General features: G+C 44.0%; 3 protein-coding genes and 1 long non-coding RNA gene across 5 annotated transcripts; 1 reads left to right on the top strand and 3 right to left on the bottom strand.

Moving 5' to 3' along the window:
* Positions 1–3,600: 3,600 nt before the first annotated feature.
* Positions 3,601–16,645, bottom strand: LOC125755224 (uncharacterized). The gene is made up of 3 exons (XR_007411101.1): positions 16,339–16,645; positions 15,874–15,994; positions 3,601–3,941 (listed from the first exon to the last, which is right to left on the bottom strand). It is a non-coding gene; the product is annotated as an uncharacterized LOC125755224 (long non-coding RNA).
* A 22,206-nt stretch (positions 16,646–38,851) lies between these two features.
* FZD9 (frizzled class receptor 9) lies at positions 38,852–45,096 on the top strand. Its single transcript, XM_025425829.3, has one exon. The coding sequence runs from the start codon at positions 38,865–38,867 to the stop codon at positions 40,647–40,649; it is 1,785 nt and encodes a 594-aa protein (XP_025281614.1). The 5' UTR covers positions 38,852–38,864; the 3' UTR covers positions 40,650–45,096.
* A 753-nt stretch (positions 45,097–45,849) lies between these two features.
* Positions 45,850–114,339, bottom strand: BAZ1B (bromodomain adjacent to zinc finger domain 1B). The gene is made up of 19 exons (XM_025425828.3): positions 113,877–114,339; positions 105,274–105,390; positions 99,474–99,618; positions 95,304–95,505; positions 91,675–91,796; positions 88,355–88,552; positions 78,126–79,827; positions 74,455–74,593; positions 73,432–73,562; positions 70,623–70,728; positions 69,378–69,476; positions 67,200–67,377; positions 64,109–64,291; positions 55,542–55,689; positions 53,645–53,792; positions 51,556–51,671; positions 48,750–48,895; positions 47,284–47,387; positions 45,850–46,955 (listed from the first exon to the last, which is right to left on the bottom strand). Exons 1-19 carry the CDS (start codon positions 113,981–113,983, stop codon positions 46,598–46,600), a joined length of 4,449 nt encoding a protein of 1,482 aa, XP_025281613.3. The 5' UTR covers positions 113,984–114,339; the 3' UTR covers positions 45,850–46,597.
* A 7,743-nt stretch (positions 114,340–122,082) lies between these two features.
* BCL7B (BAF chromatin remodeling complex subunit BCL7B) lies at positions 122,083–143,325 on the bottom strand. 2 transcript variants are annotated; one of them, XM_025425826.3, is made up of 6 exons: positions 143,090–143,325; positions 138,718–138,793; positions 127,137–127,233; positions 124,780–124,950; positions 123,358–123,437; positions 122,083–123,137 (listed from the first exon to the last, which is right to left on the bottom strand). In XM_025425826.3, exons 1-6 carry the CDS (start codon positions 143,179–143,181, stop codon positions 123,045–123,047), a joined length of 609 nt encoding a protein of 202 aa, XP_025281611.1. In that variant the 5' UTR covers positions 143,182–143,325; the 3' UTR covers positions 122,083–123,044. The 2 variants fall into 2 exon arrangements, with proteins under 2 accessions (XP_025281611.1, XP_025281612.1); XM_025425827.3 differs by having other exon boundaries at positions 138,718–138,810; positions 143,090–143,324.
* Positions 143,326–144,179: the final 854 nt, after the last annotated feature.

Below are 144,179 nucleotides of genomic sequence, written 5' to 3'. Positions count from 1 at the left end.
GGCTCAGAGAAGCTAAGTAACTTACGCCGCATCTCAGAGCACGAGGGTGCTAGGACTGGAAATGCAGAAGCAGGTGGCAGGAAGCCTGAGTTCTTCCTTCTACAGCAGTGGTTTCCAAGCTGTGTCCTGCCCAGCTTCTACCTGCTTTGAGGGCTCTGAAAATTTATGATTCTGATTCTAGGAAGAAGAAAGAGAAAGAGAAGAAGAAGAAGAAGAAGAAGAAGAAGAAGAAGAAGAAGAAGAAGAAGAAGAAGAAGAAGAAGAAGAAGAAGAAGGAGAAGAAGAAGAAGAAGAAGGAGGAGAAGAAGAGAAGAAGAAGAAGAAGAAGAAGAAGAAGAAGAAAAGAAAGAAGAAGAAGAAGAAGAAGAAGAAGAAGAAGAGAGAAGAAGAAGAAGAAGAAGGAGGAGGAGAAGGAGGAGAAAGAAGAAGAACGAAGAAGAAGAAGAAGAAAGCAGAGGAAGAAGGAGGAGGGGAGAAGTAAGAAGAAGGAGAAGAGAAGAAGAAGAAGAAGAAGAAGAAGAAAGAAGAAGAAGAGAAGAAGAAAAGAAAGAAAGAGAAGAAAGAAGAGAGGAGGAAGAAGAGAAAGGAGAAGAAGAAAGAAGAAGAAGAGAAAGGAAAGAGAAGAAGGAGAAGAAGAGAAGAAGAAGAAGAAGACGAAGAAGAAGAAGAAGAAAGAAGAAGAGAAGAAGAAGAAGAAGAAGAGAAGAAGAAGAAGAAGAAGAAGAAGAAGAAAAGAAGAAGAAGAAGAAAAGAAGAAGAAGAAGAAAAGAAGGAAGAAGAATTTGTATTTAGATTTGGACTTCTGTTTTGAGCAACAGAGAGGATTATATAACCTGAAAACCATCCTGCTGTAAGCACCTAGGAAAGTTAGAGTCAAACAAAAACAAACACAAAACCCCACCAACAGCATCTTTTTAAATCCAACAAGTTAAGAAACAAACCACATCCTTTTAAGTCCAAGAAATTAAGAAACAAAAGGAAATCTAAAACTAGAAATGCAATTGGCTACAGCTGCCCACCCTGGGGAACCGGAGAAGTGGTGAGGGCACAAGCAGAAATGGGGGACTAACTGTCATCCAGCGAAGGTGAGGCCTTGGATCTAACCCAAGGGAGAGCATCGAAGCAGAGTCCCCCAAGCTGAAGCTGAAGCTGTCTGAGGCTATACCCTCAGTGAAATAATGTGCTGGGGTGGTGGTGGTGGGGGAAGACCTTTAGGCACAGAAGGACAAGAAGGAAATTTGCCTTTCTCCACCTGGCTGGTAGAACTTTTTTTAAGGTTTCATTTATTTATGTATTTGACAGAGAGAGAGCCACAAGCAGGGGGAGTGGCAAAAGGAGACAGAGAAGCAGGTTCCCCACTGAGCAGGGAGCCCATTGTGGGGCTCTGATCCCAGGACCCTGAGATCATGACCTGAGCCGAAGGCAGAGGGTCAACCAACTGAGCCACTCAGGCACCCTGGCTGGTAGAATTTTTAAAAATCTCTCCTGAAAAAAAAAAAAAAATCTCCTGAGAGTTTGTTATAATGAGACAGTGCTCATAGAAGTTCTAGATTCAAATGGGCTCTACCCTGTAAAACCTAAAACTGAGAGATTAACAGACCTGTTGATCTCAGGCTTAGTACTATCTGTTGCTACTCAGAGACAAACTCAATACTTGCTCCAAAGGCACCAGACCTCCACTGAGGCCTTTACCCTGAATTCCTCCAGGAAAAGCCCTGCTGAAGTAAAATGAAGGAGAAGAAGAAGAAGAAGAAGAGTCAACTAGGAACAAAAGTCTGGAGATGCACAAACAACAAGATTACCCCCCAAAAAATCTGATAGAGACTATAAAATAAGTATGTTTAAAATGATAAAGGGGGACACCTGGGTGGCTCAGCGGTTGAGCATCTGCCTTTGGCTCAGGTCGTGATCCCGGGGTCCTGGGATCGAGTCCTGCATCCGGCTCCCCATGGGGAGCCTGCTTCTCCCTCTGCCTATGTCTCTGCCTCTCTGTCTGTGTCTCTCATTAATAAATAGATAAAATCTTTTTAAAAAATAAAATAGAATAAAATGATAGGTATCCCTGGTGGTGCAGCGGTTTGGCACCTGCCTTTGGCCCAGGGTACGATCCTGGAGACCCGGGATCGAATCCCACATCGGGATCCTGGTGCATGGAGCCTGCTTCTCCCTCTGCCTATGTCTCTGCCTCTCTTTCTCTCTCTGTGACTATCATAAATAAAAAAATTTTTAAAAATTAAAATGATAAAGGAAGGAGGGGCACCTGTCTGGCTCTATTTGAAGAGTATGTGATTCTTTCTCAAGGTTGTGAGTTTGAGCTCCACGTTGGGTGTAGAGATTACTTAAATAGACACAAAATTAAATAAATATAAAATAAAATGATAAAAGAAATAGTCAGCTATACTTCGATAAAAAAAATACATTTAGGGGCACCTGGGTGACTCAGTCCATTAAGCGTCCAACTCTTGACTTTGACTTAGGTCGTGATCTCAGGGTCATAGGATCAAGCCCTGCATCAGGCTCCATGATGAGCTGAGCTGAGTGTGGAGCCTGCTTGAGATTCTCCCTCTCCCTGCATTCCTCCCCACCCCACCTCTCTCACTCCCTCTCTCAAATAAATAAATAAATTTACATTTTCTAAATGAAAATTTTTATGATTTTTCAAAATTATGACGGGAGTAGTCACCTACAGTAAAAAAAAATTTTCCCTTCTTTTACAGAAGGAACGAAAAACATGAGAGAAAAAAATGACACTATGAAAAAAGAATAGGCAACGTGAGAAAAATCAAACAGAACTTCTAAACATGAATAATATAGTCATTCAAGTTAAAATTTCAGTAGATGATTAAACCACAAATTAGCCATAGTTGAAGAGAGATTTAGTGAACTAGATAATTTCTCCACAGAGAAGTACAGAGTTTACCAAAAAACAAAAAACAAAAAAAATGGGGCATCCCAGTTGTTCAGTCGGTTAAGAGTCAGACTCTTGATTTCAGCTTGGGTCATGATCTAGGGGATGTGAGGTAGAGCCCTGCGTTGAGCTCCACCCTGAATATAGAGTCTGCTTAATATTTTCTCTCTACCTCTCCCTCTGCCCCTCCCTGTGCTACATATTTACTCTCTCTCTCTCTCTCTCTCTCTCTCTCTCTCTCTCAAAAAAAAAAAAAAAAAAAAAAGTAACCATGACAGGGACTTTAAGGTTCAGTTTCCAGAATTTTAATGGAGATGAAATACATACTCCACCCCATATCTCCCACAAAATAAAGCTACAAAATGTGAACAGACCATGTTTGAAGAAATAATGGCTGGAAACTTTCCACATTTGGGAAAAGATAGAAACCTACACATTCAATAAGCTCAGTGAACCATGAGCAGGATCAACCTAAAGAAATTCACACCCAGACACATTCTCATTAAACTGTTGAAAATGAATGATAAAAAAAATCATGAAAGAAGTTGGGGGATATACATACAGTAGAGGAGAACAATTCAGGTGACTGTGAATTTCTCATGGGAAACCATAGGAGCCAGAAGGAAGTGGAACAGCATTTTTAAGGGATGCGAAGAAAGGAACTGTCAGTCCCTAATTCTGTGTCTGGTGAGAATACCCTTTAGGAATCAAGGTGGAATGAATATAGGCTCAGAAAAAGGAAGACTAAACAAATTTATTCCCAGCATATCTCACAAGGAATTACTAATGTAAATTTTTCAGGTAGAAGGGAAATAATACCAGAAGGAAACCTGGAACTTCAGGCTTGACAGAAGAGCAACAGAAATGATACGCATCTGGGGGTGCTTGGGTGGTTCAGTCGATTCAGCATCCTTCAGCTCAGGTCATGATCCCAAGGTCCTGGTATTGAGCCCCACATAGGGTTCTCTGCTCAGTGGGGAGTCTGATTCTCCTTCTCCCTCTGACTGCTGTTCCAACTCCTTATGCTCTCTCTCTGTCAAATAATAAATAAATAAAATATTTTTTAAAAAAAGAAATGGTAGGGATCCCTGGGTGGCGCAGCGGTTTGGCGCCTGCCTTTGGCCCAGGGCGCGATCCTGGAGACCCGGGATCAAATCCCACGTCGGGCTCCCAGTGCATGGAGCCTGCTTCTCCCTCTACCTATGTCTCTGCCTCTCTCTCTCTCTCTTTCTGTGTGACTATCATAAATAAATTTTAAAAAATTAAAAAAAAAAAGAAATGGTAGACGTCTGGGGAAATACAACAGACTATTCTTTTTCTAAGTTTTAAAAATTATTTCTGACAGTTGAAAGCAAAAAGTTATAACATTGTTCGGTGGAATGTTCAGTATATGTCAATGTAGTATATACGATAACCACAACAAAAAGGGAAACAGTAAAGGGAACTTTATTAAAGTTAAAGTTTCTACATCCCACTCAAAGTGGCAAAATATTGATTCTAAGTAGACTGGAAAAGTTAAGTTTGTATATTGGGCCCCCCTAGAGCCACCACTAAAAAACTATACAAAGAGATACAGTCAGAAACACATCAGATAACATAGTAAAAAGCATGCAAATAACCCAAAAAATAAGAAAGGAGAAATAGAGAAACATAAAAGGGAAAAGCAGAAAATTAATAAAATAGTAGACCTAAATCCACACAGATCAATTATAACAATAATAATACTAAATGGAGATGAGCACTCCAATTAAAAGAAAGATATTGTCAAAAAGGATAAAAGAGAAATAAAACAAGATCTAAGTATATGATGCCTCCAAAAAGCTTACTTCAAATGTAATGATATAAATAGGTTAAAAATAGAGGAACAGAAAAAGATATACCATTAAGAAAACATTCAAAAGAAAGCTGGAGTGGCTATACTAAGATCAGACTAAGTAGACTTTAGAGCAAAGAAATTTACAAAGGACAAGTTCAATTTACCAAGAAACAATCTTAAATGTGTGCCCCTAAAAATAGAGCTTCGGAATACATAGAGCAAAAGCTGGCAGAAATGAAAGAAGAAATAGATAAATGCACAATTATAGTTGGAGACTATAGCATTTTTCTGTCAGGTATGTAGTAATAGTACTAGTAGACAGAAAATCACAAAGAACTGAACAATAGAACTGAAGAACTGAACAATACCATCAGCCAACTGGGTCTAACTGACATTTATAAGACACTCCATCCAACACCATCAGAATACACCTTCTTTTCAAATGCCCATGGAACATTCACCAGGACAGACTATATTCAGGGTCCTAAAACTAACCTTCACAAATATAAAAGAAGTGAAATCATACAAAGTATGACTATAAAGAACTTAAACTAGCTATCAGAACAAAATAACACAAAAATATTTGAACCCTTGGAAATGAAACAACACACTTCTAAATAATCCATGAGACTGAACATCACATATTCATTCTATGAGGCCAGTGTACCCCGACATCAAAGCCAGACAAAAACATTACAAGAAAAATACTCTACAGACTAATAGCCTTTATGAAAATAGATGGGAAAAAAACTCAACAAAACCCTAGCAAACTGAACCCAAAGTATATACAAAGATTATATACCATGACCAAGTGGGATTTATCCCAGAAATACAAGAGTGATTAAACAAACAAAAATCTGTCAAAATTAACCCAAATTGTATCAAAATATTAAGAGTGAAAGTGGTAAAAATTCTTAGAAGAAAATTTAGTAAATCTTCATGATCTTGGATTTGGCAGTGGTTTCTTAGAAATGACATCAAAGGCATGAGCAACAGAAGAAAAACAGATAAATTGGACTTTGTCAAACTTAAAAAAAATTTATATTCAAAAGATGCCACCAAGAGAGTGAAAGATAACAGGAGAAAATATTTGTGAATCATAGCTGTGATAAAGGACTAGTATCTAGAATATATAAAGAATTCTAAAAACCCAACAACAAAAAGACCAACAACGCAATTTAAAAATGGGTAAAGAGGATCTAAATAGACATTTCTCAAAAAAAAAAAGTATGCAAATGTCCAATAAACATAGGAAAAGATGCTCATTGTCATTAGGCATTAGAAAAATGCAAATCAAAACCCAATGAGAAACCACTTCACACCCACTAGAATGGCTACGATTTTTTTTTTAAGGGAAAAAAGGAAATGACAAATGTTTGCAAGGATGTAAAGAAATTGAACCATCATATATGGCTGGTGAGACTATAAAATGGTACAGCCTCTGTGGCAACAGTTAAAGATAGAGTTACCATATGACACAGCAGTTCCACCCCTGGATATATTACCAAGAGAACTGAAAACATATGTTCACATAAAAACATGTGCATGAATATTCATAGCAACATTATTCGTAAAGCCAAAATTTGGAGGTAAGACTGATGCCTGAAGAAACAGAAAGGCCAAACAGACCTATAATTAAATAAGTTGAACTACTAGTTTCACATCTTCAAAAATAAAACACTAGCTTTAGGTGGCTTTTTAGGTGAGTTCTTCCAGAAATGAAGGAACATAAAACACAAATCATGAACAAAATATGCTGAAGAAGAGAAAAAGAGATTCTCTCATTTTATAAGGCTGATAGAGTATTAAACCACCAGCTAAGGATGAACTTTCCCAGCTTCCCTTGCAGACTTGCTGTGGACCTCTGTTGCAATGGGGCATAAGGGCAAATTTCTGGGAGCCTTCCTTAACAGATAGCTTCTGTGCACCCTTTGCCTGTTTTATACCTTTTTCCCCTCCTATGTAGAACTCAGAGACCACCTTGGACCATGAGGACCATAAAGACAGTGGGGCAGTGAGCTGCAAGAAGCTTGAGTTCTGAGGACTTTCTTGGAAAAGAGATATCATTCCAGCCTCTGGTTGCCTACATCTGAACTTTTCTATCGAAGAGAAATAAATGTTCATTTTGTTTAAGTCCCTGTTATTTGGGAATTTTCTGTCACAGCTGAAATTAATCCTAAATGGACAAAACTGATAAAGGGTGTCTACCAAAAGCCTACCTAAATCAACTGTTATACTTAAGAGTGGAATATTAGAAACACCACCTTAAAATCAGGAATTCCATTTCAATAAAGAATGATACAAAGACATCCACTCCCATAGTCTCTACTCAGGATTGTCCTGAAATTCCTGGCCAGTGCAGTAAGACAAGGAAGAAAATATGACACTGTTCCAAGATAACAGGGAGTCACATGGTTTCCTCGCCTGTCTCCCAACCAACCAAGAGTTTGGTAAGTACCCAAACTCTTGCACATGGGCATAAGAAGACACATACAAGAATGACATCATTGCTTTGGGTGAAAATGAGGGATCAGTCAAAGCATCCATCAGTAAGCCAATGTTCAAACAAATCAAATTAGTTTCCTCATGTAATCAGATTTTGTGTTAATAGTTAAAATAACAGAACGAGAGCTACATGTACCACATGGATAGACCCAAAACACCTTGTTGATTTTTTTAGGGAATGTCTCTATCTTGGGGCACTTGGTTGGCTCAGTGGTTGAGTGTCTGCCTTTGACTCGGGTCGTGGTCCTGGGGTCCTGGGATCAAGTCTTACATTAGGCTCCCTTCAGGGAGCCTGATTCTCCCTCTGCCTGTGTCTCTGCCTCTCTCTGTGTCTCTCATGAAAAATAATAAAATCTTTTTTAAAAAGAGGAAATGTCTTTATCTTTTGAAAATATATACTGCAACTTTTATAGATGAAATTTTATGGTGTCTGTTTTGCTTTAAAATAAGTCAGAGGAGTGAGAGGAAGTGAGTAGGTATTTTAATGAAGCACATGTAGCCATAACTGGTGATTACTGAAGTTGGTATCTGAATACATGGGGGTTCATTATTATTCTTTTCTTTTAGGGAAAACTGTGAAAAGAAATCATTAAGAATAACATACTCAAAATGACAGTATTTACATAGTTTAAAAGCACAAAAAACACTATATTGTGTAGTGAGTGATTTTATATATATATATATACATATATGGTTTTAAATAGATGTTATTTTTGTTGTTTTGTTTTGTCTTTAATTTTTTATTGGAGTTCGATTTGCCAACATATAGCATAACACCCAGTGCTCATCCCATCAAGTGCCCCCCTCAGTGCCCATTACCCAGTCACCCCTACCCCCCACCCACCTCCCCTTCCACTACCCCTTGTTTGTTTCCCAGAGTTAGGAGTCTCTCATGCTCTGTCACCTTCACTGATATTTCTCACTGATTTTTCTCTCCTGTCCCCTTTATTCCCTTTCACTATTTTTATATTCCTCAAATGAGTGAGACCATATAATGTTTGTCCTTCTCTAATTGACTTACTTCACTCAGCATAATACCCTCCAGTTTCATCCACATTGAAGCAAATGGTGGGTATTCATCCTTTCTAACAGCTAAGTAATATTCCATTGTATACATAAACCACATCTTCTTTATCCATTCATCTCTCGATGGACACCGAGGCTCCTTCCACGGTTTGGCTATTGTGGACATCACTGCTATAAACATTGGGGTGCAGGTGTCCCAGCATTTCACTGCATCTGTATATTTGGGGTAAATCCCCAACAGGGCAATTGCTGGGTCGTAGGGTAACTATTTTTAACTCTTTGAGGAACCTCCACACAGTTTTCCAGAGTGGCTGCACCAGTTCACATTCCCACCAACAGTGTAAGAGGGTTCCCCTTTCTCCGCATCCTCTCCAACATTTGTGGTTTCCTGCCTTGTTAATGTTCCCCATTCTCACTGGTGTGAGGTGGGATCTCATTGTGGTTTTGATTTGTATTTCCCTGATGGCAAGTGATGCGGAACATCTCATGTTCTTGTTGGCCATGTCTATGTCTTCCTCTGTGAAATTTCTGTTCATGTCTTTTGCCCATTTCATGATTGGATTGTTTGCTTCTTTGCTGTGGAGTTTAATAAGTTCTTTATAGATCTGCGATACTAGCCATTTATCTGTCATTTGCCAATATCTCCTCCCATTCTGTAGGTTGTCTTTTAGTTTTGTTGACTGTTTCCTTTGCTGTGCAGAAGCTTTTTATCTCAATTAAGTCCCAATAATTCATTTTTGCTTTTGTTTCCCTTGCCTTCATAGATGTATCTTGCAAGAAGTTGCTGTGGCCAAGTTCAAAAAGGGTGTTGTCTGTCTTCTCCTCTAGGATTTTGATGGAATCTTGTCTCACATTTAGATCTTTCATCCATTTTGAGTTTATCTTTGTGTCTGGTATAAGAGAATGGTCTAGTTTCATTCTTCTGCACGTGGCACCATTTATTGAAGAGACTGTCCTTTTTCCAGTGGATAGGCTTTCCTGCTTTGTCGAATATTATTGACCATAGAGTTGAGGGCCCATTTCTGGGTTCTCTATTCTGTTCCATTGATCTATGTGTCTGTTTTTGTGCCAGTACCACACTGTCTTGATGACCACAGCTTTGTAGTACAACCTGAAATCTGGCATTGTGATGCCCCCAGCTCTGGTTTTCTTTTTTAATATTCCCCTGGATATTTGGGGTATTTTCTGATTCCATACAAATCTTAAGATTATTTATTCCAACTCTCAATAGATGCTATTTTTAAAAACATTATTGAGAGTGATAAACACTAAATTCAGAGAGATGGGGGAAATAGGTCAGGGGAGAGGTATGTAGGGAACTTCAACTGGTTTTGTGCTATTTTATTTCTTAAAATTTGAAGCAAATAATGCAAAATGTGCAGATTTGACAAAGCTGGATTGTATTAGCTGTTGGTTATATAATTTCTGAATTTTTTTTCTGAAGGCTTGACACATTTATTTTTAAAAAACATTTTTAGCTGTTTACAGAAGAAAAACATGCACACTCAAATGAATTTTAAACCAAATGCTTACACATTTGTGATCACAAAAACAAAATTTATGACTAAATTTAATAAATTATTGCTATTGTTTAAAAAAGTAAATGAATTTGACACTATAAAAAAAAACTTATAAAATACCACTTCCATCTGAGCACAGAACTTGCTTAAGATTCTCTCTCTCTCCCTCTGTCCTCCCCCTCCCCCCCCCCCCCCCCCCGTTTGCACTCTCTCTCTCAAAAAAAAAAAAAAAATAGGGCAGCCTTGTGGCTCAGTGGTTTAACGCCGCCTTCAGCCCATGGCCTGATCCTGGAGACCCGGAATCGAGTCCCACGTCGGGCTCCATGCCTCTCTCTCTCTCTGTCTCTTTCGTGAATAAATAAATAAAATCTTTTAAAAATGATATATGAATGGTCAATAAGCACATGAATAGATGCTTAAGAGTAGAATATTAGAAAAACCACCTTAAAATCAGGAATTCCATTTCAATGAAGAATGATACAAAGACATCCACTCCCACAGTCTCTAATCAGGATTGTCCTGAAATTCCTGACCAATGCAGTAAGACAAGGAAGTAAATATGACACTGTTCCAAGACAAAGGGGAGTCACATGGTTTCTCTGCATACTGAGAATAATCGCATACAAAAAAACTTTTAAAAATCTTAGTAAGAATTGCATCATAAAATAGCTCTGTTCAGATAGAATTCACAAAGTATACAATTTATTTTTATTTATTTGAGAGAGAGCGAGAGAACGAGTTGGGGAAAGAGGCAGAGGGAGAGGGAGAAGTAGACTCCCCACTGAGCAGGGAGCCCAACAGGGTGCAGGGTGCTTGATCCAAGAAGTCAGAGATCACAACCTGAGCCAAAAACAGATGCTTAACCGACTGAGCCACCCAGGCACCCCACAAAACATTTAAAGTGTACAATTCAATAGTTTTTAGTATATTAACAATTATGTACAATCATCACCACAGTCAACTTTAGAACATTTCAACACCTCCAAAAAAATTACAACCTTTAAAATAGTAAAGTAACCTTTAGCTATTACCCTCCCCGTGTCTCCCAGACTTAAGCCAAAACTAATCTACTTTGTGTTTCCTATAGATTTGTTTATAAATGGACATTTCATATAAATCATACAATAAGTGGTCTTCTGTAACTGGATTCTTGTATTCAGCAAAATGTTTTCAGTGTTCACCCGTGTTGTAACATGTATGAGTATTTGTTGCCTTTTTATCGTTGGATAATATTTCATGGTATGAAACTACCAAACTTTTTTTTTTTTTTTTGGAACTACCAAACTTTTTTTATCCGGTCATTAGTTGATGAACATTTGGTTTGTTTCCATCTTTTGGATACTATGAATAATGCTATCAACATTCATAAACACAGTAGTTCTGTGGATGTATGTTTTCATTTGTCTTGGGTATATAACTAGGAGTGGAATTGCCAAATCATACGGTAACTGAATGTTCAACTGTTTAAAGAATTGCTAGGTCATTTTCTCAAAACCGTTGTATAGTTTTATAGTCCCACCACCTGTGCATGAAGGTTCTGATTGCTCCACATCTTCAACACCTGTTATTATCTGACTCTTTGATTATAGTCATGCTCAGGGTATGAAGCGGTGTCTCGTAGATTTGATTTGCATTTCCCTAATGCCTGATGATATTGAGCATCTTTTCATGTGCTTATTGGTCATTCATATATATATTTTTTTTTTGAGAGAGAGAGAGAGAGAACCCGCAAACGGGGGCGGGGAGGAGAGGACAGAGGGAGAGAGAGAATCTTAAGCAAATTCCATGCTCAGTAAGGAGCCTGACCTGGTGCTCAGTCTTACGACCATTCACACAGGGGTCATGACCTGAGCCAAAATTAAGAGTCAGACACTTAATCAACTCAGTCACCTCCTCGTTCGTATATTTTCTTTAGAGAAATATTTATTCAGATCCTTTGGTCATTTGTAAATTGTGTTGTTTTTTATTGTTGAATTTTAATTGTTCTTTCTCTAGTCTAGGTAAAACTCTCTTTCCAGATATATGATTTGCAAAATTTTCTTCCATTCTGTTAGTTTCTTTTCACTTTCTTGATAATGATTTCTGAAGCACAAAATCTTGAAAATTTTGATAGAGTCCAATTTTCTATATTCTTATTTTGTTGCTTGTGTTTTTGGTGACATATTTGAGAAATGTTTGCCTAATCAAGGTCATGAAGATGTATCCCTATGTTTTCTTCTAAGAGGTGTATAGTTTTAGCTCTCATACCTTTGATCCATTTGGGGTTGATTTTTTTATGCATTGTGAGATCAAGACCCAATTTTAGTTTTTTGCATGTTACTTTCCAGCTGTCCTAGCACAATTTGTTGAAGAGACTATTCTCTCCCTTTTGGATAGTCTTTCTTTTTTTTTTTTTTTTTTTCCCTTTTGGATAGTCTTGGCACCATTGTGAAAAATCACTGACCATTCACACATGGTTTTTTTTTTTTTAATAGACTCTCAATTCTATTTTACTAATACATATGTCAATCCTTATGCTAGTACTACACTGTCTTGATTATTTTGCTTTGTAGTAAATTTTATAGGCAGGAAGTTTGGGTTCTCCAACTTTTTTTTTTTTTTTTTTTTTAAGATTGTTTTGACTATTCTGAGTCCTTTGTACTTCCACAGAATTTTAGGATCAGCTTGATCATTTCCGGGGTGAAGGGGAAGGCAATTGAAATTTTTACAGGAGTTGCTTGAATCTTTAGGTTAATTTAATAACAAGTCTTCCAACCTATGACTTAATATTAGTCTGGATCTCTTCATTTGTTCCTGTGGATTCATTTTACCATCAAGAGTAGTAGTTGCTTTCACTCATCTCTTTTGTGCTGTTATTGGCCAAAACAAAACAAAACCAAAGAGCCCAATTACATGTCTATATGTTATAGGCCCAACAGTATATTATATGCATATTGTCTTATGCTATTGCTTTTAAAGAGGAAATAAAAAGAAATGTGCATTTATACTGCCTTTTATAATTACATAATTACCTACTGCTATTCTCTCCTCCTCCTCCTCCTTCTGCTGATTCTTCTTCTTCTTCTTCTTCTTCTTCTTCTTCTTCTTCTTCTTCTTCTTCTTCTTCTTCCTCTTCTTCAAATTCTGTCACTTATTTTGGGATCACTTGCTCTCAGCCTGAAGGACTTCTTTTAGTACTGCTGATAAGGAAGGTCTGCTAGCAACAAATTACCTGTTTTTGTGTATTTGGGAAAGTCTTCATTTTTGTCTTGATTTTTGAAAGATAGCTTTGCTAAATATAAACTTCTTGGTTGACAGGTTTTTTTTTTCTTTTTTTTTTAATTTTTATTTATTTATGATAGTCACAGAGAGAGAGAGAGAGAGAGGCAGAGACACAGGCAGAGGGAGAAGCAGGCTCCATGCACTGGGAGCCCGATGTGGGACTCGATCCTGGGTCTCCAGGATCACGCCCTGGGCCAAAGGCAGGCGCCAAACCGCTGCGCCACCCGGGGATCCCAGGTTTTTTTTTTCTTTGAGAATTTTGAATATGTTACCCCAGCACCTTCTGGCCCCATCATTTCTGATGAAAAGTCAGGTATTACTCTATTTGATGTTCCCTTGTAAGTGACGAGCTGTTCTCATCTTACGGTTTTCAAGATTTTCCCTTGTCTTTGGCATTCAGCATTTATACCATGATGTATCAGTGTATGGTTCTGCTTGTGTTTAATACTGTTTGGGGTTTGTTGAGACTCCTGGATGTGTAGATTAGTGTTTTTTAAGTCAATTTAGGAAGTTCTCAGCCATTATTTCTTGGAATATTTTTTCTACTCATTTCTCTCTTTTTTTTTCTGGTGCTCCCATTATACATACGTTGCTGTGTTTAATGATGTCCCACATTTCTCTGAACATCTGTTCCTTTTTCTTCATCCTTTTAAAATCTTTGTTCTTCAGGATCCCTGGGTGGCGCAGTGGTTTGGCGCCTGCCTTTGGCCCAGGGCGCGATCCTGGAGACACGGGATCGAATCCCACGTCAGGCTCCTGGTGCATGGAGCCTGCTTCTCCCTCTGCCTGTGTCTCTGCCTCTCTCTCTCTCTGTGACTATCATAAATAAATAAAAATTAAAAATAAAATAAAATAAAATAAAATCTTTGTTCTTCAAATAGCCTACTCTCTATCAGTCTATCTTTGAGCTTATTGATTCTTTCTTCTACCAGTTCAAGTCTACTGGTCTGTCTCTTGAGTGAATTTTTCATGTTAATAATTGTACTTTTTCACTCCAGAATTTCCATTTGATTTCTTGTATAATTTCTTTTTATTGATATACTCTACTTGATGCAATTTTTTCATAATATCTCCTTTTACTTCTTTTATCATGGTTTCCTTTGGTTTTTTGAATATATTGAAAATGACTACGTTGAGGGTTTCATCTATTAGATCCAATACCTGGTCACTCTCATAGGCAGTTTCTGTTACCTGAATTTTTTCCTGATATATGAGTCATGCTTTCTTGTTTCTTTGAATGACTCATATTTTTTGTCGTAGCCTGGATAATTGTAAATTATAGACATTAGATTTTAGATAATATGGGACTCATATTTAGGAACTCAGTATGGTCCCCCTTACCCCTGGGGCTTGTTATTACTATTTGCCTATTTGTATTGCGCTTCAATGGATTATTTGTTCCTTCCTTTCTCCTTCTCAGTTTGTAGCCTCTGATGTTGCTCCTAAGGGGGTGCAAACATGGGTATGCCCACAGATACCCAGGAATGACTGGTTTTGGCAGGGCTCTCTTTGTCTCTTTCCCTGATTGCACCCATCTATTAAGCCCCACTAATTGCTGGCTAATTATTCTTTTCAACAATGTGCTATGGCATAAATTGTTGCCAGACTGACCCAATCAAATTTGGGCTCATTGAGGGAATAGTTCCTGAGGTCAATGTTTGAGACTTGTTCTGACCTCAGACGGGATCTTTCCAAGTGTCTCTTTCCCTGATTCTGACAAACTAGCCAGCCTACAGTTTAACCTGTATCTCTAATGAATCTACTAATTTCCTTTCAACTACATCTTATCACAGTCTCCAGTGTTTTTGAGAGCACTTCTAGGCTTGAAGAAGTTCAAGCCTGTTGTAAATGAAGTCAGTTCCTTTGGGGAGAGATTGGCAGCCCTCTGTTCTACAGTCTGCCTCTTCCTCTAGGTAAAAATTCTGGCCCATGTCTCTGGAGCTGGGGATAGGGACAGGGTTTGCTTCTCTCTGATAGACAGCTCTGCTTTAGGAGCTGAGTGCTCATTAGAGGGGAAGAGTGATAGCCTCAGGTCTTCTTGGTTTTCCTTTCTCATGATGGAACCTCTACCTTACAAGCCAAGGGAAGGGGATTGGGACCTAGAATTCTCAGTGGTATCATGCTCATGGCAGAATGGGGGCTAGGCAGAAGGGAGCCCAGAGCAATGGCTCAGCAGCAGATAGATGGAGGTGGGCTGAGAAATAGTGGTGTCCTGCCCCATCTGGGAAGATAGCCCTCTGACTGGGAGCTAGCAGGAAGGGGACTTTGGTGTTCTGGGCTGTACCAGTCTGGAGTGGAATTACCATCTTGATGAGCTGAAGGTGGGGGATGGGAGTCTTGGTTCAAATACCACAGACTCTCACTGTTCTCACCAACTTTTAGTAGATTTTCTTAAATAAATGTTTCTTCATTTTATTTAATTTTTTTATGATAGTCACAGAGAGAGAGAGAGAGAGAGAGAGAGGCAGAGACACAGGCAGAGGGAGATGCAGGCTCCATGCACCGGGAGCCCGATGTGGGATTCGATCCCGGGTCTCCAGGATCACGCCCTGGGCCAAAGGCAGGCGCTGAACCGCTGCGCCACCCAGGGATCCCTGTTTCTTCATTTTTTATATGACTTTAGGACTACTTCCAAAGGGTGCCTGAGAGCTGTGATGAACAAAGTCCGCTTCCCACCCCCAGTGGACAAGCAATGTGAGGGAGAAATGTCCATTGCTGTTTTAAGCCACTGAAAGTAGGGAGTTTTGTTACCGCAGCAAACTCTAGCTTCATGGTTCTCAAGCTTAAGCATGCATTGGAATCACCCAGAAGGCTTACTGAAAAACAGAGTACCTTACCTGTGGAGTTTCTGATGTAGCAGATCTGGGTTAGTGCCAGAGAATTCACATTTCTAGTAAGTTCCCAGATATAGGTGATCCAGTACTCACACTTTGAGAACCACCGCTCCAGCCATCCTTTCTGAAATGTGGGGATAAATAATAGTACAGTAGTACTGACCTCATTAGAGGGTTGTAGGGATTATTGCATCTTAACATCTGTAAGTCATTTAGAATAGTTTCTGGCTCACAGGCAGCCTTAGTACTATTATTAATTTGTCCCAAGGTTTTCTTAATATAAAGGTATTCTCAGGTGTTTAAACTTTAATACTCTTTGGTCTTTTACTGAAATAACCCAGATGACCAGATTTCCCAGGATTTTCAACTGTCTCTTTTTATTCCTTCTTGATCCATTCATAGCTCACACCAATTGCTAGGGAAGACACTTATCCAGGCAGGATTGTTAACTAGATAGCATAACCTTACCTACTTTCTTCGGTCAGCATGCTCACCCCTACAGAGCTGAAGGCAGCCCTGTTCCTCTCCATGCACAAAGGTGCTTGGGCTTTGTGACTGTGGTCCTCCTCTATTCCCATCAGGACTGAGCTCAGTGTTCTCCTTTTTGATGAACCAAGTACAAGATCCAAGGTGGTGCTAATGGAATGGTGCTGAGATGTCTTCCTTGTGAACAGACTGTAGAAAAAAGAAAGACAAAAACTAAGCTAAGTCAGGGAGAAGCGAGTATACCTGGTTTCTGCTGTACTTCTATGCCCTTCTTCCAGCTGCACAAGGCATCAGGAGGTTCACCATTACTCAGGAGGCTGTGGTCCAAGAGGAAAAGGCAAGAGCAGGTCCCTTTGAACTCCTAAAAGGGAAAGAAAAGTGGGGCTGCCTTAGAACAAATGATGTCACTCTGTACTTTGATGCCTAATATTATATCATAATCCTCCCAATACTGGTTCTGTACCACTAACGCCTTTAATCCTCCCAACAGCAAAGCCAGTACTACTACTACCCTCACTTGACAGTTCAGGGAACTGAAGCACAGAGAGGTTAGGTGTTTGTCTAAAGTCACACAGCTAGTTGAGAGAGCCAAGATTTGAACCCAGATGGTTCTAGAGTCTCTGCTGTCAACCCTGCGACTGCAGTCCTATAAGAATCCCTGGAATGTAAGTAGTAAGCAGACAGGCCCCCGTGCTGTCTTACCTGCGGCTGTCACCCCAGCCCTGGATGGCTGCCTTACCTATAGGAGTTACCCAATAAACATCTGTAGAATGCATGAGCAAATTCCCAGTTTGAAGCTGCTAAGCAAAGACTGTTGAATATGTGCTCATTGAGTACTGCTTGTACAAAGGAGGTTCTGAGAAGAGTAACTCCTCTGAGGTCTGGTAGGGTGTGGTGTGGCCAGAACCACTGCCCTAGTCTAATTAGATGAATTAAGTGCCTGCGAGCCTCTGGCAAAGCAAGAACCTGGGGCAGGGTGAGGTTCTGCAGGGTGGAGGCTGCTCCAGGGAGGCGGTGTCCAGCGAGGATTGAAGGGAGGGCACCCTGCCTGACGCTCACATCCTGGACATCACGAGACACAGACGCTGCGGGTAGGCAGCTCTGCATTAATACTGAGCTTGGATACAAGGAAGGATCTGGGGTTTTCCACCATGACCTAGACTGTGGGCTGTGGCCAGAGATCCAGGTTCAAGTCCCAGCTCCAGGGATTCTGTTTTCTGGGGGAGTTCATCGTGCAGATTGATGGATGTGACTGTGAGTTCAGGCAGGCCCTTAGCCCTTTTGGCTCCTCCCAGACCTGACCCCGGGGCCTCTGCCCCCAGAGAGCTGCCTCTCCCCACCCCTAGCCAGGAGTGGATTTCCCAGGGAGAGGCTGCGACACTGGTAGGGAGTGATCTTGCCTCAAATAGGTCACTTTTCCAGCTGGTCACTCTTTCCTGCTGCTGCTAACCCAGAGACATCTGGCATCCTGGCTTGCCCGGGGAGATGGAAGGGGAGGGCGGTGAGCAGAGAGCCTTCGCCCTGCCCTCCCTTCCACCCGATGAGCTCCAGCCCTGTACTGGGTGGTGCATCAGAGGAGGCTTGGGCTGCGGCAGAGACTGTGGGGAACTTGCTTAAAACGCATTTTTGGCTGCACCCCTGAGAGTCCAGGATCCGGCATCTCCATTGTGAGGAGCTCCCCAAATTACTCTGATGCAGGCCTCAGACTGCCCTTTGGGATACAGGAGTCTCACCCTAGCACCGAACCTGGTTCTGGGTCACCCTAACTTCTTCCCTGCTTCTCCATTCCAGGAGAGGCCCTCACGGTGTAGCAGGATACTGACTTGGGATTTTCTGCTTAAGCACTACACCCCCAGCCCCAACCCTTGTTCCTCACCCACAACCCAGCTCTGACTCTTTCCCCAACTTGAGTTGGCCAAGGATTCGTACTGTCCCCTCTGCCACGGGCCTGAGCCAGCCCGAAAGTCAGCAGTCTTGGCTTGGTGGACAGAGCTGCAAGGGACCCACCCAGCAGCTCTGTCTGGGAAGCAACCCCCCCCCCCCCCCCCCCGCCCCGGCTCCTGCGGAGATGAGGGGCAGGCAGTGAGCCTGGTGCCCAGTGGGGAGGAGGAGGTGGAAACTTTGTCCTGATGGTCAAATGAGGCATGACCAGAAGGTGGGGCCTGGGGGCGGGGGAGTTAGCCGGGCCAGCTCTGTTCCATGCACAAGCGTGTGCAGGATGCCATGTGGCTATTTTTACTCCTGCCAAGGAAATAGCGTGATTTATGTGAGGCCTGCTCCCCTTCAGGGCTGTGTTATAAATACACCTGGCCCCACACTCTTGTTCACTTGGAGAGGAGGCTCAGGCCCGGTCCTGTGTGGCCTCTCTCCTGCCTGCCTCACTGGGTCGTGTCCACATGTGGCCTTCTTGGGGCATCCTCCCTCCCCCACGTGGTGGCTCAGCTCTCAGTCATCAGGGCCTCAGTCTCAGTGGGTTTACCAAAGGCTTTTAGGAGGGACAGTTGTCTGGAAGCTGGCTTTGATGAGCACAAGAAGAGAAAGGTTTTGAATTCAGGGTTCACACTGCCTTCAAGGGTCAGTCCAGGTAACAGGAAGGAGAGAGGGGCTCAGGCAAGAGGGAGGCAGGACTAAGAAAAACTCTGCCCCTCCTCCAAGAGGTACCCTTCTGACTAGAGCCTCCTCCTGGAAAGTCACAGGCAGGACAGAGAGGGTGCCCACAGACCTGCCCTGAGGGGCCTCTCTGGGCCTGGACTGACTCCTGCCCTGCCCCCTGCCCTCAGCCGCAGGAGGGCAAACAGGGCCCCAGGCCCAGAAAGATCCAGCCTCCAGAGTGCTGGCTGGGCTGTTCCATGTGCCGGCTACATGGTCTTGGGCAAGTCCCTCAATTTCTCTGATCCTCAAGTCTGTCTTTTGAAAATGGGTGCAGAGATGCATACTTTCTGGATTGCTGTGTGTGCAGTTCAGGCTGGGTGGATGCACAGGGATATATTCGGGGCAGGCAGCCCGCATCTGACATCATCCTCTTCCTCTGAGAATCCCTGGTCACGGGGACACAGGGACAGCCCCAAGCAGAGGATCTCACCTCTGCTCTGCCCAGAGGGAGGCAGGGCTGCTTCTCAGTGTGTTCCTGGGGCTCCCAGTTCCTCTGCTGCTGGGAGGTGGTCACTCAGGGCAGCATCCGATTCAGGGGAGTAGATGCCCAAACCCAGCCGAGCAAGGGTGGGATTGGTTCCGCTGCGGACACCATGAGCTACCAGGGGCCCTCAGGGGCCACTTAAGTGCCAGTCAGTTCTTGCCACAACAATGCTGCCTGACGAGCCACGCAACAACCCAGAAGCTTGAAGCCACAAGCATTTATTTCCTACTCATTGTGCTGGGCAGCTGGACTCGGCTCCAGGTTGGGTCCAGGATGGGACCACACATCTCTCACTCTATGTGGCCAGGTGGTGGCCGAGTCAGAAGTCCAGGGGCAGCCTGGTCACACAAGCACTTGTCAAAGCTCTGCTCACCTCATATCTGTATATATCCCATTGGCCAAAGCAAGCCACGGCCAAGGCCAACCTGAATGGGGTGGAGGCACACTCTTCCCATGGAGGGGGTCTCTGAGGAGGGAGTGACTGTCCATGACCCATAATCTCCTGAACTCACTTTGCCATCTGCCCTGGAGCAGGATGGAGGATCCTGGAGACAACTCTGGGATAAGCAGGGGGAGAAGGGACAGATGTCACAACACCCTGCCTGCCCAGCTCCATCAGAGCCTTTGCACTTCTGTCATAAGATGGGAGGCAGAGGGAAGTGTTTAGTTTTTCATATGCTCTACTCTTCTGTAGTCCTGGGAAAAGCCCTGCAAAGAGGAAGAGGAGATGGGAGGGGATGTCTGATGTCCAACTACACAATTGTGCCGTCTTTAAATAGAATGAACTTGGGGTGCCTGGGTGGCTCCGTTGGTTAAGCATCTCTCTTCAGCTCAGGTCATGATCTCAGGGTTCTGGGATGGAGCCCTATATCAGGCTCCCTGCTCGAGGGGAGTCTGCTTCTCCCTCTCCCTCTGTCCCTCCCTCAACTCATGCTCTCTCTCTCTCAAATAAATAAATAAATAAAAATCTTTAAAAAAAAATAAAAAATAAAAGGAATGAACTTAATGCTGTTCCTCCCATTATAACTGACCAAGGTCCAGGCTTGGAGAACCACACCAGGCCATAGAGTTTATGATGAGGAAGACACTGGAGACAAGAGGAAGGAGGTGGGTGGGGGGTCCTCCACTTCCCACACCTGGGATTGTGAGAATGGCAGGGACTGGACCTTGTGTCCCCCACCCGGGCTTCTGGATAGATGGAAAGGGGCTCTCTTGCCCTGCTGCCCATTGGAACTATGGAGGAGACCCCTTGGGCCAACTCACAGCAAAGCAGACACAGTGGCCATCATGGTCGGGCAGGAGAAGCCTGGACATAGAGCTCTCCAAGGCCCCTCCAAGTGGGTCCCTCGTGGGGAGTCCCCGGGCCAAAAGCCAGCGGTCAGCTCCGGGCCAGCTGTGATGGGCAAGGTGCCGCCCCCGCTGAGGGCCGACGGGGCTCACATGAGGCCCGAATCCTGGAGCCCAGCAGACACCAGCAGGTGCCAGCACAGGCCCCAGGAAAGCAGGAGGCTGGACCCTTCACCCCTAGCTCCCTGTGCTTCCAGGCCACCCTCTCTGAGAGGGAGAGGCTTGTAGAAAGGGTGATTCCCAGAGAAGCAGGCTTTACTTCCATCTATGAAAAACTATGAGCCATTGAAAGGAAACTTCATAAATTACCCAAGCAGACAACAGCAGGATACCCTTGCCCATCCCCACACACGGCTACTGCTGGCGCCAATGTCCCCCAGAAGACGTCAGAGCAGTTCACAATCTTGCTTAACATTAGTGGCCAGTCCCTCTCCCCAGGGGGCAAGGGTCTGCTCCTCAGCCTTCCCTGACTCTCCACTTCCCCCGCCCCACAGCTGCTCCAGCCACACTGAAGGAGGCAGAGGCCTCTGGTTGTCCCTTGATATCCTTCCTCCCCTTTTTCTGTGGCATTTGAACCCCTGGGTTTTAGCAGGACATGTGGCCACCCAGAATAATCTCTTGGCTGTCCTTGTGGCTAGGGTGGTTAGAAACCAAGTTCTGGCCAACAGGTTATAAACAGTGTCACCTGTCAGCTTCTGAAAGCCTTCCTTCAGTACACTGACGTGTATACTCACCCCTCCTTCCTCTTCACCTCTTCCTCCATGCCAATGCCTGGAATGTGGGTGCAATGGCTGGGACTCTAACTGCCATCTTGGGCCAAGAGGTCAAAACCCACATTCCAGGGATGTGTGGTAAGCTGGCAAGAGTCTGGGTCCCTGAGGAATTCATGGAGCTAAGCCATTATGTCAGCCCTGCCTGCCTCCCTCTGAACTTTTCCATGAGAAGGGGGGGCAGGGGGTGGGTGGAGGAGAGAAGCTTCCATCTTGTTGAAGCCACAGCCTTTCTATCACTGTAACTAACACATTGAACTTTTCACTGTTTCCAGAATAGGCCACATTCTTTCAAAGGCCTCCAGGTCTTTGCACCTACTCTTCTCTTTTCCTGCATTTTCCTGTCCCAACTATCACCCAATAGCCTGAGAAACTCCTATCTACCTTTAAGAATTCACACATGACATCATCTTCACTGTGAAGAAATCTAATACTACACTGATTTTAGGTGATTAATGAGCCATTCCTTCTCTTTTGAATTTTATTCTTCAACTCTCACAGAACTAGCTGCTCCTGGTTTGGGTCTCCTGCTGGGGTTCACCCCAGAGGCTGTGTGGGCCAGGACCTATCTCACTAGCCCAGCAGCATGCTCCCGAGACTTTGTGTCTTTACCCACCTGGCCCTGCACGAAGTGTGATTCATCCGTGGGATCTGATGGGTTTATGCAGGGTGGGGGTGATCCTGAGTCCCAATCCGGCCCTCTCTATCATTCTATCCCCCTCACACCCATCACGGGATGGCAAGAGCATGGCAAGTTGGTGAGGGTCAGCCCAAGCCAGGGGCAGGCAAGGGGCTCCACACCTGTGCCAGAGGCTGGGTGATAGGAGGTCCACTTTTCAGAGTGGAGGTGAGAGCCTCTGACCAGGACTGTGGATGATAGGCCCAGGTGTCAGGGCTGCAGAGGGGAGGCAAAGGCTGTGCCAGGACAGCATAGATTCCCCTCCCCAGAACCTTATCCTGCCCGGCCCTGGCAGCCAGTCCAAGCATTACAGCTCCAGCCGTGGAGGGGCCTCAGGCTGGCTCGCCTCTGCTCCCAGCTCTCTGGGGCACTGACTTATAGGGGACCCTCTCTGTAGCCAACCTTATTTCCTTGCAGGGACATTGCCAGAGTGATGGATCCCTCCTGGACGGAGCTCCCCTGCCCCTTCTTCTCCCTGTGCTCAAAGAGGAGGTGACCCTGCTTGGAGGACTGGCCCTGCCCCCAGGGGAGAGGAAGGCTGGGCACCTGGACCGGCCTCAGAGCCACACATCTTGAGAATAGACAGGGTCCCGATTTCAGACCAAACTCTGCTATCTGATCGCGTCCCCATGGGACCACGCTGAAGTCGATATGTCAGAGAGAAAAATCCATCTGTCTCTAAAGCTTCTTTATTGCCTGGTTCTTTCAGAGAGATGAGCTGGGCACACGAATCACATCCAATAAGGTTGTGTGATTACAACGAACAGAATGGATTCAGGATATTCCGTGGACTGGCCTATGAACCCGGCGCTGGGAATCCAAGGTGCGTGCAAGTTTCTAAACACAAAGCCCCATTGGATGTGATGTCACCCCCCCATGGTGAGGACTGAGGAGAGGCAGCAGGGTGGGAAGGGGTGAGGGGCAGACAGGAATCCTGTTCCAGCTGCCGTGGTGGCTGAGTACATGAGATGTCTGTGAGATGTCCGAGTGGAGGCCGACCCAGGCACACAGGTGGGTGCCAGCACTCAGAGGGCAGGCCAGGCAGGAGACAGGCTCTAGCAGCTGCCTTGTACAAACGAGGGGGTCCTTGACAGAAAAAAACAATTACCCTGTCAGCCCTCTGAAAGCAACAGGAAAGATGAGGCACACCCACAACGTGCAGGTCAAGGTCAGGGGACCAAAGGCCTCTGCAGAAGACTCCAGAATGTCAACTCCATGTGGGCAGGGACCACTTGTCTGCTTCCCCCAGCTCGGCCCTCCTGGGGAGCCTTCCAGATGCCCCCAGGTGGAGCCAACCACGCCCTCTGCACCCCCAAAGTATCCCCCATTGGCATCAGACATGCTTTGCTGTCAGGTATACTGCTTTTAAGGGAAAATAAGTGGAGAAAGGAAGGATTTGGGGCTGGAAGTGGTGGCAACAAATGCAAAGAATCAGTATCAGAGCTTGCCCCTCCCTACAGGCTGGGAAGTGGGTACCGCCTCCTGGGCCTTCTGCATGGGGAGGCTAGAGTCCCAGCCATCCCACCCACATTCCAGGGATTGGGTGTGGGAGCCAGCAGAAGACAGGGACACCTAACTCTGGGAGACAAACAGGGTTTTGGAAGGGGAGGTGGGCCGGGGGATGGGGTAGCTGGGTGACGGGCACTGAGGAGGGCACTTGATGAGCACTGGGTGTTATACTATATGTTGGAAAATCAAACTTAAATAAAAACAAATGTAAAACAAAATAAAAATCAAAAAAATAAATTGTAGGACACCCCCCAGAAAAGACAGGAACGGGGCTACATGCGCCCCCCCACCCCACCGCTCCTCCTCTCGTGGCAACATGGGTTCAGCCTGCACCCAGAGCAGGGATGAGGCCCCGGAGGACGAGGAGGGCCCAGTCTTGCTCACTGCCCCACAGTATGGACAAAGAACCAGGAAAACTGGGGTGTAGGCCAGAGCTTCCCACCCCGTGATGCAGGGAGCTGAAGTGACTGGTCCAGGCCAGGCAGCCTGGCAAGGGGCATCCTGAGCCCTTTTTGCAGCTGGGGGCCACTTCCTTCCCCAAGATCACAGCCCCCCGAGGTGGCGCCACTGGGACGGGAGCCCGGATGCTGCCATCCACCGCAGAGCCCTTTCCGCCTGTCAGCTGCTGTGTCCCCTGCCTGGGATCCCCTGCGGGGGTCCCTGACTCCCTGCTTCCTCTCTGGGGGTCGCCCTGGGTGAGGCCGGGGACTGGGGTGGGGGGGACGGGCGGCCCCAACCTTCTGTGGGTCCTGTTCTCTCAGGGGTTGGGGGCTCGGCCTTCTGTTCTGCCCTGTGGCCACACAGCAACTATGACCACAGGGTTGGGGTGGGGGAAAGAAAACCCCAACACCCCGCTTTCCACCCCAGGCCCCAACTTCTCTGTATTTGTTTATTTACCTTGGAAAAGGCCCCACGGCCCAGGCAGGAAATGGGCCAATTCCAGGAGGCTCGGCCGGGCTGGGGAACAAGGAGCCACATTGTGTTCCGTGCCCGGCTGCTCCCCACCCTAGGCCTGCCCGGGAGCCGGGGAGGGGGATCTGCGTGGGGGCCCCGGCAGGAAGGAGGCGCGGGGCCAGGGGCTGCCAGCTCCGAGCAGCCACCCGGCCATGAAAGCGCTTCTGTGCGGGGGCGGCCGGGGGCTGCCGTCCCCACGCCTCCTGGGGTGGATGAGGCGAGGGCCGCGGGGCAGGGGCGGCCCCTGGCTGAGCCCTAGGACCCTTCTGGCACTGACCTGCCAGCTCAGCTCCGGGCGGAGAACCCAGGAGCCACCTGGCCATGCACCCCCCGCCCTTGCCCGTCTCTTCCCAGGCAGATGCCACCCATCCCTGTGGGGACGTCCTGCCCTCGGTGTCCCCTCCCGGGTCCCAACTCCGCCGGGCAGCTGGCCCACTGTCAGGCCTCCCTGCGGAGGAGACTGCAGGCCGAGAGCCCTGTGGTCAGAGCCCTGCCCTGGCTGAAGAAGGCCAAGGTGGTGTGGAGCTTCATGTCCCCATTCTTCATACCAGCAGGCTGCGTCCACCCACTCAGCACAGGGGCCCCCTGTCTGTGGGCGCTCACTCCCTTCTCTCTCCCTGCAGCTCTGACTCAGGAACGGCCCCCTCCCCGGGGTCCCAGAGTGCTACCGGGAAATGCAGATCTGAGTCTGGTACCCTGTCTCTAGGGGTCTTCTTCAGAGATGTCCTACTATTTTCCCACCTGCGCTCAGGCCCCAGCACACCAATGACAGGGTGCAGGGGACCATGGAAGGTCAGGGGTGAGACGGATGTCTCCCACCCAGCATTCAGGGGGCTTTGGGATAAACATGTCCTTCCAGCTGGAAGAGAGTCTGAGGGGCCTCAGAATTGGGATGAAGACCTGGAACCCAGGACGGCCCCTCCCAGCTGAGTTCCAGGCACCCACACCCCCACTCAGGCTCTGTGCCCCCACCCCTGCTGCCCTCACAGCCCCACACCACCTGGAGTGTGCATTGATCTATGTTCATCTCCGACCAGATCATCAGCCCCGCCGGCAGGGACCAGGTCCGTCTGCTCAGTGTGCCCACCGATGTGGGCCATAGTAGGTGCCCAGTAAATGTGTACAGGATGAAGGAAGCAGGAAAGGGAGGAAGGGCGTGCATCCCACATGTTAGGAGCAGCCTTTCCTATATGGACCCATCAGAACCTCACAGGAATCCCCTTTTACAGCCACCGCCATTTCCAGGTAGGGAGACAGACACAACGGAGTTAGGGCACTGGCTCAAGGCTCACCTGCTGTGCCCCAGGCCCTGTTCTAAGCGCTTAGATCTGATATTTAGCCCTTAGAACAACCCATGCAGTGGGAACCGTTACCCACTCAGTCCAGCGAGAATACATTCGTGCCGTGTGAGATGCTGGGCTGCGGTTATAAAGGAGGCTGACTCAGCTTTGAAAGGGCCCAAGCCCCATCACGTGAAAAAAAGTTACAGAATGACACATACACCATGGAAGGGAGACACAGGGAAAGTCCTGTTCTGTACACATGAGTGTGGAGGTGTGTGTGAGCACAGAAGCTTCTGGAAACAAACAAAATGAGATCCACAGTATCACTTCTGCAGAGGGGAGAGAGATGGGGGCTTTTGGATTTGGCTTCACATACTTTCACATGCCCCTTTCCTTCTTAAGTGGTAAAACATCACACACAGAAACGTGCACAAAATGTTAAGTGTTCCCACGGGAACTTGTAATCAAAGGAGCACCTGCATGACCCCACCCAGCCAGGAGAGAGACCAGCCCCCGCCTGCCCTTCCCACACCTGACCACCACCTCCAGTCCCGGTCTGACTGCCACATCCTCCCTACCGATTATGATGGGAACCCTTTTGCATTTCGGTAGCATTTCTCGCAAACAGCGATTTACTTTTGCCTGTTTCCAGGCTTTGTCTAAATGAGCGGTACATATCCTGCCGGGCCCAGCTTCTTTCAGCCTTGTGATTTATAGATTCACCACTGATGCACGTAGCTTGTGTAAAGACGCTAATCTAGCTCGTGGGGCTCCACCCTCGTGACCTGTCACCTGACAAAGGTCCCACCTCCTCACACCATCATGCTGGGGGTGGGATTCCCCACCAAGGAATTTGGGGGGACACAGACTATCAGCAAGCCCCAAACCAGAGGCAACCCAAATGTCCATCAACAGGAGAACACACCAACTGTGCTGTGTCCATAGAGCAGAGCCCCACTCGGCTACAAGACTGAACAAATCACAGAGCCTCGCAATGACGTAGAGGAGTGGCCCAGATACCACGCGGAGCACAGGGAGCCAGACACAGCGAACACCGTATGATTCCATTTATACAGCCGGCGAGAACAGGTGCAGCCAAGCAGGGATGCAAGCCGTGAGAGGAGCCGAGCGGCCGGCTGGACGCTGACAGACGGGAGGCGGCCCACGGGGGGAACAGGCCGGCTCCGTTTCTCCGTCAGGGTGGTGGTCACGGGGCCATATTCACTCTGTTAATAATTGGTCAAGCTGAACCCATGGGACTTGTGCATCTTAGCGTATGTCATATTGCAATAAAGAGAAAACTATAGGCTTGTATTACTCTAATTACAGTGGGGCGCCTGGGGGGCCCAGTTGGTTGAGCATCAGCCTCTTGATTTCAGCTCAGGTCGTGATCTCAGGGTGGTGGGATCAGCCCCGTTGTGGGCTCTGTGCTCAGTGGGGAGTCGCTGGAGACTCTCCCTCTCCCTCTGCCCTTCCCCCCTCTGTGTGCCCTCTCTCCCTCTAGAGTAAGTAAATAAATAAATCCCTTAAAAAAAACTATTACGGGGCAGCCCAGGTGGCTCAGTGGTTTAGCGCTGCCTTCGGTCCAGGGTGTGATCCTGGGGTCCCAGCTTCGAGTCCCACGTCGGGCTCCCTGCATGGAGCCTGCTTCTCCCTCTGCCTGTTTCTCTCCTCTCTCTCTCTCTCTGTCTCTCATGAATAAATAAATAAATAATAAATTAAAAAACTATTAGAAGTAAACAAAAGCACCTCAATTTATTTATTTATTTTTAAGATTCTTATTTATTTATTCATGTGTGTGAGAGAGAGAGAGAGAGAGGCAGAGCACAGGCAGAGGGAGAAGCAGGCCTCATGCAGGAAGCCCGATGTGGGACTCGATCCCAGGACTCCAGGATCACGCCCTGGGCTGAAGGCAGGCGCTCAACCACTGAGCCACCCAGGGATCCCCTCAATTTATTCACTTGTAAGAAGGCCCTTGGGTCCACATCTATGGGCTGGATGGACACATCCCTCACTGCCTGTAGGCGACCCTCCAGAGAAGGGGACAGGAGTGCATGAAGATTTTCACTTTCTTTTTAAAGTTTTTGGTTTTTGTTTTTTTAAATTTACCAATCCATTTACTTAAATTTTTAGTAATCTCCACACCCAACGTGGAGCTCAAATTCATGACCCCAAGATCAAGAGTCACACACTCCGCCGAGCCAACCAGGCACCACATTTCACTTTTTATTTTAAACTGGTATCTAGGGATGCCTGGGTGGCTCCGTGGTTTAGTGCCTGCCTTTGGCCCAGGGCGTGATCCTGGAGTCCTGGAATCGAGTCCCACGTCGGGCTCCCTGCATAGAGCCTGCTTCTCCCTCTGCCTCTGTCTCTGTCTCTCATGAATAAATAAATAAAATCTTTTTAAAAATAAGAAGTAAAAAAAAAAATAAACTCGTGTCTAAAGTTTGCACAAGACATAATGCTATTTTTAAAATATATGTGTTTATAATTATATATATAATATTATAGACATATATAATATTTCTTTCTCTTTATTTTTTTATGATAGTCACAGAGAGAGAGAGGCAGAGAGAGAAGCAGGCTCCATGCACCGGGAGCCTGACGTGGGATTCGATCCTAGGTCTCCAGGATCACGCCCTGGGCCAAAGGCAGGTGCTAAACCACTGCGCCACCCAGGGATCCCTTTCTTTCTCTTTAAAAAGAGTAAATCAGGAAGCAATGGTGATGAAGAGACCACAGTCAGCAGAGGGATTGTCCTGAGCAAAGATGCGGCCCCAGCCAGGAGTGACGGCACATGTTTAGGGGCCCACAAGGGGCATGAGTGCTGGGACCCTGGCCTCCATGAATGGGAGGTGGGCTCCATTTGAGAAGCTGAACACTGAGCCCAGGGCAAGGCATTGCTCACTAGGCTGGGCCTTTTGGGTCTGACCCTACAGAAAGTGGGAGCCAGTGAAGAAGCAGGAGCAGAGTAGATGTGGTATGTCACAAAGACCTAGTCTGTCCTTGAGGGAAGCCACCTGGGGTCAGGAGACTGGGGAGGGTGCCCCAGATATGGGTGAATTCAGGGGACCAGGGAAGGCCACAGGGTGCTCTTGGGCCGACTCTCCCTCCTTCCTAGGAGAAAGCTCTCTTTGCACAGGCACTGGAGAGAAAGGAGGGAATCCTTCCAGGCAGGGAGAGGCAGACAGAAGCCCCTGTTGGGGTGTATGGCCTCACCACAGCACCAGGGACAGCACGAAGCCGGGCTGGTCCATATCCAGGGCTGACTTACCCATCAGACTCCACGGGCACCATGCCAGGGCCCATGGCACTTCCTGGGCCCCTCCAACATGCTGTTTTTTAAAGACAGAATTTAAAAATCTTGCAGGTCAAAAGTGTTTTCATAAAGAATATTGATGTATTCATCTTTATACTAATGTAGGTGTCAAATATAATTTTTAATAATTGTTTTTACTGGAGGAAGGGGCCCAGGAAGGCCAGAGTGTGTAAGTCACAGGCAGCAACTGGAGACAACAGTTTGTTTAGCACAGAGTCCTGGTGAGAGTGCACGGGGCCAGGCACGCATATGTGAGGAAGGAGGTGCGGAGTGCAGGGAAGTTGTGTGTGAACCGGTAGTAACTGAGCTCTGGCCAGGGCCGTGCACATGGTGGAGCCTTCCCAGCAGCCCCGGAGCACCACACCACAGCCCCAGGGATGGTGCACAGATTACTTAAGATGACAGCTGCCGGGAACAGTTTGAATCCAGGCAGCTGAATCCACAAACTGTTTCGAACTGTCCTGCGACAAGGCCATGTGGGGACTGGAGGCCTCAAAGATACACTTGCGGTTTAGCCTGGGTCAGTGGCTGCAGGATGAGTAGTACAGGCCCCAGGAGAAGACATATGGGAAGGGGGGCGTCCTTCACGTGGGATAACACGCCCCTTTGCTTCTTCCCAGGGCATACCTAGGAAGGGTCAGAACGGGCAAGGACCAGGAGGGACCAGGATGGAGGAACGTGCTCCCTGCCTGTGCTGCAGCCCATTGTGGGACTGACATGATGACGGAGCCGTGCAAGCGGGGACTCCCATGGGCCTGTCCAGTGGGATGACCTAAGGCACAGAGGTAAGGCAGGGCACAGGGAAGGGTCAGGCCCGAAGGCCCCACTCAACACTCAACCTCAGTCCCCTCATCTGTCAAATGGGGCCCATGAGGTCCTGGGTATGAAAGGGCCTCCAGGGTCATAGGAAGAGCTGGGACCATAATCCGAAAGCATTGGAGCCTGGAAGGGGAGGCCCCGCCTGGGCTGTGGGGGGCGGAGGGCACTGTCCACAGTTTTTCTTCCACATGCCCATCCCTGACTGAAGGAGAACATGGTCTGGAGCGGCTAAAGGTCATGCCTGTGCATCTGACAAGCCTTGTTAGGCTTCTGCCCTCACAGCTAGTGCGGCCAGGAGCCAGGCTCCTGCGTGGGCCGCAGGCGGGGGTGGGGCGGGCAGCAGAAGGGCTCCAGAACACCCGCAGGACCGTCCAGCCGGGAGCCGGACGGGTGAGGGGAGCCCCCTGGCAAGGGCTCGCTGGCCCCGCAGGCAGCTGAGTCGCCCTGGGAGAACCCCCGGGGGACACCCCCGCCCCCGCCCCCCCCCCCGAGAGGGCAGGGGTCCCAGGCCCCGCTGGGCTGGGGGGTGTGAGGCCGAGATCCCTGGCTGCGCGGGGCAGGGTGGCAGCGGCGGCGGGGCCAGGCTGGGGCCTCCTTCCTCCCCGTCAGCAGCTGAGGTTACTTTTTTCCCCTCGGCTGCTGCTGAATTTCCCTTAGAGTTGGATAAATAAGCAGCAGGTTCCAACGTCAACGAAACAGGAGCTCAAGCCGCCTCACAAAAGCGGCTTTCAGTAGCGGCAGGCGCCTCGGGGCCGTCCTGGCCTCAGGGTGGCTGCAGCAGTGTGAGGCTGGACCCAGGACGGGCCTCCCTGGAGGTGGGGCGCCCCCCCCACTCCGCACTCACAGACACCAAGACCCTTCCCGGCAGGGAAAGGGCCCGCTTCCTGCTGGTAGCTCTGCGACTGCCTGCCTCAAATGCTTTCCCCCTTCCCTTGGCCCAGAGAGAGCACCTCCCTCTCCAGCACTCACAAGCTGGTCACCTCTTTGGATCCTGGCCTAACCCCGGGCAGAGCCCACATTCGTCCTTTGCACCCAGCACAGATGGAGTAATGCACACCCTCCCTTAAAACCATACTGGGCTCCCCATTGACCAAGAGTAAATCCTGGCTTTCCAGCCTTCGCTGCGACCCCGACCCCAGCAGGCTGCCTCCTTTCTCTCTCTGGAGCTTTTCCAAAGGCTGTGCCCTCTGTCTCGAATGCCTTTCCTTCTCGTCTACCTGGTCTCCCACTTGGCTTTGTAGACTCAGTTCATGCATCACCTTCTGACACCCACCCCAAGGCCTCTGTGTAATCCCAGATGTCAGCTGACACCACAGTGGTCGCTATTCTGTCTGGGACTCGCACTGCCTGTGAGCCACCAGAGAGCAGTCTCCCAGTCTTGCTCATCTTGTGTCTCCAGCATCCAGCCCAGGCTGTGCTGTGTGAGCCAAGGTGCCTGGTGCAAAGGAAGTGCTCAGTTCGTGCTCGATACCACACATTCCTATAAAATCACATTAATGTTCCACTTACATAAACTAAATGTAAACTACGTTATACTGACCGCAGTCCAGCACCGGGAGGAGGGAGTAAATGTACAGAACAACCTTTAGGGATGAAGAATATATTCAATAGTATTATTTTTTAATCTTGGCGTCATTGCTTGTCCTTAGGTCAGTAGCTTGAACTCTCTCTAGGCCTGGTTCCTCACCTAAAACTTAAAATAAATAAGATCCAGGGATCCCCGTTTGGCTCAGCGGTTGAACGTCTGCCTTTGGCTCAGGGTCTGATCCCAGGATCAGGGATCAAGTCCTGCATCAGGCTTCCTGCATGGAGCCTGCTTCTCCCTCTGCCGATGTCTCTGCCTCTCTCTCTCCGTGTGTCTCATGAATAAATAAATAAAATCTTTAAAAAATAAAAAAATAAATAATATCCAGGTCCTAAGCAAAATATAAGTTAATACTTAAACAATACTTATTTTTTTATTTAAGATTTTTAATTTATTTATTCATGAGAGACACACACAAAGAGAGAGAGAGAGAGAGAGGTAGGCAGAGAGAGAAGCAGCCCGATGCAGGACTCGATCCCAGACACCAGGATCACATCCTGAGCCAAAGGCAGACACTCAACCACTGAGCCATCCAGGTGCCACAAATTATACTTATTTTTAAGCTCATTTCACATTGTACTGGCCAGTTATTATATATAGCAATCACGTGTGCACGTTATTAATATTTTAATGTGTTACTTCCATACTTTCATATCGGGCTCCCCACAGGAGCCTGCTTCTCCCTCTGCCTATGTCTCTGTCTCTCTCTTTGTGTCTCTCCTGAATAAATAAATAAAATCTCTTTTTTTTTTTAAAAAGGAGTTGACAAACATTTTCTGTAAAGAGCCAAAGAGTAAAGGCCCCAATTTGTGGGCCTTGTGGTCTCTGTCACAACTACTCACCTCTGCCCTTGTAGCTCAAAGACCATAGATTCCCTGTCAACCAGTAAGTATGGTTTTGTTCCAATAAAACTTTATTTACAAAAGAAAGGCTGCGGGCCAGATTTGGCCAGTGGACCACAGTTTGCAGACCCAAAATATAGAAACATAAAATCATGTGTCTGCATGGTGATAGAAATTGTAACAGAAACCACCTAAATATCTATCTAAGGGGGATTAGCTGAATAATTTATAATAATTCCACACTGTGGGAATCAGAGTGACAATTAAAAAGAATGAGCTGGATCCTGTGTGTTGACATGGAAAGACATTCATGACAGATTTTTTGTTTCAACTATTTTATTAGGAGAATTTAAAAATATACAGAAAAGTTGAACCAAATTCATAATGAGTGCCTGAATGCTTACCATGTAGATTCTACATTAACATTTTGCTACACTTATTTTAATCATCTATCCATCTATCCCATGATAGATTTTTAGGTGAGAGAAATGAAGTGTAAAATGTGCAACAATATTGGGGGACCTGGGTGGCTCAGTTGATTGAGTGCCTGACTCTTGATTTCAGCTCAGGCCATGATCTCAGGGTCATGAGATCGAGCTCCCTGACAGGCTCTGCACAGAGCATGGAGCCTGCTTGAGATTCTCTCTTTCCCTTTCCCTCTGTCCCTACTCCTCTACCCCTCTCTCCCTCTCTCCCAATCTCTCTCTCTCTCTCTCTCAAAAAAAAAAAAAGGTAGAATATTAATTCCCTTTTTTAAAAGATTTTATTTATTTATTCATGAGAGACACAGAGACACAGGCAGAGACACAGGCAGAGGAAGAAGCAGGCTCCATGCAGGGAGCCCAATGTGGGACTCGATCCCAGGACTCCAGGATCACACCCTGGGCTAAAGGCGGCGCTAAACTGCTGAGCCACCCGGGCGTCCCGAGGTACAATATTGATTCCATTTTAGGAAAACAAAGAAAAAATAAGAAAATACTGCACTGTGTGTGTATGTGTTTACAAAGTCTAGGAGATAGTACCAGAAGAGGTGCCTGAACTCTTAATGCTGATTCCCCAAGGGCTGGGTTTGTTAGGAGAGGGGGACATGATCATCTTATTTCTCTCCTCATCTCTAATGCTGAGGAGTCATGAAAATCAGAAATGTCCTAGCAAGGAATTGTTTAAATTCTTCAGTAAGAATGGAACAGTCTGGGATCCCTGGGTGGCGCAGCGGTTTAGCGCCTGCCTTTGGCCCAGGGCGCGATCCTGGAGACCCAAGATCGAATCCCATGTCGGGCTCCCAGTGCATGGAGCCTGCTTCTCCCTCTGCCTATGTCTCTGCCTCTCTCTCTCTCTCTCTCTGTGACTATCATAAATAAATTTAAAAAAAATTAAAAAAAAAAATGGAACAGTCTAGTCCAGCCCTTGACATCCTATGAAGAGACACTGAGTCATAACCAGTGTTCAAGTTTCAGGGAAGTGGGTGCATTCCTGGAGCCTGCCCCATGCACAGGCACGTGTGCACACACAGGAACAACCAGGCCCCTGTGTGTCCCTGCAGATGCTTACACTTGCCCGCCTCCTCCTGCCCATAGTGGTATCGCTCCACACCGGCCCCTGCCCAGAAGCAGGTGCGTCATTGTACCTGCCAGGTCCTGCCGCACATTGACAGCCCTCCTAAGGTGTCCTGGGCACCTGGAGAAGGTGTGGGCTGAGCCTGCTCATTCACACAAACACCTCTGGGCTCCAGGGTCCAATCAATACACTTCCCCACCCTCAGGCCCCATTTGTATTCAGTCTCTTCCAGAAAGATCTATGGCCCCCTCCTCATTACAACATGTTTTTCATCAACGAACACTTAGGGGAGCCTGCTCCAGGCCAGGTGCCCAAGACACCCAGGTGCTTCCAGGCTTGTGGGGAAGACAGGCACAGGTGTGGTGGCCCCAGGGCACAGAAGGGGCACCAGGGCCATTGGGCAAGGGCTCGTCCTGGAGGAGGCAGTATCAGAGCCAAGTTAGGGAAGGGCAGGGCAGCAAGTGTCCAGTGGAGGGGACAGGTGGCCATAGTCAAGGAGGATGTGGTAAGAAGGGCTTCGGGGAATGCAGGCCAGGGAGACAAGGGGGGTGAAGGGGAAAAAGGGAAGGGGTGTCCCTTCCCACACGTGCAGGGCCCCCAGGAAGGGAGGCCTCTCTGGGGAGGAGCTGAGAGGGAGTTCTAGTACCACCATGCCCCTGTCTCTGGCCCCTCTGCCCAGGGAAGCAGGAATGGGGGTGGGCACTGATGGTAATCCCCCTCCTCCGGGTCCATCGTCTCCCTTTCAGTGAGCCCTGGGGTATTGTTCTGCCTTTGTAAAGACGGAGATCGAGTGACAAAGCCGAGTGGGTGGGCAGGCGGCCCAAGAGGCCTCTTCTCTCCAGGCATCATCTGCATGGGGGAGGGGTCCTTCCACTCACCCCCACCTCTGGCTTCCCGGGAGCAGCTGTTGCCATGGTGACAGACCCGGCATCCCCCAGCTCCTGGGGCTCCCTCCCCACTGCCGCTGATGGAGGAAGGGCCCCCAGACTCCTCTCCGCCCTGTTGGGGGGCAGGGGCACCAAAAGCCAGGATTCCCAGGCCCAGCGCTGGTAGCGGTGCGCCTCCACTGTCCTCAGCCTCCCCACCTGGCCGCCAACAGAGCGGCTCCTCTGCAGCCCCCACCTCCTACAGAGGCCCTGACTTTGGGGCCCACTATCATTCATGTACCTATGTGTCCTGGGGGCCAGACACACAGAGAAATAAACTGTCCTCATAGTCCTTGAGCAGCTGCTGGCATTGGGGTAGAGGGAGGGCCAACAGTTCGTGAGTGCACAGTGAGGGGACAAGGGGTGACAAGGACTCTGGGCCCCCAGAGCAGAGCCTCCAGCCCCATCCAGGAGAGCTGGGGGACTGCCCCTAAGAGGTGATGCTGGGGGCCGGTGTGCCCAGCAGAGCAGAAGAGTTTGAGGCATGATGGGGGGATGTGCCTGGTGCGTCCCCCAGGGGGTACAGGGGAGTGATGGCAGGAGATGTGGAGGTGGGTTGGGGGCCATGCCTGGAAGGTCTCCTGCTGTTCATGCCAGGAACATGAGCTTCACCCTGGGCAATGGGAAGCTGCTGCTGGCATTTTGGGAAACTGTTATCCTTGACCAGGTGATCAATGCCAGGTCCTTTTTTGCAAGGTACCCTACCTTCTAGGAAAGTTCTGGATCTTGCAGCCATCCCTCTCGTGGCTCAGGTGAGCTGAGTGTGGACTGTACACTGGCCACAGGGCTGCATGCCCCTCCACGGATGCCCCATCTTGGGGTTGGGGGGGTGCCTCTCGGAGAGCATGAGGCTGGGTGCAGGCCCATGACAGAACATCCCCCTTGCCTTCTCCCTTCCCGACCTCGGCGTGGCTCTGTGGGGGGCTGAGCTTGCCATCCTGAGTCCCCACCGCATGCCAGGCTCCATGATGGGGCAGGTGCCCTTCCTCCGGTGCCGACAGGCAGCCTCATGCCAGGCGAGAGCCTGAAGGCCCACCCTGACCTTTTTGAGCTGTGTAATCTGAGCAAATATTTTGAGTTTTCTGCGCCTCGATTTCTGTTCTGTAAAATGATGCAGGACTGTTACAGGGTTAGAAAGGTCACTGTGGGAAGTGCCTGGCCCAGGACCCGAGTGGCTCGGCTCCCTGGAGGTCCTTGGTCCATCTTCTAGACCCCCTGCTGGGCAGGCCCCTCCCTCGGCACCTCGTGCTCTAAGAATCCCCAGCAGCTGCTAGGGTGTCTGGACCTGTGGAGTCTGAATCTGGGTCTTCTAGGTACCCCTTCCGGGTGTGAGGGCAGACAGGGCAGGGCCTGGGGTCGGGACACCATAGTGGCTAAGTGAGTCCCAGACCAGAGCAGGACCCCTTGGGTAGCCAGCTGGGTGGCACTCGTATTTTACCTGCCGAGCTACCTGAGAGCCATAGTGAGAACCTGGCTGGGCAGAGGCAGGAGGGCGCAGGTGCTCTGGGACTCCAGACAGCAACCCCCTCTTTGACAACCCCGGGCCTTCCCAACCTTGGGGGTGTCTGGTGGCGTGGGGTGGGTACTTCAGAGGGCACAGTACCAGATCTCACTTGCTGTCAGCTGTCACTGGCAGACTAAGCCATAGCCATAGGGGTCACAATCACTGCACTGTGCATTGGTGGTGCCGTCTATGTGAGGACAGTCCTCCTAGCTTGCCATGATTTAGGTGCTGCCCATGGAAGCAGAGGAGTAACAGTCTGACGTCATTCTGATGGCTACACGAGGAGGGCATGAGGTGAACTCCTAAGCTCTCCATGGGATGTCACTATACTTGCCCCTCTGCCCTGCAGGTACAGGAAGGAGAATGCAGCTCTCCGGGGGGCTGTTTGGGTGGTGGCCACAGGCTTCCTGGCCAGAGGGGATCCCCAGCAAAAGCCCTGTACCCAGGGAGCTCAGGGAGGGGAGGGCAGAGAGAGAGGGAGTCTGGGGTGCTAAATTGAAGTCCCCCAAATACTGTACGATTTCACTTATATGTGGAATCTAAAAACAAAACAAAATTCACAGATACAGAGAACAGATTGGGAGGGGTGGGCAAAGTGGGTGATGGGGGTCAGGAGGTACAAACTTCCAGTTATAAGACAATTAAGTCCTGGGGATGTCATGTTCAACCTGGTGACTAGAGTCAATAACACTGAATTGTACATTTGAAAGTTGCTAAAAGAGTGAATCTTGGAAGTTCTGATCACAAGGGAGAAAAAAAATGTGTAACTATGTATGGTGACAGATGGTGACGAGAGATTTACATGGTGATTATTTCCCAGTGTATACAAATATTGAACCATGCTGTACACCTGAAACTAGTGTTATATGTCAATTATACTTCGGTGTGGAAAGCCAAGTCCCCGGGGGGCCTGGCTGGCTCAGGTGGTGGAGCGGGCAACTCTTGATCTATGCGCAGTGAGATCGAGCCCCACCTTGGGTGTAAAGATTACTCAAAACTTTTTAAAAAGTTCAAAAAAAATCTTTAAAAAATAAGTAAATAAAAATGAAAAGCCGAGTCCTTCAACTGTGAGGGAAGCACTTCCTAAATGCCTCCCAGAGGTGTTCAGGTGGCACTGTGGAGAGCGGAGCCTCCGCACGGATAGGGCGGCACTGTGACCCTCCAACCCCGCCCGGGAAAGGAGCACAGGAATCTTATGGAAGGAGTATGGAGGGGCAGCCCAGGTGGCGCTGCAGGTGGCGCTGCGGTTTAGCGCCGCCTTCAGCCCGGGGTGTGATCCTGGAGACCCGGGATCGAGTCCCACGTCGGCTCCCTGCATGGAGCCTGCTTCTCCCTCTGCCTGTGTCTCTGCCTCTCTCTCTCTCTCATGAATAAGTAAACAAAATATCTTTTTAAAAAGTCACGGTAATTAAAAAAAAAAAGAAGAAGGGGTATGGGGGGGTGGCGCCCTGCTGGCTCAGTCCATCAAGCAAGAGACCCTTGACCTCGGGGCTGTGAGTTCGAGGCCCGGGTTCCCCACCTGGATTGCGGAGAAAGTCATGCGTGCAGTGTGGACGGGAAAGCCAAACTCATACAACAAATGAGTTGCTTGTTTCACGGGATTATTTGCCTGTTTTGCAGAAAAGGAGGCTGCGGAGAAAGAGCCCAAAGACACACACAACTGGCGAAGTCGCTGGCTGCAACCTGCACTGTCCCTGGGTACAAAGCCGAGGCTTCCCACCGCGTGGAGGCCTCGGAGATGGTCTGCGCCTGGGGCAAAAGGGGCGACCCGGGAGGGAGGGCAGGGAAACCTCCCGCTGTCCCGTCGGGGAGAGCGGGGCAGCACCCAGCGCACCCGCGCCCCGCGCCGCACGATCGCGCCCACGCGGGGGCCGCGGCGCGGCGCGGCGCGGCGGGGAGACGCGGCGCCTTTAAAGGCCGGCGGGGGGCGCGCCCGGCGCGCGGAGGGGCCGCCCCTGGGCGTGTCCGCCCAGCGCCCCGCCCCGAGGCTTGTAGCGGCGGCCCCGGGAGGCGGCGCCCGCTCTGGCTCCGCGGCCGCTCGGGTGGCAGCGGTGGTGGCGGCTCGGCGGGCTCGGCGCCTCCTCTGCCCCGGGCGGCTTCCCTGCGCGCTGCCGGGGCGCCCGGACGCACGCGGGCGGCTCGGCGATGGCCCGCGCCCCGCGACGTGGCGGGCGGGCACGGGGGCGCCGGACGGCGCGGCCCGAGTGAGCCGCCCCCCCGCCGCCGCCGCCGCCGCCGCCGCCGCCGCCGCCCCCGCCCCCGGCCGGGGCCGCCCGGGATGGCCGTGCCGCCGCTGCGCCGGGCGCTGCTGCTGTGGCAGCTGCTGGCGGCGGGCGGCGCGGCGCTGGAGATCGGCCGTTTCGACCCGGAGCGCGGGCGCGGGCCGGCGCCCTGCCAGGCGGTGGAGATCCCCATGTGCCGCGGCATCGGCTACAACCTGACCCGCATGCCCAACCTGCTGGGCCACACGTCGCAGGGTGAGGCGGCCGCGGAGCTGGCCGAGTTCGCGCCGCTCGTGCAGTACGGCTGCCACAGCCACCTGCGCTTCTTCCTGTGCTCGCTGTACGCGCCCATGTGCACCGACCAGGTCTCGACGCCCATCCCCGCCTGCCGGCCCATGTGCGAGCAGGCGCGCCTGCGCTGCGCGCCCATCATGGAGCAGTTCAACTTCGGCTGGCCCGAGTCGCTCGACTGCGCCCGGCTGCCCACGCGCAACGACCCGCACGCGCTCTGCATGGAGGCGCCCGAGAACGCCACGGCCGGCCCCGCCGAGCCGCACAAGGGCCTGGGCATGCTGCCCGTGGCGCCCCGGCCCGCGCGGCCGCCCGGCGACCCCGCCTCGGGCCCGGGCGGCGGCGGCGGGGGCGGCACCTGCGAGAACCCAGAGAAGTTCCAGTACGTGGAGAAGAGCCGCTCGTGCGCGCCGCGCTGCGGGCCCGGCGTCGAGGTGTTCTGGTCGCGGCGCGACAAGGACTTCGCGCTCGTCTGGATGGCCGTGTGGTCGGCGCTGTGCTTCTTCTCCACGGCCTTCACAGTGCTCACCTTCCTGCTGGAGCCCCACCGCTTCCAGTACCCCGAGCGCCCCATCATCTTCCTGTCCATGTGCTACAACGTCTACTCGCTGGCCTTCCTCATCCGCGCCGTGGCGGGCGCCCAGAGCGTGGCCTGCGACCAGGAGGCGGGCGCGCTCTACGTGATCCAGGAGGGGCTGGAGAACACGGGCTGCACCCTGGTCTTCCTGTTGCTCTACTACTTCGGCATGGCCAGCTCGCTGTGGTGGGTGGTGCTGACCCTCACCTGGTTCCTGGCGGCGGGCAAGAAGTGGGGCCACGAGGCCATAGAGGCCCACGGCAGCTACTTCCACATGGCGGCCTGGGGCCTGCCGGCCCTCAAGACCATCGTGATCCTGACGCTGCGCAAGGTGGCGGGGGACGAGCTGACCGGGCTGTGCTATGTGGCCAGCATGGATGCGGCCGCGCTCACGGGCTTCGTGCTGGTGCCCCTCTCCTGCTACCTGGTGCTGGGCACCAGCTTCCTCCTGACCGGCTTCGTGGCCCTCTTCCACATCCGCAAGATCATGAAGACAGGTGGCACCAACACGGAGAAGCTGGAGAAGCTCATGGTCAAGATCGGGGTCTTCTCCATCCTCTACACGGTGCCTGCCACCTGCGTCATTGTGTGCTACGTCTATGAACGCCTCAACATGGACTTCTGGCGCCTTCGGGCCACAGAGCAGCCCTGCCTGGCAGCCACGGTGCCCGGGGGCCGGAGGGACTGCTCGCTCCCGGGGGGCTCGGTGCCCACCGTGGCCGTCTTTATGCTTAAGATCTTCATGTCGCTGGTGGTGGGGATCACCAGCGGCGTCTGGGTTTGGAGCTCCAAGACTTTCCAGACCTGGCAGAGCTTGTGCCACCGCAAGATGGCAGCCGGCCGGGCCCGGGCAAAGGCCTGCCGGGCTTCCGGGGGCTATGGCCGTGGCACCCACTGCCACTACAAGGCCCCCACCGTGGTCTTGCACATGACTAAGACGGACCCTTCTCTGGAGAACCCCACGCACCTCTAGGGACACAGGCCTGCGCTGGCGGCTGTTCCCCTCCTGCCCCCGCCCCCTCCGGAGGAGACAGCTGACTAGCAGCTGCCCAGCTGTCAAGGTCAGGCAAGTGAGTGCGAGGGGCCGAGGACCGGGGCGGGGAGACGCTCCTCCACCCTGATCGCCTGCCAGGACCCAGTGAGGCTCACTCCCCTGTGGCCTAGTGCAGGGCGTGGGCCTGGCCAGGTTCCCCGCCCGGGGTCCTGGGGAGCGCGTGGGGAGGAGGAGGGGCAGAAGGGGGCGTGGTCCAGCAGGGAGTTTATTTAATGATGTAATTTATTGTTGAGTTTCTCTGGAAGCTGTGACTGGAATAAACCCCCCCCCCCTCCCCGTGTGGCACCGCTGAGTCTTCTGTGGGCCGGGAAGGGGGAAGGTAGGAGGGTGAGGGCCCTGCGGGAGTCTCCCTGGTGGGCGGAGCTGGGTGGGTGCGGCCTCATGTGCCGGCCGGTCTATGGCCACCCACTGGTCAGGAGGGCATCCCGGTGGAGCCGCTGTTTCTGCAGAGGTCCCCAACTGCGAGGGTGCTCACGCGTGTCTGTGTGTGTGTCTCCTTTGGGCAACCTGCTTGCCTGAGTCCTGGGTTCCTGCTTCACAGAGTAGGGCTGGAATGGCTGCTGGGACACTCCAGTGCCTGCCGGGAATCCCCTGGGAAGACACCTGCGGGCTTGGAGACTCCAGCCTGTTTGGGGGCTGTGAGTGGGACTTTCTTTACTCGCGTGGGAAATGAGGGCGTTGTTCTTCCTCCAAGTTTCCCTTGGAGGCTCGGGACCTGCTCCCGCTGTCTCCTGTAGGTGTGTCCTGCTGTCCCTTCTCTGGGGCCCTGAAGGCTGAGGCTGGAGTGACTGACCTCACTGCCTGCCAGGACTGCTGGCACGTCCACCTCACTCCTTGGGGTCCACATCAGGGCCCCGCATGGCCTCCCCTCATCTCTCTGGGTGGAGATGGGGCGGGACCGATCTGGGGGCATCTTGGCAGCTCAGACACAGGAGATGGGGAGCCCTGGAGTCTAGTGGGAATTGGGCCCCCAGCTCTGAAGGCTGCAGAAGGATTTGAGGTGCGGATAGCTGCTGTGAGAAATGAGGCAGGTGCAAGGGAGTGTACACGGCTGCTCCAGGGCAGCTTGCACACTCCTGTGCCAGGGGACAGAAGAGGTACCTGTGTGTGCGCCAGGGAAGCCCAAGGCTGCTGGGACCTATGCCATCTCTGCTCACTGGAAGGCATGCATGGCCATCCTATGGAGACTCCCATCAGCTTGGGGTGAGGGGTCAGACCCATAGCCCCATCTTGGCCTCTGCTTTGACCACTGTGACTTCAGCCAGGTGAGGGTCTTTGACCCTGTCCCTGGGTGCAAGATACAGAGCCAGCACTCAGTGTCACAGGTAGGAGGCCCCAAAGGTCTAGCCTTGCCTCGCAGCTGACAGGAGGCCCAAGGTCAACTGCTTCCTATCAGTAGGGATGAGTTCCAGGGTCTTTCGGGCTGGAGCCCTTTGCCCTGCACCAAGCATCAGTCTCAGCGGGGCAAGAAAGACATCCGTGGAAGATCACACAGGTGGTGTCAGATTCCCATCAGGACTTACGGAGAGTTTGGGGATGTCCTTTACTATGAAGAGGGGCTCTGACCCCCATGGGACCTCTCAGCCTTGGCACCTGTGCTGCATTTCCTGCCTGGCATGTCCCCCCACCTAAACCTTCCCTCTCATGTGACACACGAGGGCCCCTGGCCTTTTTGAACCAGACAAGCCAAGTGACCCTGACACCCCATGAGGTCCCTTGACTGAGAGACTGCTTCTGGAAGGTGACAGGGGCCTGGGCTGGGAGGGTGGAGACAGATCAGGTCCACAAGCCTGAGGGGAGCCAAGCTGAAGCTGCTGAGGGCCTGCACCAGGGCAGGGGTGGTGGGAGCAAAAGGAGAGGATTCTGGAGACCTGGAGACTGGGGAGGAGAAAGGCAAGTGACATGTATGGGCAAAGGGTGGAGGGGTCCTGAGCATCAGGAGTGGTACCGGTTTACCCCTGTCCCTGGGCAGTCAGCAGCCCAGGAGGGGTGGTGCTCAGCTAAGCGCCACCCAGCAGAAACAAGATTTGGGCTTCCAGAACCACCTGGAGGGGAGAGGTGGGAGGGTGAGGGGCTCTGACAGCAGCCTCTGGGCACCGGGGGCCACGGGAAAAGACCCAGACCCTGGAGGAGAAATAAGGCAGCATTAGAGACCTTTTACAGAAGGCTTCCATTTGAGACTTATCTCCCCATTTTACAGATTGGGAAGTATGGGGAGCTTGGAGATCACACAGCCACGCAGCCTTTGGCCTCTAGAGCACATCCATGTGACTTCCAGCACATCATGGATTCATGGGGAGCAGCAGGTGTTAGAACCTAGGGCAGTTTTGTCCGAGAAACTCCTCCCACAGCGGGGGCCCCCACTTCAGCCTCCAAAAGGAAATTCCAGAACCCAAGAGAAGTGGCTCAGAAACCAACATCTGCTGGCCTGTGCACAGGGTGCCCCAGCCCCTCCCCGCCGTGGCCCTAGCAGCCCAATAAGCGGATCTCAGGACAGCACATGTCCATGTGGGCTCAGCCCGGCCTGCCAGCTGAGCTTGTGCGTGGGAGGCGGGAAGTAAGGGAACTTCTTAGCCCTGACCTTGGTATTAGTTCCGAGGAAATGGTTCAAAGTTCCCAGGAGTCAGCGGTGGTGATCTTGACCAAGGTCAGACTGAAGAGGTCCCAAGGGGTCAGGAGGTCTCTCACTGCCTGCTCTGAGCCCCATTCCGGCTGAAGGCTTGGGGAGTCAAGGAAGCCGTACCCTCTCTTCAGCCTGGCTTGTTTCTTAAGTGTCCTGCTCGAAGAACCCTGGCTCCCCAGCAATCCAGACTCCCACTTTGCTGCACCCCTGACCAATTTCCGCAGCCTCCGCAGAGACTGGGTCTGAGAAGGCAGCGCAGGCAGGACAAGGGGGAGGGTTCCGATGAATCCCAGGAGCAGTGCCTCACTCCCCTGTCCTTAGGAAGTAGTTCTCTTGTCTCCATTTGCAATTGTCAGCCACTCAGGAGGCTCCCCTAAAGTCACACCCCTGGCAGGGGGACCCGGCTAATGGTTTAACAGGAACAGGGTATGCACCCTAGATGAGGGGACATGACTTCATGGACATGGCCGGGCCCTGGAGTCCAGTGGTGACTGTGTAGAAAATGCTTGGAGGCTGCACAGCTCCCTTCCCCAGAGCTGGACTACTGGCTGCACTGGAGCTGACCTTGGGGCAAGCGGCTTCCTCCCCTGGAGGAAGAAAATCCCCCAGTGCTCGGAGCAGGCCTGGATGGAGGCCCTCGCTCAGCAAGGCCAGTTCCACTTCTGCTCAGCAAGGCCAGTTCCACTTCTCGGTAAATGGGACCACACAGCGAGCTCTGCAAAATCCTTGAATTCTGTAAGCAGGTTGCCACATAGCAGTGACCTACTCAAATCAACCACTCTGACTTTAAAAAGTCCCAGCTTAAAAAATAAATGAAGACATAAATAAGACTGGCTATGTGGTAGAACTGTTGAAGCAGACAGAGTACATGGGAATTGATTATATTTTCACTGTTTGTCTAAGATGTCTGAAATTTTCCTGTTTTAAAATGTCAGGAGTTGCCCCAAAATTAAGTCCTTAATTTAAGCACTAGACAAATTCCTACAGCAAAGCCCTTAAAATATTTTTCCTGAAGTCCTAAAATTCTAATGAAAATGGGGGGGGGGGGTGGTGGCACGCAGCTAGAGAGAAGGCTAGGAAAAGCTTGGAGGTCTTGCTTCACTTACCCTGGGCATCAGAAATCTCTGTGGGAAGCACAGAAATGCAGCAGAGTGACCTGTGCTTAGAAAGCCAGTCAGGGATCCTCTTGTTCCTGAAGGAGAACTGCCACCAAGAGTCAGTGGGACCAGCACCTGAGACTCTGCACAATCCACTCCCACACCCAAGAGGACAAAGAAAGATTCAGCAGAACTGTTTCTTCTTTATAAACACAAGTACATAATGTTTATTTCAAATTCCAATTTATTACAAGTTTACCCTTTAATGGGGCCCTTCCTCCTTTAAAGACAATTAAAAAAAAAAAAACAAACAACAAACAATTCAGTTGTCACTGAAGTGGGAACACAGGATTCTCACTGTGAACAATAGACCGGCTCTCAGGTAAAAAGGCAGGGCAAGGTGTTGGTGGCTGGACTAGGGAACTGGAGCGTCAGTGCTAACTCCGAAGCTGTGGGAGAAGGGACAGGAAACCTATCCAGCAACCACTGGAGCAAATCCCCACAGTCTCCGGGAAGGGCAGGCGGGGCGAGACCGGGACCACACCTCCAAGTTCTGTAGTAAGAGGCTTTATTCTCAAGTTCTAGGAGCTGCAATCCCCTTGGTGGACAAGTTTTCCCTTAAATTAAGTTCAGAAGAGCTGAGCTGCTCACATTTTCTAAATTCAAAGCTGATAGAAAAGAAAATTAAACCCTGTTTTGCATTTTTATCAAAATCTGCCATAAAAGGGAAAGACGACTACCAAGTTCTGCCTAACTAGAGCTACTAGCGCCAGACTCCTAGTTGAAGGGGCCAGCCGAGCCCCTCCTCCCTCTGCCCGCCCCCTTGCACTGACATGGACCCCTGTGAGAGGACCCCTGCGCAAGACTGATCAGCTTATCAATCTCACAGAGCTCTGCATCTGAGGCCAGAACAGGCTCAGGAGGAGGGAGGCGGCTGTTGGAGATGGAGGAGGCAGAAAGCTGCCAGGGCAGGCAAAGGGACATACCCTTCCCCACCAGGTCCCACTGCTTGTCCTGCTGACCCTCCAACCCTGCTTCTCTGAAGAGAGAGAATGGGCTGAGGGAGGAGACGGGGCAAAAGAAAGCAAACACATTATCATATAAACTGTACTGTACATGTGCCAAAGCAAGATGACAGAAATATTTTACAAGATGTTCTTTATACAATATCACTGCTGAAACAAGCAACTTTTAATAACTAGAAAAGTCAATTTAAAAAAAATTAAACATTTAAATTCTTCCTGCTTTTCTTCTGCTCCCCTAAGAGCTTGTGTCTGGTATGTGGGTGGGCTGGGCTCCAACACCCCTCTGGCCAGATCCATCCAAGTAAAGGTTATATGCATGATTATAAGCAGGACTCCAGTCTCTAAGTGAAGTGCCTTAGGTTCTTTGTGTGTGTGTGTGGGGGGGGGGGGGGGGTGTTTTTTTAAGTTTTTTTTGTTTTGTTTTTGAAGGGGTGAGGTGGGGTGGGAGAGGGGAGAGAGCTGTCACAAAGAAGGGGAAGGGTATTCAGGAATGGCTCCAGGACATGTCCCTTTACTCCGCAAAGAGCAACTCAAAAGAGCAATGATGCTGGTGAATACAGAATGCGGTATGGCACTCACTGATACCGTCACCTGAGGGAGGGGAGGGGAGAGACCGAGGACGGCTTCAAGAAACAAGACTGTGTGAGTAGAGATTATAAAAAATTAACCCCGCCTCCCCAGTTGGCCTGATTACCCCTGATCCTTCCATGTAATACAGTAATTCCTCCCCTGGAGACCAGGGGCTTGGCACTGTCATGGTGGCCAAAGTGGGAGGGACCGTAGGAAAGAAGAGAATTAAGGGACGTGGGCCCTCGAGAAAGCCGTACCCTTGGCCTCTCCCTGGAAACTCTCAGCAGGGCTAAGGCCGCCTACCGCCCATGGTACCTCTGGGCAGAGACCAGCCCAAGAGTAGGCTCTCCAAAGAGCTCTGCCTGCTTAGGGCCCTCTGGAGAGTTGGGCAAGGCAGCACAAGCTTGGGATGATGGGCATTTCTGGGATCCCTGTGATCTCCTCCCTTCCACATTCTTCTCCATCTTCCTCTCCCGCTGGCTCCTGCTCCCTCCCACCCTCCCCGGCTCTCTCCATTCCCCCCACCTAAGCTCCCTTACCAGGGCCCTCTCTCTATTTCTTTTGCCTTCGTCCCCTGGACTGTCCAACGGGCTCTGACTCACTGTCCCCTTCATCTTCAGCAAGCCGATCGGGAAACTTCTTGCGTTTCCTGCGGACATATGGGTGGCTAGGAAGGTGTTTATGCAACAGAGCCACCAGACACTGTTCTGTCTTCACCATGCAGTTCAGCACATGGCTGCCGCGGCAGTTGTAAAGCTCAGCATTGGTAAACACTTGCTTCATGTCGGTAAGAAACTCCTGCACAGAACGGTAGCTCCCACAGGAACATTTGTTCTGCATTGTCTGGAAGTCCATGGGCTGGGTGATGATGTCATAATAATCCTCAGCCTCATCTCTCGTCACGGGCTCCCTGTGGAGAAAAACCAAATGGAGATGAGAGCACAGGCTAGAGGACAATAGACAGAAACCTGGTTCCCAGACCACCATTCCTGGAACACCCACCCGTTGTGATCAGTCGGCTGGCAGGTAGAGGAGGTATGTTCACCTTGTACTGAGTGCTGTCTCTACCAGTCTGAGAAGCTAATTCCCCTGACACTCAGACATATCCTAAAGGAAGGATCAGTGTTGTCCCTACAACCTCCATTCAGAGAGCCCCAAGCCAACTGCCTGTCTGCATGCCCTAAGCACCCACAAGGCCGGCCGGTCCTGCTCCCTGTGCTTCAGGATACAAAGCCCACCTGAAGGGCCAGCTGAAGCGGTACTTCACAATCTTGTGGAGGATATCTTCACACTTCTGCAATTCTAGGCTTTGCCTCCGAGAGCTCCGCTTGGTCTGAAGTACCTGGTGCCCAAAAAGAGACATGCTATTACAGGTCCAAGAGAAGAGTGGACAGAACAGAAAATGTTATGTATCTGTTTGGGTTTTTTTGTTTTTTTGTTTTTTTTTTAAGAGGGACGCCTGTGTGGCTCAATGGCTGAGCATCTGCCTTTGGCTCAGATCGTGATCCTGGGTCCAGGGATCAAGTCCCACATTGGGCTCCCTGCAAGGAGCCTGCTTCTCCCTCTATGTCTCTGTCTCTCTGTCTGTGTGTCTTTCATGAATAAATAAATAAAATCTTAAAAAAAAAAAAAAAAAAGAAAAGATTCAACCAATTTCTTGGAGCAGAGACAGTCAAAATCATCTGACATTCAAGTCAGAGAGCATGCTCAGCCAAGGGCCAGGTATCTTCCCATCAGCCCACCAGCCTCCAGTGGAGGCTGATCAAAGCTGCAGAGGGCAGGCAGCAGTTGCCCTATTACAGTGGTCCTGCTAGAGGTCAGCCAGAGAGGCTGCTGTCACCAGGACTCCGGTGAGAGCAGATGGACCTGGGATTGTGTGCACATGGTGAAGGGGAGTATAAACAAACAACTGTGGAGACCCTGAGGGGGTAACAGGGACCTCTGGCAGCCAATTCTGTGGGGTTGGGGGCTCTGATGGAAGAAAAGCAAGAAGTACAATTCTTCTCCCAGGCTCTCCTGCTGTAAGCATGTGGAAGCTAAGCAGCTGAGGAGGAAAGGGTAGGCGTCCCCTCCAGGGCGCCATTGCTGCTGTGACTCTCAGCGGTCAGAGCCCCAGGCTTGAAGGGTTAGTTAGGGCTGGGCCAGCAAAGGATCTCACAAAGCTCTCAAGCTCCCTAATGGTTTGCTTTATGCCCCCAAACCATCCCCAACCTCAATTCACTCTGCCAAAGTAAGTATATTTTCAAGAGCCTCTTATTCTTTAAAGCTCAAGTGAAATCTGAAGTAAAACCACTAAAATTACATTGGTTGAGGAGCAGAGGGGAGGGTAATGCCCCTCCCACAACAACTGTGGGCAAAGAACCCAAGAGTGACGGAGGCTCCAACATTGCTAACATTCCCACAATGGAGACCCAGCCCCTCTGAGCCACTGGAGACACATGGATACTATTTTAAAATCCTTAACAAGTCATGGGCTGCCTATTAACTCGAGGAGATGATGTTTTCAAGCTACAGCAGGGGAATGCCGGACATAGCTGCTCCTGGGGGGCCTGCTGCCTCCGTCTGCCTACAGGCCCACCCATCTGCTGCATCAGCCTCCAAAGGGGGAGCGGGGGGCTTCCCACCTGTTGCCTGATGGATTCCTAAGGCTGGAGCAGGGGCGGGGTGAGAAACAATGGTATAGGGAGGAAGGGAAATCACTCACCAGCTCTTCAACCTCCATGTCATCCACAGGTGGTGCCTTTGGCTGAGACTTCCTGGCGGGATGCGGCTTCTTACCTGGCCGGCGTCCCGGCCTCGCCGCAGGGGGGATGACACCCTGCTTGCCCCGGACAGTCTTTCGAGGTCTCACTGAAATAGAAAATAGAGAGTCAGAGCCGAACAACGGAGGATGAAGAGAACAAGTCTATGAGATGAGACCATGTGGTCGAGCAGAGCATTGGCTCTCTCTAGTTCTAAGATGCTCTTGTTCTCTCTTGCCCTACCTGACAGGATACTTTCAAGGTAGAGAAGCAGATGAATGGATACCTTTCACCAACTGCCAAAGACCTTCTAAGAATTGTTTTGAAAGACAGTTCCTTCAAAACGGCCACTCTATCCTCACGCTGTTCATAGCTACTCCCAGGAAGGAGACCTCTGAAGGAGTCTGTGGTAAGCTGACACACTCAAGAGAAGAGACCATTTGGTAACAGGCCAGCCTGGAATTCCCAGAGCCTAAGCTCAGCCTTTGTGTGTCCTTACACATGAGGTAGAATCTGGTTGTAGGGGATCTCTGGGTGGCTCAGAGCTTTAGCACTGCCTTCGGCCCAGGGCGTGATCCTGGAGTCCTGGGATCGAGTCCCACGTCAGTCTCCCTGCATGGGGCCTGCTTCTCCCTCTGCCTGTGTCTCTGCCTCTCTTTCTGTGTCTCTCATGAATAAATAAAAATCTTAAAAAAAAAAAAGAATCTGGTTGTAGCAGTTCTTGCCTCATAGTTTCCCAAGTAATCTTCTGCTCACCACAGCAATCTTCTCAGAGAAAAGCTGATACCTACTCAAAGTCTTCCTCACTGAATCCAATTCAAGGCTCACCTTGATCCTGTCCAGGATCACCAAAGGGAGAATAAGGAATACAAAGGCCACCAGGATGACCAGTGTCTCTAGGTTTACAATAGGTACTCGAGGTCAGGCAAACCAACAGTTATCAATATGTCCTCAAGGAGTGATGCTCCGTAAGGATTAGCTTAAAACTTCTCCACTAAACACATTTTCCCTTGAAAGTAGGGAGGGCCATTTGGACAGATACAGGGGTATAAGGAGCCAAGGACACAAAGAATCAATAAACAATGTTTCATATTCTACTTCTAGACCCTGATAACCCTTCATTGGCTATTTTACGGTCTCTAAGCTCAAGACCAGGCTTGGAAAAGAGAGTAAGAAACTGACACCAAGGATGAAACTCAAATTGCTAGAAACAGCCACCAACCCAGGGCCCTCAGTTATACTAGCAAACTTCTTCCGTGGCTTAAAAGGTAGAGTAGACAAAGGGCTCTCAAGTACCAATACTTCCCAGATCCTTTTGGCAGATAAGACCCCAGAAACCTGAAGAGAACAATTCTTGGAAAGACAACAGTAACTAGCAAGAGGAAAGCATCCACTTCTCTGAAAACAAACAAAATGAGTCTATGTCACAATCAGAATTTATTTCCTGACCACCTTATGTTCCAATCATACTCTCCACCTAGCAGATGAATTCTCTTCATAATCTGGGGTTATGGATAATGGAGAGATCATGCCTAATGAACAAACAAAAGGAGTCCTGTAGGAATGACAGAAATTAAAGTATCCCACAAGAGGCCTGCAGGATTGGGAAAGCAGGGGCAGGTGTGCACACCCAGACCCCTCATATTTTAGCAGCACCATTGCTGTAAGACAGGTCACATCAAACATCTTCTTGGACTCCTTATAACGAAGTCTGAATGTTCAGAATGCTATGATCTTGGAAACTGTACTTTCTCTTCAAAAGCTCATCAAAATCATGATCTGTGCTCTTTTCTACTAACCTAAAAGGAAAGGTATATTTTGCAAAGGAGGAGGCTGTAAAAGGCTAGACTACAGGGCTTTAGTTTTTTTTTGGGGGGGGGAGGGGCGGAGGAGGAGGGCCTTTAGGTTTAACCATGAAAATGACTCATGAAGAATGGCCATGAGAAAGTGAGAGTCAATTAGGTTAAGTGTACCAGGAGAGCTCCCCCCCACTCCGCCCCTCATTCCCACAGGCATCTAGCGAGAAAAAGATCTGAACCTTCGTGACAACCACCCTAAGCCATGACAAAACTAGTTTTCTCTTTTCAAACTTGCAAAGCTAGACCCCTGCAGACTGATGAAGAGAAAGATCACTGTGACCAAAGGAAAAATAACTTCTTTAACAGCAGCACTGCAGCAAAGGTAGTACCTCTGTACCACTGTAACAGAGGAGAGAGGGCCTAGGCCTTCCTTACCCATTGTCCCTACACACTGAGAAGCTCAAACCAGCAGACTCGTCCTAAACACACTTGGGGCCTTGACTTCCACTAAATCTCAGACCAAATGGACCTACATAGGGCTGATATTCTTGAAACCAAGTCACCCTACTTCCCACTAGGAGGATGGTTACATGGCATCTTAAAAATCCATTCAAAACCACGGCACTGAGGGGCACCTGGGTGGCTCAGTTGGTAAACCATCTACCTTCGGCTCAGGTCGTGATCCCACGGTGCTGGAATCAAGTCCCGCATGGAAGGGAGGGGGGGTCCCCTGCTCAGCAGGGAACCTGCTACTCCCCCTGCTTATGTTCTCTCTCTTTGTCAAATAAGTAAAATCTCAAATAAATAAATAAATGAAACCACAGCAGTGGAGTCACTCCATAGCCACAACATGAAAGAGAAAGAAGATGGGTCTGATGGCGACACTGGGTGGGGGTCTACTGCCAACCAGTCTTCCCAAGTCAGTTTGGAAAACTGTGAGGTCAACTATGAGGGGAAACTGAATACTTACATCGAAGACCAGCCACCTCATAATCCTCTTCCTCCACTTCCTCCTCCTCTTCCTCCTCCTCTTCCTCACTCTCATCATCTTCACTGTCCTCAGAGGCAGACTCTTCAGTGTAATTCCTGTGGGGAGGGAAAAGCATGTAGGGAACGTGGTCCTAGGCCAAAGTGGTCTAAGAAAGGATGAAGTTCTATAAGGATCCTCTTCACAGACTGGGCAGATTCAACAACAAGGGGAGGAAACCTGAATGGAGGCCAGGACATGGGCAGCAGCATGAAAGCCTAAGCTGCAGCAGCATGCTCCCTCCACCAGGCCCCAAATGCTCTGGATAAGACACCAACAGCAACAGAAATCAAGACCAAAATTCAACCTCTCCTCACGTAAGATACAAAACCCATTCCTTTTGTCTCATAAAAATCGCCCAGATAATGTAACATTTCAGATATTAAAAGCTGTTCCCAACTCTGAGGTGCACTGAAAGGATAAACACCCCAGACAGGTGTTACTCTACCTTGATGGCCCCTTTCCAGGAGCGGAACAGCTTGCAGATGACCATAACATCAAAGCAATGGTAATCCCAGCTCAGAACAGCTGGTCCAAAGCCCTGTCATTTCAGGGTAGTGTGCCTTACTTGGCTCCAAGTGCAGCTGGAGCGGAGTAAGAAATAACCGAGTAATGCTGTTAGATGGGGTCAGGATCAAACAGCTCTGCCCTCTCACAGACCAAGCCAGAGCGCCGATAAGCTGCCCTTTCACAACCTCAAACTGCAATGTGGAAAACAACGGTATTACCTTGGCAAATATAAAGCATCTTCTCTTTACAAGGCCTCTATGTTTGGCCTTATTGGGATCAGAGTGAAGAACAAAGCACCACCTCTGCTCTCGGGACACTCCAATCTCATGGGAAGACACTCATATGTGAGACTAACCATGGAGGCAAGATGCACCAAAACACTTAAGAGATTGGACACTTGGTTGGAACACAGAGGAGAAACAATTAACCTTAAGAATATAAAAGTATTTCAACAAAAAAGCAGTGAAATTTTAAGTAAGCCATAGGCGATTCCCTCAGTTCCAGGGAGAGGGAATATTCCCAGCAAGGAGGAAAGCCCAATAGGCAAGGATACCAATGAACAGTCTGTACCAAGCACACAACACAGGAATAAGGGCTCATAAAAACAGTACTATATAAGTCTCAAAAATCAGGCCATGGAATATGGCCTTTATTCTAGAGGCAATGGAAAGACAAAAGTTTCAGGATAGTGACATGAGATTATCTTTGCCTTACATAAACCATTCTGGCATCCCCAGCAAAGTGGGACAAATAAGAGGGGAAGACATGAAGTAAGGAACTGAGAAGCCACCAAAGGAGCCTGGATGGGAGATGTAGGAGGGCCAACTGACAGAATGGACCATGGAGAGTGAGCAGAAGGGGACTGACTCAGAAGATGTCTGGACACAGAACTGATCATATCTGGCAAATGAATGGGTATAGAAGCAGAAGGAGAGGAAAATGTCCAAGTTGACCCCAGAGTTCTAATCGTAAGGAAGGAAGGTCATGAGTTTTGGGATTTTTAGCAGGAAGTAGTTGCAGAAGTAATTAAGAAGGGGGCAAAGTAGGGGCGCCTGGGTAGCTCAGTTGGTTAAGCGTCCGACTCTTGGTTTCCATTCAGATTGTGATCTTGAAGTTGTGGGATTGAGCCCCGTGTCGGACTGTGCTCAGTATGGAATCTGTTTCAGATTCTCTCTCCCTCTCCCTCTCATTCACTCTCTCGCACACTTTCTCTAATAAATAAATAAAATCTTAAAGGGGGGGCAAAGTGGAAGCAAAAGGTAAAGGGATAAAGGGAGATAAACTTATTTGAGAAGAAGGTATGATCAAGAAGATACAGAACATGTCTGGCAGTGAAAACCGGAAATGTCAACATCAAACTATAATGAAATCAGAGCCCTCTGAGCTCCTACTGTAATATCTCCAACAATTAGGTTCTGTTCACAAACAATGAACTTAAAACTCCGTAGAATCATTCAATTTGAATAACTAAAGCTTAATTATAACAACCTTTTCATTTGTTTTTAAGAGAAGAAATTCTCACCTGCCACGGGAGTTGCGCCTGGCAGTAGCAGGCTGGCAAGCTGGGCACTGCCACTCACCATCTGGTACCTCGTAGAGGGCTGGCCTCAGACAAAACAGGTGGAAGGCTTTATTACATTCATCACACAAGATCAGTTTGTCATCTTCACCTGCAAGGAGATAAACTTGTAAAGCACTGCTGGGAGCACAGCAATGGTCAGCAAGCTGTAACAAAGAGCCACTCACCCTCAATTAACACCAGGGGGAAGCAAACAGTCTAGCATAGTGTAATCGTATTTTAAGAAACAGTGATTTTTCTGTTGTTTTTTTTTTTTTTTAGAAATAGTGATTTCTGAAAAGAAACCTAGCAAAGGGACGCCTGGGTGGCTCAGTGGTTGAGCGTCTGACTTTGGCTCAGGGCATTATCCCGCGGTCCTGGGATCGAGTCCCGCATTGGGCTCCCTGCAGGGAGCCTGCTTCTTCCCTCTGCCTGTGGTCTGCCTCTCTCTCTGTGTCTCTCATGAATAAATAAATAAAATCTTGAAAGAAAGAGAAAGAAAGAAAGAAAGAAAGAAAGAAAGAAAGAAAGAAAGAAAGAAAGAAAGAAAGAGAGAGAGAGAGAGAGAGAGAGAGAGGGGGGGGGAGGGGAGGGGAGGGGAGGGGAGGGGGAGGGGACTGAAAAGAAAAGAAAGAAAAGAAAAGAAAAAAGAAAAGAAAGAAAAGAAAAGAAAAGAAAAGAAAAGAAAAGAAAAGAAAAGAAAAGAAAAAACATAGCACAAACTAGACTATTGGTAATTTAAGATTCAAGTCTTCTGACATATCCCTAAAACCTGCTTGGCCTAGGAGAGGACAGTTAAAACATTTACAAAGTAGCAGCAAAAAAACCAACTCATGGCAAAAAAACCAACTCAGGGCACCCCTGGTGGCGCCGCCTGCAGCCCGGGGTCTGATCCTGGAGACCCGGGATCGAGTCCCGCGTCGGGCTCCCTGCATGGAGCCCGCTTCTCCCTCTGCCTGTGTCTCTGCCTCTCAGTCTCTCTCTCTGAATAAATAAATTTTAAAAAATGCTTATTTAAAAACAAACAAACAAACAAACAAAAAAACTCATAGCAGAAAAGGTCACTATTCCTCTCCCACTAAAAAACGAATCCCCCATGAAGTATTACATTTCCTGCCCATCCTTTTCCTCAATCCCCAATGCTTCCCAATTCATAGCTGATATAGTTCTCTTAAGCGATTTGGTATCAAAAATGTACCGAACTGACCCGACATGGTCACTTCCCTCTCCAACCTTCATTCTGAAACAGTGTTTAGAGCAACTGATAGATTTTTCATAGGTCTTTCCATCCTTGGGGATTAAATCCTAACCTACTTCACAAAATCACTTAAGCCAATGAGAAGTCAATCGCTTGAGTGCCATTAGTCATGATGTTCCTTTTACACAGCCTCTGAAAGCTGTGACCATTAAAGATTCTCAAATGCCTTGCTCTGTAGGACTCAGCGGCAGTGGGCACAAACTGGAGTATTCTTCCCAGTGTTAATACTGCCCTCTGCTGGTAGACCTCTTACTTCACCGATGACTTAAAAACTCCAGCGATTAAAAAAAAACAAAAAACAAAAAACAGAACTCCAACGATGATAAAAACAGATGTAAAATTTTAGGTTAATTTTGTTCCCTGTAGAAAATTTAAACATTGGAGAGATAAACTGCTCTTATACTCAAACATGAAGAACAAAGGGCTTACTTTGACTTACTGTCATGTTATTTCAAAGAGTAGCATTTTACAGACTTCCAGAAGAAGGTAGCCCCACTACACTTCAAAGTTGTGTGCACAGACTTCTTCAGGGGAGAAAATATCTTTGGAATGGAAGTCCTAGTCCCTATTACACTCAGATAAGCAACACTGATCTATATATACCTTTCTTTCGACAGACTTTGCATCGAGCATTTTCTGCTGACATATCCCACTTGATACAGGCATCAAGCATCCCAAGTAGAACATGCATTCTGGAAAAAGTCTGAGCTTCACGGATTGCTGTCTTCCATTTTTCCAGAGCAGATGCAACCTAAACAGAGACAAAACCAGGTCAGCATTACTACAATGACCTCAACCATATGAGGTCATTCATATGAGGTATGAAAAATGTAGATTTTTCACACAACACTGACAGAGTATGCACTTAGAGCACCAGAAACAGGGGAAGAGGTGAGAGGATTCTGAGTATATTTACATCCTAGAGCTTCTCCAGCCTCCTAGAGCTTCTTACCCATTTATTTTACAGAAGAAATCAAGGCTCTAAAGAGTGAAAAACCTTGCCAAACACTACACAAAGAATTAAGTCAGGGGTGGTGGGTGATCAGAGACCCATCTCTTCTAGTAAAATCCACTTAAAGAGTCAATATCATTTAAAAGCAGAAACACTTGTGTAAATGCTAGTGTGCAACCATGTCCTCAGCTAACACAACTTTGGTTAACAAGATGTTCAGTTTCTGCATTATGTGCCATAATCCCAGATTACAGGGCCTGGAAATTACAGTAAATACTATCTATAAAGCGTTCTACAACACTTAAAAATATTAAATACTGATATGAAGCATTTCTCTTGACTTTATCACCAACTTCTAACTAAGTGAAAATCTCAGAGCCCAGGGCTTAGGCTGACTTTCTGGGCAGTTACTTTCAGCATAATAGGCAGTGTCTCCTCCCATCATCAGAAAATACAAATCAATTCAGAATTACCCAGGGAAAACACAGGATTGGGGGAAAAATATAATCAGGAATTTCAATAATAAACACAACTAAGGAAAAATAGAAATGGCATTTTAGGATAATTAGTTTATCTGTATTACTGTTTCATTAGTCAAAAGGTGATTTTTTAGGTCTTTAAAGCATTTCTTGCCTAAATGATTAGGTAAGCATCCATAATAAACAAATGCCTCTATAGGGGTTTATTCATTCTCAGATAGTCAAAAACGCAACAGAGATAGACAAGGTAAAGCTTAGGCCCTCCCTACGGCAGAAGCTGAGAGATGAGGTCATCCCGTCATCATCTATCTTATAAGGATCAAATGGCTTAACCCAGTCTTACCTGAATTATAGTTCAGGTAGCAGCTCTTACAACTTGGCCTGCTCAAGCTAGCAGACAGTACCACTGATGCACTTCACTGCCCTGCCCCAGGCAATGAGGTCTATTTAAAGTGATATAGTCGTCCTCCTATAGGAAGGCGTAGTTATGCTGGAAGGCCACAGGCTTTATTTAAAATAGAGCTGTCAAGGGACAGAGTTGAGCTACTTCTGAAGCTATGGTGTGAGGGTTGAGAGAGAACAAAAGCTGCCCTTTCTCTTTCTTATGGAAACAGAGAGACATAAAAAGTCCTGTGTGTGTAAATTCATAAATAACAAGAACACATAATACAGACACAACAAAATTCTATTTAAGAGGCTGCTAAAACCCTAGTGGAATCTGGCTCTTTCCTGACTCCACAACCTCCACTGCAGATATTTCAGTATCTGCCCTCAAAATACAGCATGATTTCTTTTCCTCCCCACTCAGAGCTCCTCAGTACACTATGAGGGTCCACAACCACAACTCATCTCACTGGCTTTCTCTCTCAGAGCAGTGGAGAGTTGACATGATGATAGGTCCTTTTACTGCACTAACAACCCACATTCCTTCAATGGAATATAAATTTTAAGATTTTAATTTCAGTCCCTAAAAAGAGTGCCTACTGGCAACAGGCAGAAAATGGCTAACATGAGCTTTACTGTCCTCTAGTGGACACTCAGATGCACACAAGTAGTCAGGAAAAAGTCCTATCAGCCAAGTACTGCTTTTTACACATTTCCTATAAACAACTGAACCAAACTACCCTAACAGTCATATGACCAGGACTATATATTACGGCCATGCTCAGAAATCTGTGGTTCAAGGTCTGAGCACTCAATAGGGCATCCAGCCTCATTAAAAAACAAAACAGAGCAGCCCTGGTAGCGCAGCAGTTTAGCACCGCCCGCAGCCCAGGGTGTGATCCTGGAGACCTGGGATTGAGCCTCACGTCAGGCTCCCTGCAAGGAGCCTGCTTCTCCCTCTGCCTGTGTCTCTGCCTCTCTTTGTGTCTCTCATGAATAAATAAAAACAAAACAAAACAAAAACTGGTGGCTCAATGGCTTAAGCATCTGACTCTTGGTTTCAGCTCAGGTCACAATCTCAGGGTTATGAGATAGAGCCCATGTCAAGCTCTATGCTAAGCACAGAGTCTGCTTGAGATTCTCCTTCTGCCCCTCCCTCTCTCCCCTCTCTCTGTCTCTCTCAAATAAATAAATCTTAAAAAAGAAACCTGAGAGATCTTGGAAATAAGCTTATTTAACCTCATTTTAATACAGATTTATTGAGATATAATTCATACGGTAACAAGTTCACGTAGTAAAGAAAACAATGCGTTCTCAAATATTTGCAGAGCTGTGCAACTATCAATGTAATCTTACAGAACATTTTCATCACGCCAGAAATAAACCTTGTACCCTCTAGTAGTCATTCCCCATTCCCCACCCTAAACCATCACTTCCCCAGCCCTAGACAACCACTACTCTACTTCTGGTCTAGAGATTTTCTTCTTCTGGACATTTCACATAAATGTGTGGCTTTTTGGATTGCCTTCTTTGACTAAGCATAATTTTTCTAGGTTCATACACATTGTAACTAGTAATAGTACTTTATTCCATTTTAATTGCTGAAAGTTTTTCCATCGTATGGATAAATCACATTTTATCAATCCACTATCAGTAGATGGACATCTGGGTTGTTTCTATTTTTTTGGCTATTATAAATAATACTGCTATGAACATTTGGGCATATTTGTATAACCTTCATTTATTATTTTGCCCAAGGTCTCATAGCAATTTGGTGCCAGGTCTCCTTCACATCTCTAGATCCCCAATACTAATGCTTTTGATATCATAGGTACTAGTATCCTGTTAAACCCACTGAGCTATCCACCTAGACCAGCCTAGATTCCAACCAACCTCTAATTAATTAATTAATTAATTAATTATGATAGTCACACACAGAGAGAGAGAGGCAGAGACATAGGCAGAGGGAGAAGTAGGCTCCATGCACCGGGACCCCGATGTGGGATTCGATCCAGGGTCTCCAGGATCGCGCTAAACCGCTGCGCCACCCAGGGATCCCCCAACCTCTAATTTTGAGGGCAAAACATAAAGCATTCAAGATTTGAAAGACCATCCTAGTTTCCTACCATTGGAAAAAAATTCCAAACAGTCCAGTACATTAAAACAAAAACCCCACACTATATTCAAAGACACTGGGTTTTTTGTTTTTTAAAGACATTGTTTTTAAAAACAGATGAACAGTGGCAACTAAGTTTTGACATTCAACACTGGTGATATCTGGTAAATCCTGACTGTCTTACAACACTGGTAGGAGGCTAAACACATTATTCTGATGAAAAACTCAAAATCTCTAGCATGTTCTGGGACGCTTGGGTGGCCCAATGGCTGAGCCTCTGCCTTCAGCTCGGGGTGTGATCCCAGTCCTGGGATCGAGTCCCACATCGGGCTCCTTATGTGGAGCCTGTTTCTCCCTCTGCCTATGTCTCTGCCTCTCCCTCTCTGTCTCTCATGAACAAATAAATAAAATCTCAAAAAAAAAAAAAAATCTCTAGCATGTTTAAATAAAGATGGTCCCTATGGAGAAGTGGGTGTAACAGAATCAAAGAGAAGCCAGCTGATATGCAAAGTCACCGTTAATCCCTTTACTAACAGTAAAAAGGCAACATCCTATCTTAGCAAGGATAGGACAAGGCTTCTGACCATATTCTTCCACAAGAGAACATTTAAAATGGAAAAACAGATAATCAGCTTGTCAGGACAAACGCATACAAAGTAAACAGAGAGCCTAACAGAACCCAGGATTTTGCCAAATTATACAAGGTCTTTCCCACTTGATGAAAAAAACAAAAACAAAAACAAACAACAACAACAATGGAATAAACCTTAAGTTCGAGAAACAATCTACTTTTGTAAGTTAGGAAACCGAAGCCCAAACTAAAGACTGATATTAACTCACGTAACCACCTAGTGCCAGCTGAAAATGCTGGCCTATGTTAAGTGGAAACCTTCAAAGCAAAGGACAGTGGAAAATTTCAGAACTGTGGCAGAGTTGACCTTTGGTCGGGAAATGCAGGCAGGGCATAATGCCATTTTAATGGAGAACATCGCTGAACTACTTAGTAGGCAACCTAATTGATTTTCCAAGAAACTCTTCCATGCTTTCCATTTGTGTACTATGTGTCTGGGCCCCAAGGTTAAACCTGCAAAGTGCTCAGATTTTCCTCCCCAATCAAACTAAGAATGAAGTCTCGTATGACAAGCTAAAAAGAGGTTATTTTGCTATGGGGAGGAGTACTAAAAAAGAACTTAAGGAGAATTCTACAGCCACTACTTCCCAATGAGAAGAAAATGTTACTGGTCAAGAAATGTCAAGGAAAAGAGCACATCAAGAAAAGAGACTCTTCTGGACAAAGTTAAAAACAAAACCTATGCAGTGCTTGGCAAGGCTAAAAATGATGCCTAATGAAGAGACTTGGCAGAAGAGACTATAAACTAATGTTAGACTTTATCTGGAAGGTGACCTGCATGCCATGTAGCCATTAAAAGGCAAACGAAGGAAGGGAGAACCCAATTCCAGGATGATACTGACATGTGTCCAGCCTCTGGATCTACGGTATGAACTGAGAGACTCTGACCTAACTGAATCTTAGTTCTCTGCTCTGCTTACCTCCCACCCAGAAGGACTCTCATTTCATCATGCATCACCTTGGCCATGGGAAGAAACAGGGAACATGACAACAGTGTACAAACACTTGAGGAGCTTTAGACAATAAAATCACTCTGAGTAAACTCAGAGGGCAAAATAAGAAGCAGCTGTCAATGACAGAAAGTCAATCTCTGCTCAGTCTAACGAAGCCTATGCCCCCTTCCATGATCAGATTAACTCCTACTATCCTTCAAAACCGGCAGACACATCTGTTCCTTGGGAGTTTTCCCTACTTGCCCAGGTGTACCTGACAGGTAGACTGAGTCCTGCCCTCTCTCATCAGGACCTGTCAGTCCACCAAAACTATCCGTCCTAACTCCAACAGGACTCCTGGAGGGCAAGGACATCCGAACTCCACTCATCACTACAACTGCCAGACTCACCATAGGACTGCCCAAGACAAGTCTTTACCAGCTGGTTGTGAAAAGAAGGAAGTAAGAGAGGGGAAGAGAGAAATCAAACACAGGGGAAAGTATTCTAATGGGATAATGCCTGGGACCCCTCCTTAATGTAGTGGTTTCAAATTCTTTTCTTCGTAAACTTTTTTTTAAAAAGATTTTATTTATTTATTCATGAGAGACACAGAGATAGAGAGAGAGAAAGAGAGGCAGAGACACGGGCCAAGGGAGAAGCAGGCTCCATGCAGGGAGCACGACGTGGGACTCGATCCTGGGTCTCCGGGCTGAAGGCAGAGCTAAACCGCTGAGCCACCCGGACTGCCCTTTTCTTTGTAATCTTAGCAGAAATCTAATAGACAAAACAGAAAAACTGAAGCCGCTAATTATTCTACTAAAGACAAACCAGAGACAACATAACATTCATCAGCAAGGAATCAAGGCACTAAGAAAACATACTATCACATAGATCTATATGGACTGAAAGGGGGGAGACAGACTGTATGACACAGACCATTCCATTCTGTAAAATTCCAATAAAACCATCTTCATATGCATACAGAAAATACACCAAACTACCGAAGAGTGACTTTGCTGGGGAGGAAAACTAGAATGGGAGTTCTTTTCTACTTTACTTACCTCTCCCACTGGGTTTACTTACAAGGAGCATGTTATTTTTAAAACTTAAAAACCAGAAAACTGGATAGCCACATGCAAAAAACTGAACTTAGACCCTTAGTTTACAAATATTAACTCAAAATGGATCAAAGGTTTAAATGTAAAAGCTAAAATTCTTAAAAAAAAAAAAAAAAAAAAAAAACCATAGAAGAAAACAGAGGGATAGGACATGGATTTGTGACGCTGAATTTGGCAATGACCTGGTTGTGACACCAAAAGCAGAACCAACCAAAGAAAAAAAAACAGGTAGGGTGAACTTCATCAAACTTGAAAAATTGTCTATCAAAGGATGTCATCGACAGAATGAAAAGGCAGCTCACAGGATGAGAGAATATATCTGCAAATCATACATCTAACACAGGATTAATACCCAGAACATATAAAGAAACTACATATATAACTCAATGACAAAAAACCACAAAATCCAATTAAAAAACAGCTAAATAACTCAGAGACATTTCCCCAAAGACAGACAGACATATGGCCAACAGTCCCATTCTTCAACATCACTATCGTTAGGGAAAGGCAAACCAAAAGCATGAGCTATCACTTCATTCCCATGAGGATGACTGCAATCACAGAAATAGAACATAACAGGCACTGGCAAGGGTGTAGAAAAATTAGAACCCTGTGCACTGCTGGTGGGCATGTAAAATGGTGCAGCTGCTCTAGAAGACATGGCAGTTCTGAAAAAGTGCAACAGAATTACCATATGATGCAGCAATTCTATTTCTAGGTATATAGACAAAAGAACTGAGTAAGAGGGCATCTGGGTGGCTCAGTTGGTTAAGCATCTGCCTTCAGCTCAGGTCATGATCTCAAGGTCCTGGGATAGAGCCCTGTATTGGGCTCCCTGCTCAGTGGGGAACCTGCTTCTCCCTCTACTTCCTCTGCATCCCACCCCCCAATCCTGTTATCTCTCTCTCTCAAATAAATTAATAAATTCTTTTTAAAAACCGAAAAACATTGGGATCCCTGGGTGGCGCAGCGGTTTGGCGCCTGCCTTTGGCTCAGGGCGTGATCCTGGAGACCCGGGATCGAATCCCACATCGGGCTCCTGGTGCATGGAGCCTGCTTCTCCCTCTGCCTGTGTCTCTGCCTCTCTTTCTCTCTCTGTGACTATCATAAATAAATAAAAATTTAAAAAAAAAAAAAAAAAAAAACCCGAAAAACAAAAAAACTGAAAGTAAGGACTAGAATAGAGTTGTACGCCTGCGTTCTCAGCAGACTGGATGTGAGGGCCATGTGGCTGTGATACCTGTCACCCAAGTGTTTTTTCTCCAGGATGGCTCTGGCTGTTGTGGCTGACTAGATGGGTGTCTCCCCCCCCCTCACTGTGCAGCCCACCGGAAGCTGTGTACTTGGCCACAAAGAACAACCTTCTCGGGGCGCCTGAGTGGCTCAGTGGTTGAGCGTCTGCCTTCAGTTCAGAGCGTGATCCCGGAGTCCTGGGATCAAGTCCCACGTCAGGCTCCACACTGGGAGCCTGCTTCTCCCTCTGCCCGTGTCTCTGCCTCTTTCTCTGTCTCTTGAATAAATAAATAAAATTAAAAAAAAAAAAAAAAAAAAGAACAATCTTCTCCATCAGAGTAGGATTGTTTCTTGGTCAAGGGTATACAGAGGCACTCACTGCTAAAGGCTCCATACAGTCCATAGCAGCATTATCCCCGACAACCAAAAGATGGAAGTGATCCAAGTGTTCATTGATGGATGAACAGAGAATGTGGTATATACACAGAATGGGTATTACTCAGTCTTAAAGGGAAATCCTGGCACATAACACAACATAGATGAGCTTAGAAGACATTATACTAAGTTAAATAAAGCAGTCACAAAAGAACAAATATTTTGATTCCACTTCTATGTAATAGTACTCAGAGTAGTTGTTGAATCCATAGACACAGGAAGAAAATGGGGGTTGCCAGAGGTTGAGGGGACAGTGAATCAGGTAGTGTAATCTTTAGTGGGCACAATTTCAGTCTGGGAAGAGAAGGTTCTGGAGATGGATGGTAGTGACAGTTGCATAACGCTGTGAATGTACTTAACAACACAGAACATAAAAATGGTTAAGATACTACATTGTTCCTTATGTGTATTTTGCCACCATTTTTAACAATTTGAAAACCACTACCCCCCCCTTTTAAAAAGCAATCATGGCTCTGGTAAAAGGAGATGGGGGCACTCTGAGCCAATATCCAGCTGAGCTCCATAAACCAGTGTGAAAACCACAACATTTAGTGGAAATGATAAAAATAGAATACTGGCTCAAGGAACCATGCTTTCAAGGAGGTGAAGCACAGGGTTAGACAATTTTAAAACCAGGGATCCCTAGGTGGCGCAGCGGTTTGGCGCCTGCCTTCGGCCTAGGGCGCGATCCTGGAGACCCGGGATCGAATCCCACATCGGGCTCCCGGTGCATGGAGCCTGCTTCTCCCTCTGCCTGTGTCTCTGCCTCTCTCTCTCTCTGTGACTATCATAAATAAATAAAAATTAAAAAAAAAAAATAAATAAAAAAAAAAATAAAACCAGATCCACTCTCCTACAGTCATAAAACCACATCTTCATGAACAAAATACCTTTGCTTCCTCTGCCAGTTTCTTCTCTTCATCCACCTCTTCCGTCTTTGCTGAATCTTCACTTTGGAGTTTTCTTCTCTTTTGCTTGGGAGCCATGAAGCCTTGGAGAAATTTCTTTATGACACTTGCTTGTAGGGCAATCACACACTCACCAAAATCCTTCAGTTTCTCTAATGAGATCACCTATAGCAAACGAAGGAAACACCACCATGAATGAAAGGCCCAGATGACAGGATACTATCCTCCCCTCTCCACACCCAACTCTGGTCATCTCTGTGCACTACTCTTATTTGCTAATAAGGGTTGTGGCGGGAAGGAGAAAGCAGCTAATTTTAAGCATGTTCAGTGGCAGTTACAGTTTCAGTGTCACTGTGAAAGTTTATTCAAAAGTAACCTCAGTTTTTCCAGGCCTTTCACTGAAGCTAACTCTTCCCCATATGTGATAATAAAATTATTTACTCAATAATGCATGTTGTCTGCTCAAAAAAGAAAAGAGAGAAGAGAGAAGACTATCTCCAACTAAATTCAAATCAACCTAAGTCACACAACATCAGTTTCCCTTGGTCCTCAGTTCAGTGGATGGTTTACAATTTAAAAGCAGGGATCCCTGGGATCCCTGGGTGGCGCAGCGGTTTGGCGCCTGCCTTTGGCCCAGGGCGCGATCCTGGAGACCCGGGATCGAATCCCACATCGGGCTCCCGGTGCATGGAGCCTGCTTCTCCCTCTGCCTGTGTCTCTGCCTCTCTCTCTCTCTCTGTGACTATCATGAATAAATAAATAAAATCTTTAAAAAAAAAAAAAAAAAAAAAGGCAGGGATCCCTGGGTGGCGCAGCGGTTTGGCGCCTGCCTTTGGCCCGGGGCACGATCCTGGAGACCCGGGATCGAATCCCACGTCGGGCTCCCGGTGCATGGAGCCTGCTTCTCCCTCTGCCTGTGTCTCTGCCTCTCTCTCTCTCTCTCTGTGACTATCATAAATAAATAAAAATTAAAAAAAAAATGTAAAAGCAGCTGACTACACCTCCATTTCCCCAGCAATGTGGCCCATGAAATACTGAACCTTGTTCTACTTAAAGAAGTTAGGGAGTTCATTCACTAATTCAGCAATTGAGTGCCTACTATATGCAAACTAGTTTCAAGGCAAAGAAAAACTGAGAAAAAAGTAAACATTTACTGACCTACTAGCTTATAAACTATAGGTCAGGTAATACTTTCCATACTTGGTCTCATTTAAGCCTCACATTTATTTTATAGATAAGGACAGAAGCTAAATCACTTTGATCCAAAGCATGGTCTTGAGTGAACGCTATCTTCTCAGTCACACAAAACACACGTCAATTAAAAAGATAACATTTTATAACTATGAAGAGAAACAAAGAATGATGATAACCCAGTGTTAGCAAGGTATTGAGCATGGATTTGGCACAAAGTAGGCAATTGATAAATATCTGCCAAATAAACAAAAAAGTACATATTGTATTTGAAACTGCAGAATACATAGTGTTGAATAATTCCTTAAAAGATCATGAAGAACAATAAAGATGTTTAAATCCTTTTTCCCAGGTAATGTACCACAAATTCATAACCACTACCCCCTTTTAAAAAGTAACCATGGCTCTGGTAAAAGGAGATGGGGGCGCTCTGAGCCATTATCCAGCTGAGCTCCATAAACCAGTGTGAAAACCACAACATTTAGTGGAAATGATAAAACAGAATACTGGCTCAAGGAACCGTGCGGATTTTAAAAGGCTGAGGTGCCTGACTGCTCAGTTGTTAAGATCATGCGACTCTGGATCTCAGGATTGGGAGTTTGAGCCCCATACTGAGATTGCTTTAAAAAAAATAAAAATAAAAAAAGAGAAAAAGAAAGCTTATGTATGTATGTAAGATGCATGTAAAATATGATTATAATAGCAAAGAAATATAAATACATAAATCTGACAGTAAATGATTTATCAACTCCATGGGTTATTTTATGTACCTCAAAGTGATATAAAAACTGAAAAAATGGAATGTATTTATAAATTAGGAAAAATGGGAAAAAAAAGATGCAATTGCCCAAAAACCACACAACTAACATACATGCTGTAATGCATATGAATAATTTGAAAAGACCCACGAGTATTAGTATCTTTGGAGTTATATGGACTTCTATTTTTTAAAACCAGTGAAAAGCATTTTAGTATTTCCTGACAGACAGTATTTTCCAATCTTCTCTCCAGCTGGGATATCTAAATCTATCTCATGTAGAACATGGCATCTCCTGAATTGGTTCATCTATATCATGTGAGAGTCCTTCTGAACAGTAGGTGACAGGACTCTAAATGGATCTTGAAATGTACTCATTTACTAGCATGAGTGCTACCCAACATTAAGCATAACCCTACTTAGCTGATCAGTATAAAGGATGGATAAAACCAGAATACACAAACCCATTTCAGACCTTAAAGCACAAGCATCAAGCACACAGGAATGTTAAATAACAGATGTTAAATCATGATTCAGGATTGTGACTCCAGGACTAGTTTTCATTCAACTTAATAGAAAAGTGCTTTCTGGGGCACCTGGCTGGCTCAGTCAGTGAAGCAACTCTTGATCACAGGGTTGTAGAGTTCAAGCCCCATAATGGATGCAGAGATTACTTAAAAATAAAATCTTAGGGGCACCTAAGTGGCTCAAGTAGATTAAGTGTTTGACTTCGGCTCAGATCATGATCTCAGGATCCTAGGATCAGGCTCAGCATTGGGCTCCCCACTCAACAGAGTGTCTAGTCTGCTTCTCCCTCTCCCTCTGCCCCACACCCCCTGGCCATGCTCTCCCCCTCTCTCAAATAAAATGTTTAAAAAAATAAAATCTTTAAAAAAAAGGCACTTTTTGAACAAAGAATCTAAGCCAATGATTAGATTTTTCTGGATATCAAAGGAAAAGTATCACATGTACATGGAGAAACTTTAGCTCCACAAGTCTTTCAAAACAAACCTATACATGATTTCCAGGGTCATCTAGGGAAGTCAAGAACATTATCAGGGAATAATTTCAAATTGAGTTTCCACGAGTAACAGATCTCATAATGGTGTTTGCTTATGTTCTTACCCGAGCTTCAAATTCTGATGTTTCTTCTACATAACCAAGTCCCCCCTTTTGTAACCTTGTTGCAACTTCAATGAGATCACTACGAAGGAAGTTCAAAAGCTCCTGGTTGCCATCACAAGATTTTAGACCCAAATTTGGCTTCCGGGCCAGATGAATAGAATGGATGATGTCCTGGTACCTAGAAGAGTTGGGGGCCGAGGGGATGGGAAATAAAGAAACTCTGAATGACAGGTCTCATTTCTAGAAGACTTACTCAGATCTCCTTCATCTCTCCTTGGTGATTTCTTTAGTTTCAGGTTTCTTGTACTAATTTTCAAATGTTTTTTATTTTTGATTAATTTGAAAAACACGCTTCTTGTATTTGGTATTTGATAATCTGAAGGGTCCTGCTCTGCATTTTTTTTTTTTTTTTTTGGTACCTTTTTACCATGAGTTTCTTGGGATTTTATCTATGGAAATTCTTTTGAGGCCTAGTCTGAAGTTGGGCTCCTCCAGAGAGAATGTCTACTTGCTCATGTTAGCTACCAGGAAATGTGACCAACCCAAGACAACTTTAAATCACCTGCCTGAAATGCCCCATAACATAGTAAAAATGTGAAACACAGCTGAAAACCTACACAAGGAGATCTTGCTCACACTAAAGATGAGGTCCCAGCAATAGACTCTCTTCTCTGGCTAGACCAGAAGCTTCACTGTTGGCTACTTATAACAAAATGAAAACTAAAGTTCAAGGTCATCTCAGTTGCGGTATACTAAGTTCCCACTTTGTTCTTAATAATAAGCATTTTTAATATTATTTTCCTCTGAATACAACTTCATTGTGTCCCACTGGTTTTCTTACAAAGGATTTCCCTTTCCTTGCTTTCTAGAATTTCCTTTATTTTCTTCTTTGATGTGTTATCTAAGAATATATTTAACTGTCAGTAAAGGTCTTTTTGGAAATCTTTAAGGAATCTGTTTCTAATTTTATTGCAATTTGATCAGAAAATGTATCTTGAAACTCTACTTTTAAAATCTGTTGAGATTGCTTTTGTGGCTAAATACATGATTAACTTTCATAAATGTTCAATGGATAGAACAAAAAACTTTACTTCTGTTTCCAATTGGCCTAGTATCATTTTGTTTTTAAATTCCCTTTATTGAGATGAATGACTGAGTGCACACCCTGTAATTTATATCCTTCTTCCCCTATTGTAAAGAGCATATATATTTGTTTTATAAATGTGAACTTCAAATGGTCTGTAATACATTATCCTATTCCCTTGACTACCCCAAAGGAAACCCAAATAACCATCACTAAGAGAAGAGATAAATAAAGTAGAATCACAAAGATTATACAAACTCCCAGAATAGTATATATAAAGAAAAATGGTTGAGTTCAGTTATAAAAATCATGGATGGAGGTCGCCTGGATGGCTCAGTTGATTGTGCATCTGTCTTTAGCTCAGGTCATGATCTCGGGGTCCTGGATCGAGCTTCATGCGAGCTCCCTGCTCAGCGGGGAGTCTGCTTCTACTACTTCTGTTCCTCCCCTACCTGCTGCCTGCGTGTACATGCACTCTCTCTGCAATTTCTCTCAAATAATTAGAACTAAAAGAAACGTAATCATACAATATGGGCCTTTTGTCTAGCAGCTTTGACTCAGCCTGTTTTTTTAGTTTCAGCTCTGTTTTAGTAAGTACCAGTACTTTGTTCCTTTTTGCGGTTGAATTTATGCATATGCCACATTTTGTTTATCCATCAGCTGATGGACATTTAGGTTTTCTTTTTTTTTTTTTTTTTTTTTTTTTGGCTATTTTGAATACTGACAGAATACTTCTCAATAACAACTGCTGTAGAATTGCCCTTGCAAAAAAAAAAAAAAAAAAAAGAACTGCCCTTGCAAGGCTGCCTAATTACATGAAGATCTTGGTTCATTGCACGACAAACATTAATCAATGAATAATAGCTGCTATACTGCATATATGTGGGGCTTAAAAGCATGCTTCTTCCAAATAAGCATGAGTCAAGAAAACACCAAACAGTAAGAACATAAAAGGGCATAAAAGGGTGATAGACACTTTCTTAAAATTTATTTTTATTGCTTTTATGGATAAACAAATAACCCTTAAGATATTTATAATATCTAATGCTGAAGAGAAGCTATGAAGACCAAGATGAAAAGATGAAAATTCTTACCTTTTCTCAAGCCTCTCTTTAAGTTGACTTTCTCTTATTCCCTGAGGGTGAAGGCAGTTTAGTAACTCATCCAATTCCTTCTGACTATCACATAAAAACCTGCAAGGAGCAACACAGAATCAGTAACTCTGAAAAACAAAAACTAAGAAAGGGATCTGGGATTGTTGGTGGGAGTTGGGAGAACAGAATTCCAAACTTGGCTCACAAACAAAACAAATAATTTACTATTTCCATGAGGCCTAATGTTAACTTTATCCTAGAATAACAGAGCCGATGTTTCCTACTAAAATACAAGACAAATTTTATAAAGTTAATAGACACACTTGTCCATACACCTTAAAAGAGTAAACTTGTATCCAAAAATAAAAAATAGGGGATCCCTGGGTGGCGCAGTGGTTTGGCGCCTGCCTTTGGCCCAGGGCGCGATCCTGGAGACCCGGGATCGAATCCCACATCAGGCTCCCGGTGCATGGAGCCTGCTTCTCCCTCTGCCTGTGTCTCTGCCTCTCTCTCTCTCTCTCTGTGACTATCATAAATAAATAAAAAAAAAAATTAAAAATAAAAAAAATAAAAAATAAAAAATAGGGTAGCCCGGGTGGCTCAGTAGTTTAACACCGCCTTCAGCCCAGGGCCTGATCCCGGAAATCCGGGATCGAGTCCCACATCGGGCTCCCTGCATGGAGCCTGCTTCTCCCTCTGCCTGTGTCTCTGCCTCTCTCTCTCTCTGTGTGTCTCTCATGAATAAATAAACAAAATCTTAAAAAAATAATAAAAATAAAAGGTCATTAAACCAAAATCAATCATAGGCAAAACAGTTAATGTAATCACAAAGTAAAAGAGACCCTCTCAAAACCTAGTTTCCTGCCTAAAAGGGAATTGACGCAAAAGCAGATCAATGGCTATGTATACAATTTTTATTCTTTAATTAATGAAGATGAAAATCCTAAATCTATTCCCAGGCTAAAAAGCACTTCTGATGCAATGTAACATCTATCCCAGAACATATACAAAGTTACATTATAACAGGGAAATAAAATTCCAAAGTTTAGTATAAATACATTCTTAGCAAAAAAAAAAAAAAAAAGGGGGGCTGCTTTTAATTTTAAAGCAATGAATTTACATATCTAAGAAATCAAAGTCATACATACATTATCTTAACAGATAATCACTGGTATCATTATATTAAATATTTTCTTAACATGAAAAGGAAAAAAGAAAGAGCAGCCAGATGAATGCTCACATTACCATAGATTCTGGCCTTGTTTGGGTATGGTGGTCTCTACAGCTACTTCTGTTGCTGGTCCAGGTTGTGTGCTCATGCTTGTGTTTTTGCCTAGGTTTGCTTTCTTACCTAAAAAATAAATAAATAAATAAACAAACAAACAGTAAACAATTTCCTGTTTCAAACCTAAGCAAGACACGGCGCCAAATCCAATAACACAGGTGCTGCCTATTAAATACACCCAACGTATAACAGGTGCTAATTTCTCTTAAATAGCTTATACATAGCACATTGACACTCTTGCTCTCTACTCAGCTAACAGTTGCACAGTTCAAAGTTTAGAGTATGGCAACTTAGAATAAGGGGGATGACTGAATAACTCTATCAAAACAAATAACTCATTTACTCCTTGTATGTTAAGGCTTAGCACAGAGGCATCTGTAGTGAAGCAGGGACAACTGAAACCTACAAACTACTATAAACTTACCCCTAGAGGCTTCAAGTGTCAACACGATGAACTTTTTTCTAAGCCAGCTCCTATATACTAACAGGACATGAATACAGATCTTAAGCCAATCTCTGAGGCCTCATCTAACACTATAATTGGTTCTGTCCCCTGCTCCGATTCTTTACCCTTTAGCCTGTCACTTTCCCCACACTACAAACACATCACCCTGTTAGTCTTCTGAGTCAAGTGATTTTGAAGAGACCTTGCCACGTGGGAATGAGAGTACATGAAGCAACAACATGCACCAGAAGTGAAGGGATGGAATGCCCATCTTCTCTTGGGAGCTAGAATCATGGAGACCTGATTTCTAAGGATACCCATTAAATTTCTGAGTAACATTATAAATTCAGTCTCTCCTGCTGGAAACTCTCCCCCAGTCTGAAGATCCTAACTGTACATTTACTGCTCTCAAACAGAACTGCCCTCCTGTGGATATTTATAAAGTCTACTAAAACTAGATTTTTCTACTAAAGTGCTTCAGTCTAACACTTAATTGAAGACACAGAGAGAGGGGCAGAGACACAGGCAGAGGGAGAAGCAGGCTCCATGCAGGGAGCCCAATGCAGAACTCGATCCCGGGACTCCAGGATCAGGCCCTGGGTGGAAGGCAGGCATTAAACCGCTGAGCCACCCAGGGATCCCCCCTAAAAATTTTCTTAAAGAAACATAATGATCTAGGGATCCCTGGGTGGCTCAGCGGTTTAATGCCTGCCTTCCACCCAGGGCCTGATCCTGGAGTCCCGGGATCGAGTTCTGCATTGGGCTCCCTGCATGGAGCCTGCTTCTCCCTCTGCCTGTGTCTCTGCCCCTCTCTCTGTGTCTCTCATGAATGAGTAAATAAAATCTTAAAAAAAAAAAAAAAAAAAAAAGAAACATATTGATCTAATATTTGAGAAGCAAATTTCATTAAGTCATGGTAAGTAGAGCTAGAAAGAAACTTGCAGATCATTTAACCAGTGGTTCTCCACAGGGAACCAACCAGGCTGTCTCCTAGGGGACATGTGGCAATGTCTGGAGACATAGCTGGTTGTCACTATTAGCATCTAGTCTGGTGAGGCCATGGCTGCTGCTGAATATCCTACAATGAACAGGACAACCTCCAACTATAAAAAATTACCCAGGGGTGCCTGGGTGGCTCAGTTACTTAAGTGTCCACCTCTTGATTTTTTTTTTAAGATTTTATTTATTTATTTATTTATTTATTTATTTATTTATTTTTAGAGATTCATTTATTCATTCAGAGAGAGAGAGACAGGCAGAGACACAGGCAGAGGGAGAAGCGGGCTCCATTCAGGGAGCCTGATGCAGACCTCGATCCTGGGACTCCAGGATCACACCCTGGGGCTGAAGGCAGCCGCTCAACCGCTGAGCCAACCAGGCGTCCCTAACTCTTGATTTTGGTTCAAGTCATGACCCCAGGGACGTGGGACTGAGTCCTGCATCAGGTTCTGCACAGGGCATGGAGCCTGCTTGGGCTCTATCACCCTCTGCCCCTCCTCCAACCCTTAAAAAAAAAAAAAAAAAAGGCATTATCTGACCCAAAATGTCAATAATGCTGAGGTTGAGGAAACCTGACCTAACCTGACCTTTTTTATTAAAAATTTTTTTCTTGAGATATTATACATATGAATATTGCAAATTTACACATAATGTATGTTCAATATATATGTGGCTCAAGAAAAAATATATATACACATCTATCAAAATATACTTGTGTATTTATTTATAAACTGAACATACCCATGTAACCAGAATCCAGATCAAGAAAAAGAACATCAGTGACCCTTTATGACCCTTTCTCACTTATTTTTAATTAGTTATTTGCTGTGTTTCCCCCTCACTAGAATTTCAGTTAAATGGCATTCAGGACCTTATCTGGCTTATTTGCTATCTTGTACCACAAAACATGAAAAACTAGGTGGCACACATGAGATGCTCTACTCAAACTGAATAAATAAACTCTGAAAGCAGAGGAAGAAGACCCGTAACTATCTTCTTAGCCCTTTACCTCAATTCCAGCCACTAAGGCACCTACCGAGACACTTCCAAGGAACAAAGTTTGAGGACTACTCATATAAAATCTAATACCTAGCTATTCTAATATTCAAGCTCTTTATCTTTTCACACTATACCTGAAACAAAGCTGATAATCAAATGCTAGTTTCCCTCCTAGATCCATGCATCTCACATTCTCCCGCCCCCATCAAATACATCTACCTAAGAAGACAATAAAGAAACTCTGCAAATAGAAAAAGTGACCAAGGAGAGACAGTCCTTAATAATGACCCTACTAGAAAGCGTAAAAGAACTGACAGAATACATACTACGGGGACAGTAATCTTCATCAGGAGAGTCTGCACGGTCTTTGCGGTGATTGAATCGGTAGTCGATGCTATCATGAACCCAGCCTTTTTCAATGAATAATCCTGGAACTTCATCTGAGAAGAGCCAGTATCTAGAAATCACAACCATATATTAATAAACTAATGACAAATCATGAGCACAGGATGACTTCAGTGTTAGAGGAATTGATACAGAGTATCACTGAACATTCAGACAGATACAAATGATAAAGTAAGGCACAGAATACCAACATTTTTTAAATTTGAGATTTGCTTTATAGCTTTAATTTTTTAAAATTTTTTTTTAAAGATTTTATTTATTTAAGAGAGATACACAGAAAGAGAGGAAGCAGAGACCCAGGCAGAGGGAGAAGAAGGTTCCTTGCAGGGAGCCTGATGTGGGACTCCATCCCAGGACTCTGGGATCACGCCCTGAGCCGAAGGCAGATGCTCAACCGCCGAGCCACCCAGGCGTCCCAATTTTTATAACTTCTAATATTTCTCTACTCTAGGTCCCACACAATGTACACATGTAAAACATATTACCATTTCTAATGACCTCTATTTGGATTGCGTTTCACCTATCATAATAATTTAAGCTCATATTTATGGTATCTTCCAGAACTGGGCCATATGATGGCTCAGTGGTGACTCAGTTGGTTAAGCATCTGCCTTCAGATCCTGAAGATCTGAGATCAAGTCCCTCATCAGGTTCCCCGCTCAGTGGAGAACCTGTTTCTCCCTCTAGCCCTGCTCAGGCTCCTGCTCTCTCTCAAATAAATAAATAAAATGTAAAAAAAAAAAAAAGAAGAACAGGATCATATCTTATTTAACTTTTAACTCTAACATGTGGGCAGAGAAAACATTCAATAAATATGTGATAAGCAATTGTTTCCAAAATCCATAAACAGGGAAGTTTTTCTATTCTAAATACTTTAGAGTTTCATAACTAGGAACAATATAATAACCCTAAAACATGACAAAAAAATAAATCTAATAACTTACCTGTTATGGTTTCTATCTGTACCAATAGGAGTCCTACGCATGACTAGCTTTGCCTTGGCAATTCCTTCCTGGAAAGCCTTCTCAGCAGCTGCTTTATGCTTTCGTATTCGTTCTTCTTCAGCTTCGCGTTCTAGTTTCACTAGTAAAGATCAAAAGAATCAACTAGATATGTTTCCTAATAATTCCTATTCTTATAAATTAAATAAGATACGGAACAGAAAATATAAAGGGAGATTTCTATCAAACCTTAGCTTCCTTCTCCTAATTCTGATCTGTTGTAAGAAAGTTTTAAAAAAGATTTTATTTATTTGACAGAGTGTGAGCTAGAGGGAGAGGAAGAAAGAGAATCTGAAGCAAATTCGATCACTACCCAAGATCACGACCTGAGCCAAAACCAAGAGCTGGCTGCTCAACCGACTGAGACCACCCAGGCACTCCTATAAGGTAGAAATTTCTGTCTGGTTTTCCTATGTCCTTTGAATTCTGGTCATACTGCAGCCATCAACTCAGTGAAAATTCTTTTCTCTCCAAAATTTAACTTTAGTAATTAGATTAATTTTATTAATAGTTTAAAATGAAATATTAAAACAGTCTTTAAGGGGTACCAGGGTGACTCAGGCAGTTAAGTGTCTGCCCTAGCTCAGGTCATGATCCCAGGGTCCTGGGATGGGCAGCTCCTACCCTCACTCTCACTCTGCTCTCTCAAATAAATCAATAAAATCCAAAACAACAAAAAACCTTAAGTGGAATTATTTGATCCTCAAAATGATCAGAATGAATAAAACCGGAATAGCTATTTCAAAATGAAACCTACTTCAGTCCTGAGAAATTTTATCATAATTCAGCTTATTAATTAATTAGCCTCAGTGACAAAAAAAAAAAAAAAAAAAAAAAAAAGACCTAAGAAAGCAAAGGCAGGCAAGTACTTGTGCATAATAGCAATCAATGCATACTGAACACCATTTAGGGGGTTATTCAGTAAGTTACTAATGTTAATGATGAAAAAAAACGTTTTGGGGCACCTGGGTGGCTTAGTTGGTTAAGTGTCTGACTCTTGGTTTCAGCTGAGGTCATGATCTCAGGGTCATGAGATGAAGCCCCATGTCGATTCTCCACACTTGAGATTATCTCTCTCCCTCTGCCCCTGCCCAAGCTTGTAGGCTCTAAAATAAATAAACTTTTTTAAAAAAAAGTTTTAATCAACTTATTTCTGATCATTCATTATATGGGTTTATTTCATTCAGACAGAAATTTCTCTCAATAACAAAAACAGCCATGTAATCTTGCCTTTTTAGTTTTTCTATAACTGTAACAAATTTTGAAACTCAAAGTATAGAGCACTACCATTTACAATGCTAAAATTTTTTTTTTAACGATTTTATTTATATATTCATGAGAGAGAAGCAGAGGGAGAAACAGGCTCCCCCTGGAGCAGGGAACCTGATGCAGGGCTCGATCTCAGCCACCTTCTTTGTAGAAATTAACAAGCTGATTCTAAAATTACCATAGAATCATGAGGGACCCCAGAACATACAAACCTATTTTGAAAAAGAGTAAATTAGAAAAATTCACACTTCCCCACTTCAAACTTACTACAAAGCAACAGTAATCAAGACATTGGTATGGTATAAGGACAGACATATAGATCAATACAGGAGAACTGAGTCCAAAAACAAACCAGTGCGGCTATAGCCAATCATTTTTGATAAGGGTGCCAAGATCATTCCACGGAGAAAGAACAGTTATTTGAATAAATGATGCTGCAACATCACTGAACAGCCACATACAAAAGAGTAAGGTTGGATCCATACTCTCATACCATATACAAAAATTAACTCAAAATGAATCAAAGACCTAAATATAAGAGCTAAAGACCTTGGATATGGCAATAGATTCTTAGGTATGACACCAAAACCTCAAGCAAAACCAAAGAAAAAAATACACAAACTGGACTTCATCAAAATTTTTAGACTTTGTGCTTCAAAGGATACTATCAAGAAAGTAAAGAGACAACACACAAAATGAGCGAAAATATCTGCAGATCGTTTATCTGACAAGGGACTTATGTCTAGAATACATAAAGATCTCTTACAACTCAATAATAAAAAGGCAAACCAATTTGAAATGGGCAAAAGATCAGACTATTCCTCCAAAGGAGATATGACCAACAGACATATGAAGATGCCTGACATCATTAATTATGAGGATGTGTATCAAAACCACAATGACCTACCAATTCAGAACCACTAGAATCAAGGAGTCGTTTAACAAGTTTTGTTGGGGATACAGACAAGTGGAGAAATCAGAATTCTCACACACTACCAGTACACATATGTAAAATTGTGCAGCCACTTTGGAAAAAGTGTGGTAGTTCCCCCAAACAGTTAAAGGACAGCTATCATGTGACCCAGCAATTCCATTCCAGTATATACCCAAGAAAAATGAGAATGTCCACACAAAATCTTACATACCAATGCTTACAGCAGCATTAGGCATAGTACCCAAAAGGTGGAAACCAACTAAGTGTCCACCAACTAATGAATGGATAAACAAAATGTGACAGACTAAAACAATGGAGTATTATTCGGGCATAAAGGAAATGAAGTACTGACACATGCTACAACATGGATGAACCCTGAAAACACTATGCTTCATCAAAGAAGCCAGACACAAAAGACCACACATTTACTCTATGATTCCATTCATATGATATGTCTGAACAAGTAAATCTGGATGGACAGGGTGGTGATAGCTAAAGAGTCGAGGGTTTCCTTTTGAGATGAATATGTTCTAAAATTGTAACAAAAGTTACACACATCTGTGAATATATTAAAAAAAACAAGGTGTTATATGTTATAAATAGACAAGTTGTACATATATGAACTATTAAAGCTGTCTAAAAATGTTCAGATTTGGGGCACCTGGGTGGTACAATCAGTCGGTCAAGCATCCAGCCCTTGGTTTTGGCTCAAGTTATGATCTCAGGGTTTTGAGATGAAGCCCCCACACAGCTCTGCACTCAGCATGGAGTCTGAGTTTCTCTCTCCCTCTCCCACTACCCCTCCCCTTTATACTCTCCCTTAAATAAATAAATCTTTTTTAAAAAATGTTCAGATTTGATGGTGCTATCAAAGCCCCCAAATTTTATATTCTTACATCTATGATAAAGGAAAGATTAATATGAGTTGGCAACTGCTGAGGGCTTCAAATACCTTGTCATTCAATTGTTAAAACATTCTTAAAAAATAAATAAATAAAAATTAAAAAAAAAATAAAACATTCTTAACAACAAGCACAGGAGAATAGTGAGGCATGGATAAGTAACTTGCCCAAAGTAATACAGTTAAGTCAGAGGTAGGGTTTGAAACCAGACCAGCAATTCTCAAGTCCTATGTGCTTTCCACTGTATCTATTTGTGAATTTGGTCCTTCACTAGATGCAGCGAAGATGCCCCTGTCACATTAATCCAAGTTAAACCATCATTTGCAGAAGGGCAGGCTGCACACTCCCACTGGAGTAATAGGTACATACCCAGTGGGGTCTAGCCTACCGCACACAGAAATAACATAGAAGAGTTATGACAAATAGAGCCTCTACCATTAGCTCGGCAATTTCCTTCCTTCTACTATCTTCTAAAGGGTTTCTTTTCTGCTCTCAACACAAGATTTTACCTTTCATCTCTCTCTCCTGGATTTCACGTTCCTTCTTGGCCTGGATGGCAAGCAGCCGCCTGCTCTTCACGGCACTGATCATATCTTCGGCTCCCAGGTCTACCTGGGGCTCAAACTTCACCACCTCTTTTTTCCTATCAGGTTTGCCTAGCCCATTCTCCTCTTTTCCATTTTCCTTGTTTCTGGCTTCCATTTCTTTCCTTTTCTGTTTCTCTGCTCTCTTCTTATCATTCTCTTCCTTCAGTACAGCAAGCCGTTCTTTCCATAGCTCTGCAGACATCTGCTGTCTGGTTTCCATGTGGTCCTGCACGGAGTACGTCATGAGGATGCGGTGGCAAAGTGCTGTCAAGATCTGGAGCTTCTCTTCTGATGTTAGTTCAAAAAACTCCGAAGTCTCTAGCTTCTCTAGGAACTCATCTTGTACTTCATTGTCCTCAAATGGTGCTGAATCTTTATTGTCATCTGTGTCAGAGCCCTCACTTTCTTCCTGAACATCAGATCTGCGCAAGCAGAGCCGCACCAGCTCTGAAACAGAATGGAGAGTCAGCGGGATTTCTGACAGCTTCATTCCCAATTCACCATAGTCTTCTGCTATTTCGTCCTGTAATAAGGTCTGTAAGAGGATGACCAACACTCTATTCAGGTATAAAAAGCCGCCTTTTTCTGCACTCAAGGCTTCCATGAGGGACACAGCAGTAATGGGATACTGAGCATCTGGTAAGAGTAGCCCCGAGTAACAGCTCAAGAACTCCACCACCATGGCCACATCCCCAAAGAGCGTGTTGGGCAGCCCCTCAGGGGTATCCACCAATCTAAATGCTGGAAGGCTTTTGCCAGTTAATTCTTGGTCCTCGTACCTCTTCTGTTTTTCTAGTTTCTCAAGCATTTCTTTCTCTCTCCGCTCCTTGGCTTTCTCCTTCAACTTTTCTTTCAGCTCCTCTCGTTTCTTTTTCAAATATTCTTTGCGTTGCTCTTCAGACATAGAGGCCCACCGTTTTTTGTGCTCTAGAAGCTCAAAGCGTTTTTGAACAATACTTCGCAGCTCTTCTGGGAGGCGAGCTCTATCTTCACTAGAGAGAAGACGAGCCGTTTTGGAGATAACACAGGACAGGGCACTCTTCTTATCCTCCCTGTCTTTGTTTTCTTTGTAGTAGGCAATAAGGTGTAGGGCAGCAGGAGGCAAATGTTTATGTGGTTTACTAGAGGACCTGGCTGTACCCCCAGAGTTCCGTGGGGCTCGTGTCATCTTCTGAGTGCCTTTGGCCATATCCAACAAAGTCATCTGCTTCATTTTGGTTTTAGGAGTCTTCAAACCCTTTTTGGGAGATTTGGAATTACCTGTAGATTTCTGTCCATTAAGGATGCCTTTACTTCTGCCCTTTGCTTTCAAAGGTTTATCACTGTGCTTTCCCGATTTCTTGGCAGGTGGGCCCTTCTTAGGAATGTGAAAGTTAGCATGCAGCTTATTGGGTGACATCATCTTCATCACTTCTTCTAAATGTTCTTCTGGAGATCTGGAATTCTTGGAGTTCTTCACTTTGAGTGGCGAGCCATTCAACGATTTCTTCAAGTGTACATGACACCATAACTTGGGATTTAGTGGTGAATTCAGAGAAGAGTTGTCTGTCTTAGATTTTTTTGAGGGCTTCCTATCTGGGGATCCAGTATTCTTCCTCTTAGTAGAAGGGTTAAGAGTCATGTACTAGAATTTAAGAATAACAGCAAAATTAATTTTAAAAACTAATTTAAAGAAGCAATATTTAAGCATCATATAGGCCCTTTGCCCAGCGAGCCAGGTAAAGCTACATATTCATTTCTGTCCACAGACACTACATCCCTGAAGAAACAAAGATGAGTGTTAGCTAATGTTTTGGCCACATCAATACAAAATTCTCTTGATACCCAGACTTAATAATCCATACTCTGTAATTAGACATTTATGCTATGTAACTAATTTTGTTAATATACAGTGCTAGCAATTCTTAAAAACTTAAATGAAATCTGTGAACCCTTTCTCCAGAAGCAACATACAAAAATTATTCATACAACTTTAGAGTGTATTCGTGGATCCCAGACTAAATGCCTGATCTAGATAATGGCAACATCTAAGGAGTTAATAATTACTCTGGATTTCTTAGCATTTAAACCTGTTTCAACTGGTAGCACCAAGCAGAAAGTACACTATTTAAGGTTTTATTTTTTTTTTTGGTCTAAATGCAGAAGCATATTTTATTAAAAGTAACACAACAACAACAAAAAAATCACTGCTCACAAACAGGGAGCCCATGTGCCACGAGCTCTGGTTCCTCAAACTTCCCTTTGTTTTCTTCCCGCCCATCAAGAACTCATTCCCATGAATGTTATTAATTTTAAATTCCCTATATTCTCAATCTCACATGCTTTGTTTTTTTTTTAAGATTTACTTATTCATGAGACACACACAGAGAGAGGGGCAGAGACACAGGCAGAGGAAGAAGCAGGCTCCCTGCGGAGAGCCTGATGCAGGACTTGATCCCAGCACCCCGGGGGAATCATGACCTGAGCCGAAGGCAGCTGCTCAACCACAGAGCCACCGAGATGCCCCTACATCTCTTCTTTCAGCATCCCCTCATATCCTTCAAATTCATTCCCTCTAGTAGCCCAACTCTGCAATCCTCCAATCCCATCAGGGCCTTAAGTCCATTAATTCTATCACACTTTCCCCCACACTCTCTTGTCCCTTTTACTCACATTAAATTCCAGTCTGTTGATAGAATCAATCTCGCAGAAATCTACAGTCCCAATGCCTTTCCTGCTCTATCATACCAAGCTACTTTTGGCCTGCACATGTTTAGCTTACCCATGACTGGAATAAAAGACGCAAAGACAATGTGTGGTCTTACTTTAAAAACAGAACCAGTTACCTCAAAGGTGTCCTGAATGCCATCCAGTAATGACATATTGTCCCTTAGTCCATTCACTTCACTCTCCTCTGGACACGTTATCTCCTGCCCCCTCAATCCTCCACCTTGATCCCCTCAGAGAGAATTAGTTAATAGGCTAGAACCTAGTCAACTTGTCATAATACCACTGTTTCTGTTTAAGTGTGTATTTAAAAAAAAAAAAACCACAAAACAACCCAAGTGCTGATTTTGAAATTTTTAAGAATGTAATTACAAAGAAAATACCTAAACTACAGGCTAAATGAAATACTAACCAAGCAATGAAAAAGCAGAGCCATTTTTACAAAAATTCAAGTGAGTAGGAGGGAGACTAGATAACCTCTGGAATATGTGGTTTTTGTTACCAAAAGCAACTAAGCACAGAGGGCACTTGGAGACGAACCTAACTTGAGGTTTCTGGGTGAGAAGGCTGAATTACACAGAAGATGGGAGGCAGCGGGTAAGACAGGCCAGTATGAGAGGACCTGCAAGCAAGGAAGCAGCTACAGACCATCGAAGATAAAACAGTGAGCCCTTTGAAAAAGGCAAGGGAAGTGCTACAGTGAAAGAAATCCCAGAGAGGATACGGAGGAACACCTACACTCTTGACGGGCATAACCAAACAGATATGGTAAAATTTAATAAGCAGTACAGCAATGCCAAATAAAATTTAAACAGTACAGATATAATCATCCAACAGACAGACTTATAGAACCAAGGCAGCACGAGGAGGAGAAATATGGTCTGCAACAAACAAGTAGGCCATACCTAACATCTTTCTCCTGGCCAAGCCTCTAAATTCAAAGGCCAATCTGCCTCTTAAGGACTACAGGCAATTACAGACTACTGTCCTCCAGCTAGCTATTTTTGTTCCCCAATTATCGTCCTCAATATCTGCTAACAAAAAGTTTCATAGTTGACGGAATATAAACAGTATCTAACCGTAACTCAGGGGGATACTTTCCCTAGAAGCAGAATTTCCTAGTTCTGTTTCCCCAGAATTACGTTTCAAAATGCTAAAATGAGTAAGCAAAGATGACTTACATGAGCTCTCCTGATGGACAGTAATGGTAGCAATACTCCAAAGAGAACAGTGTTTCAGAGACCACCCTACAAATCACAGAAAAAGGCCCAAAACTACCCTGGCAGGAATCAAAGACATACAGTAAGTGCCTTCCAAAAGTTAACCATCTTCTTCAACTAGCCTTGGAAAATCTTCAGAGTATAGACCACACAGGTTGATAGTTCTAATGCTGAGGGTAACCAGCTACTGATACTTCTAATGCTGAGGATAACCGGCTATCTTTAAAGTCATTTCAAAATGAAATTTATCACTAAAAAGTAGTAGTATGAGACTATGTTAATAGAGTCTTTTAATAGAGGCTATTATAATTAGGCCACTTCTTAATTTACTGATTCTTTTTCTATTTAAAAAGTCACTCAAATTATCATAAGGTTCTTTAATTTTCTTCTACTTAGCAGCACTATATTTTCCAGCAATGATGTGAGAAGAAAAGGCTGGGATGGCTTAGCCATTTGAGGGTCCAACCACCCCATTTTTGTTTACAAGGCGTGTGGTTTTCTTGCCAAACCATACCATGTAATTTTTTTTTCTTAAAAATGAAAAAAATTAACTCACCCAACCCCCTCCCAACAGGCCAGCTCCCTGCTTGAGCAGTCCTTCAGTAACTGGATCATCTCAGCATAGGGCATGCTGGGCAGTCACAGCCAAATGGGAGCCAGCATGGCTGCTCAGGGGGATCTGAAAAAGTATAAAACCACTTATGTGCTAAGGGTTTCCCCTATCCCCCATTCAGCATAATGGGGGATTATCTACTTAAGTAGTGTACAGGGAGGGAAAAAAGAATGGACATTGAAATAGCAGTATTGTATGTAGCTTTAGGCAAAGGCCCTTCCCTAAATGCTAAACAGGAACGAAGTATTTACGAATGACTCAGCAACTTGAAAAATGGTGTATACAATTCCATACCTGGTTCCCTGTCACCTCAAACAAACCACCAACACAAATAAGAAAATCTAATAAGATAAAAATGAAGAAACTTTATTTATAGTGGCTCATTCAGATGCTAAATTTAACTTAACAGTAAGCAGCAAAAACCATGAATTGGAAAACTTTAGCAATCTATATTCTGATTCTTCACTCTTCTCCTTCACCTAAGGAGCCATGGTAGGAGTTTTAAGGCAACATTCACAGTGAGCTTGCCTCAATCTCCAGATATCTTTATCAGCAAATATACAAAATACGTTACCATAAAATGGTTTTAAGTGTTTTTAAAGTTAACAATTTATTTTTTAAGTGCTTCTGCTCTAGTCTCTAGCTCATAAATAAAATTCAAGAGGCAAATTTAAAGAAATAATTTAAAACCATGAACACTTATTTAAAACATTAATTAGAAGAGATAAACATCTTTCAAGATATGTAATAATTAACATCATTAGTAATGAGACAAAATTACATCACATGCCTTCTGATATGCTTCACTAAGAACACAACAATTCTGTGGTACTTCTACCCAAAATCCACAGCCTGAAAATAATCATGTGGAAACAGCCACAAATTGAGAAGCATCACACAAAAACGATCAGCTTGTATTCTTAAACAACATCAAGGTTCTTGAAAAACAAAGGGGAAAGATGGCTCCAGATCACAAGAGACCTCAGTTTCCTAACAAGTCACAAGACAAGGAAACATAACTGCACTGGATCCTATTAAAACCAAACCAAGGGGGACACCTGGGTGGCTCAATGGTTTGAGCGTCTGCCTTTGGCTCAGGGCGTGATCCCGGGATCTGGGATTGAGTCCCACATCGAGCTCCCTGCATGGAGCCTGCTTCTCCCTTTACCTGTGCCTCTCTCTGTGTCTCTCATGAATAAATAAATCTTAAAAAAACAAACAAACAAACAAACAAACAAACTAAAGGATGCCTGGGTGCTCAGTGGCTGGGCACCTGCCTTCGGCTCAGGGCGTGATCCCAGGATCCAGGATGGAGTCCCGCATTGGGCTCCCTGCAGGGAGCCTGCTTCTCCCTATGCCTATGTCTCTGCCTCTCTCTGTCTCTCATGAATAAATAAATATTTTTAAAAATATATACATATCTTTTTGGCTAAGAGGACAGTATTGGAACAATTTTCAAAATTTGTGTAAGGACCGCAGATAATAGTATTGCTTCAAAGCTAATCTTCTGACTTCACCAACTGTACAATAGCTATGTTAGAAAATACCGCTGTCTTTAGCACCTGAATGGCTCAGTCAGTTAAGCATCTGACTCTTGGGTTAGACTCAGGTCATGATCTCAATGTCATGAGACAGGCTCCACGCTCAGCCTGGAGTCTGCTTGGGATTCTCTCTCTCCTTCTATTCCTCCTCTTGCTCATGCTCACTCTCTCTCCAATAAGTTAATAAACAAAATCTTTTAGAAAAAGAAAAGAAAAGAAAGAAAAAAAGAAAGGGAGAAAGAAGAAAGAAAGAAAGAAAGAAAGAAAGAAAGAAAGAAAGAAAGAAAGAAAGAAAGAAAGAAAAGAAAAAAGAAAGAAAAGAAAAAAGAAAGAAAGAAAGAAAGAAAGAAAGAAAGAGAAAGAAAGAAAGAAAGAAAGAAAGAAAGAAAAGAAAGAAAGAAAGAAAGAAAAAGAAAGAAAGAAAGACATATTCTTGTCTTTAGGAAGCACATATTCAAGGGTATTCTCAATGACTCAAAAGAAAATTTGTGTAAGAAAGAAAATAATAAAACAAATGTGGTAAATGTTAACATCTGAGGAATTCACTTGAAGGTGTACAGAAAAAATTCTTCATAGTAATTTTCTGTATGAAATTATTTCAGAATAAATAAATAAAATTTATTAAAAACCCTATTTAAGTCAGTCCAAATTATGCCAGGATTCCAAAAGTCTAAAATAGTTATTTAGTTGTTACATCTCTATCCAAAAGCTACCCTACTAGGATATATTACCCTGAAATAAGAGTTCAAACATTGTGGACTGAGTAACAAAACACTAGAGCTGCAATGTATTATACCAAAGGCAATGGGGCCAAAATGGCAGATTCCATCTTAGATGACCATTATCAAATTCCTTGTAAATCATTCTCAAAAAAAAAAAAAGAAAAAAAATCATTCTCCCAAGTCATTATCTCTAAACTCAATTGGCAGTTGCATTTTTCTCAATAAATGGTACCTCTTATAGAGATGAATTCACTAGCCACATACCTATTACATCTATGCTAAAGATCACAGAATATAAAATGAGTAAGATAGTTCTTATATATTCAAGTAATTTATGTTCTAGAGGTTTTTTTTTTAATTTTTATTTATTTATGATAGTCACACACAGAGAGAGAGAGAGAGGCAGAGACACAGGCAGATGGAGAAGCAGGCTCCATGCACCGGGAGCCCGATGTGGGATTCGATCCTGGGTCTCCAGGATCGCGCCCTGGGCCAAAGGCAGGCGCCAAACCGCTGCGCCACCCAGGGATCCCTGTTCTAGAGTTTATAGGACAACAAACACACTCTCATCCTATCAGGTCCTACTCAGATAACACTCCAACTTCCAAATCTCTAAATAACTTTCCACTCTCCCACCTAAGCTCCCCATCAGTCCTTTCCTTAAACTACTGCTCAGAACTTGCTTCCTCTCCAGGTCTCCTCTCTCTCCACAGTAGCTGCATTTGGCAGCCTAGTAGAACGTGAAATTCTATGAAAATCAAAGAGAAAAAATTTTTAAACGTTTTGCCTTTGGGATAGGCAGATAATATGTGACCAACTTGAATCCTCAACACACTACTTAAAATTTCCTTTAGCTAAGGAAAGAATCCAGAACATTGTTTTATGGTCTTCTTATCTGTGTCTTTACTATATTATATTAGGTCCTGAGCTACTCTAAGTTCTTTAAGAAAACTACAAACAGGAAAAACACAACTCCTATACAAAACTCAGGAGACAAAACAATGTCAAACAGTATTGGAGAATAAGAAATATTGTGTAGACTGGTATTTTACAGAAGTTTAAGCAAAAACACAGTCTTCTTATACCACTTTAATCCAAACAAGCTTATACTTCCTAGTCTCTATCTTGATTATAGCCAAATCCCATTAAGTTAGTATCTTAAGCCCTCATTAGAAAATTTCAGAGTAGAGGATTTCTTCAGAAACTGCTTCTTGGGATCCAAGTTCCTGGAATTCTAGTCTCTGGCTCCTACAAAAAATGTGTATCAGCTTTTTTGTTTTAATAAGCCGTTTACCCATAAATAACAAAGACCTTTTACCCATAAATAATACTTATTTAGCCTCTTTTTTTTAACTTTGTCTTTCTTTCATGTTATTCATATACTCGAATCACTAAACAAAAATACATAAAAGGTGGAAGATTTAAAAAGAGAGGAAAATATTTAAGGACTCAAATGATCCAAGAGTCTAAAACTCATTCAGAGATGATTCTGTATAGGATTTTCATACAGTAATGAGAACAATCTTATATCCACTGAAAGCTGTTATCACAGCTCCGAAACTCTTTAACAATGAAATGACAAAGATTTAAAATTTCCCCTCAATAAATAAAAAAGTTTAGGTTTACCATAGTTCCAAAGAAACTTTACTCCTAAATCTAGAAAAAGCAAATTAATTTCTAAATGTTTATTTTTATGCAAATAATAGAAATGTAAAGAGCATAGGAACAGAACTTGATCATGCTGGTCTAGAATAGGAAAACAAGTGATAAAACTAGTTAGAGAAGTAAAATTATTTCTCAGTATTACTTTTGTCAGCAAAATGAACCTAAAATAATAGAACTAATTTAATTGTATGACTCCAGATGTGCTTAGTTTTTCAAAACAAAAAGGGTCGGAAAAACAATCATGAGGGCACCTGGATGGCTCAGTGGTTGAGCGAACATCTGCCTTTGGCTCAGGCTGTGATCCTGGGGTCCTGTGATTGAGCCCCACATCTCCACAGGGAGCCTGTTTCTCCCTCTGCCTAGGTCTCTGCCTTTCTTTCTGTGTCTCTCATGAATAAATAAATAAAATCTTAAAAACAAAACAATCATGGAACTCTGACTTAGTTTTAATGGATCAGCAGCTCTGTTGTCACTGTCCCATTCTGGTCCTAAGACCAAGATGAGCTATCGGTATGCAAAATCCGTCAACTTGCTACAAAGACACAAATAAAATCAACATTAAAAAAATCTTATTGGACAAACCGTGAGATGAAAAAGACAGTAAGAAATCTGAGGCAATTGTCTTGGCTTTTATTTTACTTTCTGTTGGTTCTAATTAGACTAGCCTCAGCTCCTGCATCTGGAAAATAAGATTATATATACACACACCCCCAACACAACACTACTTTATAAGAAATGTTTTGAAGATCAAATGAGCTGATTAACCAAAAAAACCCCAACACATTCTCAAGAGGGAAATACTAGATTTTCTACTAATCTGTCATACAAGTAATACTCATTTCAAGTCTTTTGTAAGGATACCGGGGTGTTTGATCATCTTATCTGTATACAAATTCAGTTTTCAGGGTGCCTGGGTGGCTCAGTCAGTTAGGTACCTCCCTTCAGCTTGGGTCATGATCTAAGAGTCCTGGGATCAACAACAGGCTCCCTGCTCAGCGGGGAGTCTGCTTCTCCTTCTCCCTCTTGCCCTCCCCCAGCTCGTGCTCGCTCACTCTCTTCAGTAAAAATAAAATCTTTTTTAAAAGAAACAAATTCAGTTTTCATTCTTAGAAATCAATCTAAGAAATACTTTTTTCTATTTATACCATACCTCATTCCAAGAAGAATCTGAGGCAAAAAACCATATATATATACATACGCACACATATAATACGCATATAGATATGCATATATGCATACATGCATATATATGCATACATATACATATATTTTTTTTTTAAGATTTTATTTATTTATGAGAAGCACAGAGAGGAGAGAGAGAGAGAGAGAGAGGCAGAGACACAGGCAGAGGGAGAAGCAGGCTCCCTGCAGGGAGCCCAACGCGGGACTCGATCCTGGGTCTCCAGGATCACACCCTGGGCCGAAGGCAGCGCTAAACCGCTGAGCCACCAGGGCTGCCCTACATATATATTTTTTAATTATGCAACCATAGTAAAAAATAAATCAAACTAGGAGAGATATTCAATACCAATCCCACATCATCATCTACATAAAACAAAGAGATGTGAAAATTTCTGAATCCATTTTCTGATTTGAGAGTTCAAAATCTAATTGGAGCCACCAACAGAGAAAACAAACTCATCTAACAGTGTTATTTCTGTTTAAAAATTAATAGTGACCTTACCTTGTATGGATCAAGCAAAAAGTCACTGAACTTGCTAGGCAGGGAATATTTCTTCACCAATTCATCTTCTACCACCCATGGTGCATTTTCACCAGTACCAGCCCGTAATGCGTTATGCCGTATAAAGTATCGAAGTATCTCTTTATTTGGTGGGCGTTCTGTACGAATCAAGCTGTCTGCTGGCACATTACTGATGATCTAGGTTAACAAATATAAATAACTTACCACTGGGGTATAAAGCAATTAACCAGTGAAAACAAAGATTTATGTTCTCTCCAGAAAAATCGTAATTCCCTCTATGAAATATGGCTATAAACTAGATGAAACAAAAAGAATAATTTTCAGAGACAGAATATTAAATTAAACACATCCCTAGGCAATTTATCAGTATGTATGAGTCCTAAAAATGTGCATACCCATTGAACCAGCAATTCCTCTAATACGAATTTGGAAGTAAATGGATAATTAACAACTGCTTATAAAAGGAAAAAAAGGGGGGGGGACTACATAAGGTGTATCAGTAAGGGAATCATTGTTTTAAATTAAAATACATCCATATAATGGATACAACCATTATACATATATAATATACACAAACATATAATTATATGTAATATATTATCTACAATATATTTAGCAAGGGGAAAAGTGTTTCTCAATCAGGACAAATTTATTAGAATCATCTAAAAGTGCTATTAAAATGTAGATGATTAGGCTCCAAACTTACTGAATCAGAAGTGCCTCTGGCAGTAGAGTGTGGGAATCTACATTTTTAATAAACTCCCCCTGGTGACTATCAGACACCCTACAACCTGAAAATACTGTTTCAGAAAAAAATTTAATGACATCACAGATCTTCATCATATAGTAAATGAAAAAAAGCAAGTTTAAAAACAGTATATATAAAATACTCCTTTATTTTAAATATTTTATCTATTCATTCATGAAAGACACAGGGAGAGAGGCAGAGACACAGGCAGAGCGGGAAGCAGACTCCCTGCAGGGAGCCCGATGTGGGACTTAATCTTGGAACCAGGATCACGCTCTGAGCCAAAGGCAGGCAGTCAACCACTGAGCCACCGAGGTGTCCCTAGTATACCTCTATTTTTAAAAGTCACTTAAAAGCTAATCTCCAGGGGGCACCTGGCTGGCTCAGTTGGTTAAGCATCCAACTCTGGGTTTCAGCAAGGCAGGCCCTGTGCTCAGTAGGGAGTCAGCTTGAGGTTCTCTCTCTGCCCCTCCCCACAACATGCCCACATTCTCCCCTCTCTAAAATAAATAAATAATTAAAAAATTAAACCTTAAAAAAAAAAAAGCTAACCAGCATTAACCACATCTATATTTACCAATTATCATCTCTGAGTATGGAATAAGAGGTATCTTTTTTCTTACCTGTATCCGATCTTCCTGTATTTACTACATGTGAACAAAACAATTTATACTCATCGATAAAAATAGAAGTGAGGGGCACCTGAGTGGCTCAGTTAGTTAAGCATTGGATTCTTGGTTTCCACTCACCTCATGATCTCCGGGTCATCAGATCTAGTCCCAAATCAGACTCTGAGCTCAGCAGAGTCTGCTTGTCCCTCTATTGCCCCCTCTGCCCATCTCCCTGCTCCCACGCACATTTTCTCACTCTAAAATAAATAAAATCTTAAAGAAAAAAAAAGGAATACAAGTAATAATCAGGGAAGTGGCTGAGACTTTCTAGTAATAATATTTTACCTAGTTATCTTGCTGAAGGTTAAGTAAAAAAATTAGTGAAAAACTATATTTAACATCGAATTTTCAAATATAAACAAACCCTAACAATCCAGCCATGTCTTCAGATCAACTATAAAAACAAAGGGATCCCTGGGTGGCGCAGCGGTTTGGCGCCCGCCTTCGGCCCAGGGCGCGATCCTGGAGACCCGGGATCGAATCCCACGTCGGGCTCCCGGTGCATGGAGCCTGCTTCTCCCTCTGCCTATGTCTCTGCCTCTCTCTCTCTCTCACTGTGTGCCTATCATAAATAAATAAAATAAAATTTTAAAAAAATAAAATTAAATTAAATTAAAAAAAAAAACAAGTGAGTCAAAATGCTGGGGGCGCCCGGCTGACTCAGTTGGAGGAGCAACTCTTGGGGTTGCTTGATCTTGGGGTTGGAAGTTCAAGCCCCATATTAGGTATAGAGATTAAAAATAAAATCTTTAAAAAAAAGGGGTCAAGTAAGACTTGTCAACATTCTGAGGTGGGGAAAAAACCCAAAACTACGAAGAAGCAAAAGATCTCGGTTATAATCCTTCCCACTCTCATTTACACTAAATCATGAACTTTGAAAGAACTCTTCGATTTCTTAGGACTTAGCTGTTTCTGCTATAAAACAGTTCAACAGGAAGACAAATGTGTAACCGACTTCCAACCCAACTGCCCACTCTGCTTCTTTCTAATTATAAGATTTTACACATACAGGTACAGAGTACCTGAAAATAATATGCCATATTTCATGGACTCTTAAGATGCTATTAATGAAAAACACATTGTTTTATATACACCACTAAGAAAAAAATTCTTGCCCATTTATTTTAGGATATATCATGAATCTGGGGGCACCTGGGTGGCACAGTGGATTGAGCGTCTGACTGTTGGTTTCAGCTCAGGTTGTGATTTCAAGGTCATGAGATTGAACTCCATGTTGGGCTCTGTACTCAGCATAGAGTTGGCTTGGGCCTCTCTCTCCCTCTCCCTCTGTCTCCCCTACCCCCCCAACCCCACTCTCTCTCTCTTTCTAAAATAAATAAATAAATCTTTAAAGAAAAAATATATATCATGACTCTGGATGTATTAAAACAATATAAACCTTAAAATCAGTATAACAAAGCACTATTTTAAAGGTATTTACTATTTTAGATTAGTAGCTTCACAGATTCCTTGTAAAAGCACTGATTAGTACTGACTCAGTTTCTGAGTTTAAGTGTATTACAAATTGCTTTATTTTTAACAGGGAAGAGCTATTTCCTGGGGAAACTGTATAATTGCTGGGAATCGATTCTTATTTTTCAAACTGAGTTTGAAGCTCAAATGTAAATTATTCCTATACCCTAATAATTCATATTAAAAGAAAAAACATGCTATCTCCTAGGGGGAAAAAATACAATTTAACTTAAGGTCATAATTACATAGGTCATAATTACAAAAACTAGAAAACTGCTCAGAATTTTTTGTAGAAACACATTCATTCACATTTTTCTTTAGCACATTTTCTCCAAGAAAACAAGCCCTATATTTTCTGAAATAACATTTACTACATGTAAAAGGTTTAATATAAAGTACCAACTAACCTTATCTTCATTTTGTAATTTCACATCATATTTGTGAGGCAGAAATTTTGGTGGAGCCCATTTCCTTTCTCCTTTTTTTAATGAAGTAGGGAGTTTTCGTGGAGATCTACGTGCTCTGTCATCTAGTCAAATCAATAGAAAATTAGTGAAAAAACAAGTCTTTATCCATTCATTCATTATGAATCTTACTAAACACCTATCCTGCACTAGGTACTGAGTGATGGGGCACAAAGATGAATTATAAAGTCCTTCCCTCAAGCAGATAAAGTCTATGCGCCCACAAAAATCACAATACAATGTGATAAACTACTGTAACAGAGATTAGCACAGAAAAATACTATGAGAAGAAAGAGAAGCAATGTCTAACTTGGACTGGAAGATAGGCAAAGGAAAGGGCCTAGGAGGAGTAAGATTTGTTTAAAGACTATAAGCAAGGAGATGAGTGACTATGATCTAGACTACAGTAAAAACTTCAGACTAAAGAAGTAAGTAGGGGCCAAATTATAAATAACACTGCATACCATTTTTTTTTTTTTTAAAGTAGGCTCCATGTCCAATGTGGGGCTTGAAGTCACAACCCTAAGAGCAAAAGTCACATGCTCTACTGACAGAGCCAGCCAGGTGCCCCAACACTGAATATCATTTAAAGAGACTGGAATGTGTCTCATGGGTACTAAGAGAAACAAAGGATTTTTCCATCTAACTAACTAGACATATACACTGTGAAACATCACTAGTATGAAAAAATTAAGAGAAAAAGTAATACAGCAGTTAGAAAAGGAATGAAAGGGGCAGGTGAAACTAAAGATTGGGAATCACAAAATACAGCACTAAACATCTGAATTAATGTATATGGAATAGATGCTGAAAGAGTCAAGAAGCATTTAGAAGATAGACTTGGTAACCAACTAGATGTAGAAATGCGATCAGTTTCCAAGTTTTCTGCCTTAGGGACTGAGAAAATGAGGGGGTCATTAACTGAGTAAGAGAATGTTGAAAGAACAGCAGTATTTTTGCTGACTGTCTTGGGAAGATAACATAAGATGATCAATTCAGTCTTACAGGTGTTAAATTTGAACTGCTTGGGACATACACGTAAAGACAGGGTCTAGAATTAAGGAGTTAAGCTGATATGAGTCTGGAAACCATCAGCCTTTATACAGATTAAGAATTTAAACTGGGCAGGAATGAAATGTAACAATACACTTGTATAGAAAAACAAAAAGGGGGCAGAACAAAATCCTATGAAAAATAATTTAATGAATAGCAGATGAAAAAAAGAGGTAAAAAAAAACCCCAGAAAGGTAGGGGTGCCCAGCTGGCTCAGTCGGAAGAGCATGCAACTCTTGATCTCGGGGTCATGAGTTCAAGTCCCACATTAGGTAGAGGAACTATTAAACAACCCCTCCCCCCCAGAAAAGTAGTTGGGAAAGATAGGGTGACTATAGTATCAAATAAGCTCAAAGATATGAGAGTGACCAACAATGTTAAATGGAACAGAAAAGTAAAACACAAAGAAGAAATCCATGAATTCTGCAATTAGGGGGATCACCGATAAGCTTATTAGGAATAGTTTCAGGAGTAAAGAGGCAGATGTTACACTGTAACATCATAAAGAATAAACTAATAGAACATTCTCAAGATTCCTACCTTGAATAAGACAAAAATAGAAAATAGGATCAAGGGAAGATCTGTTTTTGTTTTTGGAAAACAGGGCTTTGTTTATAAGCTGCAAAGAACCATTAGAAAGTTTAAAACACTGTATAATCAAGGATGGCACGTGATGAGCACTGGATATTATATGTTGGCAAGTTGAATTTAAATAAAATAAAATAAAAATAAATAAAACACTGTACAGTAGAGAGACACCTGGTTGGTTCAGTCAGTTAAGCATCTGACTCTTGCTATGAGCTCAGCCTTGATCTCAGTTGTGAGTTCATACCCTGCACTGGGCTCCATACTGGGCATGGAGCCTACTTAACAACAACAACAACAAAACAACAACAACAACAAAATACCATATAGTAGAATAATAAAAATTTACCTAGCTCTTGAGAAACTAAGAGGGAATGGAATTCAAAGCATATGTATCTTGGCTAAGAGAAAAGAGAGCTCCCTTCTAAGATGGAGGAATAGAATCTTATCAAGGAAATTAGGAACACAAAGCTAAAAAGTTCTTGCCCTAATACATTTTTTTCCCCACAAAATAAAAGACAAGGTCACATGATGAGAAAATATTTTTCATACTAGAATTTGCCTATCATATTTTTTTTGCCTATCATATTTCTATAGAAAATCTATCAATTTTCCCCTGAAAACATGCAGAATACATCATAACATTAATTCTTTAGCCCACCTACGATTCTTATCGACATACTTGCAGTAACATTACATCCTAGTAATTAAAACCTGAACTAAGGCACACACTCTAAAAAATAAACCAGAGCCTAACACCAGCAGTTCCTGGTACATAATGTTTAAGGTATAAAACTAACAGCTGTAACACATCACTGGTATTCCAATAACCTCATTCTAGAAGAATACAAGTGTTAGAAGACAGATCACCCAACACCTAGCCAAAATATTTATCAACCTCGAACCTTAAGAACTGTGAATAACACATATACTGTAAAACTTCAGTGTCATAAAAAAAGAGAAACTGACAAACACAGACATTAGCATTCATAATACAGAGTAGAAAATAAAACTGAAGTATCAACAACTGGAGGGAACAGCTACACAACAATCTCTGAAACTTCCTTGGGATTAGATAAGGACATCCCTCTAAAATCATTTGCACATATCCCAAACACCTAGAGACACAAAATAAAATGGAAGGCAGACAGTGGAACATTCTAATGTAACATTCTACCTCAAACTTTGTGACAACTGAATAATGAGGTAAAACTGTTTAATCCTCAAACACTCATGGGGTGGGGGTCCGATATACACAAACCCTTTGAGTGCTCATATTTTTGGAGTTTTGGATAAAGAAAGTATCCAAATTCATTATTTACACAAATAAAAAATAAAGAAAGAAGGCCTCAGAGGCTGAATAGTCTCTCCAATGAGTAACGTCTCAGTTTCTCAACTTTAGAAATATCACTGTTAGGTCTCGAGGTCCCTGAAAATTACTTTTAGTGTTTAACAATTCTGACAGCTCCCATCTTAGAGGAACCTGAATTACAGAATATAGATAAAAGGAAATACCTTAAAAGCACCACAATGACTTACAATACGAAAAGAAAAAGAGATTAGAATTAGTCCCTCCTACTCCAATCACCCCCCCTCCTTCCACACATATTTCCATATTTCCAACTTAGAGAAAAGGAAAGCCAATTTTCTTTCCCATCTTGAGTAGAAAGGTATATGCACACAGATTTCTAAGCAGCCAGAGGTAATGACTTCTCAACGATCTCGGGGAGATTTAAACCTTTTTTTGGAGGTAGGGGATTTAAATCTCGATTCACTTAGTGAATATTTTGTTTTCTGAATCATAAATGAACAAAAACAGGTCTAGCTATCTACAAAATTCATTACAAATACAACTGCTAGAGAACTCAAAAAGATTTGTGTATAAAATAAACAGAGTGGCATAACTCACTAAGGAAAGCTAGCATCATACATACTAATACTCTCTCTCCTTCCTTCATCCTCTTTTACAATTGCCTCCTTCTTCTGATGATCCTGAGCAATTTGGCTAGAATTCTCTTTGTCACTTGAGGGAGAATCACAGGCACCATCTGATTTCTTCTCAGTGGCCTCTTCATCTACTTTCTCCAAAGGATGGATTTTGACAATCCTCACCTTGAGCATTTTTTCCTTCCCAACCTATATAGGAGACAGGAGAGAATCAAAGATAATAAAGAAGAACCAGAAACCTAAAGATGTTTAGAATATACTATCCAATATTCACCCCACTCCACTTGATAAAAATTCACTGAACTCTGATACAGTCAAGTACAGTGATTTTTTCCAACTTAATTTCTCAGACTTCTAAATTGAAATAGGATACCTTAAAAAATAAAATGATTACCATCTAGTTCATAATTCATGCACCAATGTACTAAAGCCAAAAGGTAATCACTACAGTAACCTGACATATAGTTCAAGAATTTCTATTTTTAAGAAAATCAACTATAAAGGAGCACCTGGCTGGCTCAGTAGGAAGAGCATACGACTCCTGATCTCAGGGTGGTAAGTTCGAGCCTCACTTTGGGTGTAGATTACTTAAAAATAAAATCCTTAAAAAATAAGTATCAACTATACATAAGGATATCCAATTATTCTAGAATCATCTGTTTTTTTTTAATTTTTTTTTTTATTTTTATTTATTTCTGATAGTCACAGAGAGAGAGAGAGAGAGAGGCAGAGACATAGGCAGAGGGAGAAGCAGGCTCCATGCACCGGGAGCCCAACGTGGGATTCGATCCCGGGTCTCCAGGATCGCGCCCTGGGCCAAAGGCCCGCGCCAAACTGCTGCGCCACCCAGGGATCCTAGAATCATCTGTTGAAAAGACAATCTTTTCTTCATTTAATTATCTATTTCTATGAAAAATCAGTAGTGGGGGGTGCCCAGATGGTTTAGTTGGTTAACAGTCAGACTCTAGATCTCAGCTCAGGTCTTGATCTGAGGGTTGTATCAGCCCCATATTCGGTTCCACAATGGGCATGGAGTCTACTTAAAAAACAAACAAACAAAAAAAATCAGTGTGTGTATGGATGTAAGTGAGTCTATTTCTGGATGCTGTTCTTTTCCATTGATCTATTATTACTTAGCTGTCTTTATACAAATTGCACACCATCTTAATCAAAACTCAAAATCAGGGATCCCTGGGTGGCGCAGCGGTTTAGCGCCTGCCTTTGGCCCAGGGCACAATCCTGGAGACCCGGGATCGAATCCCACATCGGGCTCCCGGTGCATGGAGCCTGCTTCTCCCTCTGCCTGTGTCTCTGCCTCTCTCTCTCTCTCCCTATGACTATCATAAATAAATAAATAAATAAATAAATAAATAAATAAATAAATCTTTAAAAAAAAAACAAAAACAAAAACTCAAAATCAGTATTATACCTCTAACAACTTTGTTGTTCTTTGTCAAAGTTATTTTGGCTAGGCTCTTTGCATTTCCACATGAATTTTATATATTTTTTAAAGATTTATTTATGGGGTGCCTAAGTCAGGGCTCCCTGCTTTTATCCTGGGATCAAAGCCTGGGTCAGGCTCCCTGCTCAGCAAGGAGCCTGCTTCTCCCTCTCCTTCTGCCCCTCCTCCCCAATTGTGTGCTATGTCTAATAAATAAATAACATCTTAAAAAAATTAAGATAGGGATCCCTGGGTGGCGCAGCGGTTTGGCGCCTGCCTTTGGCTCAGGGCGTGATCCTGGAGACCCGGGATCGAATCCCACATCAGGCTCCTGGTGCATGGAGCCTGCTTCTCCCTCTGCCTGTGTCTCTGCCTCTCTTTCTCTCTCTGTGACTATCATAAATAATAAATAAAAATTAAAAAAAAAAAAATTAAGATATATTTATTGCAGAGAAAGAGGAAAAAAACGCAAGCCAGGGAGAGGGATAAGGAAGTTAGGGGAAGCCGACTCCTCACTGAGCAGGGAGCCCAGCACAGGGCTCAATCTCCAGACTGAGAAGTCACAACCTGAGCTGAAACCAAGAGTCGGATGGGGCCACTTAGGGACTCTAGCACATAAACTTTATGATTAGCTTGACAATTCCTACAAAAAAGTTGCTGAGATTTTTATTATTACTTTGTATTTTGAGTATAATTGAAAGCTGCCAGGATTTTATTGCAACTGTGGTGAATCTACACATCAATTTGGGAAGAATTGACATTTTAACAATACTGAGTTTTCTGACCCATGAACAAAAGGTCTATCATTTAAGGCCTCCTTTAATCCTTTAATTTCTCTCAGGAACATCTTATAATTTTTAGGGTATGGGTCTTGTGTATCTCTTGTCAAATTACTCCCAGAATATTTCACATTTTTTGGTATTACCATAAATGGTAATGATCTTTCTAGATTTCAATTTCCAATTGTCTGTTGCTAACATTGGTTTTTGTTATTACTTCTTGTATCCTGCTACCCTGCTAATAAACTCACTTATTAGTTCTAGTAGCTTTTATGGGAGATTGCAGGAGATTTTCTACATAGATAGTCATATTGTCTGCAAATAAAGATCACTTTAGGGGATCCCTGGGTGGCTTAGCGGTTTAGCGCCTGCCTTTGGCCCAGGGCGCGATCCTGGAGTCCCGGGATCGAGTCCCACGTCGGGCTCCCGGCATGGAGCCTGCTTCTCCCTCTGCCTGTGTCTCTGCCTCTCTCTCTCTCTGTATGTCTCTCATGAATAAATAAATAAATCTTAAAAAAAAAAAAAAAAAAGAATTTTCATTTTATGAATAAGGGAACTAAATCAAAATTAACATGTTGGAACCATGGCTTTCACTCATATGTGGAATTTAAGAAACAAAACAGATGAACATGGGGAAGAGAAGGAAAAAAATGAAATAAGCTGAAATCAGAGAGGGAGACAAACCCTAAGAGACTCTTAAACTATAGGAAACAAATTGAAGGTTGCTGGAGGGGAGGTGGTGGTGGGGGAATGTGGTAACTGGGTGATGGGCATTGAGGAGGGCATGTGATATAAAGAGCACTGGGTGTTATATGCAAAAGAAAAATCACTAGATTACCTCTGAAACTAATACACTATATGTTACTTAAATTGAACTTAAATAAAAAAGAAAAAAAAATTAAATAAATATTTGAGCCTGTTTACCACCTCAACATTTCTGTGCAGATTCTGCAGGACATTATGGTAAAGCAACTAGCCCAGTACCCAGTACATACAGATATTTAACAAATATTAGTTCCCTCCCTCCCGAATCTTACTTTTAACCATTCAAAGGGTTTACTTTAGTCCTAAATTTTCATTTTAGTCAGTTATCCTTGTGCTATCTGAGCTAGAAAATTAAAATACAAATTTAGTTAAAAAAAAAAGAAGAGGGACACTTGGGTGGCTCAACAGTTGGGCGCCTGCTTTCGGCCCAGCGCATGATCCTGGAGTCCCAGGACTGAGTTCCACAACGGGCTCCTTGCATGAAGCCTGCTTCTCTCTCTGCCTGTGTCTCTGCCTCTCTCTCTCTGTCTCTCATGAATAAGTAAAATCTTTTAGGGCAGCCCAGGTGGCCCAGCAGTTTAGCGCTGCCTTCAGCTAGGGCGTGATCCTCGAGACCCGGGATCGAGTCCCACATGGGGCTCCCTGCATGGAGCCTGCTTCTCCCCTCTGCCTATGTCTCTGCCTCTCTCTCTCTCTCTGTCTCTCATGAATAAATAAAACCTTTAAAAATAAAATAAAATCTTAAAAAAGAAGAAGAAGAAGAAAGAGAAAAAAGTCAACTTGCTCACTATTATAGTGATGTGACATTCTTTGCCTGTTGGCACCTCAGATTTGGATTAAACATTATCTGAAAGTCTTTGAAATAAAGTATGAAAAAATTACACAACCACAAAAAGCAAAGATAGAAAAGTTATCAGAAAGGGATAAAACAGGGCAAACAAGGATGCAATGGTACACAGTATAATAATTACCAAAGTATTAACAAAATATTAAACATTCTCAACAATGAATATGGTTCTAAATTTGGTCCCTACAATATCTGATACTGAGTAAAGCAAACTTCAAATTTAATACAGGTTTACATGCAGAACTGCATTCTGTAATCTATACTGGAAGTTCTAATCTCAACATATGGTGAGTCAAATTGTACAAAAAAAGGGGGAGGTGCTTACCTCAAAATCACATTCTTCTCCCACAGCATATTTGGTCATGATCTCTAACCAAGCAGTATCTACTAATTTCTCTAAAGAGGCTGTATTATGGTGAACCATTTCCAGAACAAGTTTCTCGTACCAGGCAGGGAACTCCTCCTTTAAACTAAACAAACATGTGATTAGTTACCAAGAAAATGCAGAAAAAAACCTATCTGGAAAATTTTTTTTTTTCTATCTGGAAAATTAATCCAAATTAGTGCATACATTTCTTAAGCAAATATAAGCAGGCACTTGAGAAAACAAAGCTTAAAAACCATGTGGCAAGGGGATCCCTGGGTGGCTCAGCGGTTTAGCGCCTGCCTTTGGCCCAGGGCGCAATCCTGGAGTCCGGGGATCAAGTCCCACGTCGGGCTCCTGGCATGGAGCCTGCTTCTCCCTCCTCCTGGGTCTCTGCCTCTCTCTCTCTCTCTCTCTCTCTCTCTCTCTCTGTCTACCATAAATAAATAAATAAATCTTTAAAATAAATAAATAAATAAAATAAACATGTGGCAAGCAAGCCAAAGAAGGAACTGTTAAAAAGCTCTGTCTGTCAGATGGGCCTATCCAGGTTAGTTTTCTCATCTAGGAAAATAGAACTAATAGGCACATCAACAGTAAGGCTGAACATTTTCCCATTTGTTTGTATAGCAGACTTCCCTTTTTAGGTGTGAATTATTTATTCATATCCTTTACACATTTTTTTGTTAGAAGATCATAACTTGTGACACCTGGGTGGCTCAGCAGTTTGGCGCCTACATTCAGCCCAGGGCGTGATCCTGGAGTCCCAGGATCAAGTCCTGCATCAGGATCCCTGCATGGAGCCTGCTTCTCCCTCTGCCTATGTCTCTGCCTCTCTGTGTCTCTCATGAATAAATAAAATAAAATCTTAAAAAAAAAAAATCATAACTTGGGGCACCTGGGTGGCTCAGTGGGTGAGCGTCTGCCTTTGGCTCGGTTCGTGATCCCGTGGTCCTGGGATCAAGTCTCACGTCAGGCTCCCCACAGGGAACCTGCTTCTCCCTCTGCCTATGTCTCTGCCTCTCTCTGTATGTCTCATGAATAAATAAATAAAATCTTAAAAAAACAAAAAAAGAAAGAAAAGAAAACCATAACCTGATTCTATTCGTATTAGGCCTCAATCAATAAAATTCTTCCTTATGCATTCATTCATTTAGGTTTCACAATACCTTGTGAGCTATCTAGAATTTTCATTTTATAGGCAGCCCCGGTGGCTCAGTGATTTAGTGTTGCCTTCAGCCCAGGGTGGGATCCTGGAGACCCGGGATCGAGTCCCATGTCAGGCTCCCTGCATGGAGCCTGCTTCTCCCTCTGCCTGTGTCTCTGCCTCTCTCTCTCTCTCTGTATGTCTCTCAAGAATAAATAAATAAAATCTTTAAAAAAAAAAAAAAGAATTTAATTTTATGAATAAGGGAACTAAATCAAAATTAACATGTTGGAACCATGGCTTGAACTCCAAAGCCCCTGCAAAAGTAAAACAATGAGGTACTACTTTTCACTTATTAAACTACCAAAAAGAATTTTAATTAACATACCCAACATTGAACAAATGAAGAGTGCAACGTGGCACTCATGCATGCTGACAGCCTGTATTTCCACTCTTCTGGAAAGCAGTTTGACAACAATTATCACAAGTGTCATATGTGCACAAAGACAGTCACTGCTAGATTCTTCATGATAGCAGAAAATGGCAAGCAACCTAAATGGACACCTGTTAAGATCTCCATTCTGACCAGATTGTTTAATATTTGTGTTGCAGGGCAAAGGGGAAGATCAGGCACAAGAACATTCATGCAAATCCAAATACTAGGCTCACTATCATATTTCCAGTGACTCTGTGCTGTTTATAACTAAAAATGTTCCTCCAACAGACTACTACCCTTAAAAATCTCTTATCATACTGCCTTACAATTTACCTATGGAGTTATCTGCTATTCCTCAGTCCAATCAATAAACTTCTAGTCTCCCTGCCTTTGTTAAGGCTGTCACTTTTGTCTTCTCCCACCATCCTCCCTCCCAGCTTATCACTGTCCCAAGATGTCCTCAGACTGTCTTAACTCCACGAGGTCTTTCCCGACCCCTATAAATGCATGCTCTCCCTTAAGTTTCCCAGTCACTAGGCTTAAAACTTCATTACACACAGCTAACTCCTGGGGAGTGAGGGTGGACAGTGATGTTCAGATTCTTTTCTTTTTTTTTTAAGATCTTATTTACTTATTCATGATAGGACACAGACAGAGACAGAGACACAGTAGAGGGAGAAGCAGGCTCCATGCCGGGAGCCCAATGTGGAACTCGATCCCAGGACTCCAGGATCACACCCTGGGCCGAAGGCAGGCGCTAAACCGCTGAGCCACCCAGGGATCCCGATGTTCAGATTCTTATACTAACTCTGTATTGCTTACTTTCTTATAACATGTATACACTACTTTTATAAACAGAAAAAAATGGGGGATCCCTGGGTGGCTCAGGGGTTTGGCGCCTGCCTTTGCCCCAAGGCGTGATCCTGGAGTCCTGGTATCAAGTCCCGCATCGGGCTCCCAGCATGGAGTCTGCTTCTCTGCCTCTCTCTATCATGAATAAATAAATAATAACTCTTTTATTAAAAAATGATTTCTATTTAAATAAAAATTATAAAACCATACTTAATAAAAATTAAAACCATACTTAAATGAAAATTAAAGGGACACCTGGGTGGCTCAGTGGTTGAGCATCTGCCCTTGGTTCAGGGCATGATCCTGGAGTTCCTGGATCGAGCTCCACATTAGGCTCCCTCTGCCTGTGTCTCTGCCTCTCTATCTCTCGTGAATAAATAAAATCTTAAATATATATATATATATATATATATATATATATATATATATATATATATATAAAAAACCATACCTTTTCAGTAATCCCTCCCATCAAACCCTATACTCTCTCTGCTATCAAATCACTTCCCCAACTGTGTTCTTCAGAACTTCCCTCTGATGTAATGGCTTCTAAGGTCAAGTAAGTTTGGAATCCACAAGGTTAAACCAAGCTACAGTTTCTTTACTGGAGGGCTTCTGAAAATATTTAATATGCTAATGTGCATTATGAATTGTCAAAAAGAAAGTTGAAGGGGCTCTTCCAAAGTTAGGGCCAAAAAAACTCTTTTCAAAGGAAGGATTAGAGAATCCATCTCATTATTTCTATTCCCAATAACACCATAACTCTATACCTGAATACTATCCTAGCAAAAGTACATCAACTTCCCACCTGCTCTTCCTTCCCTAACTCATCCTACACACTGCTTCCAGATTAATCTCAAAGCCTAACTCCAATTGTTTCTTTCTTGATAAAAAATTATTGCTATCCTCCTACATTCACTGAATTAAATACAAATGCCTCATCTTGTCTTCTATAATTTGGTACAAACTATCCTTTCAAGTGTCACCTTCCTCATGAAGCGCCATGAAGTTTTCCCTAATGACTCCAAGTTTATCTCTAGTTTCTAAATTACCACTGTCTCTTTGTATGTAGGAAAGCAATTTATTTACATTTTTAAACTAAATTCTCTTACTTATTCTTAACATTTTTTCACTTGGTTCTCTTTGGGTTTTTCTAATATAATCATATTACAAGTAACAATAACTGAGTTCCTCCTTAGCACTCTTCATACTCTTTGTTGTAGGTTAATGGTTACCATCTTTTATTTACAAAGAATTTTCACACACATACCCAAAAAGACACCCAGAGAAGGTAGCATTATCTCTATTTGCAAAGAGCAAACAGTAAGTGCTTATATAGTGTAGAGGATAGCACCTAGGCACTGTAACCAAATCCAGAATAAGTCAAATATGAGACCTGCCCTCAAGAAATCCATAAGCTACTATGAAGGTTGGCAACTGCTCATGGGTCAAATTCAACCTACCACTAGTTTTTGTAAATTATCTTTTACTTATAGCCATTCTCAATTTTTTATGTTTTTATCTATGGCTGTTTTCACTGTACAATGTCAGAGATGAATAGTTGAGACACAAATCACATGGCCCACAAACCCTAAAATATTTACCAACTCACACTCTACAGAAAAGGCTGGCTAGGCCCTGGTCTAATAACACTAAACAAAACACATACATAAATTACACTAATCCGGGATCCCTGGGTGGCGCAGCAGTTTAGCGCCTGCCTTTGGCCCAGGGCGCAATCCTGGAGACTCAGGATCGAATCCCACATCGGGCTCCCGGTGCATGTAGCCTGCTTCTCCCTCTGCCTGTGTCTCTGCCTCTCTCTTTCTCTCTGTGTGACTATCGTAAATAAGTAAAAAAAAATTAAAAAAATAAAATAAAAATAAAAAATAAATTACACTAATCCAAAATGGGACAATGTAAGTGACCAAGCAAAGAAGAAACAGACATCTGGTTAACAGACTCAACTAATTATTAGTCAATGATGGAGCCATTACTAGAACCAGGTCTCAAGTGAACCTAGTGCCATTACACCAACAAAAGAGCAGAACAGTATTAGATTACTAAACTGTATGCTCTCTGCTTATCTGCTATCAAGAGAAGTCAATGAAAAGCCCACAGAAAAAGCTTCTATTCCCAATTCCTTAAAGATTTGTTTAATTATCACCCCTGGTTTCCTTTTTTCTCTTTTTAAGATTTTATTTATTTATTCATGAGAGACACAGAGAGAAGGCAGAGACATAGGGAAAGGGAGAAGCAGACTCCTTGCAGGGAGCCTGATATGGGACTCGATCCCGGAACTCTGGGATCATGCCTGAGCTAAAGGTAGATGGTCAACAATTGAGCCACCCAGGAGTCCCTCACCCCTGGTTTCCATATATCTTTTGCATGCCCTACTGCCCAAATTCTGAGTGTTTTCTTTGAGAGAATACTCAGATGAGTAGGCACTTTGAACATAAACATGATTTTTTTTTTTAAGATTTTATTTATTCATGAGAGACACAGCAGAGAGAGAGAGACAGAGACACAGGCAGAGGGAGATGAAGTCTGTGAGGGGAGCCTGATAAGGGACTCGATCCCAGGACCCCAGGATCACAACCTGAGCCAAAAGCAGATGCTCAACCACGAAGCCATGCAGGTGCCCCTGTAGACATGATTTTTAAAAATACCTCATTCAATCACCCCATTTAGATAAACTGTCTTCAAACTGCTTTATGTTTGATACCTACTGTAAAGACTGTCTTAAATTTCAAATGACCACAAAATAAAGAAAACTTTCTAATTTGCTGTCTCCATATTACTTCTAGATTATCAACTTCCTTTGCTCAGAACCACATTTCCAGAGAGGCATCTGGGTGGCTGTCAGTTAAATGGTTTCACTCAGGTCATGATCTCAGGATTGCGAGATCAAGCTCGGTGAGCCCCGTGAGCCCTGCATCAGGCTGTGTGAGGAGCATGGAGCCTGCTTACGATTCTTTCCTTTTCCCTCTGCCCCTCCATACTCCTCACATGTGTACTCACTCTCTCTAAAAAACAAAACAAAAAACAAAAACTGTATTTCCAGAATTATTTCGGTTAAAGTATATAGAGCAAGAACAAAGCCTAGTAAATACCTAAATAAGGGTACACACAACTATATGTTCCATATACTTTGTTACCAGCAAAATACCACTAGGCAAGGGCACTCAGTCACCAATACATTATACTAATGTGATGTATTCCAACATATGCCCACAAATTTAAATGTAAATAATTTTACTGTAAATATTCCCCCTTTCCTAATAATACAAAAACGGTGCTACAAGAGCATTGCTTCTATTACTTACAGTTCAGCAACTTCCTGTTCCTCCTCCCAGGCCTCCTTGTGTGTTAGTTGACTGCTTCCAGTACTCTTACATGTCCAAATGCGCTCACTGTACCTTTCCAGGCGGGCCTCATACTCTCTTGTTAGCGGTGGCTCAGGAAAACAATATTCAAGCAAAAGAGACAACTTATCCATATCCAAAAAATACTTTATTACATAAAAAAATCTATAGCATCCTTTCTATAATATACAGCATAAAAAGCTAAAATTGAAATCAGAGTTTTCAAGTGACAAATAAAAAACAAATGATTTAAAAAATGACTAAAATGGTTTGTCATGGGGCACTTGAGTGCCTCAGTCAAAGCATCTCCCTTCAGCTCAGGTCATGATCATGGGTCCTGGGATCAAGCTCCTCATTGGCTCCCTGCTTAGGGCGTCGGCTGGGAGTCTGCTACTCCCCACTACCCCTCCCCTGCTCGTGTTCTCTCTCACTCAAATAAATAAATAAATAAAATCTTTTTTAAAAAAATAAAAAAAAATTTTTTTAAATTAGTATCTTGTTATAATTGTGATTTCTTCAATTCACCTGTTTCATTTCAAGAAGACTCTCATAAGGAAAAAAAAAAAGACTCATAGCGCTGAAAATTTTTAAGAAAAAATAAAGGTAAATTAAACACGTCATGAGGAATAAGAATTTAAGGTATATGGAATTGTTACACAACTCAGATGGTCAGCAAGCTTAAGAATTTGCTCCATGGAAAGATGAGAGGACTACCCCAATCTCATAGGCAGTTTGGAATAACCCTGTGCATATGCTAATAATCCTTTACTAGAAGCCGTCTATTTCTCAGAAACACCCGTTGATCCTTAAGAGTTTAAAAAATAAATTCCATAAAGCCGTAAAAATAATTGATATCATATTTACCCAGTCTTTATGTCATCCCAATAATACTACACTCACAAGTCATTTACCATACACTGTTTGATCTTTGTAAGGCAAATGGAGGAAGAGACTGTCATATGTTAGTGCCTTATAAATGGTAACTTTCCACACCAGCCCAACTAGAATTCACTACCAGAGAGCCATATTCAAATTCAAACAAGTAACTAATTTACTTTACACACAGCAACAGATGCTACCCAAGAAAATAAACTGACACAACTAGAGAATTAGCTGCCAATCTCTGTACTTTCCAAGTGACACTTTTTTACAGTAGTTGAAATAAAAGTATTTAAACAACTTCCTCTATAATATCACCTCACAACTAAACAAATAATTCATTCTTAATATATGGACATTCTTTGTTTTCCAGGGTTAATAATCCGTGAAATTATGGATGACAGAGATAAATCCATAGATAGTCCAAAAATAGTAGTTTCATCCAATAGTGTAAGCACCTTCCCTTATCATGTCTTTTTCTGGATCTGCTGAAAACAAAACATAAGTCTATTTTCCTCACTGGGGAACGGTGCTAATATTTAAATGTATAAACAAGAGTATCAGCAACAACCAAGAGTCAAGCTTCCATATAAAGCTATGTAAATTAAATCTCACTAAAAATTTATAAAAACTTATAGGAAGAAAAGGAAATAGCATGGCTTCCAAAGTGACATTATCACTTTGCGATGCCTGGGTGGCTAAGTGATTGAGTGTCTGTCTGTCTTTGGTTCAGGGCAGGATCCCGGGGTCCCTGGATCAGAGTACCGCATCGGGCTTCCTCCAAGGAGCCTGCTTCTCCCTCTGCCTGTGTCTCTGCCTCTCTCTCCGTCATGAATAAATAAAATCTTAAAAAAAAAAAAAAGTGACATTATCATAACTAACCAACAAAATTGTTACCTGTTTTGCACTAAGAAGGGGAGGTAAAATAATGATAGGATCAGTAAGTAGATTTAAACATTCAAAAAGCTTGGTAACATTCTAATGCGCTATTTAGTTATACTGAAGAAATTCACTATGTAATCAGAAAGGATGTAAGATAAACAAGTATGTCCTAAAGAAAGAGTATTAAGTTTCTGGTATTAGCTGTTATTTTTAAAAGTAGGAATAATGGGGGATCCCTAGGTGGCTCAGCAGTTTAGCGCCTGCCTTCAGCCCAGGGTGTGATCCTGGAGTCCTGGGATCCACATTGGGCTCCCAGCATGGAGCCTGCTTCTCCCTCTGCCTGTGTCTCTGCCTCTCTCTGTCTCATGAATAAACAAAATCTTAAAAAAAAAAAAAAAAAAAAAAAGTAGGAATAATGTGCCCAATCATCCTCCTTTGACCAACATGGCCAGTAACACACAAGACTGTATCACCAGAATGCCTCAATGATACCTCTAAACCAACTTTTTCTAAACTAAACTTTTATTACACTTTCCCTCTCTCCTAAGCTTGCTTCTTCACAGTTATTCCCAATGCCAGTGAAAGAAAGGCCCTAAATGTCCAAGTCAGAAACCAGGGAATCATCTCAGGTCTTCAGTTCCTAATTGCAACCTCATATCTATTTCTCAGTTCATTTCCTCCTCTTCCACAACTGCACGCCATTATTCAAATTCAGCCTCTGATCCTCACTTCAACCAGCCAAAACATTTTTAAACATTTTAATTGGCCTCACTGGTAATCCTTCTCTGGTCCTTTGTGCTTCTCACCCAAACATTCTTCTCCACAATCTTATTTGTTTTTAAACCCAGTTCTTCCTCTTAACTTTAAAATCTCATTTGCCCTCAGGCCCCTGAAATGCAAATATGTTCACACTGGGAAGCAATCCTCTGGCTCCCAGACTACTGAAAATCACGCCACCAATCAAGACTTTGTTGAGCAAGTTCCGTAATTTTTATGAAGAAAAAAGAAACTTTTTTCCTTCAAACAACACATATTTAAGTATCAATTTTTTTTTTTTTACTGATTATGCTTTTGCAAACAAGTCCCTTCTATCTACTCTGATACTTATCCTTCCCACCCTTCTCCGAAAAATCACTATTAGTAGAGCATTCTCATTTTGGATGGATCACATCCATTCCCATTACTTCGATTACTATCTATATGATAGTAATTTCACCAGCTCAGTCTCCTCTCTGAAGTCTGGGCCCATGTAACACACTAGCAATACAGACACCTCTATTTGGATATCCACAGCAACTCAATAGAAGAACATCCAAACTAAACACTCACTTCCTACACTCCCAGTCAAAACAAAAAGGAAAAAAAAAAAAAAAAAGAAAACACTAGATCCTCTATTATCTGAGAATGACCCACTAACCAAGTAACAACCAAAACATTATCCTTGATTCCTCCCCAATCACCAAATCCGGTCACATCTACCTAATTTATTTCTGAAATCTATTGTACTTCTCAAGGGCTAGTAAATTAGTTCAGACTCTCATACCTGTCACTAGTTTATTTAACAAAGGCCTCACTAGTTTTTTGTTTTTTTTTTAAGAATTTATTTAATCATGAGAGACACAGAGAGAGAGGCAGAGACATAGGAAGAGGGAGAGAAGCAGGCTCTGTGCAGAGAACCCAATGCAGGACTAGATCCCAGGACTCTGGGATCATGCCCTGAGCCAAAGGCAGACACTCATCAGGCGTCCCTGGCCTCACTAGTTTAGTTGCCACTAGTTTCTAGGCTGCAAATCCATTCTCAACGCTGCAGCCACAGCGAGCTTCCTACCTAAGCACCTGCTTCTATCCTACTGGAATCTGTAAACTGCTTCCCATACACATAAGGCAAAAAGCCCAAACACCTCAGCCTATCTCCCAAGGACCTATGTGGTTTAGCCCCGCTAAACAGCTCGATCTCCATTCCCACTTCTTCACTCCAGCTACAGAAATCTTTCAAGTTTTAAAATTCAATAACTTTCAAATTCACAAACTCTTCAAAAAGCACAAACCTCGGGCAGCCCGGGTGGCTCAGCGGTTTAGCGCCGCCTTCAGCCCAGGGTGTGATCCTGGAGACCGGGGATCGAGTCCCATGTCAGGCTTCCTGCATGGCGCCTGCTTCTCCCTCTGCCTATCTGTGTCTCTCATGAATAAATAAATAAAATCTTAAAAAAAAAAAAAAAGGCACAAACCTCTACTCTTCATTTAACTACAGTCTAATTATAGTTCAGATCTCAACTTAAAAGTAACTTTACCCAGGAAACATTTCCTGAACCCTGAAATACGGTAGATTGTCTTTCCAAATGGTCATCTCCCTTCCATAAAAGGATTCTACTTCTCCACCCTCTGCCCTGTGGCTTGCAATGTCTCAAAGAGTAATGCCCATCCCCTCCTCACTGGTGTTAGGCTTAGCCACATGACTTGCTTTGATGAACAGATAGGATAGATGCCACCACAAAGAAACTTAAAAAGCCATCATGGTATCCTCCAGGTCTTTTGGCCACTAGAAAAGCACGTTAGGAACAGGGACTGTTCCTTCAGCCTGGGTCTTGGAATAAGAAAAATGTGTCTTTCCTTTTACCTGTCTTCCTTTTTTTCAAATGTGGCCATTAGAAAACCTTTAATCCCACGTGGCTCACATTATATTTCTATTGGACAGCAGTGCACTATCTTCGTTAGGTTTACATCTAGGAATGAATGAATGCCCTCTGACAATACATGAAAGTTTCTGACTAGTCATATAAGATTAATCTCAAAAGTTCAAAACTAAAATTCCTACAACCCCAACAGCAGCGTTTTTAAGTTTATGTAACTCTGTTCTGGTTATTACTTTGACTTACGTTAAGAGAAAAAGAAAAAAAAAAAAAGTTCAAATCAAGAGAAAAAAAAAGTCCATTATAAGGATATTCAGTCAGCTGCCTCTAAATCCTATTTCAGATTTTAGGTTACCAAAATAAGTCACTTACTCTCAAATAACCACTCAGAGCAAATGCCAATTGAGGTTTTTATGTTCCAGCCACTGCTGCACATATAATTGCAGACAAAATGTCAAAGCAATTCTCCAAAGGTTGTGTAAGTTATAAATGACAAGATATTCTCAAATCCTGTATCTCATTAAACATCTACTTTTTCATGAATTCAAGAGCTACCTCCTTATCACAATATGCTGATTCTTTGTTCTCTTTAGCCTTGTATGGATTGCTTCTTTCAATAAAGTACTTGACAGCCTGAAAGGAAGTGGCCCACAAAAGTATGGAGGTTAAATAAGCATAACTATAACCCTAAGAGCTCTACGTGAAATGACAAAGCACCAATTTAAAGATTTGCTTTTTATCCTCTTTTCTGTCTTTGGAACAGTCTGTCATCAAGTTAGAGGCAATTCTCATCTAGTTTAACTCCTTAAAGAAATTAAATTACAAAAATCAACATAAGAACTCACTATTCCAACGTCCAATAAAATCCAGGCTTGCGGGATCCCTGGGTGGCGCAGCGGTTTAGCGCCTGCCTCTGGCCCAGGGCGTGATCCTGGAGACCCGGGATCGAATCCCACGTCAGGCTCCCGGTGCATGGAGCCTGCTTCTCCCTCTGCCTATGTCTCTGCCTCTCTCTCTCTCTCTCTCTCTCTCTGTGACTATCATAAATAAATAAAAAAAAAATTAAAAAAAAAAATCCAGGCTTGCAACTACAATTTAAGTCCAACTCTTAAAACATGATCTAGTCACTCTTGCCTACTGCCAGATTAACTATGTTCTAACAGCCCCTCATTACACCATCTAAAAGCTCTCATATGTTGAGACTACAAAGATTATGAAGTAGTTGTTTCTAAGCTTTACAGAGGAAGATAGGTAAAGCAATACAACAAAACATTAGCCTACAGCAGGCTGCTTATAGCTTCAGTTCCTCCTCAAAACTCATCTTGACATAGTCACTTAGTTCTCCTATTGCCAGATAATCACATCAAGAATTGATTTCGGTAAAGTTAATTTTTCCAAAGAAGATCTAGTGTATTGCCTTAGTACTAACCTAGGAACTAATGTGCCACAGATTCAAAGCTATAATACAATAAACATAATCAATATATAAAACCCAGGCATTAAATTTATGCATCATTCACAACTACCACTGTAATTTTAATGAGGAGGTACAATAATGCCTACAAGAACATACCAGCTTTAAGTCAATAAAATATCTCACTGATGTGCTATTGCATATACATGCAATCAAAAGGTAGGTGTTAGGAGAAAATTAAAGTACCAAATTCTATTAAAAACATAATTGTAAATATAAATTAATAAGTGGAAATAACAGGGCAGCCCGGGTGGCTCAGCGGTTTAGCGCCGCCGTCAGTCCAGGGCCTGATCCTGGAGTCCCGGGATCGAGTCCCGCCTGGGGCTCCTGCATGGAGCCTGCTTCTCCCTCTGCGTGTCTAACAAATAAACCTTTAAAAAACATACAAAAACTTAAAAAAAAAAAAAGGAAATAACATACTTCAAATGCTAGTTTGACCACATACTAGTTCTCTATGAACTCACTATGAGCCTAATAAAGAAATATGCATAAAGAAATATGCCTACCTACCAACCACACAGTACAATTGTTTAAAACCATCCCCGGGACGCCTGGGGTGGCTCAGCGGTTGGGTGTCTGCCTGCAGCTCAGGGGGTAATCTCAGGGTCCTGGGATCGAATCCCGCATCAGGCTCCCTGCATGGAGACTGCCTCTCCCTCTGCCTCTCTCTGTGTAATAAATAAATAAAATCTTATAAAAAAAATCCTTAAAGTACTTCCACTTGTAGAAATTAACCAAGGAAGCAACTTCTCCCTCCCATATGCAACACAATTTAAGAACTCCTTTGTTAAAAAGGGTTCTAAATACCAGGATAGGCAATTCTTTAAATGAAGAATTTTTTTAAATACCTAACACTTAAAAAATTTCAAATTTCAATTTTCAACTGCCATCATTAACAAACTCATACATACCATTGCATTTCAATGATTTCTCTAAATGATACAAAAAGGCCTGGGCTGCCAGATCTAAATTAGCTATCTATAGCCATTTTTTACATGGCTCAATACTTACCAGACTTCGAGCTTGTCTCTATTGGGTATTTCTTACACTACACTAGAACCAGACGTGAAAAATAAACATCTGATAATATTAGTACCAATCAAATACTCAAAAAATGATGTTTAAATAACATTTGAAAAGGACATATATGGCATATTCCCACAGTAATTTTTTTTACCCCACTGATGTTTTTAAGTATTTCAAAAAATAAAAAAGTAGGACACTTAGAAAAATGCTGTATTCAGTGGAGCTAGAGTACTTCTCCAAAGCTTTCCAAAAGTCCTAACAGGAAAAAAAAAAAAAAAAAAAAAGGATTACCACCTGAACCCCTCCCTGAAATGCACCTTACCTGAGACCACAAATTGACACAGAAGCTGCCTTCTTGTCTGGATTTAATTAAAGGGAAAAAGTAGAAAAGCACTGCATTCTACCCCTAAGTCTCATCATTTCAGTGTCTGACCTTTAACAAGACCTCAACCCTCTGGGCTCACCTGGCAAAGAGGCAGGAGAACCTGACCATCCCCAAGATCCATTTCAGCTACAAGAAGATGCTATAGCTATATTTCTCCAAGAGCCTTCTTATACCACAGGCTCACTTTCCAGGTCTCTTTGAATGTAAACACCCAACCTCACAAACTGCACTGGAACAAGAATGAGGCTATCTTGTAAAGCATAATAATAGAGGATCAAAGAGAAATGAAATCAAATGACATCGCTCGCATGGGCAATGGGCACTTCCTCCCCTAAGGAAGCAAGCAAGCAAACAGAAACTAAGAAATTCAGTCCTTTCAAAGGAAAAAGGGCTGATGAAACTCAATAATAAAGTGGCCTTCAGTCTCGCAGCGTTCCATACATTAAAGAAAGCATGATTCTTTTTGCACTCTTGAAAAGGGCATTCATAAAAGAAAAAAGTAAATAAAAGTCGTACAGCTAAAAGACTCTAAGCTTGGGCAAGGAACCTTAAACGAGGATTAGAAAAAGAGGATGCGTCTTATTTAAAACATCAGTCTCCTATTCCTAAAATACAACATAAAAACTTTACGCATGCTTTCGTATTTTTCAAACGTTCCTTTTAAATTTTTTTTAAAAACAAATACCGATCTCCTGCTAAATCGCCAGCATTTCAAACCCGTGCGTGCCGGGGAAGGCAAGCCTCAGCTCCCCCAAGATAACTTTTTCTTCCCCTGCCCCTAAGTCTCGTCCGTCTTGGGGATGTGCCTGACGATCCTGTCACTTCATCACCAGCCTCAAGTCCGCTCGGGAGAAGAAAAACACAAGAGCCCCCGCGGAGATGGGGGTAAAACGCACCAAAAAATCTTGCACACGACGCATCACAAGGCCGCGTGGATTCAATTTCAAAAACTTAAGTTGCAGGTTTAATTTTACAAAGAAAGAGAAAGCGAGCAAACGAAAGCCCTCTCCCGGGCATACTTCGGGCCTAAAGCCGCCCGGGGGCAGGGGGCTCGCTCCTCGAAAGCGAGGCCCGGGGAAAGGATGCAGGGCGCGGGGCTCCGGGCCGGCCCGCGCCCCCACCCCGCGGGACGGGCTCGAGCTCCGGCCCGGGGTGCAGGCCCGCCGGCGCCCGGCGCGCTGACAGCTGCCACCGGCGCGGGCTACGAGGCCCGCCGGGCCGCGGCGCGCCCCCCGGCCCACCCCGCCCCACCCCGCCGGCGGCCTCCCGGCCAGGCTGGAAAGGATACTCTCGGGTGCGGAAAGCCTCCTGAGTGTGCGCGATCGTGAAGAGCGGCTCCTCGCCCGGCAGCGGCTTCACCAGCGGGAAGGGCTTGCGGCCCAGGAGCGGCGCCATCGCGGCGGCGGCGGAGGCGGCGGCGGCGGCCCGGAAGGTGGCGGCTCGTCGGAGAGCCCGCGGCGCAACACTAGGCCCCGCGGCCCGGAGCGAGCGCCTGGCTCCCGGGGGTGGGGTGGGGGAGGGGAGGGGTGAGAGGGCGGCGCGAACTCGGCTCCCTCACTGCTGGCGCGGCCGCGCGAGGGCCAGGCAACCGGACGCAAGGACACGGAACTCCCACGCACACCGCTGCGCCGCCCGGCAGCCTCCGGCCCAACCTCAGCTACGGGTCCCCGCGTTCGGCAGTCACGACTCCTCAGCGGCACCGGAGGAAATTATTGAAAAATGGCGGGAGATTCCCCTCCTCCCCCCCGCCCGGCCAGCGCACACACTAACTTGCTCCCCTGTGGCGCCGGTGGCGAATGCTCCAATAGGCGGAGAGCTGATCAGCGCTCACAGCCTATTGGCCCAGGGCAGCTGCCGCTCTGCGCTTGGGTCCCGCCCTCTTTCCCGGCCGCGTAGTTGGGTTGCCTCGCACTAGAGGGCAGTATGAAGAGGTGAAAGGTCACATTATGTAAGCGCTGGTGACAGGCCTGCGGGCCTGCAGCGGCGGAGTTGAAAATGGGAGACGGGGGGGACCGAAAGGCCTGGAATTCAAAGAGGTCAGGCCAGAGAAGTCCCTTAACATATATAGACACTGCGCCATCTGTCACCGACGGCGACACCGACATCCGGGCACCACTGTCCGTATGGTGTGCCGGAGGGGGAGGGGGAGCGCGCGGCCAGGGGCTTTGTCTTTCCACTTGTGCTCCGCCCCCTTCTTAAAGGCGCCGCGCTCGGCCACGCCCGGGGATGCGCGGTGGGGGCGGAAGGGGGTTGGCGGGAAGAAACCCCTGGACCTAACCCGCTGGAAGGTTCTATGGAAGGTCAACTGGAGCCTCAGCCTTGCTCACCCCAAAGTTAACTTCTAGAAGAGAGTGTGGTTGAGATCTGGTTATTAGTATGATGTTTGTTTTTAGGGGCTTGGTGGAAAAGATAATAGAGAAGCTTCTTTGGAAAAATACCTTAAAGGCCATATCTATTAAAGATACATAAAAAAAAAAAAAGATACATCCATTAATTCAGAGTAGCCTTTACTAGCACCTCCAGTGTTCAGGGCCTTGTACTGGGAGATGCAGAGAAAGAAAAGAGGCACAAGTTAGGACAGTGCTGTGATGAGTAGGGTACAGAGGGCACAGTAGGAAGACAGCACTAACAGCCTGGAGAAGAGCCTTTCGAGCTGCTTCTCCAAACCAACGACTCTCACACAGTCCACAGCCGTGTTTGGCTATCCAGTACAACCCAAAACACTCAATTCTCTCCCCATTTAATCATACCCCTCGTTCAAAGACCTTCACTGGCCTCAGATGTACCTTCCCAGCCTGTTCTTGAACAGGGCTAGACTGCTAAGTGTCCCTGAAAGTAGTGGTGCATGCCAATGCCAGGCCCTTTTCTTCTCATTTTGAGGTAAGAAGTATCCCTATCATCCCCTGCCACCCCCCCAGTAAAATGTAAGTTCCAGGTCAGATGTCATGTGAAAGAGCCACCTCTGATCACCTAGCAGACAGGGGAGGGCATCTTCCTTCAGTAGCCATTTCTTCTAGGAGGGTTAGGGGCAACCTCAGGGCATTTGAGTTGATTGTGAAAAGATAAGTAGCAGGGCACCTGGGTGCTCAGTGGTTGGGCATCTGCCTTCGGCTCAGGGTGTGATCCTGGGGTCCTGGGATGGAGTCTTGTATCAGGCTCCCTGCAGGGAGCCTGCTTCTCCCTCTGCCTATGTCTCTGCCTCTCTCAGTCTGTCTCTCATGAATAAATAAATAAAATCTTAAAAAAAAAAAAAAAAGCACTTCACTAGGCAGAGAAATGAGAGATGAACGTTCTAAGCAGGAGCAGCGGGACCAACTTGGTAAATTCAGGACAACATACCTAAAACTGGGGGTTTGAGGTAGGAAATATCAAGAAATGAGAGTGGCAAAGAAAGTGATCATCCTGGTCACAGTGTGTGATGCTTGGAGTGACCACTTAGAAGGAATTATAGTTGTTTGTGGCAGGGATACCAAGGGACCCAAATGTAACAAGATCATGGGAGACAGATTGAGAGATTTGAGAGGCACACGCTAGGTGACTTAATGGGATGGACATTTGCAGGACTAGATACTAACAGCAGACTACACACAGAGTAAGGACTCCAAAAAACATTAAGAAACACATTTTGGAAAAATTTGGTATTTCAAAAAACCTTCCAATTGCACTTGAGAATAGGGACCATAATGACTTGAACACTTGGGGCCACCTTGGTCTAGAATCCAGCCCTGGTATTGGTATTGCTGAGATCTAAAATGGGAGAATCAGGGGTACCCTGCTGGCTGAGTTGGTGGAGCACCCAACTCTTCACCTTGGTGTCATGAATTCAAACCCTACATTAGGTGTAGACCTTACTTAAATAATAATAATGAATAAATACTTTAAAGAAAAAAAAAGTGGAACAGACTAACTTAATGTAATTACCAGTTTCCTGCTCTAATATTTTTGTTGACTGCTATTGCAGACAAAACTCTTCTGAATTTACTCTTCCTGTTCAGTCTTCAAGCTCTTGACACAGCCAACCCCAGGTGGACTACTTCCTTCTAATTCCCAGAATTCATTAGCTTTATTCCCACCCACTGCCGGAAATGTACTTTTTTCCCCCTCTGGGCATCTAAATGCTGCACTTCCTTCCTAATGCCTTTTCCCAATTGTTCCAGCTCATATCCGCTTTCACTAAACTCTCAAGGTTTTTTTAAATCATAATTGTAGTGAAATTCGTTGTTCAATGTATTTTCTTTCCCATCATGTGAATAAACAAGCTAATAAAAAAGGGCAGAGATTAAAATGTGTAGTTTCCAGGTATCTGCACAAAGCTGCTACTGCTCCAAGTCAATTATGGCTGCTTCGCTGCACAGGAAAAAGACTGTCTAGAGAAGCATAGCACATTTCCCTATGCAGACCTCCACTGGGCAGTTTTAGGACAAGAGCTCAGTTAGCAAGATCTGTTTCTGTGGTCTGTGTCATGTGGAGCTGTGCCCTGCCACATACCTACCCCCTCCTTCATTGATGCAGACACAAACCCTTGCTTAGCCAGTTCCAGCTGGTCTTTTCCTCCTTGTCCTGTTGGATCCTCAAACTCAAAATATCCAAAACCCATCTTACCATCCTCCTTTGCTCCATCATGTGCTTTATCTGCATGGTTTTCATTTCTATTAGTTACCCACTCACAACCTCACAGGCTGAGGCTTGACCTCTGTTGAGCTCCACAGCCACAGGGTCAACCAGATATCATTTGTACCTACCTAAAATCTTGAATTATCCCTTTCCTGCCATCCCTGCATCATCCTACTTCAGGCCTTTATTATTTCTGGCCCAAACTACTACTATAATGACTTCCTTCTTGTAAAATATTTATTATTTTTTAAGTAAGCTCCATGCACAACATGGGGCTTGAACTCACGACCCTGAGATCAAGAGTCACATACTCCACCAACTGAGCCAGCCAGGTCCTCCTCTTCTTTTAATTTTTTAAAGATTGTTTTTATTTACTCATGAGACACACACACACAGAGAAGCAGAGACACAGGCAGAGGGAGAAGCAAGCTCCATGCAGGGAGCCCCGATGTAGAACTCGATTCTGGGTTCTCAGGATCATGCCCTGGGCCCAAGGTGGCACTAAACTGCTGAGACACCTGGGCTGCCCCCCCCCTTCTTTTAAAATATTTTAAACTACATTAAAATTATGTCTTTTGAATGGCAAAATGAACATAGTTCCCAAAAAGGAAACATATAAATGTACTTTTAAAAACAACAATAAATAGTTCTACAAAAAGCAGTCCTGGGGCACTCTCCCGCATCCACTTCCCGCTCCCACAAACATCCATTTTCAATTCTTTAAGTTGTGTTAAAATTGGTTAAAAGGTAACTTCATTTAAAATGGAATTAGGAGGCCAGAAGGGGGAGCTCTCACAACTTATGACTGGTAAATTGCACACCCAACAGGAAGAAGCCCATACTTTACTACCCCAGCAATAGGAAGAAAGCTTTCCTTCTCCCCCAGCAACAGCCCAGCCAATGAGAAACAGTCAGCACAAAGCCAATGAGAAGCCACTACACTTGGAACTCCCAGTTTCCACCAATGGACATGTTGTTTATAACAGCCTTCCCACCTTCCTTTCCTCTGTAAAGGAGGTTTCCTCTGCTGTGTTCAGTAGGGCGCCTATGGTTTTTGCTGTGACCTGTGTGTTCAGAGTTGGGATTCTCTAATCTTTAATAAATCTATTTTTGCTGGTAATATAAAGTTTTATTTTTAAAGTCAACTATTACTGCTAATATTTACCTCCATGTTTCTAAGCATGTATGTTACTATTATTTAGTTTCTCAGCTTTATTATTAGCTGTTGCTTTTCTTCAATGGAAGATGAGGACTTAACCCTCTGACATCCCCCACAAGTACCGCACACAAGATCATATTCGCAAAATAATTATTGCAATCGGTTAAATCACTATTCACTGTATAACTTATGATTATACATTATTCACAGATGAACCACATAGTGGACTGATCACATCTTCTTTCTTCTTTTGTTTTTGTTGGTTTGCTTCAATCTTTCAACTCATTTTCTATGTATCTATACCACTCTATTCATAAACTGACAGAGCTATAAGTCTCCTCTCAATACCTGCACACCTATCATGTGTTCCAATTTATCCCCCACCTCCTCTTTCCTCTCCATGGCATTTTGCACACTGCAATCATTCCTCTGCCTCCCCTTTCAATGGTTGACTCCATAAAGCCAAAAGAGTAAAACCAAACTCTTTGGCCTGGCCTTCAAGGCTCTCCATGATCTGTCCTGTCTACTACTTCCTTTAAACCTCCTGCTCCAGTAAACTAAGCTTATCGAGGTTTCTAACCAACTAAGCCACCCAGGCACCCAGGTTTATCTAGGTTTCTAAATACACTTCCCACCAAAATGATCCAGGGCTCCTTGGGAAAAGGACTGAGGCTGGCAAAGGTCAAAGTGGGTCAGGAACGTACTGTGTTTGAAAGTAAGGAAGTGCTCAAATCGTGACAGGGACATGTCAGAAGGACACAGGAGCCAGCAGGAAGAGATTCTAACTGGCTAAATCTAGGACAATTTGAATTTTTTTTTTTTTTAAATGACAGCCACAGGGCAGCCCCGGTGGCTCAGCGGTTTAGCGCCGCCTTCAGCCTAGGGCATGATCCCGGAGACCTGGGATCGAGTCCCACATTGGGTTCCCTGCATGGAGCCTGTTTCTCCCTCTGCCTGTGTCTCTCTGCCTCTCTGTGTCTCTCATGAATAAATAAATAAAAATTTAAAAAAATGACAGCCACAGATTGTAACACATTGAATGCAAAGGGAAACCATGAGCCTGTAGTAGTATTCAGAAAGGAAGGAAGGGAGGGAGGGAGAGAAGCAGAGAGAAGGGAAATCTGTTATTTACAGAAGGCTGCCAGTGAATGAATGTAGAAGGAGAGATTTAGAAAACTCACCATTTTGCAAACTCCAGTGAAGTAATTGATTCAGAAAGAGATCATTAATGGATGCTAAAATCACTGGTCTAAGTGAACAGTCTATCAGCCCCTAACAGAATACTTATGTAAAAGCACCCTAATGCTGAGAAGGTTGGACATCTTAGGCAAGTGATCAATCTCAGCATTACCAATAATGAGACAAGAGGACAATGTTTCAATACAAGGCAATGAAAAATACTTATCACCTCTGTAGCATTCTAACCAAAAAAACTTTCACCTGAAATCCTTAGAAAAAAGATTTCAAAAACCCAGTTTGCAGATCATTCCACAAATAACTGCCTAGACCCTTCAAAAATATCAGTGACACGGGACACACCTATCTACCCACCTCCAAAAGAAGGTTCTAAAAGGAGTCCAGGGGGGCGCTTGGGTGGCTCTTTGGTTAAGTGTCTGCTTTTGGCTCAGGTCATGATCTCGGGGTCCTGGGATTGAGTCCTGCATCAGGCTTCCCACAGGGAGACTGCTTCTCCCTATGCCTACATCTCTTGTCTCTGTGTGTCTCTCATGAATAAATAAATAGAATCTTTGAAAGAAAAAAAGGAAAGAAAGAAAAGAGAAAGAAAGAAGAAGAAACAAAGAAAAAGAAAAGAAAGAAAAAGAAAAAGAAAAAAAAGAAGAAAAAGAAAAAGACAAGACTAGGGGCAGCTGGGTGGCTCAGTTAAGCATCCGACTCAGTTTTGGCTCAGGTCATGCTCTCAGGATCCTAGAATGGAGCCCCACGTCCAGATCCCTGCTCAGCAGAGTCTGCTTGTCTTCCTTCTGTCCTTCCCCCTGCTTGTGCTCTAAAATAAATAAAATCTTAATAAACAAATAGAGACTACAGAGACATGACAACTAGATGCAATGAATGATCCTAGATTAGATCTAGGGATGGGGGCTAAAGAGAACTACCGTTATTATTGGGACAGTTGGGGCAATTTAAATATGTTCATATTAAATATTATTGTATCATTGTTAAAGTTCTTGAGTATCATGGTGTTACTCTGGTCACATTGAGGAATGTCCTTGTGCTTAGGACATACAGGCTCAAGTATTCAGAGTTCAAAGTGTCAGAATGACAGCAACCTATTTTCAGGTACTCACCCACCCCCCCCCCCCCCAAGAAAAAGAAAGAAAAAAATGTATATTGAGATGCAAATGTGTCAAATGTTAGTAATTGGTGTAGCTAGATGAAGGGTAGACAGTTTATTGAGCTATCTCTTTCAGCTTTCTATAGTTTTGAAAAGTCTCGAAAAGTTGGAGAAAATAGAAACCCAGTTCCCTGGTTACTCCCTACACATAACCCCATGCTTTGCTGTCTCCATTTGCTTGCCTGTGCTAACCTATCCTGAGTAGTCTTTCCTTATAATCAGGGAAAATTTTCAAGGCCAAGCCTTGACTGCCACCTCTGCTGTGAGCATCCTGTGATCTCAAAGCTTTTTCTCTGGACCCTCGCAGTTCTCTACCTTCTCTACCCACGGTGACAGGTGCTCCTGTCTACCTTCTCTACCATACTGTAAGCTCCTGAAAGGCAGAGACTTTTCTACCTGTTGTACCATATACACAAAGAACCCAGAATATACTTTCAACCAATATTTATAAAAAAAAAAAAAAAAGCCATTTTCCAAGATGAAGAGTAACTTAAGCATGGAAATCTGCTCCCTAAGTGCTCAACTTTTCCATACTCCAAAACGCTCCTGTGCAAAATCCATTAAGCACTGTTGATTTTTTGTGCTTATTCATATTCAGCGCATTTAGTTAGCAGGCTCCTATTTTTCTTAATAATTCAAATGTGCATATGCATTGGGCCTACTGATACCCAGAGGCAGTGTTTTGAATTATTTGTGAACAACTTGCGGTCACTGCTTGACGATTCTTCTCTTTTTCTTCTCTAACCCTTATCCCATCAAGATTCTGGAATGTTGTTGAAGATGGCTAGCCTGGTTTCTTATAATATTATTGAGAAGTGGTACTAAAGTACAAATCAACAAGAGAAGAGAATGGTTTCTATTACATCTTTTTCATCCTCCCACACGTTCCTTTGTGGGCCCCACTCCAGCACCCTCTTTACGAAGCTTTAGGAGGTTCTGTGTAGGGGTCTACTCCCTCACCAGTCTGTCTCCTGAGGGACAGAATTCCTGGCCTCCGTGTGATGACTCCACAATATCATGGATGTACTTAGTGCCAAGGAGCTGTATACTTTTAAGTGGTTAAAATGGTAAATTTTATGTTATGTATATTTTACCATAATATAAAAAAGTAAGAAAGAAAAAAAAGAAAAAACCATTCATGAATGCCTCCTAAGGACCTGGAGCCATGGCAAACATACATTGGCTGAATTCCTTGTACACAGGGACAGAAATATAAATCAGACTACATGACAACTTCAAAGGGGGTCTCCAAATTATTTCTATCAGAAAATCTCTTTGTGGAAGTAAGATCATTGGTAGGCACTCAGCCAACACCCTACTAGCCCCTGCCTCCATGACCTTCAAGAATGAAGCACTCAAACAACAAGATGTATTTCAAATAGTTTAATTTTAAAAATATTCTATTCAGTGCTAAAATATGTCTTCACTCACTGTTGCCCATTTCCATTTTCTTAAACTTTTTTGAACAAAAAATAAAATCACAAAGTTGAATTAAACATGCAGATTTCAAAGAAGAGGGAACTTTCTAGAAAGTCTGAGCTGAAGGAGTATTGTGGGGGATGGGTACTGTTGTCAGAACCTTAAATCCTTGCTGGGGCAGAGTCTGTGGCTGGAGGCAGGGGACTGTAGCGGGAGCAGGGGATATTGGAATAAAATGTACAGGTGAGAACAGGGAAAGCTCTACGTGTGCGTGTGTGTATTTGGTGAAGAGGATGGTTACAGCAGGGGACAAAGGACTGTCAGCAGCTGGAGAGCCCATGAGAGGCAGGATATCCTCAAGAATGGGCAGAAGTGCCAGGACAGCAGGAAACCTATACAAACTTTTCTGCCCTCTTGTAGAGAAGAGCCTTTCCCTTCCCTCCAAAGTCTCCACCAGGCCTTCTCCAACAGCAGCTTACAGGCTCCTAGCCCAATGGGAAAGTTCATAAACCTACAGTCTCCATTTAAGTTCAAGTAACTTAGGCCCTCTGTCCTCTAGAGGGTACCTTCCACATCTCCTTCCTCCTGTACAAGCGCCAGCAGCTCAGTCCAGAGGTTCTGGAGCAGAGACTGCTACCTGGAGGTGACAGATGAACCTTGGGACAGCTGATACTGGGGTGCAAAAAAGACATAAGTACTCCTTTTCTCAGGAGCAAGCAGACACAGGTGCCAGGGACAGGAAGATGATGCTACAATCCCAAGTCCTATGTCCAACCTTCCAGCCCAGAAGGCTCCTATGTGCAGGCTCTGGACCCCAGTGCTTGCCCTTATCCCAGCAACAAAGCACGCCCAGAACCAGAATGCAATAAATAGAGGCAGGGGGCCAGGAGGCAAAGGGCACCAGGATGCTGCTAGCTTTCTGATGCTGTCTGCGACACTGTGGGTTGGTCCACACAGAAGCGTTTCAGGGGTGGGGCACCTGAGTCTTCCTCTTCCTCAGCAACCTAGGAATAGTCAGAGTATGAAATTATAATAGGGCCACCCCCCTCTACCAGAACCTCCCCATTCCCCCTAATTACAGCCCAGAAACCCACCCCCAACCTTCCTGCAGACAGCATTTTCCCTTGTTGCCTCCCCCCATATTCAATGCTATAAGATCCAATTCACATCAACAGACTCCTTACTTTTTTTTTCTTTTTAGAAACTGGGAAACTGTGTTCTTACCTGTGTCTCTAGTGGAACCGGTTCTTCCTTCGTGAGGGTGGGAGGTTCATCAGCAACTTCTGAGGCAGGGAGGGAGGGCTCTGAAAAAGCAGCAAGGTCAGGGGTGCCTGGGTGGCTCAGTTGGTTAAGCAACCAACTCGATTTCGGCTTAGGGTTGTGATATCGAGACCCATGTTGGGCTCCATGTGGAGCCTGTTTAAGATTCTCTGTCTTCCCCACACCCCCAACCGCAAAAGCCGTAAGATGAGTACAACTGCACAACCTCTCCTCCCCAGGCAGGAGACTCCTGCGGAATCTGCCTCAAGCTGGGGGAGCTTCCCTAAGAGCTAGGTGAAGGTACGTTGGTGAAGAACACCACCAGCTGGAGAATTAGTATATGTTATCAGAAGAAATGTGAAGGAGGGATCCCTGGGTGGCGCAGCGGTTTGGCGCCTGCCTTTGGCCCGGGGCACGATCCTGGAGACCAGGGATCGAATCCCACGTCGGGCTCCCGGTGCATGGAGCCTGCTTCTCCCTCTGCCTGTGTCTCTGCCTCTCTCTCTCTCTCTCTGTGACTATCATAAATAAATAAAAGTTAAAAAAAAAAAAAAAAAAAGAAATGTGAAGGATACAATGCAAAGAGCATAATTTCTGAAGTCAGAAGGAGGGATACTGGACACATCCACTTCTACCGGTTATTAGCTATGCAATCCTGGACAAGCAGTTTAACCTTTCTAAGACTCCACTTCCTCATCTATACAATGGAGATAATACCTACTATTTCATAGAATTTTGTTGTTGTTGTTTTTAAAGAATTTATTCATGAGAGACACAGAAAGAGAAGCAGAGGCAGAGGCAGAGGCAGAGGGAGATACAGGCTCCCCGCAAAGAGCCCACTGCAGGACCTGACCCTAGGACCACACCCTGAGCTGAAGGCAGACACTCAACTGCTGAGCCACCCCAGGCATCCCTATTTCGTAGTTTTTGTTTTTTTTTTAAGATTTTATTTTTACTTATGTATTCATGAGAGACACAGAAAGAGAAAATGGCAGAGACACAGGCAGAGGGAGAAGCAGGCTCCATGCAGGGAGCCCGATGTGGGACTCGATCCCGGTTCTCCAGGATCATGCCCCAGGCTGAAGGCAGCGCTATACCGCTGAACCACCCGGGCTGCCCTTTCATAGGGTTTTTGAAAGAATTATACCAGGCATCAAATATGAAAAGTGCCTTACACAGAGTTTGGCGATCCATTATGTTGTTTGCTTTCTTTTTTCATTCCATGAGGGTAGAAAACACAACGCTTCCCCAGAAAAGCCCAAACCATTAACAAATGGTTCAAGACTCTCAGGCCCAGGGCGCCTTCTCTAACCTTCTCCTCTAAAGAAGTAAACATCAAGGACACAGGCTCCTCCAGATGCTCATCCAGGGTCAACTGCAACTCACCCTCGAGGATCTCCTGGCCCAGAGTAGGGGGCTGGGAGTCATCTGTGCGGAAGTCAGAGGTGTGTGCTGGGCTCAGGGACTCACTCTGCTGGGGGCTGGGGCTTGAGTTGGTGCTGCTGTCCACCTTGAGTTGATAGACATCAGACACGGAACTCTGGTTGCTGTTTTCATCTGAAAACCAAACATGACAAAGGCAACAGCTGAGAGTAGTAATTTTTCTTGAGAGCAACTTGGTACAGAGCTGAGGGCCTGGTGTCTCCTTAGGCAGCCACAGTCACAACCAAATGTAATGATCACTGCTCAAGACATCCCCTGAGCCAAAGGCAAACAAACAAAGGCAGGGCAAATTATTAACAGTTTAAGTTGATTAATTTAAACATTTTCTGTCTCACATCATATTCTAAGCACCAGATCCAGCCAAAACCTTTAAGTTTATGCAACATTTAGATCTCAGGAAGGTCAAGAGAGGCTTAGTAATCCTGTCTTTATTACTTACCAATTATAGTTTGGACCTGGTATTTTCTCACTGTCCAGTGGGAAGGAGTGATGTAGCTGTGCCTCCCAACCTTTCTCACAACACAGGATGAAGAGAAAATGCTAAAATCTGCCTGGCATTCTTGGCTATCTCAAGGAGGACCTGGAGGTGGTCACACTCAGGCTCTACCTCAAGGACCAAGAAATTCACACCTGAGAAGGTCTGTCTGAAGGCTACAAGTCACCACCTAAGTTAAAAATTCAGGAGTCAAAAACTTGTTTGTCTCCCTCACCTGCAGCAGCTGGTCAACAAATCTGGTCCATCCAACTGCTCTGACATCACTTATGTTCATTCCTTCCTCTCCTGCCACTTTAGGTCAGGCCTCATTATCTCTAGCCTGGCTTCCTGCAACAGCCACCTGACTGTCCTTCCTTCAGTCTCCTGTACTCACACCTGTGCTTCTCACTACTGCTGGAGTGATCATTCTAAATCCTTCAGTGGTTCTCTGCTGCCCAAAGGATATAATCCAAACTCCAGGGTTTCCCTGGGCAGGCACAGATGGCCCTATTGCAACCCACAAAATCTTTTGTGGTATCTAAACTCACTGCCTGCTGTTCTAACACACACAAGCGTTGGCTCTGGCCAAGGGAACTAACCTAAGATCCGCTTCATGCACAGATGTCTGGTAGGACTTGCTCTTTCCAGTCTTCCTGGAGAGCCCCGATACATGCCACTGTTCAGCTCAAGCATCACTTCCTCCATGGAGCCCTGTGTTCCAGGCTCCCTTGGGTGGAAATGACTACCCTCTTTATTATGCTCCTGTTGTAACCTATGCACACCTACATTCATTATTTTATACGCCAATTTCCTTCCACAATACTCTGTGCAAGCAGGCTTTGTGGCTTACTTGTCCTGGGATATCCAGGGCAACACACATTATCTGGCACATAGTAGGAGTTCATTAAATGTTCACTGAATGAAAGGGATGGGATGGTGCCCAGACTGAGGAAATGGAGCCTCCTATGTCTCCCAGAGCTCCCAGAACTGATTATTGGACACCCCACACATAGCTAGAAGACTGTTCCCTTGTATTCTCCTTTCTCCATCATACTCATTGACCTTAGCAGGCAGTGGAGAGGTGGGGAGGGGGAATACCTGCACACTCCCAGTCTCATTCCAAAGGGAAAATTGTACACCCTTTCTAGTCTTTACTTCTACAAAGATCAGGATCTTCTACCCTAAAACAGAAGCAGCATTTTACTACAAAAAGAATAAAGTTCCATTACTTTTAAGCTTAGGCAAACACTTCTCTGAGCATAGGCTTCCTTCAACAGGGCTGATAACTGCCTGCTTTACATCATAGGCTGAGGTAAGGATAAAAACAAGAAGTTCACATGCAAGTCCTTCTGAACAGCAGCCACCACACAGGTGTGAAGGTAGTCCTGGGCCTGCAGTGCCAGGTGGGGCATTTACTGAAGACCGGTTCAGGAGGTGGAACTTTGCTCAAAGTGGAGAGGAGAGGCCCTGGCTTTGGGTGGCCTACTCTAAGACACTATCATTATCAAACATACAATCTAAAGAAAAGAGCTTCTGATCCAGAAAGCCAGGACCTAACACAGGGTCTGTCACTTACTGGTTATGTACTTTGAGATATAGAACTTCACCTCTCTGAGCCTTGGTTTCCCTAAATAGAAAACGAAGTTCCAATCATCTACCTTGCAGGGTTGTTATGTGGTTTAAACAAAAAGATGATGTGAAGTGCCAGCAAGATACCAGCAGAACAGCAGGCACTGAAGTGACACATGGAACTATTCTTCTCATTCTTAATGGGTTCAGCTAAGTGCTGCTTTTCCTGCAAGGAAGACATATGGATGCAACTCACCCTGGAATTCAAGAAGGAGAGAGGAATTGGCTGAGGCATCAGAGGGAAAGCCATTAGGTTCCCGGGCTGCTGAACTGTTCGATTTTGACTTTTCTTTCTAGAAAAGGAAAAAAAGAGGAATATGACAGAGCCAAGTAGGAGACCCACAGAAAGGGAGAAGGGTGCTATGTGAGACACCACAGAGGTCTGGATTAGGACTGAATAGGAATAATGACAACAGTGTGAAAATCCAGGAGCCAAAGAATAACAGAATCCTGGACGAGGTGTCCTCAAGCCTTGGTGTCTCTATCTTGTAAAATGGATCCTGCCAGCACTAATGTCATGACTCAGAAGTAAGGGGCAGATACACAGGCTTCCACTAGAGCTCCTGTGGTTCTCTTCTGCTTTCTACCCTGAGCAGAATGCTCTATCTCACCCTTCCCTATGTGGATGGATGAGAAATACAGAGTACTCATTTGAGAAGGATTCCTGTTTTCGTAGCACAGCAGGAAAAAGGGAAAGAATGGGCCTATGATTGGACCCAAGAAGAAGTCACTTTATATATAATATAAGCAGTGATAGGACCAATCAATCCATCCATTCAGAATGATCACCCGATGTCTACCTTTGCCTATAACATTTCCTTCAAACAGGATGTAGGTTACACACGTGGGGAAATCACATGCGAAGGTAAGCGCTAGCTTGCAACAAACAAGCCCAAAGGAAAGGAAATAAATCCATCCAAACATTTGCAAATGAGAGAATCCCAACAGCCAAAAGTTTAAATCTGGGTAATCTCAAATTTGCTAATTTATACATGTTTATTTATTATACACACATTTAATTTTTGTTATAACTTTCAATCCTCTCTTTGCAATGCATCAACTACACAAATTCATGCACCACTTTCCCTTCATTTTTCCCATATGCAGACATGATTTTAAAGCAATTACACTTCACATTTAACCACAGAAGCTGCATAAACACAATTTTTAAAAATGTATTTATTTAGAGAGAGCAAGCATGTGCTTGAGCGTGGGGAGGGGCAGAGTGAATGGCAGAGGGAAAAAGTGAGAGAGAATCCCAAGCAAACTCCATATTGAGCACAGAGCCCAATACACCATGATCATGACCTGAGCCAAAATCAAGAGTCAGATGCCCAATCAACCAAGGCGTCCCCACTGAAAACTTTTAAATGTACACTACATGAAGTTTGTGCCAATTTTTTAAAAAGATTTTATTTATTTACTCATGAGAGAGGCAGAGAGAGACAGGCAGAGACATAGCAGAGGGAAAAGCAGGCTCCATGCAGGAAGCCTGATGTGGACCTTGATCCCAGAACTCCAGGATCACGTCCTGAGCTAAAGACAGACACTCAAGCGCTGAACCACCTAGGCGTCCCTAGTTTGTGCCAATCTACTCTCTCATCAGTGATATCTCACTTCCTTGATCCTTCCCACTTCACCATTTTGATCATCATTTCCAATTTTTCCTAATGTAGCAGGTCTATATTAGTACCTTAGAAGATGGCACACGACCATGGACCACTGGAGGGCAGATAAACTGAGAGGCCTCAGCAAACACTGTGAGAAGCCCTTGGGAAACACAAAGGGAAAAGGGTCCTGGGCAGAGATGGGGAGGGGACTTCTACCGGTGCTTCTCACCCCATTTTCATGCCCAAGAGATTTAACTGCCTGACTTTTGGCCCTTTTGGGTAATAGAACCACTAGAGCCAGGGCTGGATGAAAAATCAAGGATGACTCCAGAGCTCCCCTAACTTTCATCCACCAGTCCCCTGGGGCTGGCAATGACATGGAAGGATGGCAGCTCCCAGATAAAGGTAGCACTGAAGACTGGTACTAGAGAGTTCCCTGGGAGGCAGGGGAAGAGGGGGCAAGGGAAAGGCTGAATCCTGAAGCTCACTCAATAATCTGAATTCACTCAGAGGGAAACCAGAGCCTGGAGCTTATATCCTCCTTCAGTTAGGTACTGCTCGCCAAGGCAGCTCAGAGTCCCCAGGGAATAAAAAAGGAGTGCACAGAAAAAACTAACCAGACACTGCACCATTAAAGACAATAAACAGAACAAGCTATGCCAGAAGGAGACTAACAGAACACAAGAATTTAAATAAAACGTTAAGTCTCGGGGCCTGGGTGGCTCAGTCAGTTGGGAATCCAACTCTTGATTTTGGCTCAGGCCATGACCTCAGGGTCATGAGATTGAGTCCCCCCCACCAACTTTGGGCTTGGCCTGAGTGTGGAGCCTGCTTAGGATTCTTTCTCTCCCTCTGCCCCTCTCCCCACCCCCAACTTGTGCCTGATGCTCTCTCCCTAAAAAAAAAGAAAAGAAATTTTAAAAAGTCTTCTCAGAAAGATAAGGATACTGGAAAGTTGTTTTGAAGAACCACCAATTGAGGAAATTTTGTATGAACAATTATTGAAAATAAAAATTACGTGAATGAGTCTAGTAGCAGAAATAGATACAGCTAAAAATGAGCAAAAATTGGACTGAGAAATCAGAACACAGAGAAAAGAATGAAGAGATGAAACAAAAGGAAAGGGAAAAAATAAAGAAGCTAGATATGAACACCACAGGATATTCTTACAGAAGTCCTAGGAGAACAAAGACAGGAAAGAAAGTCTAGAAGTTTCCCGGAATACAAGAGGACCACCTATGAAGAATCAAGAAGAATTAGTCTGACATTAGATTGCTCAATAGTAAAACCAGAAGCAAAACAATTGAGTAATAGTTTCAAAATGCTGAAAGAAAATAATTTTGAACCTAGCATTTCAGATGTAGGTAAAATGATCAGATAAACATGAAAATGAAACAAAGGTATTTTCAAGAGTAAAAAGATATTTTCAGAAAGTTTTCTCCACAAAAGCTCTCTTTAACAAAACTCTTGAAGGATACATTCCAAGAAAAGACATGAATCTAGGAGAAACCAATAATAAATAGGTACAGTTAGTATATAATCAGTAACACTTACTTTGTCTAACTAAGCAATGACTAAAACAAGAAATATTTGTAAAAACTGAAATACATGAACTGAATATCAGATCTGAAATTCCAGTCAAAACTAAGGACAGGGTAGGGATGGAAGTGGGGGGAGGGGTGAAAGAGAAGTGGTTAAAAATGTGTCATGAGTATTGAGTATTACCAAGTTCCAAGGGTAAATGCAGATTTTTAAAGATTTTATTTATTTATTCATGAGAGACATACAGAGAGAGGCAGAGATATAGGCAGAAAGAGAAGCACGCTGCAATGTGGGACTCAATCCTAGGACCCCAGGATCACAGCCTGAGCCAAAGGCAAATGCTCAACCACTGAGCTACCCAGGTGCCCTAAATGCAAATTTTGATAAGCTTCACACATTGACAGGGAAATATAGTAAGTATAAGTCTTATTAAGTTAGAGGCAGACAATAGAAAAATGAAAATACAGAACTTTCAAATCAACAAAGAAAAATTTGTTTAGCTATCATGAGAAGAAGACAGAAAAGAAGAGCATATTATGGCAGAAATCCTTGTCCATATTAATAGAATTTTTAGGTGGTCACACTTCCCCAGCCTTCCTGGACCCTACATGTCATACAAACTATTACAAACACACATAGCAAGTATATATGTCCCGAGGCAATTTCTAGGAGATTCCTACTAAAATTCATGAAAATTCCATCTGCCCATCCTTCCAATCCTCTGCTGTCTAGAGCCTAAATATGTAGAATGAATGGCTGGACCTTGACCTTGGAATACAAGGTCAAAACTAGAGCAGAGGAATGGGGAGTTATTTAATGGGTATAGAGTTTAGTTTTGCAAGATGAAGAAGCCTGGAGAAACTGTACACTTAAACATAAAAAATAAAAAAAATATACTGTACACTTAAAAAATGGTTAAGATGGTAAATTTTATGGTACATATCCTTTATCATAATTTAAAATAAACTAAAATTAAGTCATTACTCTCTTAAAAAATTAAAAAAAAAAAAAAAAAAAAAAAAAGGAGCAGAAAGGTTGGAAGAAGTCTGGGCCCTGGGGACTTCTGGAGATCCATAACGAGTCCTGGATTGCATGCTTCTATTCCTCTAAGAAAAAGAGTAAAATAAACTTCTTAAGCCATTGCTATTTTGAGTTTTCTGTCACCCACAGCAAAACCTAATGCTGATAGACCCAATAAAAAAACACGAAACAGGGATCCCTGGGTGGCGCAGCGGTTTAGCGCCTGCCTTTGGCCCAGGGCGCGATCCTGGAGACCCGGGATCGAATCCCACGTCGGGCTCCCGGTGCATGGAGCCTGCTTCTCCCTCTGCCTGTGTCTCTGACTCTCTCTCTCTCTATCTCACTGTGTGACTATCATACATAAAAAAAAATAAAAAAAAAAACACGAAACAGAATTTCAAGACATACCAATCAAACATAAATCAAAAGGAGACAGGGTAGAAATTATAATGTCAAAGTTGAATTTGAGGTGAAAAAGGGCTGGATATAAAGGACAAAGAAGGACATTACATGCTGGTAAAATGAATGACAGGTGAAGATAATATAATAATAATGGCACAATCATAAATACATCAAAAACAGAGTTTCAAACATAAAGTAACAAGTGACTCATCAGCCATGAAGAAGCAAACAAGTCAACAATTTAACACACCCTTCTCAGAAACAGTTAAGACAAACATAAAAAAAAAGCAAAGATACAGAAGATTTGAGTAACATAATAAATGCTTCAATTATTTAATTTCATATCTAGAGAGTATATTTTATTTTATTTTATTTTATTTTATTTTATTTTATTTTATTTTATTTTATTTTAAAGATTTTATTTATTTATTCATGAGAGACACAGACAGAGAGAGAGTAAGGCAGAGACACAGGCAGAGGGAGAAGCAGGCTCCATGCAGAAGCCTGATGTGGGACTCAATCCCGGGACTCCAGGATCACGCCCTGGACCGAAGGCAGGCACTAAACCGCTGAGCCACCCAGGGATCCCCTAGAGAGTATATTTTAATCACAAGTGAATGATCTGAAAATCATGTACCAGAACAGATCACCAAAAAAGTTCCAATAATCCCAAAGAACTAATATCCTACCAATTTAATAAAATCAGTACACCCATTTTTTAAAAGATTTTATTTATTTATTCATGAGAGGCAGAGACATAGGCAGAGGGAGAAGCAGGCTCCCTGCAGGGAGCCCGATGCAGTACTCTATCCTGGAACTCAAGGATCACACCCTGAGATGAAGGTAGACACTCAACCACTGAACCATCCAGGCATCCCAATCAGTACACCAATTAAAAAGAAATAGTTCAAAAATAATCTAACACATCTAGAAATTAAAAATAATTATATTAAGTAAACTTTGGATTAAAGAGGAAATCAAACCAAACTCTTAAAAAGAGTTTTAAGTTTATGAAAAACTTAAAACTTAATTACTCCCTCAAAAAAAAACCAAAAAACAAAAACCTTAATTACCCCACTGATGACATTCATACATGTCAAAATTTGGGAGATGACTAAAGTGAAATATACTTCATTTTTAATGAATCTCTATGTCCGGGAACCCTGGGTGGCGCAGCGGTTTAGTGCCTGCCTTTGGCCCAGGGCGCGATCCTGGAGACCCAGGATCGAATCCCATGTCGGGCTCCCGGGGAATGGAGCCTGCTTCTCCCTCTGCCTATGTCTCTGCCTCTCTCTCTCTCTCTGTGTGACTATCATAAAAAAAAAAAAAAAAAAAAAAACCTAAAAAAAAAAAAAAAAAAAGAATCTCTATGTCCAACGTGGGCCTCAAACTCATGACCGTGAGATCAAGAGTTGCACGTTCTACCAAGTGAGCCAGGCAGGTGCCCCAAAAGCAAAGTACATTAAAAAAAAAAAAAGGGGGTATCTGGCTGGTTCAGTCAGAGGAGCATGTGAGTCTTGATCTCAGGGTTGTGAGTTCAAGTCCTACGTTGGGGAGAGATTACTTAAATAAATAAAACTTTAAAAAAAATAAAAATAATTTTTTAAAACTAGAAAAAAAGGAAGTTCAATACAATAGGCTAGAAAAAGAACAGAGTAAACTCAGTAAAACAAAAAGGAAATAATGGCAAAAACTAATTAAATAGAGAACAAAGCAAACAAAAGATCAACAAAAATTACAAGATTTTTAAAATAAAGGCTTTAGGAGAGACAATAAATCAGATCATATTGGGATCCCTGGGTGGCGCAGTGGTTTAGCGCCTGCCTTTGGCCCAGGGCGCGATCCTGGAGACCCGGGATCGAATCCCACGTCAGGCTCCCGGTGCATGGAGCCTGCTTCTCCCTCTGCCTGTGTCTCTGCCTCTCTCTCTCTGTGACTATCATAAATAAATAAAAATTAAAAAAAAATTTATAAAAAAATCAGATCATATTATGGGAAAAACAACACATGTAAAAAAGGTAAAATAATTATCAATATAACGAAGACTTTAAGGTACATAATAATATTATGAATAACTAACTGCATACCAACACATGTGAAAACTCTGATCAGTGTTCAGAGGTACTGTTGGCATCTGAGCAGCCCAATTAATTCCTCATTGTACAAAGACTGAGTCATGCACTACTAAAACTTCAGCATTACTGGCCAACCGAAAAGTACCCTGCCTCATTTCTAAACACAACTGGAGAAATGAAGAATGTGGATGACCTAGCACTGAACCCTATTAAAGAACCAATGGCCTATTTGGAATGCATAGTTTCTAGGAAGTATATAAAATGCAGAATAAGTACAAAAAAAAGGAGAAAACCTAAATACATCAATCACCATTAAAGTTACCATGATGATAATCAACATCCCTCTACTAAAGGCCCAGAGAGTACTAAAGGTGACCTCTACCAAACTTCCTCATTTTATACTAGTTGTTCTAGAAATCAAAAAAGGGGAAATTGCCTAACTTGTTTTAGGAGGTGAATGTAATTTTAATATCATAACAAGGTAAAGATAGCATAATAAAAGAAAATTATAGACCAATTTAACTTATGAACCAGATGCAAATATCTTAAATGTAATATCTATGAATGGACTACTACATCCTATGGGGGGAAAGAAAGCAGATCCAAGTAGAATATCTTTTAGGGATACAAGAATGTAAAAGTTTCAACATCAGAAATTTAGTAATATAATTCAGCATACTAATACATCACAGATGAGAGAAGGAAAATTGCATGAATACTTCAGTAAATGCAGGAAAAGCAGCTGGATAAAGTCCAACATCTATCCATAATTTTTTTGTTTTTGTTTGTTTTTTTAAGATTTTATTTATTCATTCATGGGAGACACAGAGACATAGAGGGAGAAGCAGGCTCTCCACAGGAAGCCTGATGTGGGACTCAATCCCCGGACCTGAGATCCCCTAAGCCAAAGGCAGATGCTCAAGCACTGAGCCACCCAGGCATCCCTCTATTCATAATTTTTAATGAATCTTAGAAAAATAAAAAGAGAAGTGAATTGTTATTTTGATAAGGCTATCTTCCCAAGAACCTACAGCAAGAGAGAAAATTCATCCTACTTAATAAATACAAAATACTGATGGTAAATAAAAGTTACTTTAGCCCAGGAGGAAAGTACAATAACAACAAAATGGAGAGCTCAAAATCAGATCTAGATATGAATACAGCACACAACAGAGATAACATCACAAATCAGTAAAGGATATGTTGTTTTTTGTTTTTTTTTTAATGATAGTCACACAGAGAGAGAGAAAGAGGCAGAGACACAGGCAGAGGGAGAAGCAGGCTCCATGCACCGGGAGCCCGACGTGGGATTCGATCCCGGGCCTCCAGGATCGTGCCCTGGGCCAAAGGCAGGCGCCAAACCGCTGCGCCACCCAGGGATCCCCCTTTTTTTTTTTATGATAAGGGATAAGTTATTTAGTAAATAGTATTAGGGCAAATAGCTCTCTGTACGAAGGAAAAATAAAATTAGATCCGTATCTCCATCACTAAAGAAAAACAACACAAAACATAACAATACATGTTGTTTGGAGATGTTGTTTATGATCATGCAATGCAGAATAATTTTGAAACAAGAGTCAAAAAGCAAAAGCTGAGGTACCAGGGTGGCTCAGCTGGTTAAGCATCTGCCTTTGGCTCAGGTCATGATCCTGAGGTCCTGGGATGGAGCACCTCCTCCCAGCTCCCTGCTCAGCAGGGAACCTGCTCCCCCCCACCACCACTCCCTTTGCTTGTTTTCTCTCTCAAATCTTTATAAAAACAAACAAACAAACAAAACAACCAAACAAAAAACCCACGAAAAACAAAAGCCGTAAGAAAAAACTAATTTGACACAAAAAATGTAAAGGAATTAAAGGCTGTTACTCACAGTTATTAGACAGGCAACGTGTTAGACAAAGGTATCTGCAATGTACAAAACTAACCAGAGTTTTTTGTACCTAGGATATTAACAAATAATCCATGCAAATCAGAAAGGGAAAGACAGGAAACCCAACATAAGCAAAAGAAATCAGAGAAGGTATTTATTTTATTTTTTATTTGTTATTTTTTTTTTTATTTTATTTTATTTTATTTTTTAAAGATTTTATTTATTTATTTATTTATTCATGAAAGACTGAGAGATAGAGAGAGGCAGAGACACAGGCAGAGGGAGAAGCAGGCTCCATGCACCGGGAGCCTGACGTGGGATTCGATCCCGGGTCTCCAGGATCGCGCCCTGGGCCAAAGGCAGGCGCCAAACCGCTGCGCCACCCAGGGATCCCTATTTTTTATTTTTTTTATTTTTATTTTTTTTTGGTATTTAAATGGATATAAAGGAAATCTGAATGGAAACCTGAAGAGATGAAGTCATTCACCTCATGAGTCATCAGAGAAATGTAAAATAAACAAAGAGATCTAGCAGACTGGCAGGACTGGTAGTATCAACTGCTGGTGAAATAGAAATGTGAACCCCCTGGCACTCCTGGGGAAGTGTACTAACTACACTGGTGCAGCCCTAAGAGAGAGACTGGGCAGCAGTTAGAAAAAACAATTGGCACGTACACCTTAACAGCAATCTCACTCCTGGGCATTTATCCCAGAAGTCATCTAGAAGAATGGTTTAAGGGATGTCCATTGCAACCACCTGTGCTCCCAAAAAACTGGATGCAAACACACAGAAACACCCATATTCAGACACGTGAAATATGGCAAACGTGGCTCTACAAAGCGGGAGGAAAAGAACAGTCTTTTCAATAAATGGTGTTGGGACAAATGTACATCCAGGTGGAAAAAAATGAAAATTGGCCCATACTTCAAAATATACAAAAATCAATGCCAAGTGTGTTATAAATAAGAACTGAATAGAAGACTCTATGGAAGATTATCTTTGTGGGCTCAAAGAAGGAAAAGATTTTAAGACATTTAATAGTACTTACTAACTTTAAAGGAAAAGATTAATTATTTTGTCCACATTAAAATTAACAACTTCTGTGACAAGGCAGCCTAAAGTAAAGACAGTACAAAGGGAAGCCGTGGAATAGAAAAAGGTATGGATAGTATATAATCAAGAAAGGATTTGTTTGTCTAGAACACCGAGAATTCCTACAAGTCATAAGGAAAAAACAACCAAATGGACTTAAAGAGGCACTTCCTGAAACAGGAAATTGGAAAAGTTCAAGCCTAAACACTGAAAAGGTGCTCAATCTCATTAGTAATTACATAGTCACCAAATTGAAATCCCAAAATATCTTTACATGTAAGAAATAATAGCAACTGTTGATGAGGGTTTGGAGCTCTGAGAACTCTCCTGGTGGGAATACAAAATGGGTACAATCACTCTGAGAAAGTTTAGCATTAGCTACTACTATAGTTCAATATACCCATACTCTCAACACTCAGCAATTCCACTCCTAGGAGCAAATCCTAGGAAAACCCCCACATATGCTGACCCATAAACTGAATAAGAACGTTCACCAGGAACATTGTTCCTATTACCCTAAACTGGGAACAACTCAAATATCCATCTACAGGAGGACCAGAGAGGTAAATCATGGTACAGGCCTATAATATTCCATATAGCAACGAAAAGGGACAAATGGTTCCAAAGACAACATGGATGAATTTCACAAACACAACGCTGAGCAAAAAAAGCAAGACACACAAAAATAGATCCTTTATAATGCCATTTACATAAAGTTAAAAGTGTTTACAAATGCGTACAGCAGTGATAAGAAAAGCAAAAGTAGGAGGGAGGCTTCCTCTGGCGAGGGAAGGGAAGCCAGAAAGAGTTAAACAGAGGCCTCTGGGGAAATGAGCAATGCTGTTTTTTGACCTGGGTGGTTTTTACAAGGGTACTAGCTTTATGTTTTTTCATTATACCATATTATGTTTTATATATTTTTCTGTATGTGTCTTCTATTTGAACTTTTTGAAAACAATTAGGGAAAAAAAGTTGGGAGACCATCTCAGTGTTTATCACTCAGGGAAGGTGTAGATGTATGTGGTCACTGCATATAAGAGAATACGACATAAAATTCAAAGGTAGTAACTCTATTTACAATTATAGAAACATGGATAGTTCTCAAAAACAAGGTTGAACAAAAGAAAAGAAATGGGTTTTTAGTACAATGCTCTATAAATTTTAAAGAGCAAACATGATACAATGCTATGTATTTTTCTTTAAAGATTTACTTATTCGAGATAGAGTCAGAGATATCACACTCACCACAGCATGAACAGGAGGGGAAGAGGGAGACAGAGAGAGAATCTGAAGCAGACTCTACAATGAGTGCAGAGCCTGACATGGGGCTCAATCTAACAACCCAAAACCAAGAGCTGGACACTCAACCAACTACACCATCCAGGTACCCCAAAGCCATGTATTTTTCAAGAATACACAAATATCCATATAAACCCACAGAAAAGGAATCAGAAAAGTATAGATACATATAAAACACAGGGCACTTGGGTGGCTCAGCGATTGAGTGTCTGCCTTTGGCTCAGGTCATGATTCCCCAGGGTCCTGGGATCGAGTCCCACATCGGGCTCCCCACAGGTAGCCTGCTTCTCCCTCTGCCTATGTCTCTGTCTCTCTCTCTGTGTGTCTCTCATGAATAAATAAAATCTTAAAAAAAAAAACAAACAAACAGCCATCCATATAAGTCCATGGAAGAGGAATTACAAAAGTATATATACATATAAAACACATACAATAGACTATATAGTGAACAGCTAATCAGATAAGAGCAAGTTAGCAAATTTTTTCTCACAGGGCCAGATAAATACTTTAGGCTTTGCAAGCATTTAGGTCTTATGGCAACTACTCAATTCTGCCATTATAACTCAAAAGCAGCCACAGACAATAAGGAAACCAATGTGCATAGTTATATTCCAAACTGACAATCACAAGGAGCAGGCCTGCATTGTGGTTCATCAAGCCTTGAAAAAAAGGAACAGGTTAAGGAAAGGGAATAAAGGAGGGAAATAATAGTAAGACAGACTTTGCATGGATCAACCACAAAAGGTGCCATGAACTACTTTCAACTCAATTTTGGGGAATAAATTCCTTTATAATTAAGAGACAATGAAGGAAAGAACAAAAGGAAGTAAACAGTACCTTTTTGTTGTTTTGATTTTCTTCCACACTTACCTCCTTGCTGTCTGTCACAGGAACCCATTTAAATATCCTAAGAGATGTGTCACCCACAGTCACCCACTTTTTCTCCCTGAAAGAAAGACACTTCTTAAAACCAATAAATAATGAAAGATATTTTGTTCATAATGTGATTTTCTACCTCTCAGATCATTCCTTCAGTCTTTCAAAATAATTTTTAATTTAAGCTTATTTATTTTAGTGATCTCTATACCCAACGTGTGGCTTGAGCTTACAACCTCAAAATCAAGAGTCACGTGGTCTTCCAACTGAGCCAGCCAGGTTCCTCAAGTTTCTTCAATCTTGAATGTCTTCTAAACTTCCTTTCCAGGGACGCCTCGGTGGCTCAGCAGTTAAGCATCTGCCTTCAGCTCAGGCCCTGATCCTGGGTCTGGGGATTGAGTCCTGCATGGGGCTTCCTGAGAGGAGCCCACTTCTCCCTCTGCCTATGTCTCTGCTTCTCTCTCTGTGTCTCTCATGAATGAATAAATAAAATCTTTAACAAATAAATAAACTTCCTTTCCATCAAATTACACATTAAAAAAAATTTATTTGACAGAGAGAGAGAGCATAAGCAGGAGGAGCAGCAGGCAAAAGGAAGGGAGACAGAAAGAGAAACAGGCTTTCTGCCTGACAGGGGGCTCAATCCTAGGACACTGGGATCATGACCCGAGCTGAAGGCAACACTTAACTGACTGAATCACTCAGGTGACCCTGTACCTTACCTTTCGATGCAAAATCATCACTTCCAGAAAGACTTCTCTATCAAATTCCTTTGGCTCTGAATCTTCTGCTTGCCTTTTCTCAGTGTACCAAAGCCCTTTTTATCTTACTGACTACACTCATATCAAGTACCAGCATATTTTCACACTCAGGTATCTACCAAGCATTACTTTATTTTACAAAAATTAATTGAATTCTACTGATATTTATAAAGCCCTATTAAACAAGGCCCTGCAGGGATCCCTGGGTGGCGCGGCAGTTTGGCGCCTGCCTTTGGCCCAGGGCGCGATCCTGGAGACCCGGGATCGAATCCCACATCGGGCTCCCGGTGCATGGAGCCTGCTTCTCCCTCTGCCTATGTCTCTGCCTCTCTCTCTCTCTCTCTCTGTGACTATCATAAATAAATAAAAATTAAAAAAAAAAAACAAAAACAAAGAAAAACAAGGCCCTGCAGAAGATAAAGAACATGTAAGATATGGACCCTCACAGGAGCACATAGGAATAAAAAACTCAGTAAGGACATTGTTGTGACACATCAAAGTGATAAGGAAGCAGAGAAAAAGGCTGAAAGATGATAAGGCAGGGCTATGACATGGAAGGAGAATTCCTAGGTCTCCTGTGGAACTCCAGGTTGAAACACAATTCCATTCAGAAATAATCGCAGGTGCAGAACACGATGCTTCCAAGTCTTACACTAGTTTCTGGAAGAGATTGAAGACTGAGCCACGCAAAGACTGCTTTAAGGTTTTGTCTTACAGGTAAAGTTACTTTTGAGGTAAGCCTTAAAAAAATTAAGCCTTGGGCAGCCCTGGTGTCTCAGCAGTTTAGCACCGCCGTCAGCCCAGTGATCCTGGACTCCCGGAATCAAGTCCCACGTTGGGCTCCCTGCATGGAGCCTGCTTCTCCCTCTGCCTGTGTCTCTGTGCCTCTCTCTCATGAATAAACAAATAAAATCTTAAAAAAAACATTAAGCCTTAAAAAAATTAAGCCTAGGGGCACCTGGGTGGCTCAGGGCTTGAGCATCTGCCTTTGGCTCAGGTGGTGATCCCAGGGTCCTGGGATTGAGTCCCATATCAGGCTCCCCACAGGGAGCCTGCTTCTCCCTCTGCCTATGTCTCTGCCTCTCTGTGTCTCTCATGAATAAATAAATAAAATCTTTTTAAAAAAGTTAAGCCTAAAAAAAAATTTTCCCCCAGTTTTGGGGGAATGCAAGTGACATTCTTGAATAAGGATTAGATTATGGACAAGCAGAGCTGGGGAGCCTGAAGAATGACTTGTGAAAGTTTCAAATCCAAATGTGAGGTTCCAGAAAAGCAAAAAAAGCAAGTGTTGTGACTGCTGATATTGATGATGCCGTTCAACAAACAGAAAGAAGAATCAACTACAGACTTAGCAAACTGAAATTAATTCCTGGACTGAGCACTCCACTTCCTCATGATCCTGTGCTAGACCTTGGGCACACAGGCAGCAAGATGTACAGTCCCTACCCTCACAGAGCCTCATTCCAATTGGAAACAGAAATCAAACAACTCATTTCATAGTTGCTTAATCATTAGACTTAACCACATCAAACTGCCACTTCAGTTAAGTTAAAAAGTCAAATATAGGAAATGTCTTATTGGGATCCCTGGGTGGCGCAGTGGTTTGGCGCCTGCCTTTGGCTCAGGGCGTGATCCTGGAGACCCGGGATCGAATCCCACGTCGGGCTCCTGGTGCATGGAGCCTGCTTCTCCCTCTGCCTGTGTCTCTGCCTCTCTCTCTCTGTGACTATCATAAATAAATAAAAATTAAAAAAAAAAAAAGGAAATGTCTTATTATTCAATCTAATACAATTGTGGAAAGTTCTATGAAGGGGACCTGATTTAGATTAGAAATCTTAAAAGGTGTCCCTTGAGAAAGCAATTTTTGTGAGTAGTTAACTGGTCAAGGAATGAGTAGTTAACTAGTCAAGGAGGAGAAGGTAGATGATACCAGGCTTCCTGTGGCTCCCGCTGAAAGATGGCAAGCCACACGGGGAAAGAGGGCAGTCTGAGCCAGTCCAGTGAGGTAGGAAGACCATCTTTGGTCTTTAACCTAAGAGCAAGAAGAGGTCACTGAAGCATTGTTTCTATAGCAGGGGAATGCTATGATAATATTTACACTGAAAAGTGAAATCACTCTGAGTGCAATGTGATGAATGGACTGGGTAATGAGAGTTGAAGAAAGCCAAGAGTTCCAGATGAGAGAGGATGGTCCTCTGGCCAGACTGCTGGGGCTGGGGGTCAGGGTTCAGCAGAGATGGCCAGAAGAAAAGGAAAGGTGTGCTGATTCTTAGGTTTCACCAAAAAACAAACAAACCCCAACCCTAGGAGGATTAGATTTGGAGGGAAAAAAATCATTAATTATTTAATATATATGAATCTCAACTACATATAAAGCTCTTATATATAAAGAAATAAGGAGGGGCAGCCCAGGTGGCCCAGTGGTTTAGTGCCGCCTTCAGCCCAGGGTGTGATCCTGGAGTCCCGGGATTGAGTCCCACGTCAAGCTCCCTGCGTGGAGCCTGTTTCTCTCTCTGCCTGTGTCTCAGCCTCTCTCTCTCTCTCTCTGTCATGAATAAATAAAATCGGAAGGAAAGGAAGGAAGGAAGGAACTTGTGAGGGAGGGGGATCCCTGGGTGGCCCAGCGGTTTAGCGCCTGCCTTTGGCCCAGGGCGCCATCCTGGAGTCCCGGGATCGAGTCCCACGTCGGACTCCTGGCACGGAGCCTGCCTCTCTCTATGTCTATAATTAAATAAATAAATAAATAAATAAATCTTTAAAAAAAAAAAAAAGGTACTTGTGAGGGAAACGAAGAGACACGCAAAAACAAAAACAACACCTGAAGTAATGATGCCCCTGGAGTGGATAGAGGTCTCTGGAAGGAAGGCTAACCCCTACCTGGGCTTTAAAACTATTACTAGCAGTCGGCCAGATTAAAAGACTCAAGAAGTTGGAGCAAACAGTTGGCTGTTAAACTTTTAATGTGATGATGCATCGAAGTTCCTGATACAAAACAGGCGGCCAACCGGCCCTGCAATGAACATCACACAAGCCGTTTCCAAATGAGGGTAGGTCTCGACGACTGCTTTATCAACAGCCTACCCAGCTGGCGGCGTGCGGGCCAGTGCACTGGGGGGAAAGGCGGGTTTTGATTCCCTTGACCACGGCTGCTCCCGTGACAAGTAGGTTTAGCGAGCAGCTCTCACCAAACTTAAAACGAGTTAACACGTAGAGCGCTCGGCCTGGCTGGCGGGAAACCCCCCGAGACTGTCAGCTACCACGCCCGGCAGCTCAGAGGCAGCAAGGCTCCCGAGACCCGCCGGGTGGGGCGCGGCGCGCGAACGAGGCCACGCAGCCACCACGGCGGCCGGAAGCCCGCAGCCCCTCCGGGAGACGCGCGGCCGTCGGGCAGGTGGGCGGGCCCGCGAGCCGGGCGACCCCCTGATTGGCGGCAGCCGGCGCGCCCTCTGACCTCACGCCGACGCGAGCTGCACCCTCCTCCCGCCTTCTCCCGCTCCCCCCTCCCCCCAGCGCCTGCCGGTCGGCGCCCACCCCGCCAGCCAGTCTCGCGCTCCTCTGGGCCTGGGCTGGCGACCCCGCCGGCACCCTCGGGTCCGGCCCCTCACCATTTCCGCACTTTCTCGATGGCCGCCATCACCTTCTTGATGTCGTCCTTGGCCCGGCTGCGGGTCTCTGCCCGGACCGACCGGCCCGACATGGCGGCAGCGGGAGCGGCGGGGGCCGGGGCACTGCTCCCAAGACCCAGGGAATCGCGCGCCTCACGCACCGCCGCCTGCCCGCCGCAGCAGCGTCACCGCAGCCGTCGCCCCCTCCGTGCGCGCGTGCGCGAGGAAGCGCGCGCACCCGCCCGCCTCTTGGGGCTCGAGGCCTCAGCGCGCCTGCGCGCCCCGCCCCGGGCGGCCCTCCCTGGGCGCCCCAGGAGTCTCCGTCTGCCCCCGTGCAGGCCGCGGTTCGCGAAGAGCGGCGGCACGTGCTGCGGGCAAGGCGAGGTGCGAGGCGCTGCCCGTGGGCTCCCTTTCGGGGTTTGGAGGTCGGCACCTTTGCCCTCTTGCCGGGGTTGCTGCCTTTAGCTACGTGTTATGCATTTGACCCGAACGGGTGCGCGGTTCTGTTGCCTCTCCTCTCCAGCTCCCTTGCTTTCCGGATAGTACTGTTGTGCTCTAACCACAGAATCTCACACCTTAATTCAGTATATTCTCCTAACTTGGCACACACCGGCTCCCTTCCTGGAATTCTCATCACTTTACCTGTGAACTGACCACGTAGTCTACTAACATCCAGATCCAACTCAGAGAAGCCTTCCCCTGCTATCCTCAGGTTCCGCTTAGCACTCTACATCACTGTCTGATTTAATCCTGCAGTCGTTGACTGAGTGGTGCTTGCGTTCTGCAAGGCTACGTGGTCAATGCTGAGGACAAAACCTGGGTTTTTGCCTTCAAAGAGCTTCCAGTTCAGAACATCCAGACCAGAAAACAGGCCTTTTAAATGCCATTTTATGAATGATAGGCTAAAGTAGTCCTAATCCAAATAAGGGGTGTCCAGAGGCTTCCGGGAAAATATAACCTTGAAGTCGACCTCTGAAAACGGGATACAAGTGCAACTGCTCCAAGACATGTGTCCACACATTGTAGAACATGCTCAATAAATATTTGGGTGAATGTTGAATTTTGAGAGCAGCTTCTTTGCTCTCCATTC

Source organism: Canis lupus, chromosome 6 (genome assembly GCF_003254725.2).
Source record: "Canis lupus dingo isolate Sandy chromosome 6, ASM325472v2, whole genome shotgun sequence".
In the NCBI taxonomy this organism is placed as follows: domain Eukaryota; kingdom Metazoa; phylum Chordata; class Mammalia; order Carnivora; family Canidae; genus Canis; species Canis lupus.
Note: the sequence above shows the minus strand (reverse complement) of the source record. Positions and strands in the feature narration are given on the sequence as shown.

What these genes read in the sequence shown, in the direction of transcription:
- FZD9 (XM_025425829.3), top strand. Translation starts at nt 38,865, where the DNA reads ATGGCCGTGCCGCCGCTGCGCCGGGCGCTGCTGCTGTGGCAGCTGCTG.
- BAZ1B (XM_025425828.3), bottom strand. Translation starts at nt 113,983, where the DNA reads ATGGCGCCGCTCCTGGGCCGCAAGCCCTTCCCGCTGGTGAAGCCGCTG. An exon ending in GAACAGGAAGTTGCTGAACT is followed by an intron (nt 99,619 to 105,273) that starts GTAAGTAATAGA and finishes ATGTTTGTTTAG; the next exon opens with TTTAAAGGAGGAGTTCCCTG. An exon ending in AAAGAGAGGCTTGAGAAAAG is followed by an intron (nt 67,378 to 69,377) that starts GTAAGAATTTTC and finishes CAACTCTTCTAG; the next exon opens with GTACCAGGACATCATCCATT.
- BCL7B (XM_025425826.3), bottom strand. Translation starts at nt 143,181, where the DNA reads ATGTCGGGCCGGTCGGTCCGGGCAGAGACCCGCAGCCGGGCCAAGGAC. An exon ending in ATCGAGAAAGTGCGGAAATG is followed by an intron (nt 138,794 to 143,089) that starts GTGAGGGGCCGG and finishes TCTTTCTTTCAG; the next exon opens with GGAGAAAAAGTGGGTGACTG. An exon ending in CTGTGACAGACAGCAAGGAG is followed by an intron (nt 127,234 to 138,717) that starts GTAAGTGTGGAA and finishes TTCCTTTTCTAG; the next exon opens with AAAGAAAAGTCAAAATCGAA.